This window comes from Sus scrofa, chromosome 6 (assembly GCF_000003025.6).
Source record: "Sus scrofa isolate TJ Tabasco breed Duroc chromosome 6, Sscrofa11.1, whole genome shotgun sequence".
In the NCBI taxonomy this organism is placed as follows: domain Eukaryota; kingdom Metazoa; phylum Chordata; class Mammalia; order Artiodactyla; family Suidae; genus Sus; species Sus scrofa.
The window spans coordinates 62,552,602-62,694,737 of NC_010448.4; the positions used below are offsets into that span (position 1 = coordinate 62,552,602).

Below are 142,136 nucleotides of genomic sequence, written 5' to 3' on the forward strand. Positions count from 1 at the left end.
ACGACCACGAAGGTCCTCTAGGACCTCTTCTAAGAGGCGTTGTTGCAGCTGTACCGAGGCGCATCTGAAGTTTGCGACACCTCGCCCGGAACAGGGACCACTGTGAGTGTCCCCCGAAGTCCAATGCCTGCCGAGCTGTGGGACCTGCCTCAGGTAAACGCTCGTGGTCAGTGCCCTCACCGCGCTCACCCCACCAGACACTAAAGCGCCCAGTGCGGGGCAATTGCAGCCCGGGACCATGTGTCCAGGTCGGTGAGGCTGTCGTGGGTAGGGTCCTATTTCTGATGGACAGTGTGATGGCGCGTGGAAAAGGGTATTGGTGGAGGGACGCGCAGGTGCAACGGCTTGGAGGTCGGAGACGACAGGATTGGGGAAACCTGGGGTCTGTTTGATGTCTTCAGGCAGAGTGGAACCTTGACTGGCAGATTTTTCCTTTTTTTAAGGGACCTGGAGGCCGTGGATGGTGGTGACACTTTACATATTAGGGTTTTAAAAAGTTATTAAAACGCTGCTGGGAGAGGGAAGAATAGGGTGCCTCACTACTTCATGGTCCAGACATGTTTAATGTCATATCCATACCTTCTTGAGTCTGGAGATCCTGAGAAACTCCAAGTCTGGAGTCCTAAATTCATGCCAGGGGAAGGTTAACCCAAGAGGTGGTACCAGGGTGGGCAAATGCCTAGGGGTAAAATGGGTCTTTCTGCAGATAGGAATAAATAGCAGGGAGATAGGAGTCAGAAGAGGAAGGATAGCCTGAGATGGCAGGTGTGTTTTCTAGAGGTAACTAGAGGTTTTGCTCATGGGAGGGAGGTGATGTGACCAAGGCCTTAACAGGTTTCATTTGTCTTTAGAGTGGAAAACAGAATGTAGGCTTGAGAGAGGGAAGGACCATCAATGTGGAGGCTATTACCATAGTCTAGGTAAAGGTTAATGGAGCAGGGGCGTGTCTTAGGAAATGTGGTTGTATTCTGGCTGCATGTTTTTAAAGGGGCAACTAGAAATTCTATCCTGGAGGGTGAGCGAGTGAAATTCAGGAATCAGTGATGACCCGTGGCTTTACCGCTGTAGGGATGAAAGTGAATCAGTTGAGAAGACCAGGTAGGTAGTAGGTGTAATATTCTTTGAGGTTATGAGGAAGGTTGCTTTGACCATGTTAAGAGTCTGAGATATTTCAAACACCACTGAGTGGAGCCATCAAACATACAGGTTGGTAATTCTTGGGTGATTCAGGCTAGAGACATAAGGTAACTACAGTGTGGACCAAGATAATTGAGCTGTGGGTCACATTTAGGAAAAGAAAACTTCGCATTTTGGTGGCAACACTTTTAGGGAGGTAAGGTATGGAGGGTGAGGGCAGAGAATTGGGTCTCTTTCTTGTGTCCCTGGGTGATGGTGTCAGCCGTTATAAACATAGGTCAGTGACCATGAAGTTTTTGTTATGAAACAGGATAGTCTGGAAGGTAGCCAGTGCTTCCAGGAGAGTAGACATGAGATGAAGGTAGAGCCAAGGGGTAATTCATGCATATAGTCATGAGCAAATAAGGTTTTATCTATGTAAATCACCAGGCTTGGGATGGGTGATTAATTGGGCTGGAGTTTGAATGAAGGTAAGGGAGAAGAGAAAGGTTGTCACTGCTGAGGACAGCAAGTGAGCATAGAACTAGCATGGGAATATGGGTATCTGAGCTCCACATGTGATTCTGTTGGTCTGAATCTGAGGCAAGGGAATTCCAACCATGGCGCAGTGGAAATGAATCTGACTAGAAACGATGAGGTTGTGGGTTCGATCCCTGGCCTCACTCAGTGGGTTAAGGATCCAGTGTTGCCGTGCGCTGTGGTGTAGGTCACAGAGGTGGCTCAGATATGGCCTTGCTGTGGCTCTGGCATAGGCCGGCAGCAACAGCTCCAATTGGACCCCTAGCCTAGGACCTCCATATGCCACAGGACCTCCACATGCAGCCCTAAAAAGGCAGGACAAAAAAAAAAAAAAATCTGAGGCAAGGATCAGAGTCATGCAGGAAGGCCTTTATCGATGATTTCTGACATTGCTGTTGGGAATAGTGGAAGGTCTGTGGTCATATTGGGTCCTGTTTGACTTTGCCAATCATACTATGGATTCTGTCTGTCAAGTTGTGATGTGCTTCCTTGACATTTTGTGAAACCTGGGTGCCCTCAACTGACCTCAGTGCCAGTTCCTCTCCCCACAGTGTTTCTGTGGATAATGTCTCTTTGCCTAAAAACCATTACAAGGGAAACCAGATGTAGTTCCTGCTTATCTCTTTTTTTTTTCTCAATGAATTGTATTACATGTACACAGTGATCACAACCCAATTTTATAGCATTTCCATCCCAAACTCCCAGCTCGTCGCCCCCCAACCTGTCTCATTTAGAAACCATAAGTTTTTCAAAGTCTGTGAGTCAGTATCTGTTCTGTAAAGAAGTTCATTGTGTCCTTTTTTTAGATTCCACATGTAAGTGATAGTATATGACATTGGTGCCTCACTCTCTGACTAACTACATGTAGCATGATAATTTCTAGGTCCATCTATGTTGTTGCAAATGCCATTATTTCTTTCCTTTTAATGGCTTTGTAATTTTCCATTTTGTATATGTATCACACCTTCTTGATTCACTTCTCTGTCAATGGACATTTAGGTTGTTTCCATGTCTTGGCTATTGTAAATGGTGCTGCAATGAACGTTGGAGTACATGTATCTTTTTGAGTCATGGTTTTCTCTGGACAGATGCCCAGGAGTGGGATTGCTGGATCAAATGGGAATTCTGTTTTTAGTTTTCTGAGGAATCTCCATACAGTTTTCCACAGTGGTTGTACCAATTTACATTCCCACCAACAGTGTAAAAAGGTTCCCCCCCATCGTGGCACAGTGGTTAACGAATCGGACTAGGAACCATGAGGTTGTGGGTTCGATCCCTGCCCTTGCTCAGTGGGTTAAGGATCCAGCGATGCTGTGAACTGTGGTGTAGGTCGCAGATGCGGCTCAGATCCATGTTGCTGTGGCTCTGGCGTAGGCTAGCAACTACAGCTCCGATTCAACCCCTAGCCTGGAAACCTCCATATCCCACAGGAGTGGCCCAAGAAATGGCAAAAAGACAAAAAAAAAAAAAAAAGTTTCCCCCCTTTTCTCCATACCCTCTCCAGCATTTATGGTTTGTAGACTTTTTGATGTCAGCCATTCTGGCCAGGGTAAGGCGGTACCCTATAGTAGTTTTAATTTGCATTTCTCTGAAAATTAGTGATGTTGAACAGCTTTTCATGTGTGTGTTTTTTTTTTTCCTTTTTAAGGCCAAACCTGTGGCATATGGACACTCCCTGGCTAGGGGTCTAATCAGAGCTACAGCTGCTGGCCTATACCACAGCCACAGGAACACAGGATCCAAGCTGCATCTGCAACCACTCCCCACCCCAGAGCTCACAGCAATGCCAGATCCTTAACCCACTGAGTGAGGCCAGGGATCAAACCTGCAACCTCATGTTTTCTAGCCACATTCATTTCCACTGTGCCGCAATAGGAACTCCCCTTCATGTGTTTTTTTTTTTTTTTTTTGGCCATCTATATGTCTTCTTTGGAGAATTGTCTATATAGATTGTCTCCATTGTATATTCTTGCCTCCTTTGTCATAGATTAGTTGACTGTAGGTGCATGGGTTTAATTCTGGGCTTTCTATCCTGTTCCACTGATCTATACATTTTTGTCTTTGTGCCAGTACCATATGGTTTTGACGACTGTTGCTTTGTAGTATAGTCTGAAGTCCAGGAGCCTGATTCCTCCAGCTCCATTTTTCTTTTTCAGAATGTCTTTGGCTATTCTGGGTCTTTTGTGCTTCCAAACAAACTTTAAAATATTTTGTTCTAGTTCTGTGAAAAATGTCCTTGGTAATTTGATAGGGATTACACTGAATCTATAGATTGCCTTGGGTAGTATAGTCATTTTGATAATATTGATTCTTCCAATCCAAGAGCATGGTATGTCTTTCCATCTGTTTGTGTCATCTTTGATTTCTTTCATCAGCATCTGATAGTTTTCAGAGTACTGGTCTTTTGTCTCTTTAGGTAGGTTTATGTCTAAGTACTTTATTCTTTTTGATGTGATGGTAAATGAGATTGTTTCACTAATTTCTCTCTGTGATGTTTCATTTTTAGTATATAGAAATGTAGTCAGATTTCTGTGTATTAATTTTGTATCCTGAGACTGCCAAATTCATGGATGAGCTCTAATAGTTTTCTGGTAGCATCTTTAGGATTTTCTATGTATGGTATCATGTCATCTGCAAAAAGTGATAGTTTTAGTTCTTCCTTTCCAATTTGGATTCCTTTTATTTCTTTTTCTTCTCTGATTGCCATGGCTAGGACTTCCAAAACTATGTTGAATAGTAGTTGTAAGAGCAGACATCCATGTCTTGTTCCTCATCTCAATGGAAATTCTTTCAGCTTTTCACCACTGAGAATGACATTAGCTGTGGGTTTGTCTTATATGGCCTTTATTACGTTGAGGTAGGTTCCCTCTGTGCCCACTTTCTGAAGGGTTTTTATCAGAAATGGGTGTTGGATTTTGTCAAAAGCTTTTTCTGCATCTATTGAGAGGATCATATGCTTTTTATTCTTCAGTTTTTAATGTGGTGTATCACGCTGATTGATTTGCAAATATTGAAACATCCACTTCTTCTCAAGTGCATATAGAAGATTCTCTAGGATTGATCACCTTCTGGGCCACAGATTAAGCCTCAGGAACTTTAAGAAAACTGAAATCATATCAAGCACCTTTTCCAGCCACGATGCTATACAACTGGAAATAAACAACAAGAAAAAAACTGCAAAAAAACACAAACCCATGGATACTAAACAATATGCTACTAAACAACCAAAGAATCACTGAAGCAATCAAAGAGGAAATTAAAAAATACCTAGAAGCAAGTGACAACATAGACACAACAATCCAAAACCTATGAGATGCTGCAAAAGCAGCTGTAAGGGGGACATTTATAGCAATACAAGCCAACCTCAGAAAACAAGAAAAGGCTGAAGTAAACACTCTACCTTTACATCCAAAGCAGCTAGAGTGAGAACAGACAAGACCTAAAGTTAACAGAAGGAAAGAAATCATACAGATCAGAGTAGAAATAAATTAAATAGAAATGAAGAAAACCATAGAAAAGATCGATGAAACTAAAAGTTGGTTCTTTGAAAAGATCGACAAAATTGGTAAACCCTTAGTCAGACTTATCAAGAAAAAAGAGAGGACTCAAATCAATAAAATTAGAAATGACAGAACACTGTAAACCAGCTATAATAAAAAATAAAAGTCATTATATTAAAAAAATAAAATAAAATTACAAATGAAAAAGGAGAAGTTACAATGGACATCACAGAAATACAGAGGATCATAAAAGACTACTACATTCAATTATAAGCTGATAAAATGGAAAACCTAGAAGACATAGACAAATTCTTAGAAAAGTACAATCTTCTAAGACTAAACCAAGATGAAATAGAAAAGATGAAATGACTAATCACAAGTACTGAAATTGAAACTGTGATTTTAAAACTTCCAACAGGAGTTCCCATCATGGCACAGCGGAAATGAATCCAACTAGGAACCTTGAGGTTGCGGGTTCAATCCCTGGCCTTGCTCAGTGGGTTAAGGATCCAATGTTGCCATGAGCTGTGGTGTAGCTCACAGAGGTGGCTCAGATCTGGTCTTGCTGTGGCTCTGGCATAGGCCAGCAGCAGCAGCTCCAATTGGACCCCTAGCCTGGGGACCTCCATATGCCATGGGTGTGGCCCTAAAAATACAAAAGACAAAAAAAAAAACAAAAAAAAAAAACAAAAAAACACTTCCAACAAACAAAAGTCAAAGACCAGATGGCTTGACAGGTGAATTCTATCATTTAGAGAAGAGTGATCTTTTCAAAGAACCAGTTTTTAATTTTAGTTTCATTGATCTTTTCTCTGAAACTATTACAAAAAAAATTGCACAGGAGGGAAGAATCCCAAACTCATTCTATGAAGCCACCATCACCCTGATACCAAAAGCAGACACAGATATAAAAAAAAGAAAGAAAGAAATGGAGTTCCCATTGTGGCTCAGTGGTTAATGAATCTGACTAGGAACCATGGGGTTGCAGGTTCGATCCCTGCCCTTGCTCAGTGCATCAATGATCCGGCGTTGCCGTGAGCTGTGGTATAGGTCACAGACACGGCTCGGATCCCACGTTGCTTTCTTTGGCGTAGGCTGGCAGCTACAGCTCCTATTAGACCCCTAGCCTGGGAACCTCCATATGCCATGGGAGCGGCCCTAGAAATGGCAAAAAGACGAAGGAAGGAAGGAAGGAAGGAAGGAAGGAAGGAAAGAAAGAAAGAAAGAGAGAGAGAGAGAGAGAAAGAAAGAAAAAGAAAGAAAGAAAGAAAGAAAGAGAAAGAGAGAAAGAAAAAGAAAGGAAAGAAAGAAAGAAAGAAAGAAAAAGAAAATTACAGGCCAATGTCACTGATGAAAATAGATGCAGAAATCCTCAACAAAATACTAGCAAACCAAATCCAACGCTACATTAAAAGGGGAGGAGTTCCTGTCATGGCGCAGTGGAAACAAATCCGACTCAGAACCATGAGGTTGCGCGTTCAATCCCTGGCCTTGCTCAGTGGGTTAAGGATCCAGCGTTACTTTGAGCTGTGGTTTGGGTCACAGGTAGCAGCTGTAGCTCCGATTCAACCCCTAGCCTGGGAACCTCCATTTGCCACAGGTGCTGCCCTAAAAAAAAAAAAAAAAAAAAGTGTCCCTCTTTCCACAGAGGAAACCGGTTCTGGGCTTATGTCTCTGCCCTAGTCCTCTCCCCTTGGAAGCTCCCAGATTGACTCCCTGTAACGCCATAACTAGAGCCTCAGCCTTTTCTCTTGTTTTCCTTTCATTCTTCTTGGTCTTGATTGTAATACACTTGAGTTGCTATTCTAAAGAGGTGCTCCAGATCCTGATCATGGAAAAAGCCAATTTTTGGAGTTTTCTCTGTATATCTGGCACCAATTAAGTTATACATTTGTTTTTAAGAACTATTTGAGAGTTCCCCTCGTGGCACAGCTGAAACAAATCCTACTAGGAACTATGAGGTTTCGGGTTCAACCCCTAGCCTGGAAACCTCCATATGCCATGGGTGCAGCCCTAAACCACATAACAAATTATTTGGCCCTCCATTGATTCTGGGCCTATTGGTGTATTCTTTCTCAATGCTTCTCTGAGTCTTTCTAAGAAAGCTGATGGACTCTCTCTTTCCCCTTGACAAACCTCTGATAGTTTGGAGTAGGTAACAGTCTCTACTCATGCAGCTTTTAGTCCCTAAACTATACAAGTAATAAAAGGATTTCTATGCCAATTGTCTTTATCCCCCTCATCAGCAGACCAGTAAGATCACTCATAGGAACTGCCTGACACCTTGTGGGGAATCTTGTTCATTCCTCTTCTGATCTTCCCCTGGCATTTATAGCATTCCACTCACCTCCCCAATCTTGAACATTTCCTAAGACTTTGTTTTTTTTCACATATAGTCAATGTCTGGTTTAGTAATGGCATGCCATCCTTCCAGGCTAATGAGGACTATATGAGACCCTGAAAAACCTCAATATATCTATCTGGGTCATCAGCAAATTTTCCCAAATCTGTTTTTATCTGCCTGAAGCAGAAAAGGCACATGGACACATATTGGTCCCCATTCTCCTTTTGCTACCTCTTGCAAGGGGAATAAAGATGGATATAAGTTTGGCACTGGAGGGAGGAGAGGAGGAATCTTGCGCAGTATTGGAGAAGGCTGATTAATTTTTGGACTGTCTGGCCCAGTTGGGCCAGGATATGGTGGGCACCTAGGTCCTGAGGGAATTGGCATAATGCTCTGGGGAAGTCCACAAGTCTTCCTCAGTGTAGTGTCTTCCCTCATTGTAAAGGAGATCTGAACATAAGGCACTTTTGACCATTTCCCTTCTGTCTACAAAATATGTCTATTTAGAGAATAGTATTATAATCTAGAGAGCCTTCAGATGGCCATTGCTCTCCATCTGACAGGTTATATAGTGGCCGGGCTTTCGTGCAAAAGAAAATTAAACATTTCTTTTTCAGAGTCTCAGGGTCAAACTTTTTCCAGTTCTTCAAGGCACATGTCAGGGGAGTTGCTATTGAGCCATACACCAGCCTTGAGGATGTGGCCCCATCTGAAAAAGAGAAAAGACCAGCATCTAGCACCTATTGTCCTTTCTTGGTTATGTGAGGGTGTCAGCTAGACATTAGTGGTCATCAGACCTCAGGCTGACTGAAATTAACCACTGCTCACCAGCGTAGCCTCTTTTCCCATCGTTCCTGTCCATTGCCTGTCTCTGGACAGAGGTGAAGAAAACCCAGGTATACGGGCCCTGCCCTGAGTTTCAGAATCCTGAGATCACATGCCCTCTATTAATGTTAGGCAAGTTCCTAAGCCACAGTTAATGAGTAGGTTAGATGAACATGTTGTCAGTTTCTGCAGCCAGGGTGAAAGTAAATAGAAAAGGCAGAACTTGGCTGTAAGACTGGGTATTTGGCCTAAGTTGGATGTATGCCATTTGTGAACTCCTTCTCCCCCACAGGCATGGTAACAACTTGGGGTGGTTTTAACATCTAGAGGTCTGTTTCCTTTTGCCCCCACAGCTCCATTTGAGGTAATAGCAAAGAACTGATAAATGACTGGATTTGTTGAGTGCTTTAAAGGACCCCTGGGGAGTTGCCATCATGGCCCAGTGGAAACAAATCTGACTAGTATTCCTGAGGATGCAGGTTTGATCCCTGGCCTCCCTCAGTGGGTTAAGCATCTGGCATTGCTGTGAGCTGTTTTTGAGTCACAAACGTGGCTCGGATCACGCGTTGTGGCCATGGCGAAGGCCTGTGGCTGCAGCTCTGATTTGACCCCTAGCCTAGGAATCTCCATGTACTGAGGGTGCGGCCCTAAAAGACAAAAGAAAAAAAAAAAAAAAAAAAAAGAAATAAAAGGACTCCTAAGGAAATGAGGCATCACTTGACGAGAAGAATGTAACAGTGATTGATCCCAGCATAGGGGACAAGGCTGAAGTCACATAAGAGGTGGTCTTAATTGGCCTAAAGTCTAAGGGGTGCTGAACTGGCTAAAAATAGCAAGGGGTAGAGGACCAGAAGTACCATGTAATGGGATGGACTTATAATTTAAGGTGAACTCCCTAGGCTTTCAGAACTGGATTTTGAGGACTTCTGTCCATATAGCCCTTAACGTTTTTTCTCACAAAGCAGGGGGTCTTCTTGTGTCTTGTCCCCTTAGGGACATCACTAAAAGATGAATTTCCATCAAAAATTGGACTCCTGCTGATTGACTAGCATCATTTACTGTAAAAGACTGGCTCCTAACATACTGTAGGAAGCAGGGAAGGTGGAGACAAGAGTCTCATAAGGGGTCAGGGACAGCTCCTTTAAACCCTTCACCCCCCCCTTCAAGATTTCACAAAAACATTTTTGGTCCTCACATGCCTTTAAAAAATTGCTAACATTCAAAAACATAGTAACCCATGATTTCCCAAATGCTTTACAAAGGCTAGGGTACATAGAGGAGATCTCAGGGTGGGGGTATGGGAAGTAAAGTTTGCCTTGTGACCCACTTTGTCTGTCTCCAATGGCCTCCTCAGGACACCCCGTTTGGTGCCGCTTGCCATATGGCAGGATAGTATAAACCCCCAATTAGACTCCTGACCCAATTGGACTCAGGAGGTCTGCCTTTTAGCCATAGGAGGTCGCTCAGAAGCTTAAACAGAACCATAGATTGGGACTCTGCACTCGCTTCGTGTTTAGGACCGTCTCAGACACACACACTCATTTACACATTCACCCTCCTTTCAGAGGCAAATGAAACTGAATAAAGTGGAAAGCAAAAGTGCAAGCTTGCTTGCCTGCCTTGTGAGTGCTGCGTACCTGGTGAGTGCTGGTGTATTGGATCAGATCCCAGGCGAGCCCCCAAAAGATAATGCCAGAAAGATGTTGCCAGAATCCAGGTTCTTGATCACGGAGCCAAAGAATGAACTTCGTCAACACACAGGCAGCAAGCCAGCAAAGTCTTTATTATAGGAAAGCAAATAGCTTCCTGGACAACTGGGAGTGGGGAGAAGAGCCCCCTTCTTTCTATTGTCTTATAAGGATTTTTATCCCTTAAAGATGGGGGTGTACCAACATGGGGTCCAGAAAGATGTGGTTTTCTGCTATTGGCCTTGCACAGTTACCGTTATCAGTCCTTGTCCAATAGGGGTCTTAGGGGTGGAAGTGTCCCATAAGTCTCATGGCTTCTTTGCCCTTTTCTTCCCATAAACTGAATCACAGGGGGTTAGTCACCGTCTGGGAGTAGGTACACTCCCTAGAGTATACAAGGCCTGTGGGGATATTACTCCTTGGAGCCCTTAAGCTACAAATGTTAGTCAATAGCCATATCAGAGAATTCATGGAAGCCCATGCTCTTACACTGACTACCTAAATTATTATTCTGCCTCATTTTGAACCAGAAGAGCTCTTCCTCAATCGTACATCATCATTTCTTGGCCGTTCTTATATTTCTATCCCACACAAGTGGATTAATTTACTTAAAGTTCTAGTCATCATTTAATGCATTTCCTATTTATTTATTTATTTTTTGTTGTTGTTGTTGTTGCTATTTCCTGGGCCGCTCTGGCGGCATATGGAGAGTCCCAGGCTAGGGGTCGAATCGGAGCTGTAGCCACCAGCCTACGCCAGAGCCACAGCAACGCCAGATCCAAGCCGCGTCTGCAACCTACACCACAGCTCACGGCAACGCCGGATCGCCAACCCACTGAGCAAGGGCAGGGACCGAACCCGCAACCTCATGGTTCCCAGTCGGATTCACTAACCACTGCGCCACGACGGGAACTCCTGCATTTCCTATTTAAAATGCATTTTTGAAATGGTAGCGCTCCTTCATAACCTCAATAAATACTACACAAAATAAAAATATATTAAAATGTGTGTTATCCATGCTCAATTTTCTTTCTTTTTTTTTTTTTTTTTTTTTTTTTTTTTTGTCTTTTTGCCATTTCTTGGGCCATTCCCGCAGCATATGGAGGTTCCCAAGCTAGGGGTCTAATCGGAGCTGCAGCTGCCAGCCTCCGCCAGAGCCACAGCAACGCGGGATCCGAGCCGCATCTGCAACCTACACCACAGCTCACGGCAACGCCAGATCCTTAACCCACTGAGCAAGGGCAGGAACCGAACCCGCAATCTCATGGTTCCTAGTCGGATTCGTTAACCACTGCGCCACGATGGGAACTCCTCAACTTTCTTATATTAGAAAAAAAAATACACATTTTCTTTGCTTTTTTTGTCAGATTAATTGTAATTAAGATCCAAGGAATATCCTATGACTATCATTAGCTGTGTCTCATAAATTTCTTAGATTTCACTTTGAAAATATTTTTTAATTCATTGAACTGTTAAGTTTCATAATATAATTTGCCACATTCTAAATCTAAACTTATGATGTATGTGAATCTGTGATAATATTTAAATGATCACTTACATATCCTGTATACTAAATAGTTAAGAGACAAGTCATTGAGGTTTGATCCCTGCAGACAGGTGTGTGATGTTGACTGTTGGTGAAATAAAATAAAAATCTTTGAACCCAGGAATCCTTTCCACAAAGGTAATAGAAACAGAAAACATTTTCATTGTTAAATAAGCAAAACCAGGAGTTCCCAACATGGTGCAGTGGAAACAAATTGAACTGCAAACCATGAGGTTTCAGGGGCAATCCCTGGCCTCACTCAGTGGGTTAAGGATCCAGTGTGCCGTGAGCTGTGGTGTAGGTTGCAGATGCTGCTTGGATCTAGCATGGCTGTGGCTGTGATGTAGGCCAGCAACTGTAGCCCTGATTGGACCCCTAGCCTGGGAACCTCCATATGCTGCAGGTGCAGCCATAAAAAAGCAAAAAAGCAAAAAAAAAAAAAAAAAAAAAAAAAAAAGGCAAAACCAGAATTTGCTGTTCATCAAAGACAATCTACTGAGAAATTCTCACCATCTTACACAGTCAAGCAGATACAACCCATTATATACATACATATGTTTTTTTTTTTTTTTTTGTCTTTGTCTTTTCTTGAACCACTCTCATGGCATATGGAGGTTCCCAGGCTAGGGGTCCAATTGGAGCTATAGCCACTGGCCTACGCCAGAGCCACAGCAATGCGAGATCTGAGCCGTGTCTGTGATCCACATTACAGCTCATGGCAATGCCAGATCCTTAACCCACTGAGCAAGGCCAGGGATTGAACCTGCAACCTCATGGTTCCTAGTCGGATTTGTTAACCACTGTGCCACGACGGGAACTCCCATACATTCATATTTAAGATAACCAATAACTAGTCTTCAGAGTGACAGTACCATTTGGCATGCAAAATTCATCCTAACTACCTGATTACTGAGGTGACCATCTGTTAGCTAGTGGCTTTGTCCAGAGGAAAGACAAGCATTTCATATCTTTATGACACAGCATGATCTCCTTCTAGTAAACCTACTTGCCAATAAGAGTATCCATGAAGCGTTTTTCACAGGGAAGTTCCCAGGCCAAGGATAGCATGTCATTTAGCGACCTACACCACAGCTCATTGCAATGCTGGATCCCCAACCTATTAATCAAGGCCAGGGATTGAAACTGCATCCTCATGGATACTAGTCAGATTGATTTCCGCTGAGCCAGGACGGGAACTCCATTGTTGTTTTTTTTTTTTAATTAAAATCATATTTCTAGGGAGTTCCTGTTGTGGCACAGTGGTTAACAAATCCGACTAGGAACCATGAGATTTCGGGTTCAATCCCTGGCCTTGCTCAGTGGGTTAAGAATCTGGCGTTGCCATGAGCTGTAATGTGGATCACAGACGCGGCTCAGATCTCGAATTGCTGTGGCTCTGGCATAGGCCGGTGGCTACAGCTCCAACTGGACCCCTAGCCTGGGAACTTCCATATGCCATGGGAAGCTGTTATAGGAAAGGCAAAAAGACAAAAAAAAAAAAAAAGAAAAATCTTATATCTGGTCTTAGAACTTACTGAAGTTCAGGATATGTCTCAGCACAGAAGGAATTCATGGAGAGGCAAAGTGACAGGTAAGAAGTAAATTTATTGATGGGTTTCCTGCTGTGACACAACAAGATCAGTGGCATCTCTGGAGCACTGGGACACAGGTTTGATCCCCAGCACAGTGGGTTAAAGATCCAGCATTGCTGCAGCTCTGTCATAGGTAGAAACTGCAGCTATCATCTGATCCCTGGCCTGGGAACACTATATGCCAAGGGGCAGACACCCCCCCCCCAAAAAAAAGGTAGATTTACTGTGAGACAAAGTGTGGGTTCTCTCAAAAGGTGTGTAAGCAGCCCTGGGAAAAATACTCCTCAGATTATGAGCCATCTCAGAATATAAGAGGCCCCAGAACATGGGGTGGTTTGTTTTTAATGGTTGGGTAAATCCCATAAGCTGATGGGGAGGGGGGATTATTCCAGCTATTTGGGAGAAGGGGCAGGGATTTCCAGGAATTTGGCGGCCACCCACTTTTTGGCATTTTATAGTCAGCCTTGGAACTTGGAACTGTCTTGGTGACTGTGGGCATGTCGTTTAGCATGCTAATGTATTAGAATCAGTGCATAATGAGAATCCAGATCAACTGGGATTTGAATCTTCTGTCTTCTTGGACTGAGTTGGTTCTGATCAATTTTTGTCATAGCCTCAAGGACTATGTCATTCTTTTAAAGGTTGTGCCCTACCCCTTTCCCTCTTCTTTCGTTATGAGAATCTATTGTTACTAATTTTCTGCCACTCTGAATTGCCTGGGCACCTCCTCAGTAAATGCCTGAGTTTCTGGTACATGTTCCCAAGGAAATGGGCAGCTACACTGTGCTATTTTCACCCACATTTATTTATTTATTTTAATTGTTATTTCCCCAATACAATTTTTTTCTACTGTACAGCATGGTGACCCAGTTACACATACATGTATATATTCTTGTTTTCTCACATTATCATGCTTAATCATAAGTGACTAAACATCATTCCCAGGGACACTGTGCTATTTTTGAAGTTTATCTTCCCATTTCAACATCTTTTAATTTTCCCTCCAATCCTTTTTGTAGTGGCCTCTTTCTCCCTGAGGATTATAGCTTTGCAGCACTAAGGCAGATGTCACCATCTTTCTGGAAGAAAGGAAAGAGCCTTATAATCTTTTGTGCCTATATTCATGCAAAAAGGGTACATTTTGTCTCATCATCTGGGTTCTCCAAACTGTAATTAACATGAATTTACCACCACTTTTATCTGCTTAAAATGGGAAATTTATAATGTAGTATAAATCAACTATAATAGAAAAAAATAAACATAAACCTAAAGCCTAAAAATAAATTTTAAATAAATAAATAAATAAATAGATAAACGATGCTGCTTTGGGAAAAACAATAGGAATATCAACAAAGTAATTTTTTTCTGTCTTTTTGTCTTTTCTAAGCCCTCCTGCGGCATATGGAGGTTCCCAGGCTAGGGGTCCAATTGGAGCTACAGCTGCCAGCCTACGCCACAGCCACAGCCACACCAACTCAGGATCCGAGGTGCTTCTGCGATCTACACTACAGCTCACTGCAACACCAAATCCTTAACCCACTGAGCAAGGCCAGGAATCAAACCCGCAACCTCATGGTTCCTAGTCAGATTCGTTAACCACTGTGCCACCATGGGACCTCCAAGAAAGTAATTTTAATGTAAGTGCCCCAAGGGAAATGAATATTCAGACATCCAGGTTTATATAGGGTCTGTGAATACATTCAGTCAGTTGTAGGACATTGGCAGTCTTGTTCCCGGAAACAATTTTATGTGCTCTTCATTTCCTCTAGCACTTATATTCATATCTGGTCTCTCTCTGAGGATTAGCTTTAGAGAAGAAGTGTTTTTCAACTTGACAGGTTTTCCGAGCCGACACTCAGTAGTATATTTTCCTTAAGTGAATGTACAAAGAATAATGTTTGCCATTAAAAAAAAATACCTGTTTGAATTGTTATTATGGTTAAACACATACGCCTTAGAATAGATATCATGAACGTTAATAAATGGAGATAAAGGAATGGTCCTTTTGTAATCTATGCTGAAGATCCCTCAGTCTCCTTTTTATCTGAGATAGAATAGAGAATTCCCACAATATCCTAAAATGTCTTCATGGTTCCTACAAGGACATTTTCTACAAAGACTTCTTTGGGCTAATTCATCACAGTTTACCTGGAAACATACATTTTCACAGGCTTTTCCTTAATGCAGCATTATAAATTGAGTTCCCATATATAAGTTCCCATCATGGCTCAGTGGTTAACAAACCCCACTAGTGTCCATGAGGACTCGGGTTTGATCCCTGGCCTTGCTTATTGGTTTAATAAGGATCTGGCATTGCTGTGGCTGTGGTGTAGGCCAGTAACTACAGCTCTGACTTGACCCCTAGCCTGGGAACCTCCATATGCCGTGGGTGCTGCCCTAAAAAGACAAGAGACAAAAAAAAAATATATATATATATATATATATAAAATAAATAAATTGACCACTTAAAGCAGATTAAAGTGGCATTGAATTCATGTTCATTATAGTTTGGAGAACCAAGGCAATGAGACAGCGTGTACTCATTTCATATGCATTCAGGCACAAAATGATGGCTTTGAATCCAGGATGCCTTTCTTGATTTCCTTCTGAGCCTACTATTTATTATTTATTTTTGCTTTCTAGGTCTGCTCCTGCGGCATATGGTGGGTCCTATGGTAGGGGTCCAATAGGAGCTACAGCTGCTGGCCTACGCCACAGCCACAGCAACACTGGTTCTGAGCTGCATCTGAGACCTACACCACAGGTAATGGCAATGTCGAATCCTTAACCCACTGAGCGAGGCCAGGGATCAAATCCACACCCTCATGGATACTAGTCGGGTTTTTTACCACTGAGCCACAACGGGAACTCCCCATAATAAAATAATAATAATAATTGTTATTATTTTTATTATTATTTCCTTTTTAGGGCCACACTCACAACATATGGAGGTTCCCAGGCTAGGGGTCCAATAGGAGCTACAGCTGCTGGCCTACACCACAGCCACAGCAACGCCAGATCCGAGCCACATCTGAGACCCATACCACCGGTCACTGCAATGGCAGATCCTGAACCCACCGAATGAGGCCAGGGATCGAAACCGCAACCTCATGGTTCCTTGTTGGATTCATTTCAGCTGCACCACAACGGGAAGTCCCAGAATCCTTACATTTTAGAAAGACATTTTGGAGAGTTTATACATTAAAATATAGGACGTCTGAGACTATGGATAAAATGGTATACTGAAATGCATGGGGTAGATTAAATAAGACCAAACATAAAATGAAAAATAATGATGGAGTACTGCAAAACACTGCAGCCATTGTCTCATACAAAAATGCCATTTGTTTTGCTGTTCTTGTTTTGAGATTGAGGTCAGATTCAGAAAGGAATTGAATATATGTCAGGATAGAAGTATGATATACTAAAGTTGATAAACGTTTTGCTCAATGTATTGAACAATGTATTGTCAGAGACCCATCTTTGTACTCCTTCAAGGTGGCCCAACAGCCTTCTTCGATTTTCATTATCACTACATTTTCTGAGGTTTTTATTTGTCTTTACCAAACATACTCAGACAGTATTGTTTATTAGCTGCAATTTCCAATGGCTTCGTTATGTGTCTAAATGATTCTTCAATGGTATGTACATTTGGGTTGACGGATTTGAGGGCATCTCAGAAGGTACTCGTTTGTTTGTTTGTTTATTTATTTATTTATTTTTGTCTTTTTGACTTTTCTAGGTCCGCTCCCGCAGCATATGTAGGTTCCCAGGCTAGGGGTCAAATCGGAGCTGTAGCCACCAGCCTACGCCAAAGCCACAGCAACGCGGGATCTGAGCCGCGAATGCGACCTACACCACAGCTCACGGCAACGCCGGATCCCCAACCCACTGGGCAAGGCCAGGGACCAAACCCGCAACCTCATGGTTCCTAGTCGGATTCGTTAATCACTGTGCCACGACGGGAACTCCAGAAGGTCCTCTTTTAGATCTTGAGAACACGCTGAGAGCTTCAAAGAGTCTGAAATGCTATGTCCAAACACTTGGGTCATTAGTTACAGATAACAGTCCTCAAACATCTGAGCGCACCCTCTTTAGGAAGAAGCCACGCCCCTCCTCAGTCTTTGGAATAGCGTTCCCAGCAACCCTCCAGGTACAGCGTCCCCTTTTCTCCAGGTTATCTGAGATGGAACATCGTGGACTACGCGTGCAGATCTGGGGAAAATACATTACCCAGAAGGCTGTGCGATGGGTGGCTGAGTCGATCAGCCAATTAGGTTAACTGAAGTTGCGTTTCCGTGTGAGCCAACAGCGTCAGGGCGGGACTTCCGGCATCCACGTTGTGGGCGTCATTTTGAATATGCTCGAGCTTTTTCACAATTCAAAGGCTTCGGGTACCGGTGCCGGTAAGAGGTGACGAGGCCTTTAAAGTCCGAGAGGAGGCACAGCTCGGGCGGCAAAGAGGCGGGTCTGAGGTTCTGCGACGCCGCCCGGAGCGTCCCACACCCGCGTGGGATACCGACTGCGGTGCCCGCGCCCCTCCTCTCCCGCTGCTCCCGGCTCAGCTCCGCCCACAGAGCCCGATGGCGGCGACGGTGCTGTGGGACCCGCCTCAGGTAAATACTCGTCCTCAGGCCTTCCCCGCCCTCACCCCAACAGACACTGAAGCCCCGAGTGCGGGGCGCCTGCTCCCGTGCCTGCAGCACAGACCCCAGTGTCCAGAAAAACGAAGCGGTCGTGGATGGGGCCCTATTTCTGATGGACAGTGTGATGTCGCGTGGGAAAGGTTATAGGTTGGGGGACCCGCAGGTGCAAAGACTTGGAGGTCGGGTTGAGCCGGGACAGGGGTATAGCGATTCTCCTTTCTGCTAGGAGCAAGATGCAGCGGGGCCAGAGTCAGGCCTGCAGTGTTGCTGCATGAAAAGTTGGTCACCTATCACACAGGGATTTGAGGCTTGGATTGCAGTTGGGATGTGGTCTTACCCAGCCCCTCAACAGGCTCCCTCTGGCTTGCAGGGAAGAGAACAAACTATGGGGTAAGGGAAGAGTCAGGAAACATAGGAAAATGTAATTGCAAGTAGCTTGGGTGAATGTTGATCAAATAGAACGTGCAAGAAGTGGTTGAATTCTCCTACTATACAGCACAGGGAACTATGTCCAATCTCTTGGGGTAGAACATGATGGAAGATGATGTGAGAAAAAGAATATATATATATGTATGAATGTATGACTGGGTCACTTTGCTGCACAGCAGAAATTGACACAATACTCTAAGTTATAATAAAAAAATTTTTTTAAAGAAGTGGTTAGATTCTGGATCCATTTTTGGAGATGAGCCAAGCCAAGGTGTGGGTGTTGCTGGTAATAAGAGAAAGGAAGTAGTGAGGGACAACCCTCAGGTTTTTGGTCCTAGTGAATGAAGGAATGGAAGACCCATCAACTGGATGGAGATGTTAGTAGCAGGTTAATTTTCCTTAGACATATCGTGTTTGTTTGGGGTCTGTTAAGAGTCTGAGATGTTTCCGAGAAGAGTGTAGACAACAAATGGGCAGCAGGACAGGCAGCTCTGGAAAACTGAGGAAGGCCTTCAGGATGGAGACTTTCAAAGGTGATGGCTACTGGGTGGGTCAGGGTGAACCTGTGGATCCACATTTAGGAGGGGAATGAGGGTCTAGTGGCAGTGCTATTGGTAGGTCAGAAAGACTGGGGTGTGCTCTAAGGAGTGGTTCTCTTGCTGTGTGCCTGGTTGGGTTTACTGGGCATTGGGGGAGAAGTGACAGTGGGAATGGTGTGGGAGAGGTTGACCTGGCAGGCAGCCAAGGCTTCCATGGGATGAATGGACAAGAGGTAGCTGAGGAGACCTAGGAGGAATTGAGACAAGGTGGTAGTGGGGCTGGGCTGCTGCTTATTTAGTAATATATGGCTTCTCCAGAATTTTGTGGTGAGCTTCGACAGGTTCTGGGATGTTTAGTTTTGCCTGTGGATAAAGTTTGGGGAAATGTCATTTGTGAGTCACTATTCCTGACAGAGATTTGTATTTATTTTTAAAGGGCTGCACCCATGGTATATGTAAGTTCCTGGGCTAGGAGTCCAATTGGAGCTGCCACCTGCTGGCCTACACTGTGGCTCACAGCAATGCCAGGTCCTTAACCCGCTGAACGAGGCCAGGGATCAAACCTCATGGATACTAGTCAGGTTAATTTCCACTGAGCCACACAGGAACTCCTGGGGAGATCTGTAGGGCTGGATTTTTTTTAATTTTTAAAAAAATTTTTTAAGTGCAGCATGTACAGCATATGGAAGTTCACAGGCCAGGAGTTGGATCAGAGCTGCAGCTGCCAACTTACACCATGGGCACAGCAACATGGGATCCGAGCTGCGTCTGCGACCTATACCACAGCTCATGGCAACACCCGATCCCTGACTCACTGAGTGAGGTCAGGGATTGAACCGGCACCCTCATGGATACTAGTTGGATTCGTTTCTGCTGTGCCACAACAGGAACTCCAGGGCTGGGTCTTTTACAAAGGTTGAGTAGAGAGGAGTGGAGAGAGGAGTGTTGTGGCTGTTGAAAAGACAAAACTGAAGAGTTGTCGCAATCAGAAAGTCATGCCTGGTTCTGGGTGGCTAATATTGAAGCCAGAATTAGAGGCAGGTGGGAGGTCTTCTAAGTAGCATTTGAGGCTTGCTCTTGTGTTTAGTTCATCAGAGGACTGTTGTTGTACCAAATCTCATTTTAGTTTCTCAGGTGTTCTCTGAATCCCTAGTTCTCTGAACTCCCTATGGTTATGTTCAGGGAGTTTCCTGTGGTGTGTTGCAGGGAGGTGGCAGCGCTGTGGAGATGCAGTTGTAGGGTCTGAAACTTTGAAGGAAACGTGGTCTACAGAATGATGTGCACGTCGAGAGAAAGTATGATCTGATGGCCTCGGGGCCCTGGTGAAGATTCATAGATGAAGCATTAACTTACCTATGGTTGTGTCTGCATTCCAAACATTTGGGCAACCCCAGGGGAATTGTTTGGCTGGAGGGGCGGGACATTGCAGGCCAAGCCCAGAGCTTAGATGGCATCTGTGTTTCCCGCTCTCAGTTATTACTGAGGGCTGAACACAGTGATTAATGTGATGGTGAAGAGAGAGCAGGCATCAAATAACTTTTTTTTTTTTTTTTTTGACTGCACCTGCAGCATGTGGAACCAGGAGCTGGTATCTCCTCCAAGGTGGGGGGCTCTGGTGAAGGGTGGGAATGGCATAGATGTGTGGCAAGATGCATTGTGGGTTCTCAGAGAATGTTCAAGGTTTCTTCTGTCCCCTACATGATAGGGTGGTGTGAACTTTGAGGACATTGCTGTGTACTTTTCCTGGGAGGAATGGAGGCTCCTTGATGAGGCTCAGAGACGCCTATACCTCGATGTGATGCTGGACAACTATGCACTTATATCCTCCCTGGGTAAGATGTTCACCTCCCCAGTGACTTGGTCCAGGCTTTGTATCCTGCCTCACCCCAGAAGATGTTCTGTCTGTTTTGCACGTGGTGTAGACCCTGCTTGCTTCCCTGGTTTTCTGGGTAGTTGTAGTTAGAAGGCTGGGGTGTTTGCACTGCCTTCTTTTCTCCTCTACAGCCCTAGTACCTGCTACACTGAACCCTCAAAGGGAAAGATTCGAGGTCACTCATCGTGCAGTAAGGCTAATGATTGCAGCTTGCTTGCCCCTTCCCTGGGTGGGTCAGTGTGTTCAGATCCATGCAATTTCTGTGGCCCTTCCTTTAGCTGACATTTCCTGTGCCTGTTGTAAACGTTGTAGTCATTGTCATGGAGGTGACTTACATGGACCATGGGCTGCTGTTCACTTCTATTCTCTATAGTTCTTTTTGTGGTGTTTAGACCTCTTTTCTCCCTGTTTAATCCTGCCCCAACTTTATTGAGGTTGGAAAAATAATGTATAATATGTTTTTTATATATATATATATATATATATATATATATAAAAATTATGAAATAATTACCACCATGAAATTAATTAACATCTGTCACTTCAAATAACTCTTTTTTTTTTCGGCTGCAGCTGCAGCATGTGAAAGTTCCCAGGCCAGGGATTGAACCTGTTGCATAGCAGGGACCCCAGCCACTACAGTGACAACACTGAATCCTTAACCCACTGTCCCACAAGGGAACTAACTCCATAACTGAAAGTGATTTTTTTTTTTTTTTTTTTTTTTTGTCTTTTTGCTATTTCTTGGGCCGCTCCCGCGGCATATGGAGGTTCCCAGGCTAGGGGTCCAATCGGAGCTGTAGTCTCCGGCCTATGCCAGAGCCACAGCAACTCAAGATCCGAGCCGCGTCTGCAACCTACACCACAGCTCACGGCAATGCCGGATCGTTAACCCACTGAGCAAGGGCAGGGACCGAACCCACAACCTCATGGTTCCTAGTTGGATTCGTTAACCACTGTGCCACGACGGGAACTCCTGAAAGTGATTTTGATCATTATCTCCCCATTTCTCCAATCCTCTATATGGCATTCACCCTTATGTTTCTCTAAAGTTTGACTCTTTTTTTTTTTTTTTTTTCATCTTTTTGCCATTTCTTGGGCCGCTCCCGCGGCATATGGAGGTTCCCAGGCTAGGGGTCAAATCAGAGCTGTAGCCACCAGCCTACACCAGAGCCACGGCAACGCGTGATCCGAGCTGCGGCTGCAACCTACACCACAGCTCATGGCAACGCCAGATCCTTAACTCACTGAGCAAGGCCAGGGATCAAACCCGCAACCTCATGGTTCCTAGTCAGATTCGTTAACCACGAGCCACAACAGGAACTCCAAGTTTGACTTTTTTTTAAGCCTCATCATATAAGTAATATTATATAGTATTTGTCTTAATGTGACTTACTTCATTTAGCATGTCCTCTAGAGTCTTCCTTGTTGTAAGTGGAGGTTTTTCCTTTTTCATGGCTGAATATTCCTGCATGCATATGCATGGGAGAGTTGGTTCCTGCTTCTGTGTGCGTGCACACGTGTGTGTGTGTGTGTGTATACACACCATATTGTTTTCACAAGTTCATCCACTGATAAACACCTTAGAATGTCTCCATATCTTGGGTATTCTGAATAATGCTACAATAAATATGCCTATGCAGGCAGGTATTTCATGGAGATACTAATTTTGTTCTTTGGGATATATGCCCAGAACTGGGTATGGTAGATCATATGGTAGTTCTATTTTCAGTATTTTGAGGAATATTCATATTTTCCATGACTGTACTAATTTACATGCCTTGCAAGGGTTCCCTTTTGTCCACATTCTTGCCAACATGTTACCTCTTTATCTTTTTTTGTTGTTGTTGTTGGCCATGCCCATGGCATGTGGAAGTTCCTAGGCCAGGGATCACACCAGAGAACAACAGTGACAATGCCAGAAATTTTAACCAAAAGGCCACAAGGGAATGCCAACCTCTTACCTTTTTTTTTTTTTTTTTTTTTTTTTTTTTTGTCTTTTTGCTATTTCTTGGGCCGCTCCCGCGGCATATGGAGGTTCCCAGGCTAGGGGTCTAATCGGACCTGTAGCCACTGGCCTACATCAGAGCCACAGCAACACTGGGATCCAAGCCGTGTCTGCAACCTACACCACAGCTCACAGCAATGCCGGATCGTTAACCCACTGAGCAAGGGCAGGGACCGAACCTGCAACCTCATGGTTCCTAGTTGGATTCGTTAACCACTGCGCCACGACGGGAACTCCCTCTTACCTTTTTGATGATAGCCATTCTAGTAGGTGTGAGGTGACACGTTGTGGTTTTAATTTTTTTTTTTTTTCTTTTTGGCTGTGCCCTGGGCATACAGAAGTTCCTGGGCCAAGAACTTGGTTCAGGAAGTTCCTAAGTCACAGCAGCAACCTGAGCTGCAGCAGTGACAATGCTGGGTCTTTAACCCACTGACTCACCAGGGAACTCTTTGTGGTTTTGATTTGCATTTGCCTTGATGGTTAGTGATTGTGAGCACCTGTTGATCATTTGTATCTCCTTTTCACTCTGTTGTTTCTTTTGCTGTGCAGAAGCTTTTTAGTTTGATGTAGTCCCACTGGTTTATTTTCGCTTTTGGTTTCCTATTAAAGAAATCATCGCCAGGAATAAAGTCAGGGAACATTTTCTCTATGTTTTCTTTAGGAGTTTAGGGTTTCAAGTCTTATGTTTAAATCTTAATTACATTTTGAGTGCTATTAAAGGGGGGATCCAGTTTCATTTTTTTGCATGTGGATACTCAGTTTTCCCAACATTATTTATTGATTCTCCTTTCCCTTTTGTGTGTTCTTAGTGCACTTGTCAAAGATTAGTTGATTTATAACCTATATGCATGGGTTTGCTCTGGGCTGTCTCTTTTGTTCCATAGGTCTATTCATTTTTATGCCAGTACCATATTGTTTTGATTATTTTAGCTTTGTAATATAATTATAAACTAGGACTGTGATGCTTTTTTTTTTTTGCTATTTCTTTGGCCGCTCCCACGGCATATGGAGGTTCCCAGGCTAGGGGTCCAATCGGAGCTGTAGTCTCCGGCCTACGCCAGAGCCACAGCAACTCGAGATCCGAGCCGCGTCTGCAACCTACACCACAGCTCACGGCAACGCCGGATCATTAACCCACTGAGCAAGGGCAGGGACCGAACCTGCAACCTCATGGTTCCTAGTCGGATTCGTTAACCACTGCGCCACGACGGGAACTCCCTGTGATGCTTTTTTTTTTTAAGGGCCACACCTGGTGCATGTGGAAGTTCCCAGGCTAGGGGTTGAATCAGAGGTACAATTGCCTGCCTACACCACAGCCACAGCACCACTGGATCCAGGGTGGCATTTGCAACTTACACCACAGCTCACAGCAATACCTGATCCTTAATCCATTGAGCAGGGCCAGGAATCAAACCTGCATCCTTGAGGATACTAGTCAGGTTTCTTTTTGCTTAGCCCCAATGGGAACTCCCAGGACTGTGATGCTTTTAAAATTGATCATGTCTGTCAAGATTGGTTTGATTATTTAGGCTCTTTGTGGTTCTATACAAATTTTAGGTTGTTTGTTTTTCTCTTTTTCTTCTATGGCTACACCTGCAGATATGGGACCAAATTGGAGCTGCAGCTTTGGCCTAAGCCACAGCCATTGCAACAGTGGATTCTACCATAGATACCATATATGCCTGGTCTGGCAACCTGCATCTCCCTCAGCATGCCCTCAGCCAGCCTGTTTTGTTCTTTATGATTTCTAAGTTTTTTGTTTTTGCTTTTGTCTTTTTGCTTTTTCTAGGGCCGCTCCCACACCATGTGGAGGTTCCCAGGGTAGGGGTCCAATTGGAGCTGTAGCCGCCGGCCTATACCAGAGCCATAGCAACGTGGGATCTGAACCGCGTCTGCAACCTACACCACAGCTCACAGCAACACTGGATCCTTAACCCTCTGAGCAAGGCCAGGGATTGAACGCACAACCTCATGGTTCCTAGTCGGATTCATTAACCACTGCACCACGATAGGAACTCCTCTAAGTTTTTGTTGAACAACTTGTTATTCTGATTATAATTGTCTATATGTGTTTTTTTGTAACTGAACTCTCCTAAAGCAATTGTTTGGATTTCTTTGTCCATAGATCTCCATTGCTTTGGGGTTTGTTTCTGATAAATTATTCTACTCCTTTAGTTTCATTTTCTGTTTTTTTTTTTTCCCCACTGTACAGCAAGGGGGTCAGGTTTCTGGTTTTTTTTTTTGTTTTGTTTGTTTGTTTGTTTTTTGCTTGTTTCTTGTGGGCTTGCATTTGATGGTGCAGTCATTTCTTCCAGATTTTGCAGTTTTGGTGGGCAAAGATTTCCACCTGTGTTGATACACCAGGTTGGTGGGCTGGCTGTGGCCATTCTGGCTCCAGGGAGTGCCCCCCTGTGAGGATTCCGTACAGCTCCTTCACCTGACGTCAACACTGGTGAAGGTTGCAGGCGTCTTCAACAGATGAGGCTGAGGTGGTCCCTTGGCAGAGGAGGAGGCTGCTGGAGAACTCCTGATTTCTTTTATCCCAGCGAGGATCTTGTGGCAAGGGGATCCTTCTTTGTGCTGAGCTGGCTCTTGGGCACCCTGCTGGTGTAGTGGCACTAGTGTCTGATGCGAAGGCACCTGTGGTTTAGCTGGAGTGTGGTGTAGGGGTACTTGTGGAGTGACAGCAGTTGCAGTTCTGGACGTTGGCTTTGGTGTGTGAGCTATGGTTGCATACCCGGTAGCCATGAAGTCTGTCAGAGTGAATGGGTGATGACACAAGTCCTGGGGAGTTGACTAGCCTCCAGCAAGGCTGTCTGGTGCCTGAGAGCACTGTGTACACAACACAGTGGTGGAGTCAGGGTCTGGAGTGTAGGCATACTTGGAGCATGCACAGCTCTGGGGTGCAGGTTTGGGGTATGTGGCAGCCCCTGCTGCCCTGGATCAGTGCCACAGCAGCTCCTTCTGAGAGGGCAGCAGTAGCCTTGGGCATTGACATGCACCGCGGTGATGGATGTTTATGAACTCAGTAGCAAGAGCTGCCAGTGTCCCGTGGAGCAGGCGGCTGAGGCTGTGGTAGTTCTCACCCTGTATGGATAGAGACAGCCCACTGTTCTAACTTCCGAGCCATCTTCACATGTCTCTGCCATGACAGTCTTTTCAGAAATCTGTCTCTTTCTTACTTTCCACCATGTTGTAGTTAGTTCTTTTTGAGCCCACCACTGCTAATTTCACTCATAGAACCTAAATCAGCTGTTTGTTTTTGTTGGGTGTTCCTGGTGGTATCTCCTGTTCTACCATCTTGGTGATATCACTTCCCTTGTGGTCTCACTGATCTTTTTGTAATACTCTCCAAATTGGTCCTCATTTGTGCTCGGAGATGGTCACATATCCTTAAGCTGACCTTGAAGACCAGCTAATCTGTCTTTAATGGGCTTGGATGCACCTTTTTTTTTTTTCTTTTTTTTCCGTCTTTTTAGGGCCGCACCCATGGCGTATGGAGGTTCCAAGGCTAGGGGTCAAATCAGAGCTACAGCTGCCAGCCTACACCACACCCACAGCAACTCGGGATCTGAGCCATGTCTTCAACCTACACCACAGCTCACGGCAACCCTGGATCCTTAACCCACTACCAAGGCCAGGGATCAAACCTGTGTCCTTATGGATATCATTGAGATTTGTTTCCACTGAGCCACGATGGGAACTCCTTGGCGCATTCTTCCACGCAGCCCCAAATCAGCAGCAGAAAAAGTGCTGCAGGAAGCTGTTGGGAGAGAAATGAGTTGTAGACTCTGATTCTATTTATTGTGTCATAGCCTGTCTCGTATCCTTCCCCTGGTGAGGTCGCCACTGTTCTGTGACTTCGAGGCTCAGGAATGCACCATTGTCCTTCAATTGAATTCCCACTCCCCTTTGAAAAGCCTTCCGTAGACCCAAACCTAGATGAGACAGATGCACATTTGTGATGGGCTTGCCCTTCCCTATAGTCAGCATGTACTTGACCAGCATTTCTTTCTGTCCAGGTTGCTGCTGTGGAGCAGAGGGTTCAGAGGCACCTTTTGAACAGATTGATTCTCTAGGAGTGTCACAGGCCAGGATATCTGAGGCAGCTTTATCTTCCCAGGAGACCCACCCCTGTGGGATGTGTGGTCCAGTCTTGAGAGACATTTTCCACTTGGCTGAGTCCCAGGAGGCAGAACACCACCAAAAACTGTTGAGGTGTGGAGCATGTGCAAAACGATTTTATTTTGGTGCAAGCATTCAACAGCACCAGGAGGAGCAAATACGAGAAAAACCTTTCAGAAGCAGTGTGGATGAAGCCTTGTTTGTGAAGAGCTGCAGACTCCTTGTGTCACAGAAGCCATTTACCTGTGGGGAGTTTGAAAAAGACTTCCCGATCATCATGGGATGTCTGCAGCAACAGGCCACTCATGCTGTAGAGAAGCCAAACATAATCGCCCAGTGTGGGTCAAGTTTACAAAGCAGGAAAAGTCATCACACCTGGGGAGAGTGCAAGAAAGCCCTCAGCCCTGAACACACACTTCTTCAGGACCAGGGTGTCTACACTGGAAGACCTTGCTTTGTGTGCAGTGAATGTGGGAAAACATTTAGGTACAAATCCTCATTTGTTGTGCACCAGAGAGTCCACGTTGGAGAAGGGCTTCACATGTGTGGTGAATGTGGAAAATCCTTTAGACAAAACTCAAGCCTCAGTCAACATCGAAGTGTTCATACTGGGGCAATGCAGTATAATTGCAGCAAATGTGGGAAATCCTTAAGTCATAAATCTGTCATCATTTCTCCCCACACATGGTGCAATGGAGAGAATAGTTATGTGTGCAGTGAATGTTCGAAGTCTTTTACCTCTAGCTCAGCCCTCACTTATCATCAGAGATCTCACACAGGAGAAAGGCCTTATGAGTGCAATGAATGTGGGAAATCTTTCATCTCCCGGCCTGCTCTCAGATATCATCAGAGATCTCACACAGGAGAGAGACCTTATGAGTGCAGTGACTGTGGGAAGAGTTTTACCACTAGCTCTAACCTCCATTATCATCAGAGAGTTCACACTGGAGAAAGGCCATATAAGTGCAGTGAATGTGGGAAATCTTTTAACAACAGATGGGTTCTTATTCAACACCAGAGAGTACACACAGGAGAAAGGCCTTATGAGTGTACTGAGTGTGGGAAATTGTTTAAGTATGGATCCCAACTGAATCAACACCAGAAAGCTCACACCGGCGAAAAGCCTTTTAAGTGCTCTGAGTGTGGGAAATCTTTTAACAATAGGTGGACACTTATTCAGCACTGGAGGGTTCACACAGGAGAAAGGCCTTTTGAGTGCAGTGAATGTGGAAAATTCTTTAATCGAAGAAATAACCTCATCTTACACCAGAGAATTCACACAGGAATAAGGCCTTATGCATGCAACGAATGTGGGAAGTCTTTTACATTTAGTTCCAGCCTCCGTTATCATCAGAGAGCTCACACTGGAGAAAGGCCTTATGAGTGTAAGGAATGTGGTAAATCTTTTATCTCTAGATCTGATCTCCATTATCACCATAGAGTTCATTCTGGAGAAAGGCCTTTTGAGTGTAGTGAGTGTGGGAAATCCTTTATCCAAAGAAATAACCTCATAATACACCAGAGAGTTCACACAGGAGAAAGGCCTTATGTATGTGATGAGTGTGGTAAATCTTTTACCTGTAGCTCTACCCTCCATTATCATCAGAGAGTTCACACTGGAGTAAGGCCTTATGTGTGCAGTGAATGTGGGAAATCATTTATTACCATGTCTAAACTGCGTTGTCATCAGAAAGGTCACACTGGAGAAAGACCTTAGGAGTGCACTGAATGTGGGAAATCTTTTATAGGAAAACATCAGAGAGTTCACTCTGTACAAAGGCATAGACATGAAGGGAATACACAGTTTCCGTGGTCAGTATCAGAGTGCTGGAGGAAACTTTCTGAGGAGCCATCTCTCCACATTGACTCCTCCTATATATCTGAGCATGCAAGTGGGGAGAGTCCCCTTAAGTTTGTTATGTGGGAAGCACGTGTGGCTCTCTTGCACTTTCTAACCTGTCCAGGGCTATTCCCAGATGTGTGTCACTGCCATCTCTGTGATCAAGGCCATTTCACTTCTACCACCTGGCAGATCCCCACGGTGTGCATCAGTCATCAACCCAGTTCACTCAGGGAAGCTGAGCTCTGTCCTCCCATGCATTGTAGCAAATTAGGAGTCACTTGAGCCCTCGGGGAGTCTTTCCCTCGACTCTCTTGGGCATGGACCTGACCCAATGTTGGTCCATAGAACATTGGAGTTTGCTAGCAGCTTTCCAACAAGGACTGAAATTTTCCAGGTGTCATGTTGATATCATGTGATATTTGTGATGAATTTTTCCAGCTTGCAAGTTACGAACTCCAGAACTCTGGGCCACATGTTACTTTGGCTTGAACAATAACAGGCCTTACCCTTTAGGTCCTCGTTAACTTTGGGAGTTCTGTTCCCATGTAGTTTATGAACAGATTTGTGCTCTGCAGGCATGAAGGGGAGAAGAACTTTTTATGGGCCTCACACCTCTGCCTAAGGAGGGACAACAGGACGACAGAAAATAACATAGTTTTGAACTTATTTGTATTGCTGCCCAGAGCTTCCTAGGGAAAACCGCAAAGCTTTTTCTTCCTCATATGAGACCTGTATCCTTTTTCTTTTTTGACCACGCCCATGGCATGTAGAAGCTCCCAGGCCAAGGATTGAACTCGAGCCATAGCAGCAACCTGAGCCAGTGCAGTGACAATGCAGGATCCTTAACCCTTTGTGCCACAGGGATATCCTGTATCCTGTAGTATTTCGGACGACTCTGAGGAGGGGCAGGTGTGAGCATCTTGAGTGCTTCTGAGAGCAGCATGAGTTGTTTCTCTTACCCAGAGGAGAGCTCACAGGCACACCAGTGTAGTGAGGTTTATCTTCCCCAGGTCTACAGAGACCTGTATCTCCTCATGACCAGAATTCACTGGGCTAGGGTCTCTGATTTTAAGACTCTTGGTTCCAGGGGAAACCATAGTTGGTACAGAAACTCTGCTTTCATAGATGGTGTAAGAGACTGCAGTCATTGAAGTGGAATGTGCCACTTCTGAAAGTGTATCCAGGAATGTGTCTGCAACTGTGCAGACAAACTTCAAGACCTGTAGGCATGTTTATCTCGTGTAGCTGAAGACCTTGTCAGAGAAATCAGGAGGTTTTCTGGCTTGCTGTAGCCTATCACCGATGTGTGCCTCGAGGCCCTTATTCCCCAGGGAGGATAAAAGGGGGAAAGGAGATTCATATTCTGAGACTGTGGCTCTCTTGACCCACACAGCATTGCTCTTGACTAGGTGAACATGTTCACTGCTCCCCACTGAGGCAAGACTGACCCTCCAGAAGGCATGAGGAGAGAGATGGTAGAGTCAATATGCCCACCCTACTTTCCGTAAAGAGTGGGACATAGAGATTGTTTTATCTTGAGCCAATGTTTAAAGCTTCATAAAAGTATAATTTACATGTACTTAATAGCTTATATTTAAAATGTACAATCTGAGGAGTTCCCTGATTGGTGGTGTCACTGCTGTGACCTGGGTCACTGCTGTGGAGTGCGTTCAGTCCCTGGGCAATTTGCATATGGGGCACAGCTAAAAAGATAAAATGTACAATCTGTTAAGTTTTGAACCTCTGAAAACAACATTGTAGTCCCAATAATGACCATATCTGTCAAGGTATACTTACCTCATGTCCTTTTATAATCTCTCCTTTCCCTTCCCACCTCTCAGGTAACCACTTTCCCTTACTATAGGTAAATCTTGCATTTTCTAGTATTTACATGTTTGTAACCTAAACTGGTTTTTTGTTTTTTTTTTTTGTCTGACTTCTTTGTAATTACTTGGGGGTATGGTTAGCTCATCTTTTTTTTTTTTTTTTTCTTTCTGAGTAAGATTCTTATCTTTGAATATGCCACTTTTGCTTTACTTACAACTTTATGTGTCTTTAGGTTATTTCTAGGTTGTGCTGATTGGAAATAAACCTGTTAAAACGTTTGTGTCAGTTTCTATGGATGTATGTTTCTTTTATCTTTTGTCAGTAACTTAGAATGAGTCACAGGGTAGATCTAAAATGATTGTACTTTTTTGCATGTTAACCATCAGTGTGTTAGAGTTTCCATTTCTGGAGCCTATTCTTGATAGGGTCAGTCTTTTATGTTAGGCCTTTTCATAAGTGTATAGTGCTATCTCAGTGTGGTTTTCATTGCATTTTTCTTATGACTCATGATTTTGCACATTTTTCATGTCTTCATTTGCCACCTGTATATTTTTTGTGTGCTGTTTCAGTTGTTATTTGCTTAATTTTTTATATGCATTATGGCTACATCCCTTTTCTTTTACAAATAAGACACTGAAAAACAGACATATGGAATTATTTGCTGTATGCAGTTTTTAATACAAGTAGGATATTTCCTCATTATTTTTCCTCATGTTTTCTGTTTCCTGTACAATGTCATGACTACAAACCCCACACACGTTTAAGATTAGTCTGCATTATCAACATACTCTCCATCATTTAAGTCGCAGCTTCAGTAATACAGTAAGTATAGCCCTGCTTTGTAGTGTTTGCCAATTTCTGAAGTGTAAATCCTCTCATCACTAATTTGGAATGTGCTCTGAGGAGCTGAAAAATTCTACTTGAGGTCCCCTGCTTTTTGGTGGAAAAACTAATTTTTTGCAAGAGGACTTTACAAGACCAGGCAGAAGACGGGTACAGGAGCTGCAAGCTGATAGGAGGCTAAAAGCCCTCAGAGACCTAATTCTGGTTGCCCAAAGGAGAGGCATGTCCCTGAACACTCTGGGGGGTGGGAGTCAGTGGAGACCTTGGCTGGCCTCACCTTTTTAGTGACAAAGTATCACTCTATCCTGAGTTGCTGCCTCTGACTGCACTCGTTCCCTTGCTGCAAGGAGTTCTCACCCTCTGAGCTCTCCCTAAGTTCTTTTCATCTCTCCCTTTCTATTATTGTTGCCCAACTGTGGTTACTTTCTGTGGATTTCGCCACCAACTTGTGCCATGTTTTCAGACACTTGGACTCTAGGACCACATGCTGGATGCGGGGCCACTACCTACCTTCCTGGTTGGGGCAGTGCTTCTCAGAAGAACTTGGCCTGGGGAGTGTGCAGGGCAGGGGTCTGGGGCATGATCTCTCTGCTCTACACCTTAAGAGAGACCCTGGTTACGAACTGCTGAGGACCCTCTTCTGGTTCATAGTTGGATCCTCATTGCTATATCTTCATGTAGTGGAGGGAGCGAGGGGTCTCTGTGGAGTGGAGCCTCTTTTATAAAGGCACTAAACCTATTCATGAGGACTCCACTTCTAGAAGTCCTCAAAGTCCCTACCTCCTACTAATATCATCTTCTAGGGTTAGGGATTTCAACATAACAAGTTTAGGGGTCATAAACAGTTTTTGGCGTCACTCCTGTCCCTAAAGTAGTTCTTTTAACATTTCTTGCAAGGCAAATGGTATGATTTAAATGTTTATTTTGAAGGCCTCTTGTAGCACAGTGGGTTAAGGATCAGGCATTGTCACTGCTGTGGCTCAGGTGGCAGCTGTCTCTTGTTCAATCCCTGGCCTGGGAATTTCCACATGCAGTGGGTTTGACCAAAAAAACAAACCAACAAAACCCAAATATATGTTGTCTACTGTGCAATAATTCATTTTTACTGTTTTCAGCCTCTACGTTTGCTGTAATTTATTGCATGGGGCAATAAAAAATGAATAGAGGGACAGACGTGAATAAATGAAATAACTGAGAAGAACATAGAGCAAGTCAGTGAATGCTCACTTTGTGAAGGTTGTTCGTGTGAGGTGGTGACATCAGTATGTTAAACTTTTATCAATTGTGGCATCTTTGTTTAACAATTCATTAGCTGTCACTAGGCAACAGTGTAGTTTCATATTGATCTTTCATCACAAAATTATTTACATGTGACTTAGTTTGAAATGACCTTAGGATTGCTAGGGGGAAATGGTAGTTGGTGACCCATCTAGCTAACTGGAAAACATTGAAGTCTTTGTGATATACCAAAACACACCCTTGACATGTTTGTAAAGATTTTGTAATGTAGGTATGGGGAGGACACAGCCTCATTACAGCCTATTGCCCAATAAATGTTTACAGAATATATGACATTTTATAAATATGAAGTTATATTCAAAGAATCATATCAGTTTGGAATTAAATAAGCTTTTCAGTGTCATCATTTTGGCATGTAAATGACTATACGGTTGTGCATTCTCATGGAGTAGAAATCAGTCTGAGAGTTTACTGAGATAAACTACAAAGCAGCAGCATAAAATGTCTATAAACAAAGTTAAAAGATCAAATTGAGCTCTTGGCCTAGCACTATCTTCTGAGAGACCTCTTCACCATGAGAGTGAAGTGGAGAGCGAAGTGAATGAACAGGCCGAAGCACAAAAGAAGATGAGGCAGAAGCCCAAGTGAACTTGTTTATCAATGGAAGCCACAAGAACAGAAACAAGGAAAGACAGAGGCTACAGACCCTGGTACCATTTGTTGGACTGTATTCCTTCTGTCTGTAACTTGTCTCGATGGATCAAAATCGCCATTCTGATTGCTTCGACCACCTTTGAGATTCACCTTGCTCATGACAAAATGGTCCCTTTTGGTTCTTTGCCGTGGACTTGTGACATTCTGAACTAGTTTTATCCTGAGTTGTGATTGAAGTAACACATGTATGTACAGTAAATCATCTCTTCTGTTTTTGCTGATGAAAAAAAAACAAGATCAAACTGAGTGGTTGCAGAAGCTAAAGAGGGTAGTGGAGTGTGGCTGCATTATTGGATATGGGTATATTTTGGGGTAGTGAAAATGTTTGGAAAAAGATAAAGCAATGGTTGCATAACCTTGTGAATACACTAATGCAATTGAATTCTACACTTTAAGATGATAAAATGGTTAATTTTATGTTACTTGAATTTTACCTCAAATTTTATTTTATGTTTTTTTAGTGCTGCACCTGTGGCATATGGAGGTTCCTAGGCTAGGGGTCGAATTGGAGCTGTACCTGCCAGTCTACCCTCAGACACAGCGTGTGGGATCTGAGCTGTGTCTTCAACCTATACCACAGCTCATGGTAACGCCAGACCCTTAACCCACTGAGCAAGGCCAGGGATTGAACTCATGTCCTCATGGATATTAGATGAGTTCATTAACCACTGAACCACGACGGAAACTCCTTTGCCTCAAATTATAAACTGATCCTATTCTCTTGTTCTGTTGACTCATTTATCGTTATGTAATTACTTTTTTCTCAAATTAGTGTCTTTGGCTTCAAGTTTGATTTGTTTGATGAACTGATGAAATATAGCTATCTGTAAGCTTTCCTCTGGTTTCCGTTTGCATGGAATTTTTTTTTTTTTTTTTTTTTTTTGTCTTTTCTAGGACTGTACCCATGGCATATGGAGGTTCCCAGACTAGGGGTCTAATTGGAGCTGTAGCTGCTGGCCTACATCACAGCCACAGCAATGTGGGATCCGAGCTGCATCTGTAACCTACACCACAGCTCACGGCAATGGCAGATCCTTAACCCACTGAGAAAGGCCAGGGACCGAACCCGAAACCTCATGGTTCCTAGTCGGGTTCATTGACCATTGAGCCACGACAAGAACTCCTGTGTGGAATATCTTTTTGACTTTCATAAAGTCAAAGGGTCAGTCCAACAATAGGATATATAATATTTGTTAACATTAATGTATCCAACATAGGAGCAACTTTTTATATAAAGCAAATATTAACATACCTAAAGGGGGACAAAGACTAGTATAATAAAAGTAGGGTCTTCAATATTCCCACTTTCAACAATGGATAGATCATCTAGTCAGAAAATCAATAAGGGCATTCCCCTTTTGGCTCAGTGGTAATGAACCCAACTAGTATCCATGAGGACTTGTATTGGGATCTGGCGCTGCCATGAGCTGTGGTATAGGTCACAGATCTGGCTCAAATCCTGAGTTTCTGTGGCATAGGCCAACAGCTGCAGCTCTGGTTCAACCCCTAGCCTGGGAACAACCATTTGCCCAGGTGTGGCCCTGAAAAAGCAAAAAAAAAAAAAAAACCCCAAACCCAAATGTGTTCAGGAGAAACCTGTTTAGCCACCAGATCCCTGGACTGGAAGTATTCTGTTCCTCTTGGACATGGCTCCATGTTGTTCCAATGCCCCAGTTACATCTCCTTGAATGGTCCTAAGTCCTCACTGTGGATGTGTGCAGTATACTTTTTTTCTTTTTCTGCACATCCATGGTATCTGGAAGTTCCTGGGCTAGGGATCAAATCCAAGCCAGAGCTGTGACCTATGCCACAGCTGCAGCAACGCTAGATCCTTAACCTACTGCACCAGGCCACAGATCAGAGACTGAACCAAGCTGGATTGTAAGCCACTGTGCCACAGCGGGAACTCTTGTGCTTATTTCCTTTTTAAGATTTTTATTTTTTCTATTATAGTTGATATACAATATTCTGTCAATTTCTGCTGTACAGCAAAATGACCCAGTCATACATATATTTATTCGTTCTTTTTCTCACATTATCCTCCACCATGTCTGTGCTTATTTTTTAAAAGGAATTTTGGCTACTTCACTTTTCTTTAACAATTTGGAAGACAGTGAAACAACCAAGATTTTTTTGAACTTCATTTGTTCTTCAATGATGTGACTTCTCTGTCTTAAGAAATAATTGTCTTTAACAATGGAATAAATTCTTTTCTTTTCTTTCTTTCTTTCTTTTTTTTTTTTTTTTTTTTTTTTTTTTTGACAATGCTTGCAGCATGTGGACTTTCCCAGGCAAGGGATCAAATCCATGTCACAGCAGCAACTTGAGTAAGTGCAGAGATAATGCTGGATCCTCAACCTGCTGCCTCTATCTTGTTTTAAATATTCAGAAATATTTCCTGAATGTCTTTTGAGCTGTACATAATGCAGTGTCTACATATAGCATATATTTTAATCTGCATTATTAATATATTCTTGATCAGTTTAAGTCTACATATGCAACAATACCATGATTTGTATTGTGTTCTAATTTCCCTGGTGTAAACACTCCCACTGTGGCCAATTTTTAATCAGCAACATGGTGTTACTGAACATGGAGTTGGGAATAGGTGTCAGTAGTGCACAATTGTATTCTAAATTTGTGGCATAGTCATACAGTAGCTGCAAATAATGTCTAGAACATAGAAAATAATAAAAAGTAAAATGGTTAGAAGTTTTTGTTAATTTTTAAATGTTTTATATCAGTATAATTGACTTCAACTGCATGCACATAAAATGTCTTTTTTTTTTTTTTTTGGCTGCACATGTGGCATGCTAAAGCAATTGAGCTCAAGCCACAGCAATCACAATGCCAGATCATTGACTTGCTGAGCCACAAGGGAACGCCAAAACAATTTTCTTGTTAAGTCATCATTAAGCCATAGTTTGATGCTTGTCACAGGTGAACTAAGAAATTACAAAGACTAGAAGAAGTCACACCCGTTTATATAGTCAAGCAGATACCATAACATACTTATATTCAAGATAAACAGTAACCAGTAACTAGTCCTCAAATAAATGGACTTGACAGAACAGTAATTGAGGTGATTGTTAGGTTTTTTACTTTATCCAGAAGAAAGTCAAGCATCTCTTTGACTGGTGGTAGTTTTCCAAATTGTAACAATTTGAGCGCTGAGGTTAGGCTCCTAAAGAAATACAAGTTAGGAGTTCCCGTCGTGGCACAGTGGTTAACGAATCCGACTAGGAACCATGAAGTTGCGGGTTCGATCCCTGCCCTTGCTCAGTGGGTTAACGATCCGGTGTTGCCTTGAGCTGTGGTGTAGGTCACAGAAACGGCTCGGATCGTGTGTTGCTGTGGCTCTGGCGTAGGCCGGTGGCTACAGCTCCAATTAGACCCCTAGCCTGGAAACCTCCATATGCCGCTGGAGTGGCCCAAGATATGGCAAAAAGACAAAAAAAAAAAAAAAAAAAAAAGAAAAAGAAATACAAGTTAGGAGAACTCTCTCCCTTGACATTTGCACTTCAAAAAATGGCTACCAGGAGTTCCTGCTGTGGTGCAAGGGAATTGGTGTCTTGGGAGTGCTAGATGCAGCTTCACTCCCCAGCCTGGCACAGTGAGTATTGCCGCTGCAATGGGGTGGGTTAGGTAGCGAATGAGCCTTGGTTCTGATCCCTGGCTCAGGAGCTCTATATGTGGAGGGGTGGCCAAAAATGGAACAACAACAAGGCTACCTGATGTTTCCACTTTATTTATTTATTTATTTATTTATTTATTTTTTATTTTGTTGTTGTTGTTGTTGCTATTTCTTGGGCCGCTCCCGCGGCATATGGAGGTTCCCAGGCTAGGGGTTGAATCGGAGCTGTAGCCACCGGCCTACGCCAGAGCCACAGCAACGCGGGATCCGAGCCGCCTCTGCAACCTACACCACAGCTCACAGCAACGCCGGATCGTTAACCCACTGAGCAAGGGCAGGGACCGAACCCGCAACTTCATGGTTCCTAGTCGGATTCCTTAACCACTGCGCCACGATGGGAACTCCTGATGTTTCCACTTTAAAGAGGTGGCTACCAGATTCTTAGAAAGACACTCCTTGGTCATAAAGCAGGAGGAAAAAAAATTCCAGCCAACAAAAGGACTGGTTTGTGGGTCATAGTAACAGCACAAAACGGAAAATTGGAAAAACCATATAATACTAAAAAAAACCCTTAAAAGAGGGTTTTTTTAATCACATCCCACGGTTCCTATAAATAGTGATCACAATAATGTCTATAATTCTTTTCTTTCTTTCTTTTTTTTTTTTTTTTTTTTTGGTCTGTGTCAGTGACATTTGCAAGTTCCCGAGCCAGGGATCAAACCTGACCCAAAGTAGTGACGATACCAGGTATTTTAACCAGCAAGGAACTCCTTAAATATTTTTATTCTCTAGCATATGAGATTCACTAGGCCTGAAATTAGGTCTTTCTGCTGCCCCTCCCGATTAGCAAAGCCCGGCCTTTCTGGAGTCAGGATGACCACTTTCCAGCATCCCTTCTTGAGCCGGGTGGAAGAGTTTCCGGTTGGTCAAGAACAACACTCATAAACCATCTTTGGAGCCCTGAGAACTACATTGTCCAGAAGACCCTGCGCCGAGTTGAGTCAATGAAAGCTCAGGGTGAGGCGTTTCTGGGCGGATTCCGGGTAGCGGGGCGGGAACTTCCGGCCTGCTGCTCCGTGAGCCGTCTCTGGGGCTCGGGGTCTGGTCTGACTGCAGAGCTTCGTGTCGGGATCCGAGCGCAGGGACCCGAAAGGTCTGAGAGGAGGCGCTGTCCCTCGGTACAGAGGTGAAGTAGGGATGCCCCACTCCTGACCTTGGATAGGGCGGTCCTGCTCTAGCTCTGCTCCTCCGCTGCTGCTCCCACAACAGACTCAGAGGCAGCAGCTTCACCGAGGTACCGGCACAAGGTAAACACGTCTTCCAGGCCGTCACCACTCTCGCTGCAACAGATGCTAAGGCCCCGAGTGCCCAGCGTCTGCTCGTTGCCGAAATTTGACCTCTGCCCACCAGCTCCGAATAGGAAGGGATCCAGTTTTTTGGCAAAGGAGGCCACCGCAGGCTAGTGCCATAAACACTGCGCTGTCCTTTGGAGAAGAATTGCAGGGAGTTTTATAGTCTAAAAGGAGAAAAAGAGGATTTCAGACAAGAATCAGGGTTGGGGCAAACGTGCATTCTTCCTTTCTGGGGGGATCTTAGGCGATCTCGGTGTGATCCTGATGGTGGTCTTCAGGGTTATCGCATCTTGATTCTTACTAGAATAACAATACTTGTGGGAAAGGCATATTTAAGCAAAATGTTGTGATTTTTTTTTTTTTTTTTTTTTTTTTTTTTTTTTTTGCTTTTTTAGGGCTGCACCCGGGCCTATGGAGATTTCCAGGCTAGGGGTCCAATCGGACCTGCAGCTGCCAGCCTGCATCACAGCCACAGCAATGCTGGATCCAAGCTGCATCTGCAACCTACACCACAGTTCATGGCAATGCCAGATCCTTAACCCACTGAGCAGGGCCTGGGGTCAAACTCACATACTCATGGAACCTAGTGGGAATTGTCACTGCTGAGCCACGACAGGACCTCCTGAGTTCCATTTCTTGTGTTTTGGTCTTGCTGGTGGGTAAGGACTGGGGTAAATGCAGTCATCTGTGAGAGTCCTTGTGCCTGGCAGGGAGACCCTAAGGGCTGGGGTTTTAAGGAAGGGTGAGTAGAGAGAGCAGGGTTGCGACTGTTGAGGGGGCAGATGGTGCGTCACAGATTCTAATATAGTCATTAGACACTGTGATGCTTTACAGAATAATTGCTTTCAGTAGTTTAAGAACATGTCTTGAATTCTTTTTTTTTTTTTGTCTTTTGTCTTTTTGTTGTTGTTGTTGTTGTTGTTGTTGCTATTTCTTGGGCCGCTCCCGCGGCATATGGAGGTTCCAGGGTAGGGGTTGAATCGGAGCTGTAGCCACCGGCCTACGCCAGAGCCACAGCAGCGCGGGATCCGAGCCGTGTCTGCAACCTACACCACAGCTCACGGCAACGCCAGATCGTTAACCCACTGAGCAAGGGCAGGGACCGAACCCGCAACCTCATGGTTCCTAGTCGGATTTGTTAACCACTGCGCCACGACAAGAACTCCCTCTTTTTTTTTTTTTGTTATTATGTATAATGTAATGGACACCTGTACCCTACTGTTTAAAATTACGGAGTTCCCGGAGTTCCCATCGTGGCTCAGTGGTTAATGAATCCGACTAGGAACCATGAGGTTTCGGGTTCGATCACTGGCCTCACTCAGTGGGTTAAGGATCCGCCGTTGCTGTGAGTTGTGGTGTAGGTTGCAGATTCAGTTGGGACCCCAAGTTGTTGTGGCTCTGGTGTAGGCTGGTGGCTACAGCTCCAATTGGACCCCTAGCCTGGGAACCTCCGTATGCCTCGGCTGTGGCCCTATAAAAGTCAAACAAACAAACAAACAAAATTAAGGAGTTCGCGTTGTGGCACAGTGGTTAACAAATCCGCCTATGAACCATGAGGTTGTGGGTTCGACCCCTGGCCTTGCTCAGTGGGGTAAGGCTCTGGCGTGCCATGAGATGTGGTGTAGGTTGCCGACGCAGCTGGGATCCCGCGTTGCTGTGGCTCTGGCATAGGCCCGTAGCTACAGCTCTGATGAGACCCCTAGCCTGGGAATCTCCATATGCTGCAGGAGCGGCCATAGAAAAGGCAGAAAAGACAAAAAGTAAATAAATAAATAACATTACCCCACCAGGAGAATTTGCTATTAGTTCTCTCTAAACCTGGTGAATGACACACACACACACACACACACAGCCTCTTTTTGAGCATTTAGTAAAAAAAAGCTTACAATTGTAGATATATTTCTCAAGGACCTGAGAGCTATTCCTGTGAAACGCAATCATCAGGAACCTCTGTCTCTCAGCCTCTTTGGAAGGAGAGAATCCTGATGTTCACGAGACCAGCTGTCAGACACAGCTGCACTAATCATCCTTTGATTTCCCAGCCCTTCGTGATTTCTCAGTCCTGTGACTACTGAGCTGCTTTCAGTTGCTGGGAAGTGATGATGGTTTCTTTTATGGTTGCTGGGGCTTTTCTATAATTGGGAATGTATATTGTCTGGAGAAGCAGTAAGCTATAGACATACAGTTGGTCCTCCATAGCTGTGAGTTCCACATCCCAGGCTTCAGCCAACCACCTGCTTCACCCTCACATCCAGAAGGGCCACCGGTACTGGGCCCCTTGATGTATAGAGATGGAGCATCTGAGGATTCTGGTGCCCAGCAGGCGGGGGCTGGAACCAATCCCCTATGGCTCCTTAGGGCTGACGGTCTATATAAAATGACATTTATTATAGAAATTGGTTACAGAGGCTGAGAAGTCCCATAATCTCTTGGCTGCAACCTGGAGAACCAGGAAGGCTGGTGGTATAATTCGGTCCAGGTCTGAAGGCCTGAGGACCAAAGGCCACTGGTGGAAATCCCAGTATCCAAAGCACCACGATCCAGGAACTCTCACGTCCAAGGGCAGGGGAGGAAGGGCTTGTTCTGCGTAGACGTTAGCGGCCAGTCCAGTGCATTCATAACAACCGTTTCACCCGAGGCTTCCCCATGAGATCAGCACGGGTTTTTTCCGGGTGAGACAGACACTGCATGCTCACCTCATGTGTTTGTCTCCTATTGCTCTCTTCCTTCTATATTTTCTTTTGGGGTAACTCTGATGATAGACCCACACCATGGGGTGATGAAAGCCTCGGGTGTCATCAGGCTCTTTGACAGTGACGTGTAAGTCTCTCAATTCTGCTTTGCCTGCTGGGCAAGGAAAACAGGTTCCAGGAGTAGGCTCTGGGTTATAAATTCCTTCTGGAATCTCCCAGTGTTTAGTCAACTTTATATATTTGCAGGCTGTTTACTCACCTGGGACATTTTGATTCAAAATTGACTAAATAGAGTTCCTGTCGTGGCGCAGCAGAAACAAATCAGTCTAGTATCCATGAAGATGCGGGTTCCATCCCTGACTTCACTTAGTGGGTTGTGGATCTGGCGTTGCCATGAGCTGTGGTGTAGGTTGCAGACACGACTCAGATCCCATTTTGCTGTGGCTGTGGCTTTGGCTGGTGGCTACAGCTCCGATTCGACCCCTAGCCTGGGAACTTCCATATGCCGAGGGTGCAGTACTGAGAGAAAAAAAAAAAAAGTATCAGAATGATCACAATGCTTTGTAGGAGGTGGTGACTGTGAGGGATTAGTCAGGTAGGACAAGTAATCATAACTTTATGATAAAAAGTGCTAGGTATGCAATTGATATTTCTTTTATTAAACTATATTTTAGTACCTCTTAACGTTTGTTTTAGTTGAAAGGGTTTGTTTGTTTGTTTTCTTTTGAGGGCTGAACATTTGGCATATGGAAGTTCCCAGGCTTGGGGCTGAATCAGAGCTGCAGCTGCCAGCCTTTGGCTGCATTTGTGACCTATACAGCATCGTGGCAATGCCAGATCCTTTAACCTGCTGAGCAAGGCCAAGGATTGAACCCGCATCGTCATGGATACTAGTCAAGTTCCTAACCTGCTGAGCCACAATGGGAACTTCATGGTTTTTTGTTATAAAAAGTTCTTAGTAGTGACACATAGACAGTATTTTAGTGGACAGCTTTTGGAAGTTGTTTTTTGTTTGTTTGTTTGTTTTGTGGCTTACAGAAATTCCCACATCACAGCTGTAGAAACAATGCCTAATCCTTAATCCACTGCACTACAAGAGACCTTCTAAAAGTTATGTTTGGTGGGGTTTTTTTTGTTTTTTTTTGTTTTTTTTGGTCTTTTGTCTTTTTATGGAGGTTCCCAAGCTAGGGGCCACATCGGAGCTGTAATAGCCAACCTACACCACAGCCACAGCAACGAGGGATCCAAGCCGCATCTGTGACCTACACCACAGCTCACAGCAACACTGGATCCTTAACTCATTGAGCAAGGCCAGGGATTGAACCTGCATCCTCATGGATGCTAGTCAGATTTGTTAACTGCTGAGCCACCATGGGAACTCCAATGTTGCCTGTATTTTAAAATGATTTTGTCTGTTTCTGTTTTCTCCAACAAGTAAGAAGAAAGTGAAACAACAAGGGCTTATCTTGGAACTTCTTCAGGATGTGACGTCTTTGTGGTAAGGAATCATTGTTAACAAAAGTGCATACATTTGTGTAGCCAAAGACATATTTTGATTTCTATGCATGAAGAGTTTTCCCCTTATTGTTTCTAGTAGTTTTTAATTACATATGTTAGTTAGAATTTTTAACTCTTACAAACCTTAATTTCTTTTTTCTTTTATTTTTTTAGAAACTTTAATTTCTAGTGAAATAAGTTAGCAATAGTGATCTGTTACATCGGCATTCTTTTTTTTTTTTGTCTTTTTGCTATTTCTTGGGCCGCTCCCGTGACATGGAGGTTCCCAGGCTAGGGGTCTAACCTGAGCTGTAGCCACTGGCCTATGCCAGAGCCACAGCAATGCGGGATCTGAGCCGCGTCTGTGACCTACACCACAGCTGACGGCAACGCCGGATCGTTAACCCACTGGGCAAGGCCAGGGATCGAACCCACAACCTCATGGTTCCTAGTTGGATTCGTTAACCACTGGGCCACGACGGGAACTCCTACAGCAGAATTCCTTAGTTGGCAAATTTATGAATACATTTCATAATGTTTAGAAGCATACACTTTTTTTTTTTTTTTTTTTTTGGTCTTTTTGCCTTTTCTTGAGCTACTCCCTCAGCATATGGAGGTTCCCAGGCTAGGGGTCTTATTGGAGCTGTAGCCACTGGCCTACACCAGAGCCGCAGCGATGTGGGATCCAAGCCGCATCTGTGACCCACACCACAGCTCACGGCAATGCCAGATCCTCAACCCACTGAGCAAGGCCAGGGATCGAACCAGAAGCCTCATTGTTCGTAGGCGGATTCGTTAACCACTGTGCCATGACGGGAACTCCAGCATACACTTTTTTTTATAGTATATTTTTTCAATCTGTCAGAGGGCATATTTACTAATAGACCTAAATATCTTGTTTTTTTTTTTTTTTTTTTTTTGCCTTTTTAGGGCCACACCTGTGGCATGTGGAGGTTCCCAGCCTAGGGGTCTAATCAGAGCTGTGCCTGCTGGCCTACACCACAGCCACAGCAATGCCAGATCCGAGCTGCATCTGTGACCTACACCATAGCTCACGGCAACGTCAGATCCTTAACCACTGATCGAAGCCAGAGATCGAACCTGCGTCTTCATGGATGCTAGTCAGATTCGTTTCCACTGACCCAAGATGGCAACTCCTGAAAATACAGTCTTAAATGTGTGATAGGAGTTCTGTAGCTCAGTGGCTTAAGGATCTGTAGTTGTCACTGCAGTGGCTCAAGTTACTGCCCTGGTGCATGTTCCATCCCTGGACTGGGAACTTCAGTATGGCAAGGTTGTGGCCAAAAAAGAATAAAAAAGGCCACCAAAAACCAAATAAAAAGCTATAGTTCAATATAAAGTAAAAATTAAACTTAAAAAGGAGAGCAGAAAGGGAGTAGAAGAGATTTTAAAGAAATTTTAAAGAACCACTGAGGGAGTTCCTTAGTGGTTAGAATTTGATGCTTTAACCACTTTGGCCCTGGTTCGATCCCTGGTGTGAGAACTGAGAGCCTATATCAAGCTGCGCCAAAAATGAATAAATAAATAAACTAATAAATATTTTTAAAAAAATCCACTTCCCAAAAGGCAATGTGTAGGGATATTTATGGGATAATGCTAAATGGAACAGGGAGTGGTGAGGAGGGTGACAAGGTAATTACAGATAAGATAAAGGTGCAGTAATTGTCATTCTGCATAGGTAAAAGTGAGCTGCAGGATTCTTAGGGCACATGGTCAGAAAATGTCAGCATTAGCATGTTCTGAGGGTGCAGTTTTGGCCTTCTGACATCAAAAGTTAGTTGAAGGGTGGGTGCTCAGTCTAAAGCAGCTGTCAAACTGGACACAGCTGTCTTCAATTTCCTAAAAACACTTCTTGCGCCAAGATGTTATTGTTTAGGCTATATGATGCTTAGAGTACATGCAAATTTTTGTAAAATCAAAGTGAGTTTGTACACCTATAAATGTAATAAAATTCATTAAGTGATAAAAAACCCAAAATGTGTTTGATCATCAAGGGAGGTTATAGTTTATTATTTATTGATGACTAACTGATAACTACCCTTGGTTTCAGTAGTATTCAAATGTTATTGGCAGTCTTGGCCCACGAACACAACTCTCATTTACTATTTCCTCCTTACCAAATAAGTTAAATAAATGAGCTCAACATCCATAAAGTTAGCAGACACAATTGTTACAATTCAAAGAAAGCCACAAAACAAAAATTACCTTTTGTGAAATTGAGAGGACTTAGTTTGGCACTTTCTGTTTTGCCTCCTCTTCTGTTGATTATGTTGATTCTTGCTTCCACTTCCCAAAATGACTGATAATATAGGCAAGGGAAACGTTTTCTGTGGGAACTAGAGGCAAAGCTCCTGCTTGTCCACCTGCTTCAAGGCCGCTTAATACCCTTCTAACTTGTTTGCTTTTCTGTCATGACCTTTATGGAATCTTATTTTCTTCTTCCTGACCAACCATCCTGAAATTCACAAAAGTGAGTAACACTTCAGGCCACGTGCATTTGAAGAGCAATAACAACATTTCCAGCTGTGTATGGACTCATTTTAGGTCTGAACGACTATGGAACGATATCAAATAATAGTTTCATCCTCTAGGAGCCGGCTGAGCTTCATGGAGTGTGAGATAATGTCTATTCGCTGCCTTTAACAACGAGCAGAGGTCCTAGACCCACAGTCCAGTCTTCCCCAGAAGGCTGCCAAGCTAATGCCTTTGGGGACAGCCTCTAGAGCGCTGCGGACTACATTACCCAGAAGACGTCAGGAGGAGAGGCCGCCGTTACGAACCAGTAATGAATCAGTGAGGAGTTTCTGCGCGTGCGCATCCCGCCGGGGCGGGACTTCCGGCGTCCTCTTTGTGGCGGTTGTTTTCGCTCTTCTAGGTTCTGTTCCAGCTCCGGGGGCGTTGTGTCAGAATCGAGGTGACGAGACCAAAAAGGTCCGAGAGGAGGCGCTGTCCCCACGGCACAGAGGCGGGTCTGAGGTTTCTGTGACGCCGCCCGGAGTGTCCCACACCTGGCCCGGGATAGGGACCGCCGTGCCCGCGTCCCCCTCCTCTCCCGTCGCTTCTGGCCGGTGTCGCCCGCAGAGCCCGATGGCGGCGGCCGAGTCGAGAGACCCGCTTCAGGTAAACGCTCGTCCGCAGGCCCTCCCCGCCCTCCGCCACCAGACGCTGAAGTCCCGAGGGCGAGGTACCTGCAGCCAGGGCCCCGGAGTCCAGGACGGCGAGGCGGTCGTGGGTGCCGCCCTATTTCGACGGACGGTGTGACGGCGCGTGGGAGAGGGTACAGGGGAGGGACCCGCAGGTGCAAAGGCTCGGAGGTCAGGCTGAGCCCCGAGGATTCGGGAAACCTGGGGCCCATCAGATGTCTGCAGGAAACAAACACCGCGAGGTGGAATCGCGCCTGGATTGGCAGAGGGAGCGAGGACCCTGGGAGCCATGGAGGGTTGTGAACTGGCTGAGAACGGTCTGGGTTAGGGCTTTAAAAGTTTTCAAAAATCTGCCCAGAGAATGAACGGACTGGAATGGGAATGACAAATACAAAGAGACACAGGATCTGGTGAGAGGCAGCATTGAGGACTGAGGCGCAGAGGTTAGTCAGCTCGAGGGCCCTGGTTCCAGGGCTGGGTGGAGATACACGGGAGTCCCGCCCTCATGGGGCCCAGCCTTGGTCGCCCTCCCCTTCCCTCCAGGTTGTGAAGGTTGAAGAAGCCTTTAGGAACCTACATAAGGCAGCCGAGGATGTCCCAGTTCTCATTGTTTCTGGTGGCTAAAGTGGAACAGACGTTAGAGGCGAGGCACACATTCAGGGCTCTCGCTCTGGGGTCCCTGGAAGGACTGAGGTAGTACTAGATCACGTTTGATTTTGTTAAGCACTTTCTGGTTGCCATGTTCCAAGTACATGAGTGAGTCCAGAGAGAAGCCTGTGGTGTGGAGCACGGAAGTGGTAGAGCTGCGGGATTGCAGCTGTGGGGCCTGAAGATGTGCACATGGACGAGTGGGAGTTGAGGGCCCATGGGCCCAGGGATTGGGACTTAAGGGTAAAGATGACCCCATGTTTGTCTGTGTCGTGGAAACACAGTGTGGGAGACCTCAGGGGAATTGCTGTGGAACACATGGTGAGGAGGTGGATGGTGGGTTTTCAGAGCCAGAATGTTTAGGGTTTCATCTATCCCATTCATGACAGGGTGGTGTGACCTTTGAGGACATTGCCCTGTACTTCTCCTGGGAAGAGTGGAGGCTTCTTGATGAGGCTCAGAGATGCCTGTATCGTGATGTGATGCTGGAGAACTATGCACTCATATCCTCACTAGGTAAGGCCCTCACCCTCCTCAGTGACCTGGACCACGCTCTCTGTCCTGCCTCACTCTACTCTCCCCAGAGAGTTCTTTGTCCTTCTTTTTTTTTTTTTTTTTTTTTGGTTGTTGTTTTTTTGTCTTTTGTCTCTCTTTGTTGTTGTTGTTGTTGTTGTTGTTGCTATTTCTTGGGCCGCTCCCACGGCATATGGAGGTTCCCAGGCTAGGGGTCGAATCGGAGCTGCAGCCACCGGCCTACGCCAGAGCCACAGCAACTCGGGATCCAAGCCGCGTCTGCGACCTACACCACAGCTCAGGGCAACGCCGGATCGTTAACCCACTGAGCAAGGGCAGGGACCGAACCCACAACCTCATGGTTCCTAGTCGGATTCGTTAACCACTGCGCCACGACAGGAACTCCCTCTTTGTCCTTCTTACAAATGTACCTTGAGCACTGCTTGTTCCCCCAGCTTTCTGGATGGTTGCTGTGGAAGCTGCAGATGGTTTATGTGCACTGCCGTCTTGTCTCCCTGTAGCCCCAATACAGTCTGTCCTCACCCTTCATAAGGCTGGATTTGAGGTCAGTAGTCTTGCAGTAAGGCTAAGCATTCCCCTTTGCTTGCCCTTTCCCTGGCTAGTGCATGTATCCAGGTCCATGGCTTCTCTTTTATTTTTTTACTTAAAAAAGTTTTTTTTGTTATAGTTGATTTCAAAGGCACTTCTGTGTCCCAGGTTTTGTTCCCTTTTATTTTCTGACATTTCTTGCCTATTCTGGGAATCGTAGGCATTGTCTTGTTCGTAGCTTACCTGGACCATGGCTATTTTTCAAGACCATCTGTTTTGGTTCTCTTTGTAGTGTTTAAATCTTTTTTTCTTTCTTCCAGCTTTACTGAAGTATAATTGACAAATAATACTCTAGGTATTTAAAATATACAAAGTCATGATTGTGAAATGATTACTACAATCAAATTAATTAACACATCCACCACCTCACATATTTCACTTTTTTGTGTATGTGAGAAAACTTAAGATCTACTCTCTTACCAAAATTTTTTTTTCTTTTTGGCTATTCTCCTGGTATGTGGAAGTTCGCCAGCCAAGGATCAAACCTGTACCACCACAGTGACAGTGCTGGATCTTTATTCTCTAGGCTACCAGGGAATTCCTCTCTTAGCAAATTCGAAGTATGCAGTACAGCATTATTAACTATATTCATCACTCTGTACTTAACATCTTCAGAGCTTATTCATTTTATTTTATTTATTTTTACTTTTTATTTTTATTTTTTTGTCTTTTTGCATTTTCTAGAGCCGCTCCTGCAGTGTATGGAGATTCCCAGGCTAGGGGTCTAATCGGAGCTGTAGCCGATGGCCTGCGCCACAGCCACAGCAACGCAGGATCTGAGCCGTGTCTGCAACCTACACCACAGCTCACAGCAACGCCGGATCCTTAATCCACTGAGCAAGGCCAGGGATCGAACCCGAAACCTCATGGTTCCTAGTCGGATTTGTTAACCACTGCGCCACTACAGGAACTCCTTATTTTATTTTTTAATTTTATGACCATCCCCATGGCATATGGAAGTTTCTAGGCCAGGGGTTGATTCTGAGCTGCAGCTGCATCCTGTGCTGAAATGGTGGCAGCGCTGGATCCTTTAACCCACTGAGCCTCGCTGAAGATCGACCCCTCACCCCCATAGCCCTGCAGTCTGATTCTTAACCCACTGCACCACAGTGGGAACTCCTCTTATTCATTTTACAACTGACTACCATCTCCCCATTTCCTCTAGCCCGAGCCCTGAGGCCCTGTCATTCTACATTCTACTCTTGTTTTTTGGGGTTTTTTTTTTTTTTTTTTGGCTTTTTGCCTTTTCTAGGGCCGCTCCCACGGCACATGGAGGTTCTCAGGCTAGGGATCTAATTGGAGCTGTAGCTGCCAGCCTACACCACAGCCATAGCAACGCCAGATCCAAGCTGTGTCTTTGACCTACAGCACAGCTTACGGCAACGTCGGGTCCCTAGCCCACTGAGCGAGGCCAGGGATCGAACCCGCAACGTCATGGTTCCTAGTCAGATTCATTAACCACTGAGCCACGACAGGAACACCTCTACTCTTGTTTTTATAGGTTCAATTTTTTTTTCTTTCCAAGATTCCATATGTAAGTGAGAGCATATAGTATTTATTTTTCTCTGGCTTATTTCACTTTGGATAATGCCTTCCACATTCATCAATGTTGTCACAAATGCATTATTTCCTTTTTTATGGCTAATATTCCATTGCATATAAATACCAGGCTTTATTTATCCATTCATCCATAGCCAGGCATAACTCAGCTATATTGCATGTTTGGTTCCAGAGCACCACAGTGAAGTGAGTATCACAATAAAGCAAGTCACATAAACCTCTTGGTTTCCCAGTGGGTATAAATGTTATGTTTATACTATCTGTAATTTGTTAAGTGTGCCATAGTATTTTGTCCGTAAAAACACTGTATATGCATTAGATAAATAATACTTTATTGCTAAAAAAAAATGCTAACCATCATCTGAGTTTTCAGGGAGTTGTATCTTTTTGCTGTTGAAGAGTCTTGCCTTAATTTTGACTAAATAGGCTGCTACATGATGAGGGTTGTGGTTATTGCTGGTTGGGGTGGCTGTCGCAATTTCTCCAAATAAAACACCAATGAAGTTTGCCACTTTGATGGACTCTTCATTTCGCAGATGGTTCTCTGTACCATGCAATATTGTTTGATAGCACTTTGCACACAGTAGAACTTTCAAAACTGGGGTCAGGCTTCTCAGATCCTACTGCTGCTTTATCAACGGAGTTTATGAAGTATTCTAAATCCTTTGTTGTCATTTCAACAATCTTCACAGTTCTACTGGTGAAGGAGTAGATTCCATCTTAAGAAGCCACTCTCTGTCCTCATCCATAAGAAGCAACTCCTCATGAGATTGCAGTAATTCAGTCATCTTCCAGCTCCACTTCTAATTCTAGCTCTCTTGTTATTTCCACCACATCTGCAGTTATTTTCTCCATGAAGTCTTGAGCTGCTCAATGTCATCCATGATGGTTGGAATCATCTTTTACCAAACTCTTGTTAATGTTGATATTTTGACCTCTTCTCATAATTCCCACAGATGTTCTTTTTTTCTTGGCATATTTCCTGGGTTAGGGATCAAATCTGAGCTGCAGGTGTGACATGAGCCACAGCAGTGACAGTGCTGGATCCCTAACAGCTAGACCACCAGGGAACTCCTGAGATATATTAAGATTTGATGGTCTAAACTACTTCTTGATCCATGGGCTACAGAATGGATGTTGTGTTAGTAGGTATGGAAACAGCACTATCTTTTACATTGCCTTCAGAGCTCTCGAGTGACCAGGTGCATTGTCAATGAACAGCATTTTTTTTTTTTTTTTTTTTTTTGGTCTTTTTATCTTTTTAGGGCCGCATCCTCAGCATATGGAGGTTCCCAGGCTAGGGGTCTAATCAGAGCTGTAGCCACTGGCCTACACCACAGCCACAGCAACGCCAGATCTGAGCCACATCTGCGACCACCACAGCTCATGGCAACCTGGATCCTTAACCCACTGAGTGAAGCCATGGATCGAACCTGTAACCTCATGGTTCCTAGTCAGATTTGTTTCCACTGTGCCATGACGGGAACTCCCTCAACAGTAGTCTTAAAACATTCAATAAAGTTGGAGTTCCTCCTGTGGTGCAGTGAGTTAAGACTCCAACTGCAGTAGCTCAGATAATGCAGAGGTGAGGGTTCCCTGGCCCTGCACAGTGGGTTTAAGAATCCAGCATTGCCACAGCTGTGGCATAGGTCATAGCTGCAGCTTGGATTCAGTCCCTGGCCTGGGAACTTCTATATGCTATGGATGCAGCCATTTAAAAAAAAAATTAGGAGTTCCCCTTGTTGTTCAGCAGAAACAAATCTGACTAGTGTCCTTGGGGATGCAGGTTTGATCCCTGGCCTTGCTCAGTGGGTTGGGAATCTGGTGTTTCTGTGGGCTCTGGTGTAGGTCGCAGACGAGGTTTGAATCTGACATTTCTGTGGCTGTGGTGTAGGCCAGCGGCTGCAGCTCTGATTTGACCCCTAGCCTGGGAACCTCCATGTGCCTAAGAAGAGACACACACACAAAATTAGTAAACTATGTTGTAAACAGATGTGCTGTCATCCAGGCTTTGTTCCATTTACAAAGCATATGCAGAGTAGATATAATTCTTTTTTTTTTTTTGGTCTTTTTCTAGTGCCTCACCCGCGGCATATGGAGATTCACTGCTTGGATTTGGCTTGGGTTTGATCCCTGGAACTTCTGCATGCCTTGGACACAGCCAAAAAAAAAAAAAAAGGTCGGCTTATTCTTTGAAGCTTTGAAGCCAGGCATTTGCTTCTCGCTAGCTGTGAAAATCCTAGGTGCCCTCTTCTTTCCACGTAAGACCGTTTCATCTACATTGAAAATCCGTTGTTTATGATGGCCACCTTCATTAGTTATCTTAGTCTGGATAACTTGGGTTCTGCTTGCACATCAGCACTTGCTGCTTCAGTTTTGTAATTTTATGTTATGGAGACTGGCTTCTTTCCTTAAACCTCATTCACCAACCTGTGCTAGCTTCATATTTTTGCAGCTTTTCAACACCTCTCAGCCATCATAGAATTGTAGAGAGTTAGGGCCTGGCTCTGGATTAGGCTTTGGCTTAAGGGAGTGTTGTGGCTCACTTGATCTATTCAGATCACTAAAACTTTATATCAGGAATATCCCTGATGGTTTTGTATCATTTGTGTATTTGCTGGAGTAGCATTTTAAATTTTCTTAAAGGGGAGTTCCTGTCGTGGTGCAGTGGTTAACGAATCCGACTAGGAACCATGAAGTTGCGGGTTCCATCCCTGCCCTTGCTCAGTGGGTTAACGATCCGGCGTTGCCCTGAGCTGTGGTGTAGGTTGCAGACACAGCTCGGATCCCTTGTTGTTGTGGCTCCGGTGTAGGCCGGTGGCTACAGCTCCGATTCGACCCCTAGCCTGGGAACCTCCATATGCCACAGGAGCGGCCCAAGAAATAGCAAAAAGACAAAAATAAATAATCGGAGCTGTAGCTGCCGGCCTACACCACAGCCACAGCAACTCAGGATCTGAACCGCATCTGTAGCCTACACCACGGCTTACAAGAACACCAGATCTTTAACCCACTGAGTTAGACCAGGGATAATGGTTGAGTTTGTTAACCACTGAGCCACGACAGGAACTCCTCTAGTCAGGTTCTTAACTCACAAAGCTATAGCTGGAACTCTGAGACTATCCTTTCTCTGTTGTCTGTTCTTTTTTTTTTTTTCATTTTCTTTTCTTTTCTTTTTTTTTTTTTTTTTTTTGCTTTTTAGGGCCACACCTGTGGCATACGGAGGTTCCCAGGCTAAGGTTCGAATCAGAGCTACAGCTGCCAGCCGATGCCCTACAGTCATAGCAACTCGGGATCTGAGCTATATCTGTGACCTACATCACAGCTTACAGCAACACTGGATCCTTAACCCACTGAGCAAGGCCAGGGATCAAACCTGCAGCCTTGTTCCTAGTCAGATTCATTTCCACTGCACCATGATGGGAACTCCAAATATTTTGAAATGAAGAAGGGTGATGCCTCTAGTTCTGTCGTTCTTTCTCAGGATTGCTTTGGCTAGTTGGGATTTTTTTGTGGTTCCATATGAATTTTAGGATTATCTTTTCTAGTTCTCTGGAAAATACCATTCAAATTTTTTTTTTTTTTTTTTTTTTTTTTTTTGTCTTGTTGTTGTTGCTATCTCTTGGGCCGCTTCCGCGGCATATGGAGGTTCCCAGGCTAGGGGTTGAATCGGAGCTGTAGCCACCGGCCTACGCCAGAGCCACAGCAACGCGGGATCCGAGCCGCGTCTGCAACCTACACCACAGCTCACGGCAACGCCGGATCATTAACCTACTGAGCAAGGGCAGGGACCGAACCCGCAACCTCATGGTTCCTAGTCGGATTCGTTAACCACTGCACCACGACGGGAACTCCCCATTCAAATTTTGATAGGGATTATTTTGAATCTGTAAATTACTCTTGGCAAAATTAACTGTAGCTCTTACTAGCCAAGAACACTGGATATCGTTTCGTTTGTTTCTGTCTTCAATTTCTTTCATTATTGTCTTATAATTTTCAGAATACAGATCTTTCAACTCAGTTTAAGGATTTTTTTTTTTTTTTTTGCTATTTCTTTGGGGCCGCTCCCACGGCATATGGAGGTTCCCAGGCCAGGGGTCTCATCGGAGCTGTAGCCACCGGCCTATGCCAGAGCCACAGCAACGCGGGATCCAAGCCGCATCTGCAACCTACACCACAGCTCACGGCAACACCGGATCGTTAACCCACTGAGCAAGGGCAGGGACCGAACCTGCAACCTCATGGTTCCTAGTCGGATTCGTTAACCACTGCGCCACGACGGGAACTCCTCAACTCAGTTTAAATTTATTCTTGAATATTTTATAATTTCTGATGCTATTAAAAAATTTTTTTTTGGCCATGCCTCAGGCATGTGGAAATTCCCATACCAGGGATTCAACCCTCACCACATCAACAACTCAAGCTGCTGCAGTGACAATGCCAGATCCTTAACCAAATGCGCCACGAAAAGAACTCCTTTTTGATGCTATTTTATTTTTTATTTATTTATTTATTTTTTGTCTTTTTTTGTCTTTTGTTGTTGTTGTTGTTGCTATTTCTTGGGCCGCTCCAGCGGCATATGGAGGTTCCCAGGCTAGGGGTTGAATCGGAGCTGTAGCCACCGGCCTACGCCAGAGCCACAGCAACGCAGGATCCGAGCCGCGTCTGCAACCTACACCACAGCTCAGGGCAACGCCGGATCGTTGACCCACTGAGCAAGGGCAGGGACCGAACCCGCAACCTCATGGTTCCTAGTCGGATTCGTTAACCACTGCGCCACGACGGGAACTCCTTGATGCTATTTTAAATGATACTGTTAACTTAATTTTCTTTTCAGATAGTTTATTATTAGTGTATATTAATACAACTGAAATTTGTAGATTGATTTTTTATCTGCAACTTTTACTGAATTCACTTTTTTTTTTTTTTTTTTTTTTTTTTTGCTTTTTAGGGCCTCACCCATGGCGTGTGGAAGTTCCCAGACTAGGGGTCTAGTCGGAGCTACAGCTGTGGGCCACAGCCACAGCAATGTGGGCTCCAGGCCACATCTGTGACCTGCACCACAGCTCACGGCAATGCTGGATCACCGACCTACTGAGTGAGGCCAGGGATCGAACCTGCATTCTCATGGATACTGCTGGGATTCATTTTTGCTGAGCCACAACGCGACCTCCTCTGAATTCATTTATTAGGTGAAAGTTTGTGTTTTTCTACATGTAAGAATGTGTTACCTGCAAACAGTTTTACTTCTTCCATTTCCCTATTTGGATGTCTATATTTTCTTTTTACTCTATTGTTACTGTGTTTTTGTTTTTTGTATTTTGGGGTGTTATTTGTTCATGCTTATCGAATTTGGAAATTTCCGGGCCACATATTGAACCGGAATCACAGCATTGACCATGCTGGATTCTTGTTTGCTTGGTTGGTTGGTTTTTAGGGCTGCAGTTGTGGCAATTTCCAATTGTGGCAATTGGAAATTTCCAGGCTGGGGGTCTAATTGGAGCTAGAGCTGCCAGGCTACACCACAGCAACACAGGATCCGAGCCGCGTCTGTGACCTACACCACAACTAATGGCAACACTAGATCCCTAACCTACTGAGTGAGGCCAGGGATCACTTACTCATGAAATTTTTTTTTTGTCTTTTTTTTTTTTTTGCCTTTTTTTTGTCTTTTTGCCATTTCTTGGGCCGCTGCCGCAGCATATGGAGGTTCCCAGGCTAGGGGTCCAATTGGAGCTGTAGCCACCGGCCTACGCCAGAGCCACAGCAACATGCGATATGAGCTGCGTCTGCGACCCACACCACAGCTCACGGCAATGCCGGATCCTTAACCCACTGAGCAAGGGCAGGGATCGAACCCGCAACCTCATGGTTCCTAGTTGGATTCGTTAACCACTGCTCCACAATGGGAACTCCTTTTTTGCCTTTTCTTGGGCCACTCCCGTGGCATATCGAGGTTCCCAGGCTAGGGGTCGAATCGGAGCTGTAGCTGCAAGCCTATGCCAGAGCCACAGCAACATGGGATCCAAGCCATGTCTGCAACCTACACCACAGCTCACGCCAACGCCGGATCCTTAACCCACTGAGAAAGGCTAGGGATCGAAACGGCAACCTCATGGTTCTTAGTTGGATTCCTTAACCACTGAGCCACGATGGGAACTCCTTATTCATGAATTTTTAACTGCTGAACCAGGAAGGGAACTCTCTAACCATGCCAGATTCTTAAACCCACTGAGCCACCAGGGAACTCCCGTCTGTCCTTATTTTAGTTAGAACTTCCATTAGTACGTTGGACAAAAGTGGAGAGGGTAGGCATCCTTGTCTGTTTCAGTATGTTAGAGGAAAACCTTTTAGCTTTTTTTTTTTTTTTTTTTTTGTCTTTTGTTGTTTTAGGGCTGCACCCGCAGCATATGGAGGTTCCCAGGCTAGGGGTAGAATTGGAGCTGTAGCCACTGGTCTATGCCAGAGCCACAGCAATGTGGGATCCGAGCCGCATCTGTGACTTACACCACAGCTCACAGCAAAGCCATATCCTTAACCCCCTGAGCGAGGCCATGGATTGAACCCGCAACCCCATGGTTACTAGTCGAATTCCTTTCCGCTGCGCCATGACCTTTTAAAAGGAACTCCTTCTTTTGCCTTTTGAATGTTGCATATATCAGCCTTGGGTTTGTCCAATGTGTAGAGGTGCAATCCTTCCGTACCTAACTTGTTGAGTATTTTTATCATGAAGGATACTGAATTTTGTCAAATGCTTTTTTAGCATCTATTGATGTGATTATGATTTTTATCTGTCATTCTGTTAAGGTGCTATATCACATTGATTTGCCCATGTTGTTGAACCATCCTCGCATCCCAGATACAAACTCTACCTAATTGTGATGTATGCTTCATTTAGTGCTGTTGCTTTTGTTTTGCAAGTATTTTGTGGATTTTTGCATCTGTGTTTATGAAGGATATTGATCTATAATTTTATTCTGTTGTATTACCCTTAAATGGCTTTGATATCAAGAGTAATTATGGTCTCATAAAATGAACTTGGAAGTGTTCCATCTTCAATTTTTTGAAGACTTTGAGAAGGACTTATATTAGTTCTTGAAATATTTAGTAGAATTCCCAGTTATTCTATCTAGTCCTTGGCTTTCTTTCATTGGGAGCGTTTTTGTTAGTGATTCAGTCTCCTTACCAGTTACAGGTCTATTCATATTTTCTATTTCTTCATAATTCACTTTTGGTAGGTTTTATGCTTATAGGAATTTATCCATTTCTTCCAGGTTATCTAATTTGTCGGCAAGTAATTGTTTTTTTTGTTTGTTTTGTTTTTTGTCTTTTTGCCTTTTCTTTTTTTTCTTTTTTTTTTTTTGTCTTTTTGCTATTTCTTGGGCCGCTCCCACGGCATATGGAGGTTCCCAGGCTAGGGGTCCAATTGGAGCTGTAGCCACCGGCCTACACCAGAGCCACAACAACAAGGGATCCGAGCTGTGTCTGCAACCTACACCACAGCTCAGGGCAACGCCGGATCGTTAACCCACTGAGCAAGGGCAGGGACCGAACCCGCAACCTCATGGTTCCTAGTCAGATTTGTTAACCACTGCACCACGACGGGAACTCCTCTTTTTGCCTTTTCTAGGGCTGCTTCTGAGGCATATGGAGGTTCCCAGACTAGGGGTCCAATCGGAGCTGTAGCCTCCGGCCTATGCCAGAGCCACAGCAACATGGGATGCAAGCTGCATCTGTGACTTACACCAGGGCTCACAACAACACCGGATCCTTAACCCACTGAGCAAGGCCAGGGACTGAACCCGAAACCTCATGGTTCCTAGTCGGATTCATTAACCACTGTGCCACGACAGGAACTCTGCAAGTAATTGTTAAGTGTAGTTTCTTCTGATTGATTGTATTCCTGCAGTATCAGTTGTGATCTCTGCTCTTTAATTTCTGATTCCAAGTCATCTCTCTTTTTTTATAATCTAGCTAGCAGTCTGTCAATTTATCTTTTTTTTTTTTTCTTTTTTTAGTCTTTTGTCTTTTTAGGGCCACACCCACGGCATATGGAGGTGCCCAGGCTAGGGGTCCAATCAGAGCTACAGCTGCTGGCCTACACCACCGCCACAGCAACACCAAATCCGAGCCGCATCTGTGACCTATACCACAGCTCACGGCAACGATGGATCCTTAACCCACAGAGTGGGGCCAGGGATTGAACCTGCAACCTCATGGTTCCTAGTCAGATTCGTTTCTGCTGCATCACGGTGGGAACTCCAATTTATCTTTTCAAAAAACTTAATTGCATTGATGTTTTCTATTGTTTTTCTGCTATTTCATTTATTTCTCTTGTAATCTTTATTTGCTTACTTTTGCTAACTTTAACCTTCATTTATTCTTTTTTCATACCTTAGGTATGATTGAGTTAGATTGTTTATTTGAGATTTGTTTTTCCTTAAAGTAGGCTCTGATTGCTTTAAAGTTTCCTCTTACAATTATTTTTTATGTATTCCATTAATTTTCATGTGTTGTTTCCATTTTTATTTGTCAGAATATATTTTTTATTTCTTCTGTGACTCATTAGTTGTTTAGGAGTGTGTGGAATATAAATTCCACATATTTAAGGACTTCCTGTTGTGGCTTATCCCTCTAAGGGCTCAGTGTTGTCTCTGTGAGGGTGTGGGTCTGATCCTTGGCCTCGTTTAGTGGGTTAAGGATGTGGCATTGCCACAAGCTGTGGCATAGGTTGCAGATATGACTCAGATCTTGTGTTGCCCAGGATGTGGCCCCAGCTACAGCTCTGATTCAACCCCTAGACTGGGAGCTTCTGTATGCCACAGGTACAGCTATAAAAATAAAAAGATTCCACATATTTGTGGATTTTCCAGGTTTCCTTTTGTTAATGATTTCTAGTTTCATACCATTGTGATTGAAAAGGACACTTGATATGATTTCCATCTTCTTAATTTGTTTTATTTTTGTCTTTTCTAGGGCTGTACCTGCAGCATATGGAGGTTCCCAGGCTAGGGGTTGAATCGGAGCTGTAGCTGCTGGCCTACACCAGAGCCACAGAAATGACAGAGCTGAGCAACATCTGTGACCTACACCACAGCTCATGGCAATGCCAGATCCTTAACCCACTGAGCAAGGCCAAGGATCGAACCCGCAACCTCATGGTTCCTAGTCGGATTCGTTAACCGCTGAGCCACATATTTGTTTTGTGACCTAACATGTGGTCTATCCTAGAAAATGTCCTATGTGCACTTGAGAAGAATGTGTATCCTCCTATAGTTGGATAGAATGTTTTGAACATGTCTGTTAAGTTCATTTGGTCTTAGGTGGAGTTGAAGCCCAACATTTTCTTTTCGATTTTTTTTGGTAATCTATCCATTGTCTAGAATGGGATATTTTACTTCTATTGTTACTACATTGCTGTCTGTTGCTACTTTGAGATTTGTTAGTGTTTGCTTAATATATTTAGGTGCTCCAATATTGGGTGTGTATATACTTATAATTGTTATATCCTCTTGATGAATTGATTGCTTTATCATTTTATAATGATCTCCTTTGTTATTTTTTATTGCTTAATGAATTTTATTACATTTACAGGTGTACAACAATCATCACAACTAAATTTTACAGCATTTCCATCCCAAACCCTCAGTGCATCCCCCCACCCCTCAGCCTGTCTCATTTGGAAACCATTAAGTTTTTCAAAGTCTGTGAGTCAGTATCTCTTCTGCAAAGAAGTTCATTGTGTCCCTTTTTTAGATTCCACATGTAAGTGATAGCATTTGATGTTGGTGTCTCATTGTCTGACTGACTTCACCTAGCATTGTAATTTCTAGGTCTATCCATGTTGCTACAAATGCTGTTATTTCTTTCCTTTTAATGGCTGAGTAATACTCCATTGTATATGTGTACCACATCTTCTTTATCTACTCCTCTGTTGATGGACATTTAGGTTGTTTCCATGTCTTGGCTATTGCAAATAGTGCTGCATTGAACATTGGAGTACATGTGTCTTTTCGAGTTACGGTTTTCTCTGGATAGATGCCCAGGAGTGGGATTTATTGCTTTTGTTATTGACAGTTATTTAAAGTCTATCTTGTCTGACATATAATACAGTTAGCCCTGCTCTTTTTTTGTTTGTTCCCTTTGCATGTTTATGTTTGGATTGCCCTTTCCAATAAAGTGAAAGTGTACATCACCAGTATTTCTTTGTATTTAGGTTTCTGGAGTGAAGAGGATATTGAAGTACCCTTTGAACAGAGTTTTTCTGTAGGAACATCACAGGCCAGGACTTCCAAGGAACCTTCATCTTCCCAGAAGACTCAACCCTGTGAAATGTGTGGTCCACTATTGAGAGACATTTTCCATTTGCCTGAGCAGCAGGGAACACAACACAGCCATAAACTATTCAAGTGTGGAGCATGTACAAAAGGATTTTATTTCAGTGCAGACCTTCAGCAGAACCGGGAGCGGCACATGTGTGAAAAACCATTCCTAAGCAGTGTGGACAGGGCGTCATTTGTGAATAGCTGTAATTTCACTGTGTCAGGGGAGCCTTTTACCTCCAGAGAGGCTGGAAAGGACCTCCTACCCACCACAGGACATCTGAAGCAACAGGCCATTCACACTGAGGAGAAGCCAAACACAATCACCCACTCCATGGAAACTTCACAGAGCAGAAAAAGTCATCACCCCTGCGGTACATGCAAGAAAGCCTTCAGTTCCAAACACACACTTGTTCAGGATCAGAGTGTCTACACTGAAAGACAGCATTTTGTGTGCCGTGAATGTGGGAAAACATTCACATATAAGTCCTCATTAATAGTGCACCGGAGAGTCCACACTGGCGACAGACTTTATGACTGTGGCGACTGTGGAAAATCATTTAGGGGAAATTCAGCTCTCAATCAACATCGAAGAATTCATACTGGGGCAAGGCAGTACAAATGCAGCAAATGTGGGAAATCATTTAGCCAAGAATTTGTCCACATTTATCCCCAGGGAAGTCACACTGGAGGAAACTGTTACATGTGCCATCGTTGTGCACAGTCTTTTAGCCATAGCTCCATCTCTGTTCAACAACAGACAGTGCACACTGGAGAAATGAGTTATGAGTGCACTGAATGTAGGAAGTCCTTTAGACGAAAATCTGACCTCATGGAACACTGGAGGGTTCACACAGGAGAAAAGCCTTATGTGTGCAGTGAATGTGGGAAATCTTTCACTTCTAGCTCTGCCCTTCGTTATCATCAGAGAGTTCACACTGGAGAAAAGCCTTATAAATGTCGGGAATGCGGGAAGTCTTTTACCTCTAGCTCTGGCCTACGTTATCATCAGAGAGTTCACACAGGAGAAAGGCCTTATGAGTGTACTGATTGTGGGAAGTCTTTTACCCAAATAAATCACCTCATTATACACCGAAGAGTTCACACAGGAGAAAGACCTTATGAGTGCAATGAATGTGGGAAATCCTTTAGCCACAAATCTTACCTCTCTCAACACCAGAGAGTTCACACTGGGGAAAGGCCGTATGAATGTAGTGAATGTGGCAAATCTTTTACCTCTGGTTCTGCTCTCTGTTATCATCAGAGAGTTCACACAGGAGAAAAACCTTATGAGTGCAGTGAATGTGGGAAGTCATTTACCAATGGACCAATACTCATTCGACACCGTAGAGTTCACACAGGAGAAAGGCCTTATGAATGCAATGAATGTGGGAAGTCTTTTACCCAAAGAAATCATCTCAATATACACCAGAGAGTTCACACAGGAGAAAGGCCTTATGAATGTAATGAATGTGGAAAATCTTTTACCTCTGGCTCTGCCCTTCGTTATCATCAGAAAATTCACATAGGAGAAAGACCTTATGAGTGCAGTGAATGTGAGAAGTCTTTTACCTCTAGCTCTGCCCTCCGTTGTCATCAGAGAGTTCACACAGGAGAAAGGCCTTTTGACTGCAGTGAATGTGGGAAATCTTTTAGGGATAGTTCTCAATTGAATCAACACCAGAGAGTTCACACTGGAGAAAAGCCTTATGAATGTAGTGATTGTGGGAGATCCTTTAGCCAGAATTCATATCTTTCTAAACACCGGAGAGTTCACACTGGAGAAAGGCCTTATGAGTGCAGCGAATGTGAGAAATCTTTTACTTCTGTCTCTGCCCTGGGCTATCATCAGAGAGTTCACACTGGAGAACGGCCTTATAAGTGCAGTGAATGTGGGAAATGTTTTACCAATAGCTCAATACTCATTCGACATCGAAGAGTTCACACAGGAGAAAGGCCTCACGAGTGTAGTGACTGTGGGAAGTCCTTTACTCAAAGAATTCACCTCGTTATTCACCAGAGAGTTCACACAGGAGAAAGGCCTTATGAATGCAGTGAATGTGGGAAATCTTTTACCTCTCGTTCCACCCTTCATTATCATCAGAGAGTTCACACAGGAGAAAGGCCTTATGACTGCAGCGAATGTGGGAAGTCTTTTAGCCGAAAATCTAACCTCTCTCAGCACCAGAGAGTTCACACTGGAGAAAGGACTTAGATATGTAAGAAACGTGTAATTTCCTTGTTTACTGTAATAATACTGGAGGAAATTGTGAGGCACTCGCTGAATTGAATGTCATATATCCAAATACAAACAGTGAAGAGATTCCTCAAAATTTTCACTTATGTGGGAAGCATGTGTGACTGTGTTGCACTCTAACCTGCCTAGGTTGCTGGCAGATTTATTTCACTGCCAGTTTCTGTGGCCAAATCCACTTCATCTCTATATCCTGGCAGGTCCCCACGGTGCATCACTCACTCCAGTGTGCTCAGGGAAGCTGACTCTGATCCCTTGTTTGTTGGAGGAAATTAGGAATAGCCTGAGCCCTTGGGATATCCTCATTCCCTTCTCTCTGACCAGCTTGGGTATGGACCAGTATTGGCCCAGAGAATCCCATATGGGTTTGACTGGCAGCTTGCTGAGGATGACTGCCATTTTCAGGAAAATGTTGGTCTTGAGATACTTGTGATAGATTTTTTTCAGCTTCCACATTTCTAGCTAAAGAGCTGCCAGCCCCACAAAAAGGATTAAAAAGTCCTTTTTAATCTTGGATGTTCTATCTACTATGTTGGGTGGTTTATAAACAGATTGGGCTCTACAAGCATGAAGAGGTAAGCAATTTTTATAGGTACTTTCTGTGCCTCAGAGGAGACATTACAGAGGCAGACATTAGCTTATGTTTTTGCCAAGTCTGCATTTCTGCCCATGGCCTCCTAGGAGAGACTGCAGAGCTAGTCCTAATTTGAGTCCTGGATTCTATAAGTTTTAGGAGACCCTGAGATCACCCTGAGGTAGGGTCAGCTGTGACAACCTCAAGTGTTTCTGGGAGCAGCATGGATTTTCCCCCTTGTTCACAGGGGATGTCAGTACTGTTGAGGGGAACCTCTTCCTCAGGTCCTGCAGAGAGCCATGTCCCCAGTTATCCAGAATTCAATGAGTGATGGTCACTAGTGTTAAGACCATAGGGGTCAGGGAAAACTATAATTTCTACAAAAACACTGGTTTAATAGGAGTTGGGGGAGACTGCATCTAACTGCATGAGATATACCTCTTCTAAATGTGTGTCCAGAGATGCCTGTGATAGTGGCTGTCCAAGGTGAGTATATACACAAATATGAGGTTCTCCAGGTATGCTTATCTTGTGTAGCTTAAGTCAGTGTCTTTGGAAATAATCAAAAGCTTTTGTGGATGCCTATAGCCTATCAGTGGTATTCATCTCAAGGTCATTACCATGCAAGTAAGTAAAAAAGGAGTTTGTAGTCCAGAGACGTGTTTCTTGTGACCCAGGTGGCAGTCCTGTTCACTCGAGTGGAAAGTTCTTCATTGCTCACTCTGTTTGCTGTCATTGAGGCAAGACTGGGCCCCAGAGGGCATGAGAAAGTAGAATGAATATCAGATCGCCAAACCTATTTTTCAAAAAGAGTTGGACAGGAGTTTTGTCTTGGCACAGTGGTTAGGAATCTGACTAGGAACCATGAGGTTGACGAGTTCCATCCCTGGCCTTGCTCAGTGGGTTAAGGATCGGGCATTGCCATGAGCTGTGGTGTAGGTCGCAGACACGGCTCGGATATGGTGTTGCTGTGGCTGTGGCGTAGGCCGGTGGCTACGGCTCCCATTCGATCCCTAGCCTGGGAACCTCCATATGCTGTGGGAAGCGGCCCTAGAAAAGGCAAAAGGACAAAAAAAAAAAAAAAAAAAAAAAAAAAGTTGGACAGGGAAGTTTATTTTTTAAAATCTTGAACCATATCAGAAAGCTATTTGAGGAATTCCCGTCGTGGTACAGTGGAAAGGAATCCAACTAAGAATATTGAGGTTGCAGGTTCCATCCCTGGCCTTGCTCAGTGGGTTAAGGATCCGGCATTGCTGTGAGCTGTGGTGTAGGCTGGCAGCCCTAGCTCCGATTAGACCCCTTGCCTGAGCACCTCCATATGCCGTGGGTGTGGCCCTAAAAAGCAAAAAATAAAAAATAAAAAGAAAGCTATTTGGTAAATTCGGACACATTTATAGGACTGAAACCATCATCATTTATGGTAATGACCATAAATGCACCATATATTTATCTCATCAGCTTTTATAATCTTTTTCTGTTCTGCACCGACCTCCAAGTAACCATCAATTTACTTTCAATTATGATAGATAACTGCATTTTCTAGAATTCTTTTGATGGGAATCAAAGTATTTACTCTTTTTCTTGCTTTTATTTATGTTGCATAAATACTTGGACAGTAGTCTATGATATATGAGCAGCTCATACTTTTTTCCATTAAGAAATATTCTTATCTTTGAATGTACTACTGTTATCTTATCCATTCATTTGCTTATGGACATTTGGGATTTTTTTCCTAATTTTTGAGTAGTGAAGAAAAAACTTGTACAAACATTTGTGTATAATTCCTTATTTGGATATAGGTTTTATTTATCTTTTGTCGATAACTCAAGAGCGCAGTGTTTGAGTAATACAGTAGATATTTAACTTAAACACACTAACAAATTGTGATCTGAACTGACTGTACCCTTTTGCATTCTTTTTTATTTTTTGTCTTTTGTCTTTTCATGGCTGCACCTGCAGCATATGGAAGTTCCCTGGCTAGGGTCCAATCTGAGCTCTAGCCTCTGGCCTACACCAGAGGCACAGCAACACCAGATCTGAGCCACGTCTGTGACCTACACCACAGCTCATGGCAATGCCGGATCCTTAACCCACTGAGTGAGGCCAGGGATCGAACCCGCAACCTCATGTTTCCTAGTCGGATTTGTTAACTACTGAACCACAATGGGAACTCCCTTTTTTGCATTCTTGCCAGCGGCGTATTAGAGTTCCATTTCCTCCACATCTTGGTGAATACTTGGTCAATCATTCTCTTTTTGAGGGGGTAGGGGTGTGCACCTGCAACATGTGGAAGTTCCCAGCTAGGGGTTGAATTGGAGCTGCAGCCACCAGCCTACACCACAGCCACAGCAACGCGGGATCTGAGCTCCATCTGTGACCTACACCACAGCTCATGTTATCCCACTGAGAGGGCCAGGGAATGAACCCGCATCCTCGGGGTATTAGTTGAGTTCATTAACTGCTGAGCCATGATGGGAACTCCCATTCTTAGTTTTAACTCTTTGTAAAGTTGTTGTATTATCTCACCATTGTTTTAATTGCATTTCCCTAAGGATTCACAATGAACATTTTTTCAGATTAGTATTTGCTGTCTCTATTTCTTTAGTGAAATACTCATATTTTCTGCATATTCTGTGCACTTTCACTATTTTTTTCCTTTAACGAAAGAACAGTGAAACAACAAAGTTGTATTGGAATTTCACTCATTTTATGACTTTTTACTTAATGAAATAATTGTTTTTAATACTAGAATAGTATGTTCTAATTTAAAATTTTTTCTATGCAATGCACAGCATAATGGGCACATATGCCATAACTTTTAATTTTAATCTGCATTATTAACATACTCTCCATCACTTTCTGAAGTCCAGATATTTAATAATTCTGCAAGCCCTTGCTTTGTAGTGTTTACCCAGTTTCCTGGCCTGTCATCATGGGGGTTGGTGGGTTGAAGCAGAACTCTGAGGAGGACCAGATGGCATCAGAATGGACAGGGTGTTTTTTGAGTCCCTAAGCTCACCAGGGCTGGAAATTGGGCAGTAATCAGACTCCCCAAGTCCTGAGTCAGGGAGCCTGGGTTTGAATCCCAACCTCAAAATATTGCTGTGACTCACAGGCAAATGACCCCCCTCAGTTTCCCCCTGTGTAAAACAGGTATAAGGTGTGGCTCTACCACTGAGCTGTGGCAGGTGAAGTCCTGAAGTGCTCACTTGCTGTGCCATGGCTAGGCATGCAACCTCCCTGGGCCTAGGCAACTCTAATCTCTGCCTGTGGTGACATTCCTGGACCAGGCACCCCTCATTTTTCCCCACTGACCCACCCACCAGCAAGGAGGAAGAGGCTAAGGGCACTGATATCTAAGTGTGGGTTCACCTACATGGAGGTGATGGAGGCGCTTGCCTTGGTCCCTGCGAGGATCAAGGTAACAAGACATGGAGGGCTTAATGGTGCCTGGATTCCAGGGTCTGCTTTATAAGCATACTCTTAAATTCTCAGAGCAGACTGAGGAAGTGAGCACCGTGGCACTGCTGGGGAAATCTAGGGTCAGAATGATGAAGGGTGACGTGGTGGACACGTATCTAAAGCAAGATGCCGGATTCACACCCCTGTCACTCGCTCTAGAGCTGGGAGGTGAATCCCTTTACCTTAGCACATGAAGCCCTCATCCCAGGGCAGGCACACAGCAAGTTCCAGGCAGTTTCAGCTGCTGCTACTTTTACGGTTGTTGGAATTATCAGTATTTCCCCCGCTTACCATCTGCTCTCACAGGATTGCCTTTGTCATCTCCACTGGCTTCCCCCATAGGAGGCTGTTTTTCTCACTTGCAGTAGCATTCTGTCCAAAGAGCACAGCCCCTCTGAGCACAGCACCAGAATTGGTCATTCAGGACTGGGTCTCTGCAGCTTCCTCAGCAACTGAGTGACAGGCTTGAAACCCAGCCAACAACCCGAATATGAAGTTTGACTTGTGTGTGACCTTCACCCTAGAGGAGTAGACATCCCAGCCCAAAGGACCCGATAGCATGGTGTGGTCATGGAGACCTAGCTCCCGGTCTCCCTGGCCAAGGGCTCACCTCTGCTCCATTCACAGACCTGCTGCCTGTTTGATGCTGTCCTCTCTGCCCAAGACTGGCCGATGGAGAAGACCGCTGGCACGCGCCATCCTCCCTGCAGCCCTCACCATCTTCTGTACCCACATCCACATTTCCCCTCCTTGTGTCTGCACCACGGAGCTTTGGTAAAAAACAGTCTTAAACACAAATCCTCACCTGAATGTCCAGCACACTCTGGCCACACCTGAGATCCCTGTTCCAGATTCCACAGAAGGGGAGCTGACTGGCCCGGCCAGGTTTGCTCAGGTCCAATCAGCAGGGTTTGGGTGATGGACTGTGTCAGTGATTCAGGCAGTGCTTTTTTTTTTTTTCCTGGGCTGTGCCCATGGCATGTAGAAGTTCCCAGGCCAGGGATCAAACCCAAGGCACAGCTGTGACCCAAGCCACTGCAGTGACAACACCAGATCCTTAGCCCTCTGAACAACAAAAAAACTCTGAAATGTTATCTTTTTTGTTTGTTTGCTTGCTTTTTTGGGGGGGTGCCAAGGTACAGCAGATGGAAGTTCCCAGGTTGGGGAGCGAATCAGAGCTACAGCTGCCAGGCTTCACCACAGCCACAGCAATGCCAGATCCAAGCCACGTCTGCGACCTACACCACAGCTCACAGGAACACCGGATCCTTGACCCACTGAGCAAGGCGAGGGTTTGAACCTGTGTCTTCATGGATACTGCGCCACAACAGGAACTCCTGAAATGTTATCTTGTGTGGCAGCATGTTTTTTTTTTTTTTTTTTTTTTTTTTTTTTTGTCTTTTTGCCATTTCTTGGGCTGCCCCTGCGGCATATGGAGGTTCCCAGGCTAGGGGTCCAATCGGAGCTGTAGCCACCAGCCTATGCCAGAGCCACAGCAACGCGGGATCCGAGCCCCATCTGCAGCCTACACCACAGCTCACGGCAATGCCGGATCATTAACCCACTGAGCAAGGCCAGGGACCGAACCCGCAACCTCATGGTTCCTAGTCGGATTCGTTAACCACTGCGCCACGATGGGAACTCCATAATTTTGCTCATTTTTATAGAACAGTATATGAACCAATGTAAGTACTGAGAAAATTTGTTCCCAGCCCATATATATATATGTGTGTGTGTGTGTGATATTTTCTTGTATAGATTTAGATGTTTTCAAATTTGGGATTTTTTGCCATCTCATTTTGCAATCCATTTTATTACATTATCTATATTCTATTCATATTGATAATCAAATTTAATATATATATGCTCCCATAAATTTACTCAACATGTACATGTCAGTAAGGTGTGCTGCTGTGTACTACTAACACAACTACTGTTTTCTCTGCCAGAATAAGCTCTTGGATATATTTATAAGTTCTTCATATAAACTCACTTTTTTTCTTCTTCTTTTTTCTTTTTTTTTTTTTTGCTTTTTTTATGGCCAGGCCTGAAGCACGTGGAAGTTCCTGGTTTGGGGGTCGAATTGGATCTAGAGCTGCTGGCCTACACCACAGCTGCAGCAATACCAGATCCTTAACCCACTGAGCAAGGCCAGGGATCGAACCTACATCCTATCCTCATGGATACTGGTCAGGTTCTTAACCCGCCGAGCCACAGTGGGAACTACATAAACTCACTTTTGTTGTGGTGGTGGTGGTGGTGGTCTTTTCTAGGGCCGCACCCACAGCACATGGAGGTTCCCAGGCTAGGGTTCAAATCAGAGCTGTAGCCGCTGGCCTACACCAGAGCCACAGCAATGCAGGATCCAGCCACATCTGTGACCTACACCACAGCTCATGGCAACGCTGGATCCTCAACCCACTGAGCAAGGCCAAGGATCGAACCCACAACCTCATGGTTCCTAGTCAGATTCGTTAACCACTGAGCCATGACGGGAACTCCCATAAACTCACTTTTATTATCTCTTTAAATAAGTTTTAACTCATAAGCTCTGAAACACCATTTTGTTTGAAATACAAAAAGTAAATAACCTTTTATAGTATTTTTATTCATAATAGTCTTTCTATATAGAAACTTGGTTTATATCTGTTTTTGATATATCTAAATAGAGGTTTGGTTTTTTGTTTTTGTTTTTGTTTTTGTTTTGGCACACTCAATGCATGGTGAAGTTCCTGGGCCAGGGATCAAACCCACATCACAGCACTGACCACCATCATTGCAGTGACATTGCCAGATCCCCAACCCGTTGCATCACAAGGGAGTTCCTAGAGGTGGTTTATATGATTTCTGTTTTAATATTAGTTTTTGGATTTTTAAAAATTCTTCTGTCATATTTTTTAGTTTTAATGTTTTTCAAGTTTTGTTACATTTCAGTAACATTTGCTTTAATTAAAAATTTTTTTATTAATTTTTTTTCAAATGATTTTAAAAGGATTCTCAGGGAGTTTCCACTGTAGCTAGTGTGCTAAGAACCCAACATAGTGTATGTGATGATGTGGTTTAATCCCTGGCCTCGAACAGTTGGTTAAGGATCAGGACTTACTGCAAACTGTGGTCACAGATGCAACTCGGAACCAATGTGACAATGCTGGATCATTAATCTGCTGCACCACAAGGGAACTCCAAGGCTAGGACTTCTGACTGTAACACTAACAGATGCCCTTAAGTTTGAGTGTCCCTGTTTTTTGGAGTTAACAATTGGTGCAATAGAAATTTACACTCTATGGCAAGTCAAGGAAAATTTATACATAAATTTTTTTTTCTGCTCTTTGTCTTCCTCTTTGCCTTATATTTTGCATTATGTGTCTGCATTATGCATTTACCAAATATCCCCCTTGATAGAGATACCTGCTCAGTCAACCACAGAAAGCAATATTCTCCTAGCCTCAAGACTTTTTTTTTTCCTTTTTAGGGCTGGACCTGTCAGATATGGAAGTTCCCAAGCTAGGAGTCAAAGTGAATCCACAGCCACAGCAATGCCAGATCAGACCCACATCTGTGACCTGTGCAGCAGCTTGCAGCCGAATTCTTAATCCAGTGAGGGAGATCAGGGATTGAACCTGTGTCCTCAGGGACACTGTGTAGGGTTCTTAACCTGCTGAGCCACAACAGGAACTCCAAGACAACTCCTTAAAAGATAAATGCCTTCTTGGTCTTGTAAGGGGTAATGGTGAGCCAACAATTTCTACTTAAAGTTCTCTATGGTGCAAAATATCTACTGCATTTAATGTACAGCCCTTTGTTTCAAAAACCTACATAACTGTTCTTTGACCTCTAATGGGTGGACTAGTTCACAGTTCAACCTTTCTGAACTAGTTTATGATCCTCAATTTGGCTTGGATAAAATTTCCATTTCTTAGATTAACTGATTACTTTTTCAAGGAAGCTTTGCACAGTAGGTCCAACTTTTTTTTTTTTTTTTTTTGTCTTTTGTCTTTATTTTTATTATTATTTTTTGGTCTTTTTGCCTTTTCTTGAGCCGCTCCCGGCGCATATGGAGGTTCCCAGGCTAGGGGTCCAACCGGAGCCGCAGCTGTGAGCCTATGCCAGAGCAACAGCAAGGCGGGATCCGAGCCGCATCTGCGATATACACCACAGCACACCACAACGCCGGATCCTTAACCCACTGAGCAAGGCCAGGGTTCAAATCTGAAACCTCACGGTTCCTAGTCGGATTCATTAACCACTGAGCCACAATGGGAACTCCCCAGGTCCAACTTTTATGAGGGTTTTTCCATCCATTAGCATTTCCCCCCAATGGATTTTTTATCTGTTGTGCCAGTTTTCCTTTGCAGTTATTTGGCTGAAGTAATTGGCTAGTGATCAATGCCTACATTCATTATTTTATGAGCTATTCTACCTCATTTTATCAGGATTTACTGATATATAGAAATCATCTATAAAGAAGAAATGTACCTAATTTTCTATTTATTTACCCTAAAGTGCAATCTATATCAAAGGAAGAAAAATGTGCAGCGGGTTAAGGATTCCCTTTTTGCAGCTCTAGCGTAGTTGTCACCTGGATTCAGTGCCTTGCCTGGAAACTTCCACATGCCAGGAGTGTGGCAAAAAAAAAAAAAAAAAGGAAAATGCTTCTTACCTTTGCTTTCTTTAGCCATTTTCAAAATGTCCCTTAGATATTTTTGCGCCCAATTTCCGTGCAGATCCTCCAGGTGGATCTTGGTGTGCCTCCTGGAAACAGGAACTACACAACCCAGAATGCCTTACGTCAGCGGAAAAACGGTTCCGTTCGGGCCCAAAGGGTCGGGCGGTACTTCCTGTTCCGCCGCCAAGCTGCGTTGTTAACCAGTCTGGGTCTGGTCCGCTTCCGAGCCGCTGCCTTGGGGCTGAGTTGACCGGACAGGGACGGTCCGGAAGGAGCCACTGACCCCGCGGCAGAGGCGGGCCTGAGGCTCGGCGACGCCGCCCGCGTGCCCCGGACCAGGCCCGGGATAGAGACCGCCGTGCCCGCGCCCCTCCTCGCCCGCTGCTCCCGGCCCCGCTCCGCCCGCAGAGCCCGATGGCGGCGGCCGCGCTGAGGGACTCGCCTCAGGTAAACGCTGGTCCCCAGGCCCTCCCCGCCCTCCCCCACCAGACCCTAAAGTCCCGAGTGCGGGGCGCCTGCTCCCGGGCCTGCAGCCCAGGCCCCGGGGCCCAGAACGCCGAGGCGGCCGTGGGTGGGGCCCTGATTGTGACGGACGGTGTGCTGGCGCGTGGGAGAGGCTGCAGGTGGAGCGACCCGCAGGTGCAAAGGTTGGGAGGCGGGAGGCTCCGGGAAACCTGGCTTCCGTTTGTTGTCTGCAGGGAATAAACAACGCGAGGCGGAGTTAAGCCTGCAATAGCAGGCTGAGGGGTGTTCGTTTCTGTGAGAAACCTAGAAGCCATGGGAAGCTTTAAGAAAGGAGGTTAAATTTTCCCCAAAAGCTGTGCCAAGGAAGAACAGCCTGGAGGGGAAACTTGAGCACTTTGAGGCACTGGGAGATGGGGTCTTTGTTCAGGATCGCCCTGTCGTTAAGAAAGGACATGAGCATTTGCGATTCAACAGCCGCCTGAGGTCCCCTGGCTCCTGGGTCAGAGAAGGCTACAGGGAGGCAATGAGCACATGAAACCACCGTGGATGGGTTGGTTTCTCTGAAGCCTGTCTCTGCACAGGTTCCCATGGCTGCAGAAGCACTCACCGGACTCACACAGGTAACTGGAGGTGTCCCAGGCCCTCGTGGCCACAGACGCCACCCTTATGGTCTCTGGATTGTGGTTTCCTGAATTCCTGTTTAAATGGTGTTTTTCTGGGAGTTCCTACTGGAGCTCAGCAGAAGCTGACACAGTCTCTCTGGGTTTGATCCCTCTGCTTGCTCAGAGGGTTAAGGATCCCTTTTTGCCACAAGCTTTGGCCTAGATCGCAAATGTGGCTTAGATCTGGTGTTGCAGTGGCTGTAGTGGAGGCCAGCATCTGCAGCTCTGATTTGACTCTCAGCCCAGGAACTTGCATATGCCACAGGTGCAGCCTTAAAAATACATAAATAGGAGTTCCCAACGTGGCTCAGTGGTTACTGAATCTCACTAGGCACCATGAAGTTGTGGGTTCGATCCCTGGCCTTGCTCAGTGGGTTAAGGATCCGGCATTGCCGTGAGCTGTGGTAGAGGTCACAAACGCGGCTTAGATTTGGCGTTGCTGTGGCTCTGATTAGACCCCTAGCCTGGGAACCTCCATATGCCGCAGGTGTGGCCCTAGGAAAGACAAAAAAAAAAAAAAAAAAAACCCACAAAAAACCATAAATAAATAAATGCTGTTCTTCTAATTTTGAATCTGAGGACCCTGGAGAAACCCCAAACCCAAGTCCAGAGTTCATGTCAGGCTCTATATGGAAGTGTTCCCATTCCTGGTGAGTAGTGTAAACAAGTATGGAGAGTTCTTTCAGGAACTGGTTATTAGATTTCCAGATGCTTAGGGGTAACTCTGAGCAGGGATTGTTCAGAAAAACGACAGGTTTCATTTCTTTTAGGTGAGAACAAAGGGCAGGGACAGAAATTAGTACAGAAATGTCTGAAAAGTGGGTTGTCTATTTTAGAGAGATGGGAGGCCTGGATCAGACAAAGGAGGTCATCTTAACAAGGTCTTAACAGGCTCCATCTGGCTGTAAGTGGAGAACAGACTGAGGTTGGGGTGGGGGCATGGCGGGGGTGTCATGGTAGAAGCTCCTATAATAGTCCAGGTTTTATGAACCATAACGGTGGCTTTGGAAAGGTGGTTGGATTCTGGATGCTCGTTTCAAAAAGGGACAACTAGGAGTTCCCGTCGTGGCGCAGTGGTTAACAAATCCGACTAGAAACCATGAGGTTGCGGGTTTGGTCCCTGCCCTTGCTCAGTGGGTTGACGATCCAGGGTTGCCGTGAGCTGTGGTGTAGGTTGCAGACACGGCTCGGATCCTGTGTTGCTGTGGCCCTGGCGTAGGCCAGTGGCTACAGTTCCGATTGGACCCCTAGCCTGGGAACCTCCATATGCCGCGGGAGCGGCCCAAAGAAAAAAAAAAAATAACAAAAAGACAAAAAAAAAAAAAAAAAAAAAGGGACAACTAGATTTATTCTAATGTGAATAGTGAGGGAGTAAAACTCAGGACTCAGAGAGATGGCTCCAGGGTTTTCCATCTTAGCAGCTGTAGGCAAAGAAACTCCATCATCTGGGATGAGAAAGTTGTAGTTAACGGGGTATGGAGAGCTTTGTTTCAGCGTATTTAGAGTCTGAGGTGCATTAGAGATCACTGAATGAAAGGATGAAAGGCACACCTGAGCACATAGGTCTGGAAATGTGGGGGAGGGGTCAGGATGGAGACGTCGAAAATGCAGTTGGAACTCTGTCGCCTGTGATGGGTCAGCTGTGGTGGCATTTAGAAGGGGCAGTCCTGAGGTTATGGTGTAAAGCTATTAGGTGGCCAGGAAGGGAGGGTGGGGCAGTGAACTGAATCTCTTGCTTGAGTACTTGGGAGATGATATTGGGCTTCACAAAAGTGAGGCAGGTAACAGTCCCCAAAGGGAGCTTGTGTTGCAGACAAGACAGTGTGGCAGGTGACAGACATTCTCAGGGGAAAATGGACATGAGATGAATGCAGAGGCCTAGAAGTAATTCAGGGCAGATGACATTCAGCCTGGAGCTGGTGCTTACCTCCCTATGGACTCTCCGGGGTTTGGGGATGACTTTGGTGCGCTCTGTAATGGAGGATAAGATCAGAGGGAAACGTGGTCATTGTGAGCATCAGTAGGCCTGGGTGGCCACCAGCGCTGGCCTTTGAGTAAGGGTTCAGCGGCCAGAGGAAGGTTGTGCCTGGTAAGGGAACAGCAAGTACAGCATAGATGTGGAATAGAGCCATGGGTGTCTGAAATCAGCAGCCGATTCTGTGTGGCTAAGTCTGAAGTAAGGAATGGAGCCTTGTCAGAGAGGCCTTTATAGACAATTTTGGTCCTGCCACCACTGGTGGGAGCCACGGGAGGTCTAGGGAATTCATGGAATCCTGTATGAATTTGCCAAGCATACTCTGGATGCTGTCATCCAGACATCCCTCAGGTTTGCATCTCACAGCTTTGGTGGTTCACCGTTTACCAGAGTGTAACTCCATGTGGTCCTATGTGGTGTGTGGTTTCCTCCTATTTCAGGCTGTAGATATATATGATTGTTACGATGCTGCCAATGGCATCTGTCTGTTGTCGCTTGATCTATATTTGGCCACCCTTATAATCCTAGGCAGGAATCCCACCCTCACCATGGAGTGAAGAGGAGGTGATCAAAATACTTCAGTGTGTGGGGAGGGCGGGGAGATGCGTATACTTTGGGATGGTGAGGTGGTAGTGGCCATGGGCTTGTGGCTGTGGTGTCTGGAGATAAGAAGGATGTGCACATGGAGAGGGGGTGTGTCTGATGGTTCCAGGTCCCTGGTGTTGGGACTTAGATGACCTTGACCATACCAAGGGTATTGTCTGGTAGGAGGATTGGATACCTCTATGTAGGCCCACAGCTTACATATTTATTGGCACACCTATCTCTTGTTGCTGATGGCTGGACCCAGTAATCATTGGGCCCGTAGGGAGACAAGAGCACCATTGGCTCCAGGGCCTAGTTTCTACTCCTGTTGGGAGGAGAATGGGCATGAGGCCAGATACATGGGGGAATGGATTGTAGGTCCTTAGGAGAGGGGCTTGTTTGTGGTTTCATCTGTCCCAATCATGACAGGGCACTATGACTTTTGAAGACGTGGCCGTGAACTTTTCCTGGGAGGAATGGGGTCTCCTTGATGAGGCTCAGAGACGCCTGTACCATGATGTGATGCTGGAGAACTTGGCACTTATAACCTCCCTGGGTAAGAACCTCACACCCGCTCCTGTGTCCTGAGCTAGTCTCTACCCTTCCCATTTATCCACTGGCCAGTCTCCCCTTCTCACATGAGGACTCTGGGCACTGCTTTCTCCCCCAGTTCCCTGAGTAGGTGCTGTGGTTGGTAGGGCTGACGTGTGAGCACTGCACTCTCTTTTCCTTGAGCAGCCCCAACGCCTGCTACCCCTTGCCCAGAAGGGATGGATTTAGAGTCAGGAGTGTGTTTGGGTTTTTTTTTTTTTGTCTTTTTGCTATTTCTTTGGGCCGCTCCCGCGGCATATGGAGGTTCCCAGGCTAGGGATCAAATTGGAGCTGTAGCCACCAGCCTACGCCAGAGCCACAGCAACGCGGGATCCGAGCTGCGTCTGCAACCTACACCACAGCTCATGGCAACGTTGGATCGTTAACCCACTGAGCAAGGGCAGGGATCGAACCTGCAACCTCATGGTTCCCAGTCAAATTCGTTAACCACTGCACCATGACGGGAATTCCGAGAGTCAGGAGTCTGCAGTCATGAATCCCACCTTGTTTATCCTTTCCCTAGCCAGGAGAATTTTCCAGATCCAAGGTGCCTGTGTATGCCAGGTTCTACTTCCTTCCTATAGCTAACTTTTCCTTGTTTGCTTGTGCCAGAAATTATCATCACTGACCTGGTCACTTTTTTTTTTTTTTTTGGCTGCTCTCACGGCATATGGATGTTCCTGGGCCAGGGATCAAATTCAAGCTGCAGCTGTGACTCATGCTGCAGCTATGGCAATGCCAGATTCTTTTTTTTTATTTATTTTTTTTAATAATTTTTTTATCTTCCCACTGTACAGCAAGGGGGTCAGGTTATCCTTACATGTATACATTACAATTACATTTTTCCCCCACCCTTTATTCTGTTGCAACATGAGTATCTAGACAAAGTTCTCAATGCTATTCAGCAGGATCTCCTTATAAATCTATTCTAAGTTGTGTCTGATAACCCCAAGCTCCCGATCCTTCCCACTCCCTCCCCCTCCCATCAGGCAGCCACACGTCTCTTCTCCAAGTCCATGATTTTCTTTTCTGAGGAGATGTTCATTTGTGCTGGATATTAGATTCCAGTTATAAGTGATATCATATGGTATTTGTCTTTGTCTTTCTGGCTCATTTCACTCAGTATGAGATTCTCTAGATCCATCCATGTTGCTGCAAATGGCTTTATGTCATTCTTTTTTATGGCTGAGTAGTATTCCATTGTGTATATATACCACATCTTCCGAATCCAATCATCTGTTGATGGACATTTGGGTTGTTTCCATGTCCTGGCTATTGTGAATAGTGCTGCAATGAACATGCGGGAGCACGTGTCTCTTTTAAGTAGAGTTTTGTCCGGATAGATGCCCAAGAGTGGGATTGCAGGGTCATATGGAAGTTCTATGTATAGATTTCTAAGGTATCTCCAAACTGTTCTCCATAGTGGCTGTACCAGTTTACATTCCCACCAGCAGTGCAGGAGGGTTCCCTTTTCTCCACAGCCCCTCCAGCACTTGTTATTTGTGGATTTATGAATGATGGCCATTCTGACTGGTGTGAGGTGGTATCTCATGGTAGTTTTGATTTGCATTTCTCTTCTAATCAGTGATGTTGAGCATTTTTTCATGTGTTTGTTGGCCATCTGTGTATCTTCTTTGGAGAAATGTCTATTCAGGTCTTTTGCCTATTTTTCCATTGATTGATTGGCTTTTTTGCTGTTGGGTTGTATAAGTTGTTTATATATTCTAATGATTAAGCCTTTGTCAGTTGCATCATTTGAAACTATTTTCTCCCATTCTGAAAGCTGTCTTTTTGTTTTCTTTTGGGTTTCCTTTGCTGTGCAAAAGCTTTTCAGTTTGATGAGGTCCCATGGGTTTATTTTTGCTCTAATTTCTTTTGCTTTGGGAGACTGACCTGAGAAAATATTCATGATGTTGATGTCAAAGAGTGTTTTGCCTATGTTTTCTTCTAGGAGTTTGATGGTGTCCTGTCTTATGTTTAAGTCTTTCAGCCATTTGGAGTTTATTTTTGTGCATGGTGTGAGGGTGTGTCTAGTTTCATTGCTTTGCATGCAGCTATCCAGGTTTCCCAGCAATGCTTGCTGAATAGACTTTCTTTTTCCCATTTTATGTTCTTGCCTCCCTTGTCAAAGATTAATTGACCATAGGTGTCAGGGTTTATTTCCGGATCTCTATTCTGTTCCATTGGTCTGTCTGTCTGTTTTGGTACCAGTACCACACTGTTTTGATGACTGTGGCTTTGTAGTATTTCTTTTTTTTTCTTTCTTTTTTTTTTTTTTGTCTTTTGTCTTTTGTTGTTGTTGTTGTTGTTGTTGCTATTTCTTGGGCCGCTCCCGTGGCATATGGAGGTTCCCAGGCTAGGGGTTGAATCGGAGCTGTAGCCACCGGCCTACGCCAGAGCCACAGCAACGCGGGATCCGAGCCGCGCCTGCAACCTACACCACAGCTCACGGCAACGCCAGATCGTTTACCCACTGAGCAAGGGCAGGGACTGAACCCGCAACTTCATGGTTCCTAGTCGGATTCGTTAACCACTGCGCCACGACAGGAACTCCATGTAGTATTTCTTGAAGTCTGGGAGAGTTATGCCTCCTGCTTGGTTTTTGTTTCTCAGGATTGCTTTGGCGATTCCGGGTCTTTTGTTATTCCATATAAATGTTTGGATTGTTTGTTCTAGTTCTGTGAAAAATGTCATGGGTCATTTGATAGGGATTGCATTGAATCTGTAGATTGCTTTGGGTAGTATGGCCATTTTTACAATATTGATTTTTCCAATCCAGGAACATGGAATATCTTTCCATTTCTTTACATCTTCTTTGATTTCTTTGATTAAAGAGGTTCCCGGGCTAGGGGTCTAATCAGAGCTGTTGCCACCAGCCACAGCCACAGCCACACCAGATCCGAGCTGCGTCTGCGACCTACATCACAGCTCATGGCAACGCTGGATCCTTAACCCACTGAGCGAGGCCAGGAATTGAACCTGTGTCCTCATAGATGCCAGTCAGGTTCATTAACCTCTAGGCCATGATGGGAACTCCTATTTCTACTTCTTTTAGCTGGTAGGTTAGGTTGTTGATTTGAGACCTTTTTTTTTTTTTTTTGAGGAAGGCTTGCACAGTTCTAAGAGTCTAAGAACAGTTCCCTCTAAGAACTGCTTTTGCAGAATCCCATAGATTTTGTGTGGTTATGTTTTCATTATTGTTTGCCTCAAGGTTTTTGCCGTTTTTTTTTTTTTTAACTTTTTAGGGCTGCACTCACAGCATATCAAAGTTCCCATGCTAGGGGTCAAATCAGCTTAATCTTTAGCTTATAGGTGGTTGTGTTTAGAGTGCAGTCCAACGAGAGAGAAGCACAGGAGAGAGAAGCACAGGGAAGGGCTCCAAGGTGTTCAGTTTTAAAGTATTCATTTCTAGAAGAAGCATAAGGAATATAACTTTTCTCGTAGGTGTTTAAAATGCCTACATCATTATGTATATCCCTTGAGAGGGAATCAGGATCCTGCCCCAAGGCTGTAGTATTGTTTCTTGACTGTTCCTCCCTTGTCTTTGGATCTCCTTCCTTCCCTGATCAGTAACTGTTTGAACCTGCCCCCTCGGAATTCAGGGAAGTCTATGGAGGCTGAATGAGGCCCATTTTCTTAAAAAGAGAAATAGGGGACACAGAAAAGCTTTTGTGCCCAGGAGCCCCACAGAGCCCTGCTTGGTTATATTTCTGCGTTTCTTTTCTTTCTTTCTTTCTTTCTTTTTTTTTTTTTTTTGGTCTTTTGTCCTTTTAGGGCCACACACATGGCATGTAGAGGTTCCCAGGCTAGGGGTCTAATTGAAGCTGTTGCTGCTGGCCTATACCAGAGCCACAGCAATGCCAGATCTGAGCCATGTCTGTGACCTACACCACAGCTCACAGCAACATCAGATTCTTAACCCACTGAGTGAGGCCAGGGATCGAATCACAACCTCATGGTTCCTAGTCGGATTTGTTTCTGCTGCGCCACGACGGAAACTCCTCTGTTTCCTTTCTTATGGTTGATTTCTAGTTTCATACCTCTGTGGTCAGAGTAGATGATTTCTGTACTCAAATTTTTTGAGGTTAGTTGTGCCCTAGTATGTGGTCAGTCCTAGAGAATGTTCCATGTGCACTTGGAAAAAAAAGTATATTCTGGTTTTTCTGGATGTGATATCCTGAAAATATCAATTAAGTCTAACTGTTCTTTTCTGTCATTTAGAACCTCTGTTGCATTATTGACTTGCTGTCTGGAAGATCTGTCCATTGATGTGTGGGGTGTTAAAAGTCTCCTACTGTTACTGTATTTCCATCAATTTTTCATTTTAGGTCTGTTCATATTTGTTGTATGTATTTGGGTTCTCCTATATGAAGGGCATTTACACTGATCAGTGTAATAGCCTCTTCTTGAATTGATCCTTTTATCTTTAAATAGTGTCCTTTTAAAAAATTCATTCTGATGGTTCACTGCTTTTAACTCAGCTTTCATCTCTGCAAATGACTTTTCTACTTTTTCTTTGCTCCTCTGTATAGTTTCTAATGACTTTTAAAAGTAATCTGTGTTGGAGTTCCCTTGGTGGCACAGTGGTTAATGAATCCAACTAGGAACCATGAGGTTACAGGTTCAATCCCTGGCCTTGCTCAGTGGGTTAAGGATTTGGCATTGCCATGAGCTGTGGTCTAGTTTGCAGATGTGGCTTGGATCCTGAGTTGCTGTGGCTCTGGCATAGGCTGGCAGCTACAGCTCCGATTGGACCCCTAGTCTGGGAACCTCCATATGCCACAGGAGCGGCCTAGAAATGGCAAAAAGACCAAAAAAAAAAAAAAAAAAAAAAAAGTAATCTGTGTTACTGTTGATAGCCATTCTTAATTCCTTCAGCATTTTAAATACTTCCTTTTTTCTTTTCTTTTTTCTTTTTTTTTTTTTTTGTCTTTTTAGGGCCACACTCATGGCATATGGAAGTTCCCAGGCTAGGGGTCAAATTGGAGCTGTAGCTGCTGGTCTACACCACAGCTCACAGCAACACCAGATCCTTAACCCACTGAATGAGGCCAGGAATCAAACCTGCATCCTCATGGATGCTAGTCAGATTAGTTTCCACTAAGCCACAATGGGAACTCCTTAATTACCTCCTTTTTGAACTCAGTGTCTGTTAGACTTCAGAGGTATGTTTCATTGTTTCCTCCTTCAGGGGAATTCACCTGTTCTTTTAACAGGGAGTGATTCCTTTGTTTCTTCATTTGCTTTTATTTTTCTTATTCTGTGAGTTGAGGGAAGACAATTATCTACTATAGTCTTGGAGGGTTATTTATATGTGGGAGCATCCCTGGGTATCTTGTGAGGGCTTACTGTTCTTTCTTTTTGGTCATGGAATGCTTTGGGTTTGGATGCTTACTGTCTCTTTTGTTAGTGTGTACATGTCATTATCCCCTTGATGGGGGTGTGCTGGTGTATGGCCTGCATGTGCTTTCAGGGAGATGGAGGCAGTGCGCAAGGCCTGTAGCCAGTGCCTGGTTGCAGGGCCCTTGACAGTGGTGAGGACCCTTGGGGAGGTGGCCCAGGCTGCTCCTTGTTGCAGGGCCCTGGCAACTGGCAGTGACCCTCAGGGAGGTGTAGCTGGCACCCTGAGCCTTTGGCAGCAGCAACAACAGGATGTACACCTTCTCAGGAAATAAGGGAAACAGGTGGCACTCCATTGCAGTGCCCTCCTATGGCAACCCCCAAGCTGACTGGGTCCCACACATGGTGCCTGTTTATGGATTCCTAGTGATGGCGGGCCTTGCCCACCTCTGGAATCTGCGATTGCTGCAGAGGTTTGCCCCCACTGCCCATAACCCACACAGGAGAACCCAACCACCTGAGAGCCCACATGTGCACAGAGAAAGGTGTTCCTGTGGAGCCTTGCCCCTCCTCTTGTGCACCCCCAGCAATGGTGCCTTGCTTCTCTGGAAGGCCCAGGCCTCATCCCATGCTCCCTCAGCTATGGTACACCATTCCCCAGCCAGAGTGGGCATCCTTGCTTTGTTCCAGAGTTTAGCAGGAAGTCTTTCAGCTTTTCTTCATTGAATATTATTTTCATTGTGGATTTGTCATAGAGGTATGTGTATTCTTAATCCTTGAAAGCCCCAGCTGTTTCTTTGCAGTTGGATTTTTCTGGTCCTGGAGTCTACATAACACTCTGTGTTGCCACCACACAAGGTCCCATCCTTAACTTCAACCCAATCACCTTGTCTTGTAAAGAATCCCATGGACTATTTTTGGGTTCATGAGACACACATCTGTAATGCAGTTTTCAGAGTTGCTGCTGTGGTGCAACAGGATCGGCAGCATCTCTGTAATACTGGGATGCAGGTTTGATTCCTGATCCAGCACAGTGGGTTAAGCATTGTTGCAGCTGTTGCACAGCTTACAACTTTGGCTCACATCTGATCCCCGGCCTGGGAACTCCATATGCCAGGGGTCAACCAAAAAACAAAAATCATTGTAATGGGCTTTCTCCTTGCAGAAAATCAACATACACTTCACCAGTATTTCTCTGCTTTTAGGTTGTTGGTGTGGAGCAGAGGATGAGGAAGGACTTTCTGAGCGGAGTATTTCTGTTCAAGGAGGGTCACAGATCAGGACTGTTAAGGCAGCTTTGTCTACCCAGAAGGCCAACCCCTATGAGATTTGTGGCCCAGTCTTGAGTGACACTTTTCACTTGGCTGAGTACAAGGGAACACATCGTGGGCAGAAACTACTCATGTGTGGGGCATGTGAGAAACCACTCTATTTCAGAGCACACTGCCATCAGGATCAAAAGCAGCACATTGGAGAGAAACCATTAAGAAGTGATGTGAGGAGAGCCTTGTTTGTGAACAGTTCCAAATTCCATGTATCAGGAAAGCCCTTTTCCTTTGGGGGTGTTGGGAAGGACTTACTGGGCAACTCAGAATTTCTTCACCAACAGGCCCCACCCACCTGGGAGAAGTCAAATTGTGGAACCAAGAGTGAGGCCACCTTTCCAAGGGAAAACAATCATTATAAATGGGGAGACAGCACAAAAACTTTGAGCTGCAAACACACACTTGTTCAGCACCAGAGAGTCCTCACTAGAGGAGGATGTTACATGTGCAGCGAATGTGGGAAATCATTTAGCAAAAGCTCCCACCTCATTAGACATCAGAGTGTTCACACTGGAGAAAAGCCTTATGAGTGCAGTGAATGTGGGAAATCTTTTAGTCAAAGTTCAAACCTCATTCAGCATCATAGAATTCACACTGGAGAAAGGCCTTATGAGTGCAGTGAATGTGGGAAAGCCTTTATCCAAAGATCACATCTCATTCAACATTGGAAAGTTCATACTAGAGAAAGGTCTTTTGAATGTAAAGAGTGTGGGAAATCTTTTACCAAGAGCTGCAGCCTCATTCACCATCAGAGTGTTCATACTGGGAAAAAGCCTTATGAATGTAGTGAATGTGGGAAGTCATTTTCCCAAAACTCTGTGCTCCTTCGGCATCAGAGGGTTCACACTGGAGAAAGTCCTTTTGTGTGCAGTGAATGTAGGAAGTCTTTTCGCCAAAGCTCTGCACTCCTTCAGCATCGGAGAGTTCACACTGGAGAAAGGCCCTATGAATGTGGTGAATGTGGGAAATCCTTTAGATATATCTCAAATCTCATTACCCATCGGAGAGTTCACACCGGAGAAAGGCCTTATGAATGTAAGGAATGTCGAAAATCCTTTAAGAAAAGCTCTTCACTACATCAACACCAGAGAGTTCACACTGGAAAAAGACCTTATGAATGCAGCAAATGTGGGAAATCATTTCGCCAAAATGTTGTGCTTCTTCAACATCAGAGAGTTCATACTGGAGAAAGGCCTTACCAGTGTGGTGAATGTGAGAAATCATTTAGATATATCTCCAACCTGACGACTCATCGGAGAGTTCACACTGGGGAAAAGCCTCATGAGTGTAATGAGTGTGGAAAATTCTTCAGTCAAAGCTCTAACCTCATCACACATCAGAGGATTCACACTGGGAAAAGACCTTAAAATTAGGGAGATATACTGAACTCTTTATCTACAGGTTTAGTCTCTTAAAACACCAGACTATTTACTGCATCAAGGCCTTAGGTGATGAATGCATTAAGGCCATTAGCCCAGTGTCTTTACTATTTGGATACCACACATTTCGAAAGGAAGAAACAACGTGCATGTGCAGGAAGGTACAATTTCCTTTTTCAGTATGTCAACACCTGATGGTACATCTGAATTGAACCTCAAATATCCAGACATCCGCAAACATCCCAGGTGTGTGAGAACTGCATTTTACTCTTTCTCCTGTGCAGGCCTCTTGCCAGATTTCTGTTACTGACACTTTATGTGTTCAAAACCATTTCACCTCCACCACCTGACAGGTACTCACAGGGTACAGCATTCACTACCCTGGTGTGTTTATGGAAGGAAACCTTGGTTTTTCCACTCACATGAGGGATCCATGAGAAGCCTGAGCACTCATGCCTGTCTCATTTCATTGATGAGTTAAGTCATCAACCTGATACTTTTGGCTCAGAGGACTCTGCTTGTGACTTGCAAACTTGGACTGCCTTTTTTCAGGGATAGCGTTGGCTCAGTGACTCCTGTGATGGAATTTTTCATCCATCAAGTTATGAGTCCAGGAGCAGTCTGCCTCCCATTGTTCTGGGTTGTGCAATAATAAAGGCCTTATTATAGTAAGCCACATTTAATCTTGAGATTCCACTGACTATGGGATGATGTGAAAATAGCTGGTTTCTGCTAACATAAAGGAGTGAACAGCTTTTGTTGAGAATTGCAAACTTTGTGTGCCTCAAAGGCATGGTATGATAGCAGAATATACCTCTGTCCGGTTTGGCCTTGTTTACATTGCTGCCCAAGGCCCCCAGTGAAAGACTACAAAGCTTTATGGTCCTGTTTTGTAGACCAAATGTTAAATTTTCTGGGTTCAGAGGTCACCCTGAGGAAGGAGCAGTTTTGACAGCCTCTACTGCTTCTGAGAGCAGCATGAAATTACTGTCTTGTTCACAGGGGATATTGTTGCCTTGTGCTCAGTCAGCACTGTGAGCAAAACCTTCTCCAGGTCCTACAACGGAGCCATGTGCCCTTGTGTGCAGAATCCTGTAAGGTAGCATCACTGGTTTTAAGATACAGGGGGAATGAGGAATTCCCGTCATGGTGCAGTGGAAATGAATCCGATTAGGAATGATGAGGTTGTGGGTTCGATCCCTAGCCTCGATCAGTGGGTTAAGGATCTGGCATTGCTGTGGCTGTGGCGTAGGCCGGCGGCAACAGCTACCATTAGACCCCTAGCCTGGGAACCTCCATATGCCTAGGGTGTGACCCTAAAAAAGACAAAAAAAAAATTATTTGGAGTTCCTGTCGTGGCTCAGTGATTAACGAATCTGACTAGGAACCATGAGGTTGCGGGTTCGATCCCTGGCCTCGCTCAGTGGGTTAAGGATCCGGCGTTGCCATGAGCTGTGGTGTAGGTTGGAGATGCAGCTCAGATTTGGCATTGCTGTGGCTCTGGCGTAGGCCGGTGGCTACAGCTCTGATTCGACCCCTAGCCTGGGAACCTCCATATGCCAAGGGAGCAGCCCAAGAAATGGCAAAAACACACACACACAAAAGATACAGGGAGAATGATAATTGTAACGGAACACACTGGATTAACAGGGGGAGGAGGACACAGTTGCAGACTGGTTGGAATGTGCCACTTTTAAAGGGGCATTCACAATGTTCCAGTGTCACTGTGGCTGTGAAGGATGAACATGTACAGAAATTCTGAGGTCTCCTGAACCGTGAACTTTCTGTAGCAGAGGGCGTTATGAGAGAAAAGAATCTGGAGGTTTTGTGGATTTCTGTAGCCTTACTGGGCTATCCTTCTAGAGGTCATTTCTGTGCAGACAAAAAAGCATGGAGAAAAGGGATATCTCTTCATTGAGTAATGGAGCTTGTGACCCAGCCAATACTCCTGCTGAGTTAGGTGGGAACAGTCTTCATTGCTTACTTCTATTTTTGACCATTGAAGCAAGGTGCTCCTCCCACGACATGAGGCAGAAAATGTTGGAGTCAATATAGGGGATTTTAGAAAAACTAAGAAATCCAGATTTTTATTCTGTTTCATATTTTTAAAGCTTTAATAAGGTATAAATACATGCCATAAAATGCACATAATTAAAATATACAATTTGATAAGTTTTGACATGTATATAAATTCATGAAACCATCGTCACATCTGTGATAAGCCTATCCACCTTCATATTGACCTCATTTCCTTATTGATACACTCTGACCTCTAGTCAACTATTGATGTGGGTTTTTTTTTTACAGTAGATAAGTGTGCATTGTCTAAAATTTCATATGATTAAAGTCATAAATTGTTTACTCTTCCCCTCAGGTGCCCTCATGCGATATACTTATTTTGAGTATCATCAGTGAGTATTAGTTAGTTCATTCTTTTTATAATAAGTATGGTGTTCTGTGGATATACCACTGTTTGTTCATTAGTCTGTTAATCCATACTTGAGTTGTTTCTAGTTTTTGAGTGTCACAAATAAAACTGCTGCATATATTTGAATACAATTCTTAACATGGTTATCTTTCATTTGCCCTATATTTATACTTTGGGGTACAGAGCATAAGTTAGATGGTTAGTAAATGTATAAATTTTGTTTGCTTTTTAGGGCTGCACCTGTGGCATGTGGAGGTTCCCAGGCTAAGGGTCTAATCAGAGCTGCAGCCCATAGGCCTACGCCACAGCCACAGCATTGGGGGATCCAAGTCATGTCTGTGACCTACACCACAGCTCACAGCAACACTGGATCCTTAACCCACTGAGCAAGGCCAGGGATCGAACCGAGTTCTCATGGGTACTAGTCAGAATCGTTTCTGCTGTGCCACAACGGGAACTCCTGTGTAACTTTTTAAAGAACTTCATACTGTAGACTAAAATAGTTTTGTCCTTCTTTTCAGAAGAGCTTGGCACTTCCAGTTCGTCCGTATCTTTGCCAGTATGTTTAGTCTTTTTAAACTTTTGACCTTTTTAATAAATGTGTAGCAGTATCTCACTGTGGTTTTAGTTGCCTTTCTCAGGTGTTTTATGATAGGAGGATTTTTTTCATTTTTTTAATTTCCCAAGCCCACTCTGGTAAAATGTCTTTCAGTAACTCTTGTCTGTTTAAAAAAAAATTAGACTATTTCTTTTTATTCACAATAAGGTAGTGAGTTACTTTGAGGTGCAGCAGGTAAAGGATCAGGCACTGTCATTGCAGCAGCTCAGGATGCAGCCCTGGTGCGGATTTGATCCATGGCCTGGGGATCTCCACATTGGAGAGTGGGGCGAGAAACAAAACAAAACAAGATGATGAAACAATGAAGACTTACTCAAGACATTATTCTTTAGTGATGTGACTTCTGGCCTTAAACAATTATTTTTGAATTCTGAAATACTACCATGGCCACATTTAGCATTTTCTTTTTCTTTTTTCTTTTCTTTCCTTTTTTTTTTTTTTTTTTAGGGCCACACCCATGGTATATGGAAGTTTCCAGGCTAGGGGCCAAATCAGAGTTGCAGTTGCCAGCCACTGCCACAACAACATGGGAAATGAGCCATGTCTCCACCATAGTTCATGGTAACACTGGATCCTTAACCCAGGAGTGGGGCCATGGATTGAACCCATGTCCTCATGGGTACTAGTCAGGTTTGTAATCTGCTGAGCCACAAAGGGAACTCCAATGATAAATCTTTTGTTTAGGCTATTTCCAATATGCAAAAATGGAAAAGGCTGTCATGAAGCTGGGTGAACCTTTTCCCAGCCTGCCATCCATTATTTATCATTTCATAGCCATTGCTGTTTCATCCATCTTAATGTACACTAGTGGGTTATTTTACTTTTAATCCCATGTGTAACATTAAATGCATAACCTCTTTAGAATGGTTTGTGTGTGTGTGTGTGTGTGTGTGTGTGTGTGTGTTTTGTCATTTCTAGGGCCACTCCCGTGGCACATGGAGGTTCCCAGGCTAGGCGTCTAATCAGAGCTATAGCTGCCAGTCTCCACCAGAGCCACAGCAACCGCGGGATCCGAGCCACATCTTTAACCTACACCACAGCTCACAGCAACGCCAGATCCTTAACCCACTGAGTGAGGTCAGGGATTGAACCGCAACCTCATGTTCCTAGTTGCATTTGTTAACCACTAAGCCACAATGGGAACTCCTAGAATGCGTTTTTAAAAATTGAGTGCTCCTTCATAACTCCAATAACTATCACACAAAGTGAAAACAAATAAGGAAATATGGGAATTCCCTGATGGCCTAGTGGATAAGAATTTGGAGTTGTTCTCCCTTTTTTTTTTTTTTTTTGGGCTTTTCAGGGCCACACCCGGAGCACATCCAAGTTCCCAGGCCAGGGGTTGAACCTGAGCTTTAGCTGCTGGCCTACACCACAGCCACATGAACGCCAGATCTGAGCCACATCTCCAACCTGCACCACAGCTCACAGCAGCACCGGATCCTTAACCCACTGAGCAAGGCCAGGGATTGAACCTGTGTCCTCATGGATACTAGTCAGATTGGTGTCTTCTGAGCCATGATTGGAACTCCTGGAGTTGTCACTTCTGTGGCTTGGGTTTAATCCTTGGGAAGTTCTGCATGCTGTGGGTTTGGCCCAAAAAAAAAATCAGAAATGATTATTTTTCTCAAATGTCTCAAAAATGTGTTTGTTTTAAGCACGTAAGTTGTGGTCAAGATCCAAAATGTATTCTTAACGGTTTTCAGTAGCTGTGTCTCATTAAGTCTCTTAACCGTTAAGTCTCACTTAGCATTTTTTTTTTTTTTTGCTTTTTCCCTTTTCTAGGGCTGCTCCCATGGCATATGGAGGTTCCCAGGCTAGGGGTCGAATCGGAGCTACAGCCACCATCCTACACCAGAGCCACAGCAACGCAGGATCTGAGCTGCGTCTGTAGCCTACACCACAGCTCACGGCAATGCCGGATCCTTAACCCACTGAGCAAGGCCAGGGATCGAACCTGCAAACTCATGGTTCCTATTCGGATTCATTAACCACTGCGCCACAACGGGAACTCCTCACTTACATTTTTATTCTATCTTGTTCATCAGAATTTGGTAGATCATAGGTGTGCTTTATTTCATATACCTCCAAAAAATTTGTGGAGTGTAATTGACTAACAGTGTTGTGATAGTTTCAGGTGTGCAGCAAAGTGAATCAGTTATGCGTATGCATACATCCATTCAGATTCTTTTTCAGATGGGTCACTACAGATATTGAGTAGATTTCCCTGTGCTATATAGTTGATCATTGTCACTCATCCATTCCATATACAGTAGTGTGTATATGTCAGTCCTAAGCCGATTTATCCCTCCCCCTAATGGTTCCCCTTTAGTAGACATAAGTTTGGTGTCAGAATCTTTGGAGCTGTATCTATTTGATGAATAAGTTCTTTTGTGTCATTTTTTATTAGATGCCACATATATGTGATCTTATAAGGTATTTGTCTTCCTCTGTTGTTTGTTTTTTGGCTGCCCTACTGCACATGAACATTCCCAGGCCAGGAATCAAATTCGAGCCAGAGCTGTGACCTCTGTGACCCACACCACAACTGCGGCAACGCCGGACCCTTAACCTGCTGTACCAGCCAGGCATCGACTGGCGCATCCACAAAGACAAGCCAGATCATTAATTAACCCATTGTATGTACCACAGTGTCACAAACAAGAAGTCCCTGTTTTTGTTTTGTAAATAATTTCATTTGTGTCTTTATTTTAGATTCCACATGGAAGTGGATATGGTATTTGTCTTTCTCTGTCTTACTTCATTTTAGTATGATAATCTTTAGGTCCATCCATGGTGGTGCAAATGGTGTTATTTCATTCTTATGGCTGAGTAATAGTCCATTGTGTAAATATACATGAACCTTTATCCATTCCTCCATTAATGGACATTTAGGTTGTTTCCATGTCTTGGCTGTTGTGAATAGCGCTGGAATAAACATTGGGGTGCATGTATCTTTTTGTATTTTCTCTGGATATGTCCAGGAGTAGGATTGCTGGATGGCAGGGGAGTTCTAGGTAGTTTTCTAGGGAACCTCCATACTGGTCTCTGTAGCAGCTATACCAGTTGTCTTTCCCACCAGCAGTGGGTTTCCTTTTCTCCTCACTCATTCCAGCATGTACTGTTTGTAGGCTTTTTGATGTTGCCCATTCGGACTAGTGTGAGGTGATTCCTCACTGTAGTTTTGATTTGAATTTTCGAATAATGATGTTGAGCATCTTTTCATGTGCTTTTTGTCCATCTTTTACTTGGAGAAATGTCCCTTTAGAGCTCCTGTCCATTTTCGTTTGGGTTGTTTGTTTCTTTTGGTGGTTTTTTTTTTTTTTTTTTTTAATATATATAAAGCTGTATCAGAGGAATTCCCATTGGGGCTTGATGGGTTAAGGACTTGACATTATCTCTGTGGTTATGCAGGTTCGTTCACTGGCCTCGCTCAGTGGGTTAAGGATCTGGCATTGCTGTAAGCTGTGGCATAGACTGCAGATGTGGCTTGGATCCAGTGTTACTGTGCTGGGGTGCAAGCTTCAGCTGCAAGTCCAGTTCAGTCCCTAGCTTGTGAACTTCATTTGCCACAAGTGCAGGTGTTTTTTGTTTTTGTATTTTTTTTTTAAAGAAGCAGCTTTTGGAGTTCCTGTCGTGGCATGGTGGTTAACAAATCTGACTAGGAACCATGGGGTTGTGGGTTCGATCCCTGGCCTTGCTCAGTGGGTTAAGGGTCCAGCGTTGCCTTGAGCTGTCGTGTAGGTCGCAGATGCAGCTCTACATGTTGTGAAGATAAACAATAACTAGTCACCTAGCTCTTGGACCCATGCCATGCTCAGCCTGCCCAGAGTGTGGCTTTTGGGATTCTCTGCTGGCTCCCAAGGCAGCACAGCTGGGGCGCTGCTGCCCAGCTACACTCCTCAGAGCAGGATCCACTGTGAAGGAAAGCTGAGCAGCAGGCTGCCGTGGCGGCTCAGAACTGAAACTATATGGGTAATTTCAATTACTTTTAAATACGTCTCTATGAAGCATAGAGACAGCAGAATAATCTTTCGGCAGGTCTATCTCTTGGTTTCTGAAACTTCCATCTCATTCTTTGTGTTGAAACTGTCAAAACTGTTTAGTCTAGGTTTAGACTAAAATGAAGAAATAGGCCCAGAAAACAAACAAAAAAGTCAGGAATTTGACAGCACCACCTGTCCTAAAAGGTTCTTCCTACATTTGTCTGGCAGACGGGTTACTGTCGCGAAGGGAAATCACAGTGGAGTCAGTATTAGTGAGAGCTCCTGAAAATGGGCCCAGGAGGCCGTTAAGGAAGGGTGACTTGGGCATCAGATAGAATCTGCTCTTTGACTGCTTATCGTCCTAATGAAATCATCCAAATATCTATCAGAAACTCAAGATACTCATCAAACCCTTTCCCTAAAATAAATTGTGACAGCCTATCTACTTCCTGGACTCTTAACCTAAAATAACTCCTGATTACTTAAGGACAAATACTTCCTAAACTGTATCAGACTCAATAATAATTCTGGTGAGGCAGCGTTAACAAACTCATAGCTTATTCTTTGAAAGCCCCTGACTCTCCTTCCCGGAACACTTTTGGTTTTACTCGAATCTTATCTCCTAAATTGCGCTTAAGACCCCAAATAAACTCTCTTCTTCCTTGCAGCTTCCTGCATTCCTCTTTGGTTGGCATTACATGTGTCGTAAGTGGGATGAAGTGACCTTCAAACCAACTCTCATGCTGCCTTGGATTTGAGTCAGGTGCCTACAGGAGGAACCCGTTGTGTTCTACCATCTCCTTGCTGATCCCAGATCGTGGTGGTGAGTCGTCCTGTACCTGTTCCACCCGTTGTGGCGGAAGTTGGAGTTTATGTGGGTGTCCTCTGTTGCCAATTCCTGGCCCCTGGAGTGCTGCTTCCCATGTAGTTTGGCCTCTTGCATTGTGCTTTCCGTTTTGAGGGGCCTCTAGAATGTCGTTTCTCACTTTGTTTGGGTTAATGGCTTCTCTTCTCAACATTTCATTTCCTGTTTTGCTGTGGTGAGTAATTAGCCTTGGAGCAGAGGAAGTTCACTCCCTTTTCAAATTAATGTTTGTATTTTCTTCAGAAATATCCAGAAGTGGAAATGTTGGATCATACCATAGTTCAGTTTGTAATTTTTTGAGAAATCTTCATACTGTTTTGCACAGTGGATGCAACCAGTTTACATCCCCCCACAGTGCACAGGTCTGCCCGTGTCTCCACATCCTCCGTTACCAGCACTTATTGGTTTGTTATCTTTTTGACAGGTTCTCTGCCCATTTTTTAATCTGGTTGTTTATTGTTGTTTTTATGTTGAGTTGCATGAGTTCTTTGAATATTTTAGTTATTAACCCCTTATGGGATATATTTTCTCATTCGGTAGGCTGCCTTTTCATTTTGTTGACAGTTTCCTTTACTCTTCAAAAGCTTTATAGTTTTATGTAGTCCCATTTGTTTATTTTTGCTTTTGTTTTCCCTGGAGAAACAAAAACATATCCAAAAAAATATTGCTAGGACTGAAGTCAAAAAATGTACTATCTTTGCTTTCTTCTAGTAGTCTTATGATTTCAGGTCTTATATTTTAAGTCTCGAGTTCATTTTATGTATGTGGTATAAGAAAGTAATACAGGAGTTCCCGTTGTGGCACAGCAGAAACAAATTTGACTAGGAACCATGAGGTTGCGGGTTCGATCCCTGGCCTTGCTCAGTGGGTTAAGGATCTGGTGTTACCATGAGCTGTTGGTGTAGGCTGCAGATGTGGTTCAGATCCCGAGTTGCTATGGCTTTGGTGTAGGCTGGCAGGTATAGCTCTGATTCAGCCCCTAGCCTGGGAACTTCCATATGCTGCAGGTGCGGCCCTAAAAAAGACAAAAAAAAAAAAAAAAAATAGTTTGATCACTTGCATTCTTTTCATGTAGCTGTCCGCTTTTCCCAACACTATTTATATTTTTTATTTGTTTTTTGACCGTGCCTGCAGGATGTGGAAGTTTCAGTGCCAGGGATTGAATCCATGTCATAGCAGTGACCCAAGCTGCCACAGTGACAGTGTGTCAGATCCTTAACCCACTGTGCCACAAGAGAACTCCAACACCATCTATTTTTTGTCTTTTTAGGGCCAAACCTGCGACATATGGAAGTTTCCAGGCCAGGGGTTGAATCAGAGCTGTAGCTGGCAGCCTACGCCACAGCCACAGCATGCAAGATGCAAGGTGTGTCTGCAACCTATAACACAGCTCATGGCAACGCTGGATCCTTAACCCACTAAGCAGGGCCAGGGATCAAACTTGCCTTATGGACACTATTTGGGTTCATTACTTCTGAGCCACAATGGGAACTCCCAACACCATTTATTTTAGAGACTGTCTTTTCCCTATTGTATATTCTTGCCTCTTTTGTTGTAGATTGATTGACTATGTAAATGTGGGGTTATTTCTCTGCTGTGTATTCTGTTCCCATGATCTATGTCTTCTTTTGTGCCAGTACCTACTGTTTTGATTACTGTAGCCTTGGAATGCAGCTTGAAATCAAGAAGTTTGATATCTCCAGCTTTGTTTTTCTTTCTCAAGATTATTTTGGCTACTCCACATCTTTTGTGTTTCCATAAATATTTTATAATTATTCTAGTTCTGTGAAGAATGTCATTGGTATTTTGATAGAGACTGCACTGAATATGTAGATTGCCTTGGGGAGTACGATCATTTTAATAATATTAATTTCGTATCCTGCAGCTTTAGTAATTCATTGATGAGTTCTAATAGATTTTTGGCCAAACAATCTTTTTTTTTTTCTTTTTTCTTTTTTTTTTTTGTCAAAGAATCTTGTAGTGAAACAATTTTTAATCCAGAATTTCATTTGGAGGCTTGCATAGCAAAAAAAAAAACGAACAAACAGAAACAACTCACTTGGCTTGTCAAATCTTAAGGTACCTCCCAAATGAACCTTTTTTTCTTTCCCCCAAATTAAATGTTCCCCAGAGTGGCCACTGACAGTCCAAATCATTCTTGATGAAATTAGGCCATTTAAAAAGAAAAATGCAAGGATTCCTGTTGCAGTGAGAGTTGATGTAAGAAGCAGGAGCCTTCCCTGCTAGAGGACAGGAGGTAGATTTAGGAGACAGTAAGTGTGAGAGACACGTGTGCACTCAAGGCCTCACCTGCAAAGGCACACACAGCCCTTGGCGCCTGCTCCTAATGGTCTGGACGCTGCAGACGGGCAGCCCAGCATCTCTGGGCTCTACAGCCCTCAGTGCCCTGCAGGACTTCGTCTACATGGACGGTGTGGGTCAGGGTTGGGAGAAGCCCCATTTCTTTCCCTGGACCTGGAAAACGCTCCTAAGGGGACGGCTCGCTTGTGTGGGCGCAGTGCCCAGAGCCACTCACAGCGCACCCCCAGCCCATTGCCCCAGGCACCAAGAAAGGGTGCTCTGAGGACACCCGTTTCCCAGACGGGCCACCATTGGCAGATCCGAGACCCGCACCCCTTCACAGGCCCGTCTCAGGGTGACCCCTGGGCAGGCAGCTGCTGGCTGAACACACGTGGGACCCCAAGGAGGGATCAGAGCTGCTCTGGGGGGAGCCCCCTGGGGCCTGAGCACTGCAGCCTCCCCAAGGCCGCTGCCTCCATGGGGGCCGCACGCAGGGCCTGACTCCCCGCCTCCTCCCCGAGCCTCCGGCAGCTCCTCGCTCGCCTGGTTCCACCCCCGGAAACCCATCCCTCTGCTTCCCTCAGGCTCTCAGGGTCCTGCACAGCCTCCCTGGCGCCCTGAAGACCTCTCCTCCCAGATGCTGAGGGCCCACCATGTTAGACGGCCGGTCGCCAAAACCCGCGCCGCAGTGTGGGTGCTTTAATCCAGTTTCCTCCTCACGATTCGGAGCGTGGAACTTTGAACCAAGGGTCAACAGTGGCTTCTCCTGAGGCTTGTGCACGGCCGGCCGTCTGTCCGTCCGTCCAAGTCTGTGTTGTTTTCCTCCGCCATAAGGCCAGCAGTCCCGGAGGGTGAGCACCACCCGCATGACCCACTTTACTGCGTTAAAGGCCGTCTCTCCACAGACAGTCACGGTCCCGGGGGATTCGAGCTTCAGTCTTTGAGTTTGGGGGACACAGTTCCACCTCTAACACCTTTTCCTGGGGGGTGACCCCGGAGGGGCACCTCACTTCACAGCCCCAAAGCCGTCTGGCAGGGGAACCGTGTTTCCACTTCTAAGAGGGATCTGCCGCTCAGAGAGGGTGCGTGACTTTCACAGGGGCACACAGCTGCCAAGTGGCTGAGGGGGAGCAGGTGACGGCTACACTGATGGGAGTCCCCTCACCTCTTCCCTTGCATCCTCTCCCTGACCCCGGATCCCACTTCTGTGAGGCCCTCTGCAGAGGACCGGCCACCAGGTAACCACAGGACGGCAGCTCCACCAGCACCCCCCCCTCAGGCAGACAGCACCTGTGTCAGGTGTCTCCTGGAACAGCCGCCCGTTCCAACTGCAGACAGAGGAGGGTACAGCTGGCTCTTGCTGCCGCGTGCGGCTGTTGGTCTTCCTCAAGGGGACTAAGCTGTCCCCTTCAACCCTGTCCAGTCCCTGTGCCCAGGCTCTTCCTCTGAGCCGCTCCCGCTGGTGGGTTTGGTCCTCTCCTGCCCGCGAGGTACAAAGCGAGCCCATGAGGACCAACAACTAACAAGGACTGCTCCTGCCCCTCCTCGGAAACTAAACGTGACCCCTAAGCCCGTCCCCTAGATGGGCCGGATGAGCTCTGGTCCCTCTTGTAAATCCTGCACCTGTCACACGGGGCAGGATGAGAGCATCCCACACTTGTCATACCGTGTCTCCAGATGCAGCCAAGCAGTCACACTGTTGGTGTTTGTAGGTGTTTCATGTACAAATTATTCGACAAATACACATTTAAAAAATGGCTTAATTCTCCCTGTTGAAAATAGGGAAAGATGCTTCCTCCTTCTCCCTCAGAGCATTTATCTTTGAAAAATTCTGAGAACTGTCTCATATCTTTAACATGCATGTCGTTGAAGACTAGACAGGCCTTTTTTCAGCTGGTCATTTTTCCCTTTCAGTTTTGTGAATCAGAATGTTTTTCTCAAGAACGTGGAACCCATCTGTCCAAACTGCAGACAAAGGAGGGTCAGCTGGTGTGAGGACAGGAGTCTCATCTTAGCAGACGCCTTGCTCCAACTACAAAGCTCCCTCTTGAAAGGTGAGAAGTTGATTCTTCCTCTGGATAAAACCAGTTAGCTAACAGGTCACCCCAATTAGCCGGTAAAATTAGGACTCTGTGACAAATGGTTCTGTCAGCTCCTCTTACATGAGGACCAGTTACTGTTTTTCTCGAATATACGTATGCAGAGCTCTCTTGCAGCTCAGCAATCATGAGCCTGACTAGTATCAATGAGGTTTCAAGTTCAATCCCTGGCCCTGCTCAGTGGGTTAAGGATCCGGTATTGCCATGAGCTATGGTGTAGGTCGCAGACGCAGCTGGGATCTCGCGTTGCTGTGGCTCTGGTGTAGGCTGGCGGCTACAGCTTCAATTCGACCCCTAGCCTGGGAACTTCCATATACTGCAGGTGTGGCCCAAAAAAGGGAAAAAATGTATTCAGTGGGATATATCTGCTTGGACATATGCAGAGTTTTTTGCTGCCTTTGCAATTTCCTGGTAGATCACTTGTGATGCACATCTATTTTGCTTTAATGCTTATCAACAAGAAAAGCAGTTTTCTGTCTCTGCTATCTTTGTGGAAAGAATTTCTAGGTTGGGAGTTGCCATCGTGGCACAGTGGTGAACGAATCCGACTAGGAACCATGAGGTTGCGGGTTCGATCCCTGGCCTCGCTCAATGGGTTAAGGATCCAGTGTTCCTGTGAGCTGTGGTGTAGGTTGTAGACTCGGCTCGCATCCCACATTGCTGTGGCTCTGGCGCCAGCGGCTGTAGTTCCAATTAGACCCCTAGCCTGGGAACCTCTATATGCCGAGGGAGTGGCCCTAGAAAAGGCTAAAAGACAAAAAAAAAAAAAAAAAAAAATTTCTAGGTTGGGAGAAATTTTTGTTTTTACTTCCCTAACAGTCATCATCAAACACCTGTCTTAAGGGATCAAATCTTGTCACCCATCTCATCAACATCTAGTGGACAAGAATTACAGAGGAAGGGTGATCAGTTAAACAGTATCAGAGACTCAAAAAGCCATATCTAGAATGTAGAAAATTCTGATGAATAAATGACAGCAAATTATAAGAACTAAGAATTTTAAAAGATAAGTGGACCTCATATGTAAAGAGACCTGTGAGACACAGCTAATGAAAGACGTAAGAATACATTTTGGACTCTGACTTCAACTAATCTGACTTAAGCAAATTCATTTTTGAAACAATTGAGCATTAATAAAATGTATTTTTATAACTTTTGGGGTTATGAAGGATTACCTTACATTTAAAAAATGTATTCTGGAGTTCCCATTGTGGTTCAGTGATAATGAACCCAATCAGTATCCATAAGAACGCAGGTTTGACCCCTGGTATCGATCAATGGGTTAATGATCTGGCCTGTGGTTATGGTGTAGGCAGGCAGCTGCAGCTCCAGTTGGACCCCTAGCCTGGGTACATCCAGATGTCTCAGGTGCAGCCCTAAAAATAAAAAAGTAATAAAATCTATTCTGAAGAGGTTATGCATTAAATGATAACATGCTTGGAATTATAGGTGCAGTTGTCACCCCTTATCTGCAGCAAAAATCTTCGAAAAATGTGCAGTAAACCATTCGAAGATCCCCAAGTAGATGCCAGAAACCATGGATCATACTAAACCTTATATATACTATGTTTTTTTCCTATGCATACATACCTGTGATTAAGTTTAATGTATAAAGTAAGCGTAGTAAGAGATTAACCAATAATAAAACAGAACAGTTGACTGCAATAAAAGTGAATGTGTTCTCGCTCAGTATCTTGTGGTTCACTAAGTGTGAGCATGTGCGATGATACGACGCCCGCTTGGATGCACCGGCCAAAGGGATGATGGACATCGTGGGGGGATGAAGAGGGCGGCAGGAGACGTGCTTGTGCAGACTGGCACAGAGTTTAACACTCACAGATGCTTATTTGTGGAATTTTCCTTTTAGCTTTTCAGAGCTTGGTTGACTATGGCTAACTGAAACCTCAGAAAGCAAAATCGTGAGTCAGGGGGGATGGTGGGAAACTCCTCCGCTGGTGTACATGGCAATAGATGAAAGGAGAAGAATGGCCATGAAGTGACTGGGAGGGATCCATCTGGCTTCAAAACATTCTTCACTTTCTGTATATATTTGAAAATAGCCGTAACAAAATATAGAATATGTCACTGTATCAGGAATTTTATATGTTGAGGATACATTTGAAAAGGCAGGAGGAAACTTAGTTTCAGGGTTATGAGCACACGTCAGAATGTGCAGTTTGTTTTAAGTCAATTATACCTCCATTAAAACTATTTAATTAGAACTGCCAACTTCCTAATCATACTACATTTTATTACTTTGTCTTCTTGAAGTTAATTTGCAGCTTTTCTGGCAGTAAGCCACTGCACTAGTGTTTCTCTTTAACTTACTTCATGTAGGCTAATGCTCACCAACTCTATCCATGTTGCTGTAAATGGCAACATTTTGTTCTTTCTAAATGATCCAGTGGTATTCCATTGTGTATCCACCCATTCAAGTATTGAAGGACACTGTAGGCTGTTCCCATGTCTTAGCAGTTGTAAGTGAAACTGCTGTGAACCCTGGGGTACCTGTATCATTTTGAATTGGTGTTTTTATTTTTTCAGATGTATGCCCAGGAGGGGAATGCTGGGTCACAAAGTAGTTCTATTTTTGTGTGTGTGTGGGGGGGAACCTCCATTTTTTGTACACTAGCTGCACCAATTAACATTCTCACCAGTACTGCACGAGTGTTCCCTTTTCTCCACACTTGCTCCAGTGTTTGTTATTTGTGTTCTTTCTGACAATGGCCATCCTGACTGGTGTGAGGCGATAGCTCAGTGTGGTTTTGATTGGTATTTCCCTGGTGATTAGCGATGTTGGCCATCTGCTTTTCCACTTTGAAAAGCATGTCTGTTTCTTCTGCCCATTTTTCTTTTTCTGGCTGCACCTGCAGATGGAATGAGCCACAGCTGCATCAACACCAGATCCTTAAACCACTGCCCTGGGCCAGAGATCACTGCACCTCCAGTGACCTGAGCCACATCAGTCAGATTCTTAACCATGGTGGGAACTCTCTACCCATTTAAAAAAAATTTTTTTGTAGTTCCTGTCGTGGCACAGCAGAAACGAATCTGACGAAGAATTATGAGTTTGCAGGTTCTATCTCTGGCCTTGCTCAGTGGGTTAAGGATCCAGCGTTGCCGTGAGCTGTGGTGTAGGTCGCAGATGCAGCTCGGATCTGGCGTTGCTATGGCTCTGGCGTAGGCGGGCGGCTACAGCTCCAATTAGACCCCTAGCCTGGGAACAGGTGCAGCTCTAAAAAGATAAAAGACAAAGACAAAACAAAAAAATTAATGTTTAGTCGCATGAGCTTTGTGTGTGTGTTTATGTATATATATATATGTTGGGATATTAACTCCTTATCAGTCATATCATTTGCAAACATTTTCACCCATTGAACCCGCCTCCTCATGAATGCTAGTCAGATTCGTTTTTGCTGAGCCACAATGGGAGCTCCAGAGTTTAGTTTTGTATATGGTGTCAGCATTCTCATTTTACCCTTTCAAATGTAGCTGTCTAGTTTTCCCAGCACCACTTATTGAAGAGACTGTGTTTTCTCCATGGTGTATTCTTGCCTCCTCTGTTGCAGATTTAACTAACTAAAAGTGCATGGCTTTATCTCTGGGTTCTTTTCTGTTCCATTTATGTTTTTGTGCCATTGTCATACTGTTGTGATTACTGTAGTTTTGCAGTATTGTCTGAAGTCAGGGGTCACAATTCCTACAGTTCCCTTCTTTCTCAAGATTGTTTTGGCTACTCAGGGTCTTTTTTTTTTTCATACAAAATTTTAAATTATTTCTTCTGTGAAAAATGCTGTTGGTATTTTGATAGGGACTGCATTAATTCTTCCAACCAAAGAACATGGAATATCTGTCCATCTGTTTCTGTCTTCAATTTCTTTCATCAGTGTCTTAATGTAGGTTTATTCGTAGGTATTTTATTCTTTTTTGTGCAGTGGTAAATGGGATTGCCTCACTGATTTTCTTTTGGACAGGCTGTTGTATGTGGAAGTGCAACACTTCTTCAGGTTCATTTTGTACTCTGCAGTGAAATGACAGATAACCTCTAGCGCGTTTCTGGTGGCATCTTTAGGATTCCCTAGGTGTAATACGCCATCTGCAAACACTCAAGTTTTCTTCTTCCATTTGGATTCCCTTTGTTTCTTTTCCTTATATGACTGCTGAGGGTAGGACTATGAAAATTGCATTGAATTAAAGTGGTAAGAGTGGGCATCCTTGTCTGGTTCCTGATCTTAGAGAAAATGCTTTTCGCCAAATCCTGGGGTTGGTGCCAGACTCCTGGCAGGTAGAGCTGAGTCCAGGGGTCTGGCTGTAGGGCCCTGGGACCCCAGAGCTGGTGTTAGTGTCTCCGATCACTGTGGTGGGGACGGATAGGTGAAGTTTCTGACACAGTTGGGTATGGGGTCTGGGATATTCCGAGGCTAGTGCTGGCCTGCCACTGGGTGATCCCAGGGTAGGTTCTGACCTGCTGTGGACTCTCTGGATCTGCAGGCTACAAGGTTGTGTTTTTGTGCATCTGGTTTCTGCCTCTTGGTGGGATAAGCTGGTCCATAAGCTACTGCAGCCTTCCGGGAGGGCAGGTCTGAGCTCTCAAGGGCAGGGCTGTGGCTAGAGTTGTGTGCAGAGGCAGCTGTGGACTCAGGAAGTCTCGTAGCAGTCTGTCTCTAGGTGACAGAGCCCCAGCCAAGTGTTTGGCCTGAGGCATCCCACCCACAGGCGGTTATGTGGGGCCAGGTCTCGGTACTGTGAGCTAGAGGGAGAATCTCATGATGGTGACCCCAGCGGCAGAGCCTGAATGCTAGAAAGCTCTGAAATACGGTGAACACACATGGGCATGTCCTCAAGGTGAGCAGCAGCCACCCTCTAACGCTCCAGGAGACTAAGATGAGCAGGTAGGTCTGGCCCACGCTCCTATAAAATTACTGCTTTTTCTGTGGGTCTGTCTTCGTGTGTCCTTTAAGAGTGACGTTTCTATTTCCCAAGTCCTTTGGGACACTTTTTTTGGTCTTTTTGTCTTTTCTAGGGCCACACTTGCAGCATATGCAGGTGCCCAGGCTAGGGGTCTAATCAGAGCTGTAGCCACTGGCCTATGCCAGAGCCACAGCAACATAGGGTCCAAGCCACATCTGCAACCTACAGCACAGCTCACGGCAACACCAGATCCTTAACCCACTGAGCAAGGCCAGGGATTGAACCTACATCCTCATGGATACTAGTTGGGTTCGAGACCCTCCTCCCTTTGGGACACCTGAATTAAGCCCCACTGGTCTTGAAAGCCAATGATTCAGGGGCTCATCATCCCAGTGCAGGAACCCCAGGCTGGGTAGACTAATGTGGGGCTCAGAATTCTGTCTTGTGTGAGCCCCTCTGCAACATAATTATGCTTCAACGGGTGGGTTGCTCACCCATCGGCAATGCAAGCCCATCCTCCTTCCTGTCGACCTGTGGGTCCTTTGTGTCTTTAGATACGGAAGATGTTTTTAGTGCTTTCCAGGCTTTTTCACAGATGGTTTTTCTGCAGATAGTTGTAATTTCAGGGTGCTCCTGAGAGTAGGTGAACTCAGGGTCTTTCTGCTCCACCGTCTTGGCCAATGCTCCCATACTGACAGTTTTAAATTGGCTGTGGTGGGTGTGTCATGTCATCGAAAATGACAAACATTACAAACCATGGCTTGATTTACTGTATTGTTGAGTATCTAGATTCAAGAAAAGCGACTGAGAATATTTTACATAAAAAATAGAAAATAAACTTTAAAATGTTCAGGGAGTTATTGGTGGGTCAGCAGGTTAAGAACCCCGCTAGTATCCATGAGGACACGGGTTCCATCCCTGGCCTCACTCAGTGGGTTAAGGATCCGGCATTGCCGTGAGCTGTGGTGTAGGTCCCAGATGCAGCTCGGATTCCGTGTTGCTGTGGCTGTGGTGAAGGCTGGCAGCTGTAGTTCCAATTAGATCCCCCACCCAGAAACTTCCATGTGCTGGGGGTACAGCCCTAAAAATCAAAACAAAATTTAGAAACTTTAACAACTTCATGAAACATCAGTGAAAGGCAACTAAAACTATAGTGAGGATAATGCTATAAAATTATTTAAGGAGTTCCCATTGTGGCCCAGCGGTTAACAAACCCAAATAGCATCTACAGGGATGCAGGTTCGATCCCTGGCCTCACTCAGTTGGGTTAAGGATCTGTTGTTGCCGTGAGCTATGTGTAGGTCGCAGACGTGGCTCAGATCCTGCGTTGCTGTGGCTGTGGTGTAGGCCAGAGGCCACGGCTCTAATTAGACCCCTAGCCTGAGAACCTGCATAATTTAAAAAATTAAAAATAAAAACAAAAATTTTAAAAGGGGGGTTCCTGCTGTGGCGCAGTGGGTTAAGCTCAGGTCACTGTAAAGGTTCAGGTTTGACCTTTGGCCTGGCACAGTGGGCTGAAGGATCCAGTGTTGCCACAGCTGGGGCTCAGCTTTAATCCCTGCCGGAGACTGCCATATGCAACAAGCGAAGCCATTAAAAACAAACAAAAAAATCATGTAAAAGCCTCAGAAGTTAAAAGGACTCATCACACCCACTATTGCCAAGGATGTGAAAGAACTGAAACTCCCACACTGCTAGTAAAGTTGACTTAGATCAGTTTGACATTTCTTAAAAAGTTATATACTTATCTCCTCTGTTAGATATTAGAACCCATGATGTTAACACAGAATAAATGAAAGACATATGAGAAATTACATTTTTCATGTAGTGGTTTTAGATTTTTTTTTTTTTTTTGCTTTTTAGGGCCACACCCACGGCATAAGGAAGTTCCCAGGCTAGGGATCTAATTAGAGCTACAGCTGCTGGCCTGTGCCATGGTCACAGCCACACAGGATACAAGCTGCATCTGCGACCTATACCACAGCTCAGGGCAACACCGGATCCCCAACCCACTGAGTAAGGCCAGGGATCAAACCCGCATCCTCATAGATACTAGTCAGATTTGTTTCCACTGCACCACAGGGGAACTCCCTATGTAGGAGTTTTATTCCCAGCAGCCTAAACTTAGATGTCCTTAAGCAGAACAAAGATGGTGTATCCACAGAACATCATACTTTTCAGCTTTATGAAAAGCATCTTCGTATAAGCATCATGTAAGGACTATTCATATTCATGTACACATCCTTAATGAATCTTTTTTTTTTTTTTTTTTTCTTTTTGTCTTTTTGCCATTTCTTGGGCCGCTCCCGTGGCATATGGAGGTTCCCAGGCTAGGGGTTGAATCGGAGCTGTAGCCACTGGCCTACACCACAGCCACAGCAACACAGATCCAAGCTGCACCTGCGACCTACACTGCAGCTCATGGCAACACTGGATCCTTAACCCACAGAGCTGGGCCAGGGATACTAGTCGGATTCGTTAAGCACTGCGCCACAACGGGAACTCCCTTAATGAATCTTAAAGACAGTGCATGTGGGTAGCCCGGGGGGAAGAAGGAGTTAACACTCTATGACTTCAATCATAAAACTCTAGACAGTGCAGCCTTATTTCTACTGTAAAGGAAACTAAATCTGCGGCTGACTAGAGGGGAGAAGAAAGGAGATTATAAAGTCTACAAAGTATCCAAAATATACAAACAGCTCCCATAACTCAGTATCAAACAAAAACCAATCAAAAAATGGGCAGAAGACCTAAAGAGACATTTCTCCAAGGTAGACAGACAGATGGCCAGCAGGCACATGAAAAGATGCTCAGGATTACTAATTATGCTCCAAATCAAAACTACCCCTCTCCAGTCAGCATGGCCATCATCAAAAGTCTACATACAGTAATTGCCAGAGAAGGTGCGGAGAAAAGGAAAGTCCAGCCACTATGGAAAACAGTATGGAAAAGACATACCGTGTCCACAGTGGCACTCTTTACAATTCCCGAGACATGGACGCATCTGTGGTCCATTAACAGATGCACGGGTGAGGAAGAGGTGATGTGTATACATACATGTATACGCCATAGAGTGTGTATATACTTAATATCCACACACACACACACACACACGTGTACGTATTCAATAGACGACAACTCCACCAGAGAAAGTCATGAAATACAGCCACCTGCAGCATCATGGATGGACCCAGAAAATATACTAGGTGAGGTGGGTCAAAAAAAGACAAGTGTGTGCTGTGTATTATACGTGGAGTCTTAAAAATAACAGCATGTGGAGTTCCCATCGTGGCGCAGTGGTTAACGAATCCGACTAGGAACCATGAGGTTGCGGGTTTGGTCCCTGCCCTTGCTCAGTGGGTTAACAATCTGGCGTTGCCGTGAGCTGTGGTGTAGGTTGCAGACGCGGCTCGGATCCAGCATTGCTGTGGCTCTGGCGTAGGCTGGCGGCTACAGCTCCGATTCGACCCCTAGCCTGGGAACCTCCATATGCCGCGGGAGCGGCCCAAGAAATAGCAAAAAGACAACAACAACAAAAATAACAGCATGTGAATCCACTTACAGAACAGAATCACTCTCAGACACGGAAACAAACTTGTGGTTACCACAGGGGAAGGGAGAGAAGGGGAAACAGGAGTGCGGATAACCAACTACTAACTTGATAAAGGTTTGCTGCACAGCGCAGCAACTATATTCAGTATCTTGTAATAACCTGCAATGGAACAAAATCAAAAATATGGAATCACCTTGCAGTTATACAGTCACCTGTATACCTAAAACTAACACGATACTGGAAATCAGCCATCTTTCAGTGATTAAAAATAAACGCAAGGTAGACATGGGGTCATGAAGAGATTCGTTGTGTGATCCAGACTTCATGAGTTTATGTAAATGTCGGAACCTACCACACTAATGTTCACTGCACGTCATTTATACCTTCTCGAAGCTTTAAAACCTGGAATTCCTTATTTTTCCTGGAAATGAGATTTGGTGACACTAATGCTGACATACCCTTCTCTCTCCAGTCAGGGCCTCCCTCTCGCCTCAGGGGCAGCAAGTCCTGGGGAGCAGCGGAGGCTGTTCCCAGCTGTGCCATGTAAATGCAGGCCGGACTAAGCTCTCCCTCCTTCTCCTGCACACCTCCTGTAAAGCACTGGTCCTGAGGGGAAGAGCCAGAGCCAGACAGGCTGCAGTGACCCACAGTGTCTTTGGCTGATGTCCACTGAGGAGGCCTGCAGTGACCCAGGACACAGGCCTGAGGACTGTGAGAAGTTCTGTACCTGCTCATCCTTCCCAGCCACAGTGGCGGGTCAGGCGGATGCTGTCCTGAGAGGCACGTGCCCAGCAGTCGGTTGCAGCGTCCTGCCCCCTCGTCCTGTGAGTCCAGCGTGTCTGGAATGAGGATGATCCCTCAACAGTTGTGCACAGCAGGCTCCACGGCTCCTCTGCAGGACCTGGGAAGAGACTGCCCTCGTTCGTCCTGAGCACAATGCCACATCCCTGTGAACAAGACAACTTCATGGTGCTCCAGAAGTGACAGGGTTGTCACAAGTCTCCCCTCCACAAGCTGACCTCTGAACCCGCCAAAGAGCATGGCAGTCAGCCTACAAAGGAGGCTTTAGGCAGCGATGGAAACCAGGCCGAAAGCGGAGAGAGAACCATAATTTCCGAGCCATCGCACTGTCCTCTCTGAGGCACACAAAACCCAGTCATCCCTATTTACCAACCACTCAATACAAAGCATTCCCACACTTAAATGGGAGGGCCTGCCTTCATCATCACGAAAACCAGGGTAATGGGAGGCAGGCTGTCCTCAGGTTCACGACTGGAAAACGGAAAATCCAACACAGAGATCGTGGTGTCAGCGGCACTCTAGACAAAGGTCGTGCATCTTTTCAAGTCGCCGCAGAATCCTCCCAGTCAGAAGTGGCCCCAGTCCACACTGCCTGAGGCATCAGAGACGGGACTGAGTGGTCCGGCGTTTCATAAAGCCCTCCCCTGAGGCAGAACACCGCCCTTTACCTTCCTGGACACGATGGGGGAGCGGGGGTGAGTGGCGCACACTGTGGGCACCAAAGACAGACGTGAAAGGGTTTTGCTACAGAACTGCAGTGACATAAATCTGGTGCCAACTCTAGGCATTTAAAGGAAAAATGCAGCTCCCACAGATCTGGAATTAATACAGATTTTCATATGTTTGAGGTTCAACTGAGGCAGATGACACCCTCACGAGGCATCTCCCTTAGTGTTCAACTGCAGAATCCAAACAGCCCTCTGGGGAGTTCCCGTCGTGGAACAATGGAAACAAATCCGACTAGGAACCCTGAGGTTGCGGGTCTGATCCCCGGCCTCGCACAGTGGGTTAAGGATCTGGCGTTGCCGTGAGCTGTGGTGTAGGTCGCAGATGCGGCTCAGATCCTGTGTTGCTGTGGCTGTGGTGTAGGCCGGCAGCTGTACCTCCAATTCGACCCCACGCCTGGGAACCTCCATATGCCACAGGCGCAGCCCTAAAAAAAGCAAAAAAAAGTAAAAAAAACAAACAAAACAAAAAAACAGTCCTCTGGGGAGAATGGGGTATGTCTCTGTGTGTGCTTGTATATATACACACATATATATGTATAAAATTAAAAACATTCAAAAGATCATACCTGCGGTCATGATTTCCTGTTGGTTTGAGTACAAACTGGAACAAACTGTAGAAAAGGAAGCTTGTCATATCCAGCATGAACATGCAGTACTTTTTTGCAGCAATTCCATTTCTACAAATCTGTATTAAGACATCAATAATAAATGAGACAAAATATTGTACTTAAAAAATTAAAAATAAACAAAACACATATTCCCTGTTTTTCTCATGGGAATTTTGTTGTTTCCAATGATAAGGCTGAAGGCTTTCTCACATTCACTGCCCTTTCCCCAGTATGAACTCTCTGTCTGATGTGTAATGAAACTAGTCTTCAGGCTAAAGGATTTCCCACACTCCCCACACTCTTTCGGGGATTATCCAATGGGAACATTACGGTATTGCAGTAGACTGGAGTTGTAGGTGAAGGATGTTAAATATTTACTACACGCAGAAGGCCCTTCTCCAGTGTGAAGTCTTTGGTCTTTAAAAAGATAGCACTTGTGTTGGAGTTTCCGTCTTGGCTCAGTGGTTAACAAATCCGACTAGGAACCATGAGGTTGCAGGTTCAATCCCTGGCCTTGCTCAGTGGGTTAAGGATCCGGCGTTGCCGTGAGCTATGGGGTAGGTCGCAGATGCGGCTCAGATCTGGCGTTGCTGTGGCTCTGGAGGCTGGTCGCTACAGCTCCAACTGGACCCCTAGCTTGGGAACCTCCATATGCCGTGGGAGCAGCCTTGGAAAAGTCAAAAAGACAAAAGAAAAAAAAAAAAGATAGCACTTGTGGTTAAATAATTCCCCACATTCCCACATTTAAAAGTTCTTTCTTGGAGTTCCCACTGTGGCACAACACGATCAGCAGCATCTCTGGAATGCTGGGACACAGGTTTGATCCCTGGCCCAGCACAATGGGTTAAGGATCCTGTGTTGCCAAAGCTGCGGCGCAGGTTGCAACTGCTGCTCGATCTGATCCTTGGCCCGGGAACTCCCTATGTCTTGAGGCAAAAAAAAAAGTTACTTTTTTCCTTTGTGAACTCTTCCCGGTTCAGTGAAGTCGGGTTTTTGCCTAAAGGATTTCGCACATTCCACAAACTCTTTAAGTCTTTTTCTACTGTGGTACTGATTGATATTGCAGCTTTTGCTAAATAAATGATTTTATTCTTTTCTTTTCTTTTTTTTTTAGCTCTTTAGGGCTGCACCCGCAGCATATGGAGGTTCCCAGGCTAGGGGTCGAATCAGAGCTACAGCTGCCAACTATACCACAGCCACAGCAATGCCAGATCCAAGCCACATCTGCGACCTACTCCACAGCTCACAGCAACACCGGATCCTTAACCCACTGAGCAAGGCCAGGAATGGAACCTGTGTCCTCATGGATGCTAGTCAGATTCGTTAACTGGTAAGGCACAACCGGAACTCCCAGGTTTCACTAGATAATTTCTTACTTAGACTGCACATAAAGTAGCTTCCTCGGAGTTCCCACCAAGGCTCAGTGAAAACAAATCTGACTAGTATCCATGAGGACACAGGTTCAATCCCTGGCCTCGCTCAGTGGGTTAAAGATCTGGCATTGCCGTGAGCTGTGGTACAGGTCCCAGACATGGCTGGGATCTGGCCTTTCTGTAGCTGTGGCGTAGGCCAGTGGCAACAGCTACAATTCAACTCCTAGCCTGGGAACATCCATATGCCTTGGGTGCAGCCCTAAAAAAAGACAAACAACAAAAAGAATTGAAGGAAAAAAACTGCTTCCTCTAGTGAGGTGGTGCTGAACAAGTGTATGTTTGCAGCTAAAGGCTTTCATGCATTCTCCCCGAAAGGAGTTTTTCCCTCTGAAAGGCTGTCCCACCGTCAGCTCTGCTGCTTGACCTTTCCCTGGTATGGGTGGCTTATTGCTCAAAAAATTCAACGTTGGCCTAGAAGTCGTTCCCAACTACACTGAAAATAAAGGGCTCCCCTGACACATGGTGTTTACAGACGAGGCTCTGTGTACGTCACTCACCAAGGGCTTCTCCCTAATGCACTGCTTCTGAAAAATGAAGGTTTATGCTGACATAAATTTGTTTCTCATGCCACATACCTGTGCAGTTTCTGCCTGTCATGTGTTGGCTGCTGCTCATCCAAGTGCCAATTGTCTGTGAGGCCACACATTTCACAGGGGTGGCTCTTCATGAACGATGGATCTGCCCTAGGAGTCCTGCCTGGGAAATGCCCTTCTCACGGGAGACCTCTTCGAGGAAAAAAAAGAAAAAAGAAAAGAAGCCTCCTCATTCTCTGCTTCATGCTGACAGTTGGAACATAAGAAATATTTAGCGTGGGTGTGGGAGTTCCCGTTGTGACACAGCAGAAATGAATCCGACTAGGAACCATGAGGTTTCGGGTTCGATCCCTGGACTTGCTCAGTGGGTTAAGGATCTGGCGTTGCCGTGAGCTGGGGTGTAGGTTGCAGTCGGGACTCAGATCCCGCATTGCTGTGGCTCTGCCGTAGGCCGGCAGCTCCGATTAGACCCCTAGCCTGGGAACCTCCATATGCCGTGGGTGTGGCCCTAAAAAGACAAAAAAAAAAAGAAAGAAAGAAATATTAGTGTGATGCATGCTGACTGCACTGGGAGGGGGCAGCCCACACACAGGCTGTGTCTGACAAACCCAGCAGTGAGTCCACGGGACCATTTGCAACAACAGCAAGTTGGATTCAGACTGAGGATGGGGCTGTTGAGCAGGAATGGGCTGTAAAGACCCCAGGGTGGAGACAGCTTCACGAGGTGAAGACGCAGCCATGCAGTGTGTCCCAGGGAGGAAAAGCAGGGTGTAAAGCTTGCTCCTCAGCAAACAGAACCTGTTTGTTGGTAACACAAGTGCTAAGTAGAAAGCTGTGTCCAGGCCCTGGAAAAAACTGCCACGGAGCCGCTGCTGGTCAAAGACTGTTTAAGGAACGGAACACACTTCACAAGTAGGCCAGATCTGGAGACCAGCGCAAGTGGATCTGTGAGAAAAATGGATGAGACATGGAGGCAAGAGATGTAAAGATTGGTCATGGGCTGAATATAAGTATAGAAGTGAGAAGATATGGAACTAACAGCTGAGCAAGTGTCAAGAGTGGGGAAGAAAATGCAGAAAATATGGTCACTGGAACCAAAATACTAGTAAAACAGAATAGTATGATTCAAACACAACCCTGACGTAATGCTCTCCCTTGGGGGTCACTCTTCACAGAAGAAGCTCCCTCTGACTCCACTGTGCGGAGGCTGTATTTGTGTTCAGCCAGGGTACCACTGAGGACTCTTCATCCTCCCCACAAAACGATCAAGTACATGGGACTTGGACAAAGCAACTAGTCAGGGGAAGACAGGGCTGATGAGCCGCCATCACTGGGTTAAAACCACTCAGCATATCATATTCCAGAGGACAGAAAACTATTAAAAAGAAAATTTCATGAAAAGATATCTCGTGCTCTTGGGTTGGAATAATTAATGCTGTTAAAATGGCCATACCACCCAAAGCAACCTATAGATCTAATGCAATCTCATTACCTTATCCATGACATTTTTCACAGAAATAGAACAAATAATTCTAAAATGTATATGGAGGAGATGGGATGAGGATGGCAGAGTAGGACTGGAGCTCTTTTCTCATAAAAGCCACAAAATTACAACCAACTGCTGAACAAGCTTCAACAAAACAAAGAAAAAGACATAAGTAAAACTATCACTGTTTGCAGATGACATGATACTATACCTAGAAAATCCTAAAGATGCTACAAGCAAATTTTCAGAGTTCATCAATGCATTTGGTAAAATTGAAGGATACAAAATTTTAATACACAGAAATTGACTGCATTTCTTTATACTAACAATGAAAGGTCACAAAGAGAAATTAGGGAAACAATCCCTTTTACCATAAAATACCTAGGAATAAACCTACATAAAGAGACAAGAGAACTGTACTCTGAAAACTATAAGATGCTGATGAAGGAAATCAAAGGTGATACAAACAGATGGAAAAATATATCATGCTCTTGGACTGGAAGAATCAATATTGTCAAAATGACTACACCTCCAAAGGCAATCTACAGATTCAATGCAATCCTTATCAAATTACCAAGGACATTTTTCACAGAACTAGAACAAATTTTTTTTTGTCTTTTTTGAGGGCCACACCTGTGGCATATAGAGGTTCCTGGGACAGGGGTCAAATCAGAGCTGTAGTGGCCAGCCTACACCACAGCCACAGCAATACCAGATCCTTAATCCACTGAGTGAGGCCAGGGATCGAACCTGCAACCTCATGGCTACTGGACAGATTCATTTCTGCTGAGCCATGATGGGAACCCCCAGACTAAAATATGTTAAAGTTTTTTTTTGGAAGCACAAAAGACCCAGAATAGCCAAAGCCATCCTGAGAAAGAAAAATGGAGTTCAAGGAATCAGGCTCCTTGACTTCAGACTATACTATAAAACTGCAGTCATCAAAACAATATAGTACTGGCACAAAAACAGAAATACACATCAGTGGAACAGGATAGAAACCTCAGAATTAAATCCATGCACCTATAGTCAAGTAATCTATGACAAAGGAGGCAAGAATACACAATAGAAAAAGGACAGTCCCTTCAATAAGTGGTGCTGGGAAAACTGGACAGCTCCCTGGAAAAGAATGAAATTAGAACACTCCCTAATACCATACACAAAAATAAACTCAAAAAGGATTAAAGACCTAAACATAACACCATAAAACTCCTAGAGGAAAACATAGGCCAAACACACTCTGAAATAAACCACAGCAATAGCTTCTCAGATCCACCTCGCAGAGTAGTGACAGTAAAAACAAAAATAAACGAGCTCTCATGTGGCACAGCAGGTTAAGGATCTGGCATTGTCTCTGCAGCAGCTTGGACTGCTCCTATGGCGCTGGTTCAATCCCTGGCCCAGGAACTTCCACATGCCTTGGATGCAGTCAAATAAATAAATAAAATAAATGGTACCTAATTAAAAGTTTTTGCACAGCAAAGGAAACCCTAAACAAGACGAAGACTACCCACAGACTGGGAGAAAAAATCTGCAAATGAAGTGACTGACATCTGCTGATGAAGGAATTAATCTTAAAAATATGTAAACACGGAGTTCCCGTCGTGGCGCAGTGGTTAACGAATCCGACTAGGAACCATGAGGTTGCAGGTTCGGTCCCTGCCCTTGCTCAGTGGGTTAACGATCCGGCGTTGCCGTGAGCTGTGGTGTAGGTTGCAGACGCGGCTCGGATCCCGCGTTGCTGTGGCTCTGGCGTAGGCCGGTGGCTACAGCTCCGATTCAACCCCTAGCCTGGGAACCTCCACATGCTGCGGGAGCGGCCCAAGAAATAGCAACAACAACAACGACAAAAGACAAAAAAAAAAAAAAAAAAAAAAAAAAAAAGTAAACACCTCCTGCAGCTCAATCCAAAAAAACAACCCCATCAAAAAATGGGCAGAAGATCTAAACAGACAATTCTCCAAAGAAGACACACAGATGACCAAAATACACATGAAAAGATGTTCAGCATCACTACTATGAGGTACCACCTTACACCAGTCAGAATGGCCATCATCAAAAAGTCTACAAACAATAAATGCTGGAGAGGGTATGGAGTAAAGGGAACCCTCCTACACTGTTAGTGGGAATGTAAATCGGTGCAACCACTGTGGAAAACAGTATGGAGATTCCTCAAAAAACTAAAAATTACACGGGCATCTATCCATAGAAAACCATGACTTGAAAACGCACGTGTTCTCCAATGTCCACTGCAGCATTATATACAATGGGCAAGACACAGAAGCAACCCAAATGTCCACTGACAGAGGAGTGGATAAAGAAGATGTGGTACATATACACAAAGGAATATGACTCAGCCATAAAAAGGAATGAAATAATTGCACTGCAGAACATGGATGGACCTAGAAATTATCATGCTAAGTGAAGTTAGTGAGACACAAACATCATCACATACTGTCACTTATATGTGGAATCCAAATAAAGGATACAATGAATTACTTGCAGAACAGAAACTGACTCACAGCCTTTGAAAAACTTATGATTACCAAAGGAGACAGGTTGGGGGTCGGGGGAGGGATGAGTGGGGAGGTTTGGGATGGAAAAGTTATAAAATTGGATTGTGGTGATAGTTTTACAACTATAAATGTAATAAAATTCACTGAATTAAAAAAATAAAAATAAAATTTATATTGAACCACTAAAAGCCCAGAACTACCAAATCAATGCTGAGGGGAAAGAACAAAGCTGGAGCTTCTCAAACTCCAGACATTACTACAAAGCTACAGTAATCAGGACAGTGTGGGAATTCGGGTTGTGGCTCAGTGGTAACAAACCTGACGAGCATCCATGAGGATGCAGGTTCCATCCCTGGCCTCGCTCAGTGGGTTAAGGATCCTGTATTGGCATGAGCTGTGGTGTAGGTTGGCAGCTGCAGATCCAATTTGACCCCTAGCCTAGGAACTTCTATATGCCAACCCTCAGCCCTAAAAAGCAAAAAAAAAAAAAAAAAACCACCCAAAAAATAAAAAACTGTGGTACTGGCACAAAAACAGATGGATCAATGGAACAGAATGAGAACCCAGAAATAAACCATACACCTATGGTCAATTAATCTTTGTCAAAGGAGGCAAGAATATATAATGGAGAAAAGACAGTCTCTTCAACAAGTGGTTTTGGGAAAGCTGGTCGGCCTCATATAAATCAATGAAATTAGAACGCTCCCTCACACCATATACGATAAACTCGAAACGGTTTAAAGACCTAAACATGAAATACGACATAGTCCTAACATTTTCGGAGATAAATCACAGCAATATTTTTAGATCAGTCTCATAAGAAAAAGAAAGGCAAAAATAAACAAATGAGACCTATTCAAACTTAGGAGCTTTTGCACAACATAGCATAACATTCGGAATGGGAGACAATATTTGCAAACGCTGTGACCAACAAGGGGTTAACTTCCAAAATACACCAATATCTCATACAACTCTACCCCAAAACACCAAACAAGCCATTCAAAAAATGGGTAGAACACCTAAACAGACAGTTCTCTAAACATACAGGTGGCCAGCGGACACATGAAAAGATGTTCAACATCACTAATTATTAGAGAAATGCAAATCAAAACTACAGTGAGTCACCACTTCACACCAGTCAGAATGGCCATCATCAAAGAGTCTACAGGAGTTCCTGTCGTGGCTCAGTGTTTAACAAACCCAACTAGGAACGATGAGGTGTGGGTTCGATCCCTGGCCTCGCTCAGTGGGTTAAGGATCTGGCGTTGCCATGAGGTGTGGTGTAGGTCGCAGAGGCGGCTCGGATCCCGAGCTGCTGTGGCTGCTGTATAGGCTGGCAGCTGTAGCTCTGATTAGATTCCTGTCCTGGGAACCTGCATATGCCATGCATGAAGCCCTAAAAAGACAAAAAAAAGGAAAGAGATTCGGGGAAGAGATAAACTAGGAGTATGGGATTAATACTATGTATAAAACGGTTAAAGGAGTTCCCAGAAAATGGGATTGGCTTCTTGCATAATACTGTGGACTGGTAGGAAGTGAAACCTGCTACAAAGGGACAAAGAGGAACTGCTCTGGTCTCGATAAAAAGGGGGTTGGAGTTCCCTCATGGCTCAGCAGGTTAAGGATCTGGGGTTTTCACCCCTGTGGCTCTGACTATAGCTGTGGCGAGGGTTGGATCCCTGGCCTGGGAACTTCTGCATGCTATGGGTGTGCCTCCCCCCCGCCCCGCCCAAAAAAGGACAGGGCGGTAATTTGGCTGTGAGAGCTTATCTGTAGGAGCAGAGTAGGGATAAGGCAGCTTGCACTCAGGACCATCCCACTTCTACCACCTGCGTTAAGGTCATCCCAATGGGCCTGTGCTACAGTTTGGCAGCTGACATCTAGATTATGCTTGAGATGTTCCAAAACAATCCAGTATTACACCCGACATCCCAGGGCTTCCACTAGCAGTCGCAGCCCCCAAAACTTTCTACGACTTCTCCCTACCTAGTTCCATTCCTTGTCCCAGGCTTAGCCACACAGAAACACATGTCCATCTCAGACCCACATGGCCCTCTTCCACTTCTGTGCTTGACTTGCTGTCCCCTGACGGCTCACAACCTTCCTCTATCCACCTATCCCTCATTCAAAGCCCAGGCCACGTGGGGCCTACCCCAGGCCTAGTGACTCTCACAATGACCACATCACTGGCTCCTGGCCTTCTCCTGCAGGCTGAATGAAAAACGAGCACCACAAAATCCTGGTGTGTACAGTGAGTGGTAAATAAGCACTAGCTCTAGCTTGAGTGTCATTTCATCTCAACTGCTGCTATGACTCTGCCTCTGTCTCTCATCAACACTTCCCTTGAGGTGCCTGGGCCACCTGCCAGACACAAGTCTCTAAGAGCCTCCCCATCGCCCCACCAGTCCAAAGTGGGATGTACGAACGGGGGCAATAGCACTTAAGAGTCCCGAGACACTACAATCCAGTGGTTGGGAGTCAGGGTCAGTGAAGGAATAGGACCCTTCCCAACTGACTGTGTTGGTTCCATAAGCAGTCAGGGAAATGGGGAAAAAGCAATGAGTTACCACCAGTTGATGGGCCCAGGTTTCCCTGTACCTCTGCCTGGCCCTCAAGAATGGCACTCAGAGTAGCTACTCATGCGCTATGCCTCAAGGCTCAGTTCGCCTTTTACCAGGTATCCCTGCTAAGCTGAAAATTAGTGAAAACTGCCTTTCATTACGTTATGCCCACACACTTACTCTAACCGCATTGACCCCAACCGGCTTTCCCCAGATGATTTCTTCCTTGCTTGACTGCTTTCTTTTCCTAATGATTACTTTCTAGTGAAAGTTACATCGTGCACCTGGCAGTTTTCGCCTTTGCAAGACGCCCTAACATTCCCTTCCTTTGTAAGCATTCTTCATTCTAAAGAGGTCTCTGTGGGATAGGCCGGAAAACCACGAGAAATCATCACCGGACCGCCTGACCCCAGTCTTGACCATTCTGAAATAATCTATGGAGGGGAAAGAATGAAGACACGCTGATCCTTATCAACAGCCCTGTTTTTCCACCTAAACCTCAGAGTTTTGAGGGCATTCCTCGGCTGTGGCCTCCTTTGCCTGGCAAAGCAATAAAGCTGTTCCTTCGCTTCACCCACCTCTGTCTCCCAGGCTCAATCTGCTGCCGGTGCTTAGAAGCCAGAGGCCGGCTGGGCTACATCCCTCCACCCGTACCCTCCCCACGCGCCATCGCACTGTGTCCGAAATAGGGCCGCACCCACAACCGCCTCTCCGTCCTGGGCCCCGGGGCCTGGGCTGCAGGCGCCCCGCACTCGGGGCTTTAGTGTCCGGTGGGGGGAGGGCGAGGAGGGCCTGAGGACAGGCGTTTACCTGAGGCGGGTCCTCCGCGCGGCCGCCGCCATCGAGCTCTGCGGGCGGAGCTGCGGGAGAAGAGGGGGTCGCGGGCGCCACGGTCTCCATCCCAGGCCGGGCGCGGGGAAGCCCGTGCCGAGTGGCGAACCTCAGGCCCGCCTCTGCGCCACGCGGAAAACGACTCTTCCCGGACCTAACAGGACAGTCGCTCGGCCCAGAGCCAGCGTTTCGGAGTCAGGGAGACCCAGACGAGTCAGAACAGCCGCGAGCGAAAAGAAGGCCGGAAGCCCCGCCCCCAGATTTTTCCTCAGGCGGAAACGACCTCATTATGACCCTCTGATTGGCTGGACCTCGCGGCCCCCGTCGCGGAGCATTCTGGGTAAAGTAGTTGCCACAGCGCCACACGCTGCGCCTGCGGGTTCCGCAAGCTGCGGTCGAGCGAAGCGGCCGCGCTCCGCCGCCCGGACCCTGGGAAATGGCGCTTCTGGGTTCCGGTGCAGAGGGACTTCGCTCCTACCTAAAGAGGCCGTGCTCGGATTTCTGGGAAGTCTTGTCCGCCACCGATCACGCAGCTGTTTTGGAGACATATTAGTTCAGACTCTGAAGCTCAGCGTGTTCTCAGAGGTTAAACATATTCTTTCAGATGCTCCCAGAGGCTACAGATACAAATGCACCTGTTATTACATAGTCCCCAGAGGTGTGTCCACTGGTAAAGGAAACACATAACAATTATCGTACTGCAATTCAAATGTGAAAGTTATAAAAATTCAAACACCTTAGTTCCTGCTGGTGGCTCAATAGGTTAAGGATCCCCATTGTTACTGCTGTAGCTTAAGCTGGATCCTTGGCCTGGGAACGTCCACATGGCACAGGCGAGGTCAAAAAAAACCCTAAACCAGCAAACAAAAAAACATTCCTACGGCAATGAGGATAGACAAAAATAACTTAAGATTTTTTTAGTGTTCGTACCTACCCCTTCAGACGAGTTATACCCACATCAGTCAGAAGCAGAAATATTTGGAAGTTCCTGTTATGGCCCAGTAGCAAACCCGACTAGCATTCATGAGGATGCAGATTCGATTCCTGGCCTTTGCTCAGTGGGTCAGGGATCCGGTGTTGCCAGAAAGCTGTGGTGTAGGTTGCTGATGAGACTCAGATCCTGTGTTGCTGTCGCTGTGGTGTAGGCAGGCCGGTGGCTATAGCTCTGATTTGCCCCTGACTGGGAATGTCTACATTCTGTGGGTACAGCCCTAAAGAGCCAAAAAAAAAAAAAAAAAAAAAAAAAAAAGTGATATTTGTTAAGAAAAAAATATTCAAACTCACTTTGCCATGTTGTCTATCATATGAATGAGCTTCTGTCACCTGGTAGCCTCTCAACAAATACTTACTGAAGAGCAAAATGTTTTGTTTTGTTTTGTTTTTTGCCTTTTTTAGGGCTAAACCTGAGACTATGGAAGTTCCGAGGCTAGAGATCTAATCACAACTGCAGCTGCCGGCCTATGCCACAGCCACAGCAATGCCAGATCTGAACCACATCTTCAACCTACACCACAGCACATGGCAATGCTGGATTCTTAACGCACTGAGCAAAGTCAGGGATCGAACCCATGTCCCCATGGATACAAGTCGGGTTCGTTACCACTGAGCCATGACAAGAACCCCATAATTAATTTTTGGTTTTTGGAGTTTTTTTCGAGGGCTGCACCCGCAGCATGTGGGAGTTTCCAGACTAGGGGTCGAATAGGAGCTGCAGCTGCTGGCATGTGCCACAGTCATACTAGATCCGAGCCACATCTTCGACCTACACCACAGCTCACACTAACGCCTGACCCCTGACCACTGAGCAGGGCCAGGGATCGAACTTGTGTCCTCATGGATACTAGTCGGGTTCATTAACAACTGTACCACAATGGGAACTCCCAAAATCTTCTAAAAGCGATTACTATGGACTGAGTTTTTGTGCTCACTGTCCTCGCCCACTCTAGCACTGTGAAAAATAAATGTTTGTTGTTTTGACCACCCGATCCATGGTATTTTCTGTGGTAGAACTAGAAAGCACTCTGGCATTTTAGTGTCTCCCTCACTTAGGTTTTACCGAGGGATGGGTCTGTCTCCTGCCTAAGGGTAGGAGGCTGCATGAAAGGGCACTGAAGGAGAATCCAGGCTCTGGGAGTTGTGAGACAGGGAGGCACCTGGCAGTTACTTTTCCACCGTCGGACTGAGCCAGGAACCCACATTTAACTCCTTCCTGGTTGCACTATGAAGGGAGGTGCAAACTATTGGCTGAAAGAGTCTTTCAACCATCCCCATTGCTAATATCCACTCCTACTCTTCCTTTGTCACCTAGTCTTAGAATTTTTAAATTTTGGGGGGCCATGCCTGAGGCATGCAGAAGTTCCTGGCCCAGGGATCACACCTGAGCCACAGAGTGACAACACCGAATCCATAGCCATCAGGCCACCAGAGAACTCCCTATAACTTTTTTTTTTTGCCTTTTGTCTTTTCAGGGCCACACTCATGGCATATAGAGGTTCCCAGACTAGGGGTTTAATGGGAGCTTCCAGCCTATGCCAGAGCCACAGCAATGCCAGATCCAAGCCACATCTACGACCTATACCACAGTTCATGGCAACGGCTGGATCCTTAACCCACTGAGCAAGGCCAGGGATCGAACCCGCAACCTCATGGTTCCTAGAAGGATTCGTTTCCACTGCACCACGACGGCAACTCCTCTCTATAACTTTTTAATTAAATTTGAAAACTCATAAAAAGGAGTTCTGGCGCAATGGGACTGTCGGCATCTCTGAAGACCTAAAACGCAGGTTTGAGTCCTCAGCCTGGCACAGCGGGTTAAGGCTCCATGGCCTGGGAACTCCATATGTGCAGGGTGGCCAAAAAAAATAATTTTTGTAAATCAACTATGTTTTAATGAAGTTTATAAAACTGATAAAAAGAATCAGGAAGTCTGGATCTGGCTTCAGTTCATCCTCACATTAGACTAGATCTTCTGTTTCTCTTTTGTTTTGGCCACAACTGCAGCATATGGAAGTTCTTAAGCCAAGGATTAAACTGAAGCTGCCACAGAGACAATGCCAGATCCTTAACCTGCTGGACCACAGTGGCAATGCCTTTTTTTCTTTTTTAAAAATAGCTTTATTGAGAAGTTCCTGTCGTGACTCAGCAGAAATAAATCTGTCTGGTCTCCATGAGGACGAGGGTTGGATTCCTGGTCTCGCTCAGTAGGTTGAGGAACCGGAGCTGCCGTGAGCTGTGGTGCAGGCAACTGATGCAGCTTGGATCTGGTGTTGCTGTGGCTGTGGCATAACCCTCAGCTGTACTCTGATTCAACCTCCATATTCTTTGGGTGTGGCCCTAAAAAGTCCAAAAAAAAAAAAAATTTGATTGAGAGCTAATTTACTTACCACAACAATAACTCTCTTTTGTCTTTTTTGGCAGCACCCACCCACATGGAAATCCCTGGGCCAGGGATCCAGCTGAGCCACAGCTGTGACCTACTCTACAGCTGCAGCAACACCAGTTCTTCAACCCACTGCACCACAGCAGGAACTCCAACAATAAACCTCTTAAAGACTGCAATCCGGAGTTCCCGTCCTGGCGCAGTGATTAACGAATCCGACTAGGACCAATGAGGTTGCGGGTTCGATCCCTGCCCTTGCTCAGTGGGTTAATGATCCGGCGTTGCCATGAGCTGTGGTGTAGGTTGCAGACGCGGCTCGGATCGCACGTTGCTGTGGCTCTGGCGTAGGCTGGCGGCTACAGCTCCGATTCAACCCCTAGCCTGGGAACCTCCATATGCCGCAGAAGCGGCCCAAAGAAATGGCAAAAAAAAAAAAAAAAAAAAAAAAAAAAAAAAAAAAGAGTGCAATCCCATGGTTGCTAGAATATTCACAAGTTTGTACAATCATCACCACTATTGTAACCATAACACAAGCTGCTCCAATTTGAGCAGCACAGACTTTAAAACTTACATTTGGAGTTCCCTGATGGCTCGGTGGGTTAAGGATCCAGTGTTGTCACTGCTATGGCTTAGGTCACTGCGGTGGTGTGGGGTCAAACCCTGGCCTGGGAACTTCTGTGTGCCATGTAAGCATCCAAAAAAAAAAAAAAAGGAAAAAAATGTACATTTTTGATAGGTTCCCAGGAGGATGGAGACAGACCCCCCCCACACCCCCCACTCCCCGAATGTGGCTGTTCACCTTGGAGACCTGCTGCAGACACAGGTACAGCCTGGCACAATATCTGCACCCTTTCCCAGAACAGAGACGCTCAAGTTGGGCAGCGAGAAACAATGACCTGCGGAAAGCAACCGCCTGCGTGGATTAACCTCCTGCAAGGATGACGTGCCCTCCGTCTCGGACTCGACCGCCCACCCCTCCCTCGACCTTCCCTTCCTCCTTCTTCGTTGTTCCTGCCACAAGTTCCCGCCATGAACTCCAGCCGCAGATGCCCACCACGGGTCCTTCACGGGCCTGGCATCACCGCCCAGTCAGGGCTGGCGCCAGCTTGAGCTCAGCCTGCCCCCTCTGATGCCGTCATAAATCCCTCTTGCTTCACCCACCTGGGCTTTGCACGTTCCTCCCTCGGCAAACCTAATACTTTTCCGTTCCCACTGATCCTGACATGTCTTAGCACCACAGATAACAGGAGAGAACGAATGTCACTGGTTTTTCCAGGGAATTCCAGGGACTGGCCCTAAAGAGGCAGAAGGACACCAACCTTGCAGTAGCTGGTGGCCCATAAAATCATCAAAGATGATGCTGATGAGACCGGCACACGACCAGCCCCAAATTGATTACTGGAGGGAGTCCCCATCGTGGCTCAGGGGTAATGAACCCGACTAGGATCCATGAGGATATGGGTTCGATCCCTGGCCTTGCTCCGTGGGTTAAGGATCTGGTATTGCTGTGGCTGTGGTGTAGGTCCGTGGCTAACAGCTCTGATTCGACCCCTAGCCTGGGACTCCATGTGCTGTAGGTGTGACCACAGAGAGAGGATTACTGGAGCTGACTGCTGTTCTGCAGGTAGCCCCCCACCCCTGCGGTGACCCTAGAACCCCCTTGTCCTCTGACTACTAACTTGGAGGTGGTCTCAGGGTATGAGTCCACCATAGTCCTAGGTTGCCAACATCCTGAATAAAACTTCTTTCTTGACCAACACCTGTATCGCAAGTAATGAACAGCCTTTTGAACGGGCGAGCTGCTGAACTTGGGTCCAGTACTGGCCTCGTGCAGTGACACTAATGTTTTAAAAAAATTTCATGGGAGTTCCCGTCATGGCACAGTGGTTAACGAATCCAACTAGGAACCATGAGGTTGCGGGTTCGGTCCCTGCCCTTGCTCAGTGGGTTAACGATCCAGCATTGCCGTAGGTTGCAGACGCGGCTTGGATTGGAGCCCTAGCCTGGGAACCTCCATATGCCACGGGAGCAGCCCAAGAAATGGCAAAAAGACAAAAAAAAAAAAAAATTTCATGGCCCCCAAGGAAGCCTCAAACCCACCAACCATCCTACCGTCTCTCCCCTCCCCCAGCTCGGGGGCCACTTCCATTTAGCGTCCCTGGACCTGCCTACTCTGGGTGTGTCGGATAAATGGAGTCATGTGATGTGGGAACTTTTGAGTCTAACTTTTTTTTTGTCTTTTCTAGGGCCGCTCCCTCGGCCTATGGAGGTTCCCAGGCTAGGGGTCGAATCGGAGCTGTTACCCACTGACCTACACCAGAGCCACAGCGACACAGGATCCAAGCCACATCTGCGACCTACACCACAAGGCAACGCCAGATCCTTTACCCACTGAGCAAGGCCAGGGATCAAACCTGCACCCTCATGGTTCCCAGTCGGATTCGTTAACCACTGAGCCACGACGGGAACTCCTGAGCCTAACTTTTTTACTTAGCATAATATTTTCAAAGATCATCTATGTTGCATCATGTGTCAGTACTTTTTTTTTTTTTTTTTTTGGTTTTTAGGGCCGCACCTGTGATATATGGAGGTTCCCAGGCTAGGGGTGGAATCGGAGCTGTAGCCGCTGGCCACAGCCACAGCCACAGCAACTCGGGATCCGAGCCGTGTCTACAACCTACACCACAGCTCCCGGCAACGCATGATCCTTAACCCCGAGTGAGGCCGGGGATCAAACCCGCAACCTCATGGCTCGTAGCCGGATTCGGTTCCCCTGCGCCAATGACGGGATCTCCGGTGCTCCTATCTTTTTTCTTGCTGAATAATATCCCCCTGTAAGGACAGACCACCCTTTGTTTACTCGTTTATCAGTTGATGGACATACATGGTGTTTCCACGTTTGCTGTTAATAACGCTGCTGTGAACGTTTCTGTGCAGGTTTTTCTAATGTACAGGTACATATATTTTCAATCCTTTTGGATATAGAACCAGGGTGGATTTGCTGGGTCATATCAGTGACTCTATAGTTAACCTTTTTTTTTTTTTTTTGTCTTTTCTAGGGCCTCCCTAGAAAACTCCCTACGACGGGAACTCCCCATATTTATAACCTTTTAGCAACTATGAGACACCTTTCCAAATCGACAGCACTGTTCAGATTAAATCTTGCCTCTTATGTTTCCACAGCTCGAGGTGGCTCCCACCTTATAGTCCTCAATACATCTGACAATGTTTAATGTTTGCTGCCTTATAGTTCCCTCACCAGGTCCCAGCTCTTTAAAAACACGGATTACAGAGTTTCCGTTATGGCTCCGTGGTTAACAAATCTGACTAGGAACCTTGAGGTTGCGGGTTCGATCCCTGGCCTTGCTCAGTGGGTTGAGGATCTGGCGTGGATGTAAGCTGTGGTATAGGTGGAAGATGTGGCTCAGATCCCGAGTTGCTGTGGCTGTGGTGTAGGCTGGCAGCTGCAGCTCCAATTAGATCCCTGGCATGGGAACCTCCATATGCTGCAGGTGCAGCCCTAGAAAAGTCAAAAAGACAAAACAAACAACCAAACAAAAAACCTACACAGATTACTTGGAGTTTCCATCATGGCTCAGCAGTAATGAACCTGACTAGTATCCATGAGGACGGGGGTTTGATCCCTGGCCTTGCTCAGCGAGTTAAGGATCTGGTTTTGCTGTGAGCTGTGGTGTAGATCAGAGACACGGCTCGGATCTGGCGTTGCTGTGGCTGTCGAGTAGGCCGGCAGCTGTAGCTCCAATTCGACCCTGAGCCTGGAAATGTCCATTGCCAGGGGTGTGGCCTGAAAAAGAAAAAAAAAAAAAAAAAAAGCAAAATACCATCCAAAAAAACAAAACCAAAACTACTGTATCTTAATCAGGTGTCTCCATCTCCTCACACGTAAAACAGAAGAGCTACTGGAACTGAGAGGTAACATCAGTGGGAAATCTTTGTCTAATGAAACCGGTTCCTTAGCATCATCTGGGAAAGGGCCTGACGAAATCATTGGTTAGGAGTGAAACAAGCAAACACTGACGATTTCTCTCTCACACGTGTGAAGTGTCAAAGTGTGATTTTTTCTATTCCAATCAGGTTATGTTTATGCATAAAGTATAAGTGCTAGGAAGCAAGAATTGCTGTGTCGCATGAATTTATTTCCTGTTTCCAGGTCTGGTTCTCTTCTGTCAGGGTGCTCGGGTACGAGGGTCTCCAGGACTGAGTCAAGCTCCCATTTGCAGACACCTGTCGTCCCTGCCACGGTCCCCTCGGCACGTGCTGGCGCCTCCTGCGTCTCTTTCATTCGCTTTCACGGACTCCCCAGTCGTGCATCGTGTACGGAATCTTTGATTTTCACTTCCTTTACTAACATTTGCTCTTTGCTCAACCTCTTCTTTTCAATATGTTTTCTTCTTTGCGATCTAATAACTAAAATGTAAACATAACGTGTTTGAGGTTCTAATCAATGGGGGGTAGAAATGGAGACAAAGGAAGCGAGGAAAGATATGGAAAATGGTTCAATAAAGGGAATTTTCAGGCTGTAATGACTGTTACTTGCCTGATTAGGATGGTGAAAAATTGCATTTTAAAATTACTTTCTCACTTTCTGTTTTCAAGTTTTATAAATAACCAGCTTAAAAAATTTACAATATTGTAAATGAACTCTATTTCAATTTTTTTTTAATTTAGAAAAGTTTGGGGTGCTCCCGTCGTGGCTCAGTGGTTAACAAATCCGACTAGGAACCATGAGGTTGAGGGTTCGATCCCTAACCTTGCTCAGTGGGTTAAGGATCCGGCATTGCTGGGAGCTGTGGTGTAGGTTGCAGACGTGGCTCGGATCCCGCGTTGCTGTGGCTCTGGCGTAGGCCGGTGGCTACAGCTCCGATTCGACCCCTAGCCTGGGAGCCTCCATATGCCTCGAGAGTGGCCCTAGAAATGGCAAAAAGACAAAAAGAAAAAAAGAAAAAGAAAAGAAAAAAAAGTTCGGAGCTCCCACTGTGGTGCAACTGGATCAGTGGTGTCTGTGGAGTGCTGGAAGGTAGGTTCCATCCCCGGCTGAGCACAGTGGGTTAAGGTCACAACTGCAGCTCGAATCTGATCCCTGATCTGGGAACTCCATATGCCGGGGGGGGGGGGGGGCAAAAAAAAATTAGCAAACTTGTAATTCAATGTAAAGACATTGAAATAATATTTGCGAAGGGCTCGAAGGCCATCTGCCTCAGTCAGCATCAACTCTCTCTTCTGGTTCTGGTCCCTCGGCCTCTTTCTGTCTCTGGGGTTGTTAGAGAGGAGATTCACACCGGGGATGCCTCAAATGAGTTCCCCACCAGGAAATGCCTGCACTCCTCTGGATCCCTGGAACTGCCCTGCAAAAGGAACCCCGCAAGGTCTGTGTGGCCCTGCGTGTGATCTGACAAGGGCGGCTTCCTTCTGCAGGTGCAGCCGGATCAGTCGTCCCCGACCTCGACGCCACCCACTCCCACTTAGCTCCGCCTTGGAGACCCAGCCGTCCTTGTCAGCTCAGCTTTCCTGCGACCTCGGAGCCGAGGGATGGGGCGATTGGTGGTCTACCTGACTGAATGAACTTGTCCAGTTCCCTCTCGTTCTCTGGAAGCAGGTGGGTGGACTCTTCCTGGCCTTCCTCCTCGGGGCCCTCCTCTTCCTCGCCTAACACCGGCAGCTTCACATTCTCATAAAGCCAGGCGAGTTGCTGTTTTTCCTCAGCCTGTGCCCATCGACTGGAGAACAAAACAGAGGAATTTCAAGGCACAATTTTGGGAGTTCCTGTTACGGCTCAGCAGTTTAAGGACCCCATGCTGTCTCTGTGAGGACCCGGGTTCCTTTCCTGACCTAGCTCGGTGGGTTAAGGATCCCCGTTTCCCACAAGCTGCTGTGTAGGTCGCAGATGCGGCTCAGATCGGGTGTGGCTGTGGTGCAGGCCAGCAGCTGCAGCTCGATGTGACCCTGGCCCAGGAACTTCCATATGCCTCAGGATCAGCCGTAAAAAGAGAAAAAAATAAAAATAAATAAAAATAAAAGCATAATTTTCACACTAAACCATCACACCTTACTCATCTGAATTTCTTCCTTTCTTCTTTTTTTCTTTTTTCTGCTTTTCAGGGCCACACCTGCTGCATATGGAATTCCCCACGCTAGGGGTCAAGTCAGAGCTGTACCTGCTGGCCTACACAACAGCCACAGCAATACCAAATCCTTAACCTATTAAAAGAGGCCAGGGATGGAACCTGTATCCTTTTTTTGGTGTTGTTTGGAACCTGCATCCTCATGGAGGTTAACTGGATTCGTTACCACTGAGCCACGAGGGGAACTCCACTCAGGTGACTTTCTGACTGCAAAGGAGTCACTGGTACCCGATGGCAGGTGGGGGAGGGAGGCAGAAACAGAGTTACGACAGAGTAATTACAGATCACACATTTGTGCTAACAGGCAGGAAAGGAATAACTGAAGATGCCGAGCGTGGATCAGAGCCAGGACTAGGCTGAGGTGACTGAGACACGCACGTTCAGTCAAAAACTCCGTAATCGAATAAATTACATCAATGCAATAGTTTACCAGAGAAAGATTAATGCTCAGAAATCCATGATGAACAAAACATCAACTTAACTTATTTATTTTGTCTTTTTAGGGATGCACTCGCGGCACATGGAGGTTCCCAGCTAGGGGTTGAATCGGAGCCACAGCTGCCTGCCTATAGCCCAGCCAGGCAGGATCCAAGCCACGTCTGCAACCTACAGCACAGTTCACAGCAATGCTGGATCCTTATGTCACTGAGCGAGGCCAGGAATCGAACCTGTGTCCTCATGGATGCTTGTCAGATTCGTTCCCGCTGAGCTACAATGGGAACTCCAACTTTTTAAATTTTTGTTGCAGCCATGGCATGTGGACATTCCCAGGCCAGGGATCAAACCTATGCCACAGCAGCAACCTGAGCCACTGCAGTGACAACCCACTGAGATCCTTAACCCATTGAGCCACAAAGGAACTGCAAAGTGTTCCCATCTTAAGTAAAGGTAGTATAGGAGTCCTGTGGCACAGCAGGTGAAGGATCTGGCATTGCCTCTGTAACAGGACTTCCCTGGGTGTGACCAACAATCAACTGATTAATTAATTTCTGATTCTTCCTTTTGCCCAGTCTCCACTATGGTTTCGCCCAGCACCACTACTGGTCTTGTATCTAAAATGCTGGTATTTTGGAGTTCCCACCGTGGCCCAACAGGATCGGCAGTATCCTGGGAGTGCTGGGACGAAGGTTCAGTCCTGGCCCGGCAGCATGGGTTGAGGATCCGGCATTGCTGCTGCAGCTGCGGTGAGGATGCTACTACAGCTCAGACCCGATCCCTGGCCCAGGTACTCCACACTCCAGTGGGTGGCCAAAAAGTAAATAAACGCATAAAAGAAAAGGCTGATAGTTTGTTCATCATGGATTTTTTTTTCCTTTCTTTTTTTTTTTTTTGCTTTTTAGAGCCGAGCATATGGCATATGGAAGTTCCCAGGCTAGGGTTCAAATTGGAGCTGCAGCAGCTGGCCTACACCACCGCCACATCAACACAGGATCTGAGCCGCATTTTCTGCATCCACAGGTCATGGCAACGCCCGATCCTTAACCCATTGAGCAAAGCCAGGGATTGAACATGAGTCCTCATGGATCCTGGTTGGGTTCATAACCTGCTAAGCCACAAAAGGAACTCCAGTCCTGTTTCTTTTTAAACTTTTCATTTGGATCATGAGCCAACATGAATATAGTCCATATTCTAAAAAACACTGTCTGAAAATGTATGAGGATAATAACTGAGTGATTATAATTATCACCGTCATCATCACCGTCACGACCCTCCCCAAAAACAACCTAGGTAACGTTTTCTGTCTTACTTAAGACCAGAAAAAGTCATCTGGCGACACTTACTATATCACGTAGGAGAGCGCGAGCCCACAGATCAGCGCGACACTAAAGGCCACACCTGCGAGTGTAACGACTTGAACAAGAGCAGGTCTGTGAGGAATCAGTGCTGAAATGGAAGGAAAGCAAGTCTCATAAAAGCCCATTTTATCTGCGACTATCAGTCAGTATATGCTATTTTTCAGATTAATATTTATTTTTTATTGGCTACTTTTTGCAGCATGCTGAAGTTCCAGGGCCAGGGACTGAACATGTGCCGCAGCAGGGACCCAGGCCACAGAAGTGAGAGTGCTGGATCCTTAACCCACTGAGCCAACAGGGAATTCCTCAGTTAGTATATTTGTTAATCATATTGTTTAGGGGGAACAGGAGAGAATATCGGAAAAAAACCTTAAAAGTGGCATTCTTAATTTTATAATAATACAGAGGCTAGTTTGTACAGCCTGTGTGAACAAATATAATATGAGTTTTTGTTTTTTGTTTTTTGTGTCTTTTTGTCCTTTTTTTTTTTTTTAGGGCCGCACCCACGTCCTATGAAGGTTCCCAGGCTAGGGGTTGAATCAGAGCTGTAGCCGCCAGTCTACACCACAGCCACAGCAACGCGGGATCTGAGCCACGTCTGCCACTTACACTACAGCTCAGGGCAATGCCGAATCCTTAACCCACTGAGCGAGGCCAGGGCTCGAACCCACAACCTCATGGTTCCCGGTCAGATTCAGTTCCTCTGTACCATGCCGGGAACTGCTTTTTTTGGTTTTTGTTTGTTTGTCTTAACAAATATCATTTGAATTCTCCCCAATCCCTGACTCCCTTTCCCTCTGCCTGTTGGTCCCGGTCAAAGCCTTCACTGCTGTGACTGGGCGCCTCCCTCGGTACCGCAGAACGTGCCACCCCTGCAGCTCACAGGCCGGTTTCACATCTCGATTCACGTGTTGCCCTGAGGGTCTTAGTTTGCGAAGGGCCCTCGTGAAAGCACTTTCAGGGCAACTCCGGATGCAGTGCCACCAACCTGTGTTCCAGGTGTTGGTGTCTGGGCCCACGGAATGGGTGCTCCGGGTGGGCTCAGGTGTGTCATTTCCCCCACTGTCTGAAATAAAAACAAGCACATAAACAAACGGAACCAAAGAGCAATGGGGTCAGCGCAGGGCTCAGCCGCTTGTGACCTCGACCTCCTGCGGGATAGCTCCTTGCCACCCCCGCCCCGGGCACTGGTACAGGCCGAGAAGGTGCCAAGATGTCCTCGGGGTCTCCCGACTCAGCACGAGGTCAGCCTGACGTGTCGAAAAGAACCTGGACCCTAAAGCTCGCACATTAAATGCTGAATCGGAGACGCGCCATGTGGATGCTCAGACGCTCACCCTGTGACTCTCGACGCTTCTGTATGCGGTCAGGTTTTCATAATGAAATACTGCTGAGGCCGTGAGTTCAACACAACAACTACTGCAACCGGCTTGTGGGGAAGGTCCCTGGAGACCTAGGGCCGTGTTATAGAAGTTGGGACAAAACCAGGTTCGAGAGAGAACAGAGGAAAGTAACTTGAGAGAGCAAGTCTGGGAAACTTTTTTTTGGCTGCACCTTCAGCACATGGAAGTTTCTGGGCCAGGGATCCAACCCACACCACAGCAGCAACCTGAGCCACTGCGGTGACAACACAAGGTCCTTAACCCGCTGAGCCGCAAGAGAACTCCTAGAGTAGTCTATTTTTTAAAAAATTTTCCAGGGATGGAATTGCTCAGTGTATTGACCCTATTTTATGGTTTTCTAAATGCTTGATGGTCGAGCATCTGGGGCCTTGATCCTGCAAAAACTCCCCTCTCAGGGATAGCTTTTTATTTTATTTTATTTTATTTTTTTTATTTTTTATTTTTTTTTGTCTTTTTTTGTCTTTTGTTGTTGTTGTTGTTGTTGTTGCTATTTCTTGGGCCGCTCCCTCGGCATATGGAGATTCCCAGGCTAGGGGTTGAATCGGAGCTGTAGCCACTGGCCTACGCCAGAGCCACAGCAACGCGGGATCCGAGCCGCATCTGCAACCTACACCACAGCTCACGGCAACGCCGGATCGTTAACCCACTGAGCAAGGGCAGGGACCGAACCCGCAACCTCATGGTTCCTAGTCGGATTCGTTAACCACTGTGCCACGACGGGAACTCCGCTTTTTATTTTTTTATTTGATTTTTTGGGGGTCTTTTTAGGGCCACACCCATGGCATATGGAGGTTCCCAGGCTAGGGGTTGAATCAGAGTTGTAGCTGCCGGCCTCCACCACAGCCACAGCAACACCAGATCTGAGCTGCATCTGCGACCTACACCACAGCTCATGGCAATGCTAAATCCTTAACCCACTGAGCGAGGCCAGGGATGGAACCCGAATCCTCATGGATGCTAGTTGGGTTCATTTTCCCTGAGCCACAACGGGAACTCCAGGGCTGGCTATTTCCTGGAGATGCCCTTGAGGATCCTCTGATACACAAACCAGCCAGTCCAGAAACCACCCGCCCATCTCCTGTATCGAACCCCACACACACCAGGCCAACATTCCCTCTGCCCTGAATCGCCCTGGTGCCAGGTCCTGGGTAACCGAGAACCACTCTGATAGCCCAGAGCCCGCCAAAATGATTCAAGCCGGGAGTTCCCTTCGTGCCACAGCGGAAAGGAATCCGACTAGGATCCATGGGGATGGAGGTTCGATCCCTGGCCTCGCTCAGTGGGTTAAGGATCTGGCGTTGCCGTGAGCTGCAGCTCTGATTGGCCCCTTCGCCTGGGAACCTCCACATGCTGCAGGTGTGGCCCCAAAAAGACAAAAAAATTATTCGAGCCATCCAGCACGAGGCTTCCTCAGGGTACCGACCCTGCCTCACCCGCCCCCTTCCTTCAAGAAGGGCACCAGGAGCTGCGGGTCGTGCTCTCCCTGCTCTTCCTTCTGCCTCCCCAGCCCTGCACCGTCCCTGCGGGGCCGCGCCCTCTGTGTCTGGGAACCTGCGGGTTCACCCACTTCCCTCGCGAGAATTGCTTCTGTGTCTGTGTGTCTGTCTGTACTTGATTAAAGCAAATGCCAGGATGTTTCCACACTCCAGGTCAAAAAGTAAAGGCGTCCTTTTTATGTTTATAAGAACTGCCAGCTGGTGCCTGTAGACGCTGTGCTCATTCCCAAACTCCAGACAAGACACCAGATCCTACATCCCTACTCCTTTGCCAGTCGAGGTGGTTATGAAAGGAGTTGCCCACTTTTAACGCGACAGCCGGAAACTGGAATCACAGAGGATTTGCAGTGACGCGTAAGAGGTCGCGTCTTCCACATACGTAAGAGCTGAGGGTTTCAGGAGAAAGCCAGAGTCTCCAGTGATCTGACTGGAGAAGCAATTCTGTTTTCCGCGTCTGTCTCAGGGACTACACGTGGGACCAGAGGCCCAGGCGGGGCAGGGGTCTCAGTGAGGCCCGAGTGCCATCCCACAAAACAGGCGCGGCAAGGCGGGGCCTTCTGACCGCATGGCCGAGCACCCTCTCTGTGCTTTCGAGGCGGTGAGTGGGGACGTGACGTTTCACAGCTAAGCTTTGGTGGAGGACAGGGTGTGTGGGATGCAGGCTGGATTTACTCCTGCGGTTTTCCTTCCTGTCTGTCTTGACGCCTTGATGTGCGTGCTGTGCTCTAATCTGCCCCACGCAGCATTCCGGCGGATCCAACCCCGGGGACCACGGCGAGGGGGGCGCCTTTATCTAATCTGCGCAAAGGGGCCACACAGTTTGACCGCCTGGGACGTCCTCAAGCCAGAGCCCCCAACAGCTCCAGGAACCTCCCTGGAGCCCCCGCCCCCCAGGTGCCCTGACTTACTAGTCAGCCTCGAGCTGGGCAGTCCCGTAGGTGTGGTGCTTGGAGCTAGAAGGTCATTGAAGGAAGCAGAAAAAACGAGAGGGGTTTAAGACAGATGTGGGAAAATAAGGATTTACCTTGGTATTAGCCAAGGGAGTCTAACATGCAGTTTCCTAACAGGATGGGACGTGTTCGGGAGTTCCCTGTGTGGCTCATCGGGTTAAGAACCCAAACAGTATCCATGAGGATGTGGGTTCAATCCATGGCTTCATTCAGTGGTTAAGGATCCGGCGTTGCCATGAGCTGTGGTGTGGGTCGCAGACGCGGCTCAGGTATGGCAATGCTCTGGCTGTGGCATAGGGGCGGCAGCTGCAGCTCCGATTCGACCCGTAGCCGGGGAGCCTCCATGTGCCACACCTGCGGCCCTAAAAAGAAAAGATGCTAAATGTTCTTAACGTTTATTTCAATTCTTGGTGGAAATATGAGGATTAATTTGCAAAAGCACCTGCTCTGTGGCATCCAGTGTCCTCTTTCATGAATAGGGACAATTCAGCACTTGATGCAGCACCCCGCCTCCCCCGCACCGTCTGCTGGCTCAGCGCCTGCCAAGGAGAGGACCTGCGGAAAGAGCCCAGCGTTGAACAGAGCTGTGCTCACATCAGGTCAGAGGTCGCACCAGGGAGGGCCTGACAGCCAGGGCCCTGCTATCATCAGCTACAGAGAGAGAAGGGTGTAGGGTTTATTTTTATTTTTATTTTATTTTTATTTTTTTTGCCTTTTCTAGGGCCGCACCCTCAGCATATGGAGGTTCCCAGCGAGGGGTCCAATCGGAGCTGCAGCTGCCAGCCTACGCCAGAGCAACGCAGGATCCAAGCCGCATGTGCAGCCTACACCCCAGCTCACGGCAACGCCAGAGCCTTAACACACGGAGCGAGGCCAGGGATCGAACCCGCAACCTCGTGGTTCCTAGTCGGATTTGTTAACCAGTGAGCCGCGACAGGAACTCCGGATGTAGGATTTAACTTCTAATTGTACCATTTTACGGGCCATGCCACTACCACACTCAGGGGAAGAGGCACACGGATGCAGCCAACAGGAACGCTGGCTCTCGTTTCAGGGCGCGAGTAACAAAGACTCACCTCCGGGCGCTGAGGGAGCTCCCTGCATCTGGGCTGGTATTTCCTGAGGGAACGGGGTGGTCTGTTCGGTGACGCCCGGGGGTATCTGTGACTGTTGCAAGCCTTGAAAAGAAAATTTGCCGCAGTGAGATGTAATCCCCACCACCCCACCCTCCTGGCGTTTCTTCCTTTTCAGCCTCCACCAAGGCGCATGGAAGTTCCTGGGCCCGGGATCGAATCTGAGCCACATCTGCGACCTACGGCACAGCTGCAGCAAGGCTGGGTCCCCAGCCCACTGCGCTTGGCTGGAGATGGAACCCACGCCGCCTCACAGACAATCCCGGGTCCTTAACCTGCTGTGCCACAGCAGGAACTCTGAAATCACCCCTTTTCGCTTCCCCTGAAAAAAGTGAGAACAGGCTGAGCTGCAGTAAGCCTGCTGTTTATCTTATGGGTCTGAACGCACCTGCGTAAGGCAAGCATAAGTGAGGCGGGCATTCCATTAACAACAAAACCAGAAAGCTGAAAGAACCCTGACCCTCGTCCATCGCTCACAAATTGTGCGTTTTTTTCATATGGATGAAAGGAAATACTCGGCCGCAGTCCAGCACTGGTCCTGTATGTCTCTGGGGAGCCAACACACTCTTCTCGCTATAGAATGTCTGGGTTCCAACCTGGAGCCCCCAGTGTGAGGTCAGCTACCATTGCCACGTGGAATTCTTTCCTGGAACCATGTCAGCCAGTGGGGAGACCAGTGCTGAGAGGGAGCCAGGCTTTGGGGACGGATCAGAACGAGACCCGGTCCCTGCCCTCGGAAAGCAGCGAGGAGGCAGGAAGCGCCAGTGGTGAGTCCAAGGGACACGTGGTGAGAGGCAGAGACCACAGCAGGGCTCTGCAGTCAAACGCCTCGACTCTGATCCTCAGCACTGGCTTGATTGGGTGAGTTACCCCTCTGAGCACCAGCTTCCTCCTCAGTAAAACAGGAGGATTTAGTGAGGCCTCCTACACAGGGTTATAGTGGTGGCTGAAGGGTGCAATCCATGCAAAGCTCAGAACAGTGTGGGCCCCGAACATGAGATCTGGATGCAAAGAGGGGCAGGAGGATGTTTGTAAAAAAGCTCATTCTGCTCGCGGCACTGCAGACAAACACATCCAGAGACACACTGCTGGGGCCAAGAGGAAGGACCTTCCCCGGAAAGCTGGCCCGCCGCGAAGGGGGGAGACTCGTGTCTCCAAGAACCGACATCCCTCGGGCCGAATCCAGTGGAGGGGAGGGGCGCGCGGCGAGGCCGACCCACAGCTGGGCGAGCCCTGTGCCCCTCTTACGACGCGATCCCAGCCTCTGGGCTACTGGTCAGAAACCTGGACCCAAGGGGCTGCCTCCAAAGTTTCCTTAAAGGAGACAACTGAAATCATCTCGACAGAGGGACATGGGATTGAGAACCAGGTGGCAAAGAAAGCTGCCCCCTGCACCTGTCCCTTGTCCGGCCACCAGTTCACTACACACAAAACAGGCTTTGGGCCTCCTACCAACTACAAGGAGATAACGGGCCAGGCCGTTTGAGATGCTTCCATCAAAGCCCCCAGGGACTGGGAGCTGGTTCCAGAGGCTCAAAGGGCCTCGGTCCTCCCTGAGTGTTCGGCAGATGACCGGGCGGGGGCCCCCCCAGATACATCATGCTGTGGACTGTGACGAGGCCCAGGCTCTATGCTGACCACACTCGATCCCCCTTCTCTCCTCCCATCCTGCTGTGCCTGGGGTGTTCCTGCGAGAGCTCCGTGCCCACCCTCTGAGCCCTGCAAGCTCTGATCCACCCCCGATCAAAACCATCCAATGAGCTCACGGGCCGTCCCTGGGGCTGGAGTCAGACTGCCGGTCTCTCTGTGGGCACCGTGACCTTTAGACTGGACTCTGGACAGTGCTGTCTGTGGAGCTGGTTTGAGTGTCACTTCCCACTGGTCACTACAGCCTTGCCCGGTCCTTTCCGAGAGGGCTGTGAACACCTGGCCCTTCCTAGATTTGGTTCTTACGTTCCTCGCACCCCAACAGCTGGAAGCATTGTGCCACTAGGAGTTACTAAGGCCCACAGATGTGCAGCGGGTACCAGGCCAGGCCGTGAGGGTTAGGCCGAGAGACCGAAACCGTTCAATAAATTCCCGTAAATCCAGAGGTGCCAGACCTGTTCTTCTGGCCTTCTCCCACAAAGGGGGTGCCTGGGTGCAAAACCGAGTTCCAAACCCATATCATACGCCTAAGAGGACGAGTTCTTGTTGTCATCTTTTCCAAATTTGCGTTCGTTTGCCACGTTGCCGTCCCAGTCACCTGCAGCATCTCCACCGCCCAGGTGGCAAGAGTTATCCACTCCAAGTAACCGTTAATGATGCTGGGGCGCTAGCACGGATGGTACTGCATTTTTTTATTGACATGTATGTCAGTTTCAGGGGATCTGATATTTGTGCACATTGTGACATCATCATCATCAGAAGTCTAGTTAACACCTGTCTTGTGTATATTACAACACATACACTTAAAAAGATTTTTTCTTGAGATGAGGACTTTTCAGATCTATTCTCTGAATAACTTCCTTTTTTGGGGGGCCGGGCCTATGGCATGTGGAAGTTGGGGCCAGGCATGGAACCCTCGCCATAGGAGTGGCCTGAGCCAAGGCAGCGACACTGCTGGATCCTTAACCCCCTGTGCCACAGGAGGACTCCCCCTTAATAACTTTCAAACATGCCACAAAGTTTTTTTTGTTTTCTTTTTAGCGTCGATCTCCACGGCATATGGAGGTTCCCAGGCTAGGGGTCCAATCAGAGCTGCAGCCGCCGGCCTATACCCCAGCCACAGCCATGCCAGATCTGAGCTTCATCTGCAACCTACACCCCAGCCACAGCCACGCCAGGGATCGGACCCACATCTTCACGAATCCAGCCGGGTTTGTTAACCGCTGAGCCACACAGCGCTGTTCACTGCAGCTGCCATGCGGTGATCACGCCCCCGTGAGCTCCTGACTCTATGACTGGACGTTGGTACCTTTTTACCCCTTTCACCTACTTCACTGTTTTAAAACTTTGTATTTTCCTGCTGCTGCAACACCCCCGCAAGGGGCTGTGAGCACCCTGCCCAGGTGAGCAGGTGAAGAGGCTGGCCGCTGGGACGCGGGGCCTCCGCTTTGCTCTGCCCTGAACACGACCTCTGAACACTCGAACGTGCCGGTGATGGACCCTCAGCCTGCGCTGTGGACGCGGCCCTGACCCCTAGGAGAGCCCTCGTTTGGGCAGGTCCTCCCTCTCTGCTCCCCACCCGCCGGGCTCAGCCCGCTCCCGGCGCTGCTCAGAGCGGCCTCTGGCGACTCCGTCTTGCTGGGACCCGTGCCTGGAGTACCCGTTCCTTCCTTCGGGCTCCTCTGCTGGGCCTCCTCCGACGGCTGCATCTGACTGACTGTCGCCCAAAAGCGCACAGTGTATTTATAATAACCCGAAAGTTATCACCAAGCCCACTGTCCGACGGCTGACGAAGGGATAAGCGAAACCTTTACAAGCACCCTTGAAATGCACGAAGCACAAGCCGCCACACGGCCAACCGTGGGAATACGACGGCGCGAGAAGCGGGCAAGAGGAACATCACGTTCCCTCGCTGCCTTTCCGCCAAGGGCGCGGCCGGGCCCGGCTGGAGTCGCGGTGGAGACGGCCCGCTGCGCAGGGTCCCCGCTGACGGAGGACCTCATTGGCGGGATGAGCTGCTCCGGACTCGGACATGCTGGTCAAGGCGCGATGCGGTGAAGATGCCAAAAAGCACTTTAAAAGGATCACGCGCTCCGGCAGGTGGTGGCTCAGGAAAGCCCCTGGTCGTTCAAAGGCGACTTTATGTTTTATGGGGGCTTTACAGTCACAGCAGAGCTCCCGCACACGCACCCCCCCAACACACACCCCTATCCCTACCCACACACCCCCCCCACGGCCTCCTTCGTTGTCCGCACCCCACCCCAGAGGGGGCATGTGTTGCAGCCGGGGCTACACGGACACATCGCCATCCAAGCCCCTGGTCTGAGCGGGGCTCACGCCGGCGGTGCCCACTCCCGGGTTCTGGCAAAGATGTCACGGTAGCCGGTCCCACGGAATGTCGTGCAGCACAGCGGCCCTGCTGCAAAACCCTCTGAGCCCCGCCACTCACCCCTCGGGCAAACTGCCATTTTTACTGTCCCCAGAGTATTCCCTTTCCTACCGGGTCAGAGAGCTGGACTCACACTGTGTGTGGTGTATTCAGGGGGGCTTCTCTCCCGTCTTTCGGTCCACGCCTGCAGCATATGCAGAAGTTCCCGGACCAGGCACGGAACCGCACCCCAGCAGCAACGCTGCCGGATCCCCAGCTGGCAGGCCACCAGGGAAGGCCTTCTCCCACTTTCTAATATTTATTTCACGTGATCCTTAGCAACATGTCTCTCCATGACCTTTCACGGCTTTACAAAGCTTCAAAGCTTTATTTATTGCCTTGTAGGGCCACACCTGCGGCATGTGGAGGTTCCCAGGCTAGGGGACAAATCGGAGCTACAGCCGCTGGCCTACACCACAGCCACAGCAACGCCGGATCCCCAACCCACTGAGCAAGGCCAGGGATCTAACCTGCATCCATATGAATTCTAGTCGGATTTGTCTCCCCCGTGCCACAACAGGAACTCCCAAAAGTTTTTTTTAAATTGAGGTACATACAGAGCTCCCGCTGTGATGTTACGGGATTGGCAGGTGTCTGTGCAGCCCCAGGACACAGGTTTGGTACCCGGCCTGACACAGTGGGTTAAAGGATCCAGCATTGCTGCAGCTGCGGTGTAGGTTACAACTGCTGTTAGGATCTGATTGCTGGCCCAAGAACTCCACACGCCACGGGGCAGCCGAAAAAAAAAAAAAGAGATAATAAATACACTGAGGTATAGTTGATTTATAATATCACATTAGTTTCAGGTGTACAACATAGTAATTCATATTTAAAAATTTTTTTTTTCTTTTTAGGGCTGCACCCACCGCATGTGGAAGTTTCTGGGCCAGGGGCTGAATCGGAGCCGTAGCTGCCGGCCTACACCACAGCCACAGCCATGTGAGGTCTGGCTGCACGGCGACCTACACCGCAGCTTGTGGTAATGCTGGATCCTTAACCCACTGAGCGAGGCCTGGGATCAAACCTGCATCCTCATGGATACTAGTCGGGTTCTTAACCTGCTGAGTACAAATTTTTTGTACTCCATTTGAAGTTATTATCGAACGTTGGCTATATCCCTTGTGACAGGCAGTAAAATCCTTGTATTCACTTACTTCACACCTAGTACCTCGTGCCTCTTAATCCCCTCCCCTATCTTGCCCTTCCACAGCTATTATTTTTAAAAAGTGAAAATAAGCCATTGAGTTTGGATGTGCTTTAGTGTAGCCCAAGGACTCCATGTCCCCACCCTCGCATCTCCCAAGTAACCAACCTCCCCATGGGCCTCACCTGGGACAGCTTCCTTCTTGCAAGGACGGATCCCCCACAGTCTCTTCCTGGGCTGGCTGTTCTCCAGTGGCCTCAAGCTGCTTGCTCAAGAGTGGGCGTTGTTACTTATGACCTGCGGGAACACACATCAGGTCCCAGCTTCTCCACCTTGACCTTGACCTCTTCTCTTGGGCCCCGGCACTTCCTCTGTGATAACAGGGGCTCCTTGGGTTCATCTTGCCCTGAAGGCCACCGAGGGCTTTGACTCTGTGCTGAAGCGTCTCATCTCCTCCGCACAACCTCTGCGCCACGTTGGACCAAGGCCAACTCCTGCCTGAACGACGACGACGACGACGGGAGCCTCCAGGCTTGCCCGACGGGGCTAACAACTGCCACGCGGCAGCCGGGGCCTCTGAAAAACAGAAGCGTCTTCTGTCCCTCCTGGTCAAAGTCGCCCAGTGGTTCCCATAGGGAAACAGAGCCCTCTGGCACATCTTTGGTCATTCCTCCTGCGGGTTCTGACCAGGCCCAGAACTGGGGCATGGAGACAAATTCTACCCAACGAAAACCACATCGGGCCCAGGTAAGGAAAGACGGCTTTCGGAAAGAGGGTTCCAGTAAGGAGCGGGGCACAGTGGCTGCGGGGAGATGGCGCCGACAGTGAGATCTGCGAGCATCTCAGAGTTTGGGCAGAAAGGAGCTTTCCCGCACAGGGAGGCAGGAACCAGGGGCACGGGAACCCAGAGTGGGGGCGGGAGACCAGCCTGCGGAGCAGAGGGCCAGTGTTTCCTTGTGCCTTCGAATCCTCACTCAACCTTAGGAGGGAGTCAAAAGCCAAGGGTCTCTGGGGAGGGAAGACGCTGAACTAGAGGCGGGTGAAGTCAAGTTAAGAGACTTTGGGAGTTCCCGTCGTGGCGCAGTGGTTAACGAATCCGACTAGGAACCATGAGGTTGTGGGTTCGGTCCCTGCCCTTGCTCAGTGGGTTGACGATCCGGCGTTGTCGTGAGCTGTGGTGTAGGTTGCAGACTCGGCTCGGATCCCGCGTTGCTGTGGCTCTGGCGTAGGCCGGTGGCTACAGCTCCGATTAGACCCCTAGCCTGGGAACCTCCATATGCCGCGGAAGCGGCCCAAAGAAATAGAAAAAAAAAAAAAAAGAGACTTTGTTCGGATCGATCGGCGTGTTCAAGACAAGGGAGAGAAATCTGGAGTCTGGACCTGGCCTCGTCCGTGTAGAGGGGTCACAGAGAGCCCTAGCTGTCCGGTAGCAAAGGACGGTCCTTTGCAGTCAGCAATTCCCGGAACACAAAAGGACGGAGGGGTTAACTGTCTGTTTTCCAGGAGCTGCAGGTAAACTCAACAGTGTCAGCCCTCACTGCCGGGTCTCAGGCCTGCTTTGAAGAGGATCTGGTTGCCGCTCTCGGCCACGTGAAGCCCCCGCTGCCACCTCTCCCCCCGTGCGGTGTCACCGCTGCGTGGGCTCTGCCCAAAGTGGGTCCCCAAGGACCGCGAGCCAAGCCGGCCTCCTTCCTGAGAGGTCCCAGCAGACGTCTGCTCCCAGCTCGACGACGACCTCCAGGGCCCTGGTGGGAAAGTCGGAATTCCGGGGCTCCTGGACTGGGCTTGGGACCGGGGTCCGCCTCTTTCCGAAGCCCCTGAGGGATTTTTAGGACCGGGAGTCTGGGGAGCAAGGCCAAAGCTGGCGATGTCGGGTCAGGCGCCTGCGACGGACCCCGCCTTGAGCCCAGGTGCCCAGTAAACGCCGCCGCGTCCCCGCCGCGTAGAGTCCGTCTGTGACGTCACGAGGGGGCGTGGCCGGAGCCACCCGGAGACCCGGGGCGAGAACTCGCGGCCCGCGCCCAGGCGGTCGGGCTGCTGGGACGCAAACACCCGCCCGACGGGCGGGTCCACGCACGCTCGGGTCTCGGTCGCAGGGACACTACGCTGATCCGGGGGAAACCTCGGCCCCGAGAGGAAGACAAGCAGCAAAGAGAAAGGCGAGGCGCTCCCGCTGCGGCTCAGCAGGTGCGGGTGGGAACTTGCACCTGTGGCGCGTGGCGAGCGAGTTCGGGCACACGGTGTGCCCAGGCCGCCGTGCACGGTGTGCCCAGGGCAAGGGAACCGAGGCCGGGGGCTCTGCGGTCCTGGCCGTGGGCCGCCTGTGGCATGTGCTGCTTCTGAGAACTGGGACAGGCGCGGCGACACGGCCCCACCTACCTTCCCACAGACCTCACGCCAAGCCAATCTCTCCAGAAGACTCACAGCCACGGAGTTTCCGGTCCCGGATCCTCCAAGCCAGCTCCAACGAAGGCACCTACCTGAAATGAGCCCCGGCGTAACCTAGGAGGCAACGGGGGGGAGGGGACACCAGGGCCTCAGATAGAGCTGCCTGACAGCTGCTTTGGACCAGAGGGCAGGGTCGGCTGGCTGGGGCGGGAGGCAGCACACAGCTCCGCGCTGAGAATAAAGCCTGACGGCTCTTGTGGAGGTGGTCCTTGCTTCTGCCCTGCCTGTGCCTTGGGACAGATACTGTTCCAGCAGCAGCAGCAGCAGCAATGCAGCCTCTGGTCCAGGCTTCCTGACAAGTGGAATCAAGGCAGGGCCATAGCCTGTGCTTCTGGAGTAGCAGAGAAACAGGCAGAAACCCCCTTCCATCAGGCATGTGTTTCTTACCCTGCCTCCTCAAAGTCCCGGGCTGGCGAATCACATTTCAGAGCTATCCTGGGAAGTGGGAAGTCACTGCCTGCCTTTCTGATGCCTTCCCCTCCCAGCCCTCAGGCCCCATCCTCCCACCCAGAGTCGATGGCATTTATAGGGACCAGGATCTGATCCTGTCCCACATAAACATAAAATGATGTAGTTTTATGGAGTAGCTGATGATCCCAAGAGAAATCAACGTGTGTACCAGCCAAGAAAATAAGCAATTTTCTGAGCACAACTGTTTCAAAAGAAAAACAACGCACTGCATTACGGCTTCCATCACAAGCACATACATTAGAATAGGCGGGCCAGGATTTTAGTCACTTAAGCACATGCAAAGAAATACAGAATGGTAACAGCAATAGGAAATGAGAATAACAACACACACACACAAGAACCAGGTAGAAATATGAGCTATGTAAAACAGTTGCTGAAATTACGACACAATAAAAGAAATAAGTAGCAAAACAGACAGCTAAGAAATCAGTTAGCAAACTGGAGTAGCAAACTGAGGAAGTGTCCACACGAAAGGAAGAAAGGCAAAGGAACTAGAAAACATAATAGGGTAAGAAGGTAAGAGATACGAACAACAGACACAGACATGCTAACATCTAAGTACCAGGAGTCCTGCAGAGAGAAGAAATTTAAGTGGAAAGGATGAAATATTTAAAAATAGGAGACAGCATTTTCAGACTATAAAACAGATAAAGACATCAGATTATAGCAATGAGATCCTGCTGTGCAGCACTGGGACCCATGTCTAGTCACTTAGGACAGAGCCTGATCCTGTGCAAAAACAGAATGTGTACATGTGTGTAACTGGGTCACCACGCTGCACAGCAGAGAAAAAACTGTATTGGGGAAATAACTATTAAAAAAAAAAAAAAGAATAAAAGCTGAGACAATGATGAAAAAAAGACATCAGATTAAAAGGCCCACATGGCATGACACTGTAAATCAACTATACTGTAATAAAAAAGCTGAACCAACACCAACAAAAAATACCAAAAAAGGCCCATAAATGTGTCTCATGAGGCGAAACATATATTTATCATACAGCCTAGCGATTCCGCTCCTAGGCTTTTACCCGAGATAAATGAAAACCTGCCACCCAAAGAGCCCTGTAGAAGAGTGTCCTGAGCAGCTGTCTTTCCAACAGCCCAGAACTGGGAACGAGCCCATGTCGGTCTCCAGGGGAACATGAGGAGGACTGCGGCACATCCAGAGGACAAAGGCGTGAGCTACCGCTACCGATTCGAGCTGCAGCACAGGTGAGGCTCAACGCCTGCCGAGCAGAAGGATCTGGACCCGAGGGGAGTGCAGGAGCAGAGTCCCGTGCAATTCTCCTCTGAGAAAACTCTCCAACGCGACCGTGACACGAAGTGACAAAGCAAATGCAAGGCTGCCCAGGTCTTGGGGCAGGGTGGGGACTAACTGAGAAGAGACAGCGGTAACTTTCTGGAGAGGTGCGAATATTCTCTCTTTGTAGTATCGTGGTGGTTACAAAGCCCGGCAAACCTGTCGCCTTAAGGGGACAGTCATCAGCACAGGCGGTGACCACAGGGCCTCAGACTGAGACCAAGGGAAGCGGGAGCAGACAGGAAGCGCGCTGCCCAACAGCCAGAGGTAAAGGGGCCTGACATGAAGACCAGAGAGGCCCGTCCCCAAGGCCAGGGGAATGCATTCCAAGGAGGAACCGATCCAGATCAGGTCATGGAAGGAAACAGAACCGACGTCAGGACCTCGCAGTGCGGAGGTCACCTGGCAGCAAGGTGGGTTTCGAGGGGGCGGGGGCTCAAGGGAGGGAAGCGGAGACACCATGCACAGGCAACCTGGGCTACTTTGCTTCCCGGAGCAAAGCAGAGAACCATACGGGAACTAGAGGGGTTTTTTAAAGTATGTTTGCATGTCCATGGGAATCATCCAACCATCCAGTACATACAGAAAACCTGATGCCACGAGAGAGAAGGGACGCTTGCTAGAACTGTGGGCACAAGACACACTCTGGCGCCAAGGCAGCCAGTTCATGTTCAGGCTCCGGCAGGAGGTGGGGAGAGGAGGAGAGGCGTCATGCAAGATGGGAGCCAGGAGCCCCGGGAAGCAGAGTCCCAGGCTGGAGGGAGCAGGAGGCAAGGCTCAGTCAAGGGACTGCGGGAACCTCGCTACCGAACAGGCACCGGCTCAGGAGAGACTCGCGCTTGAAACACACGGTGGGTGGGGGATTCTGGTCACTGGTAATGCACGGTCGTTGGGATGAAAAGGGCATGACTGGGGGTGGCAGGGTGGGTGACAAAACCACGAGCAGAGAGGTCAAACAACTGCGAGGTCAGGACGACACGGAATCAGGACATCCGACGAGGGGACTGGTTTTGGATGCAATACGGCAAGAGCCAAACCTCTGTGGACAAGGGACCCGTTAATAAAATGACGGCAACAAAAGGAAGCGGAAGTGATGGGACAGCCTGGTACCCACGAGAGTCAGCACCGAGTCTGAGAGGGGAGGGAGGGAGAACCGTCCAGAAGCATCAAAAGAAGAAGAGTGGAGAGAAGGCAGTCACTCCTCGGAAGGAGCCACTGGGCAGAACGGAGGCCCCAGTCTCAGTCGCAGCAGGAAGCTGGATGGAGAGTTGCACCCAGGCCCCGAAGGTGTCAGAAGAAGCGGGCAGTGCGGAAGCGGGGTCAGAGGGCAACGAGCGGACCTGAAGATGGAGGCACGGGGGACCTGGGAGTCCTGGACAAACATACGGCTGTGTGACAGGGCCGGTGGGGAGCTTCTGCGAGGAAGCAGAAGTCTGGGGCATTCGTAGAAGGACCCTTCAGAACTCCAGGAGGCCCTTCTGGAAATGTTTTTAAAAGATACTTAGGCTTTGTAACAGTTACGGAACTTGCCAGGCTGCTTATGGAATATTGTATGTGACTTACAAAATCTTTTGGAGTCCCTAAATAAACGAATCAGGGTTCACTCAAAGTGTGTTACTTTGGATATTAC

The 142,136-nt window shown here is 46.3% G+C and overlaps 4 protein-coding genes and 1 long non-coding RNA gene across 23 annotated transcripts; 3 read left to right on the forward strand and 2 right to left on the reverse strand.

Moving 5' to 3' along the window:
• On the forward strand, nucleotides 17,045-34,072 carry LOC100516085 (zinc finger protein 256). Its single transcript, XM_013998882.2, has 3 exons — nucleotides 17,045-17,767; nucleotides 20,471-20,597; nucleotides 26,669-34,072. The coding sequence occupies exons 1-3, from the start codon at nucleotides 17,735-17,737 to the stop codon at nucleotides 28,486-28,488; spliced, it is 1,980 nt and encodes a 659-aa protein (XP_013854336.1). The 5' UTR covers nucleotides 17,045-17,734; the 3' UTR covers nucleotides 28,489-34,072.
• Nucleotides 37,562-62,560, forward strand: LOC106504178 (zinc finger protein 256-like). 4 transcript variants are annotated; one of them, XM_013998889.2, is made up of 6 exons: nucleotides 37,568-38,178; nucleotides 42,352-42,414; nucleotides 45,026-45,554; nucleotides 46,615-46,741; nucleotides 47,194-47,303; nucleotides 59,124-59,252. In XM_013998889.2, exons 3-6 carry the CDS (start codon nucleotides 45,135-45,137, stop codon nucleotides 59,175-59,177), a joined length of 711 nt encoding a protein of 236 aa, XP_013854343.2. In that variant the 5' UTR covers nucleotides 37,568-38,178; nucleotides 42,352-42,414; nucleotides 45,026-45,134; the 3' UTR covers nucleotides 59,178-59,252. The 4 variants fall into 4 exon arrangements, 2 of the variants coding, with proteins under 2 accessions (XP_013854343.2, XP_013854342.2); XR_002345387.1 differs by lacking the exon at nucleotides 47,194-47,303 and adding an exon at nucleotides 58,502-58,672 and having other exon boundaries at nucleotides 37,562-38,178; nucleotides 45,026-46,741; nucleotides 59,124-62,560; XR_002345388.1 differs by lacking the exons at nucleotides 47,194-47,303; nucleotides 59,124-59,252 and adding an exon at nucleotides 50,985-51,607 and having other exon boundaries at nucleotides 37,575-38,178.
• On the forward strand, nucleotides 64,135-105,577 carry LOC100737218 (zinc finger protein 256). 15 transcript variants are annotated; one of them, XR_002345394.1, is made up of 6 exons: nucleotides 64,135-66,293; nucleotides 70,244-70,632; nucleotides 74,302-74,428; nucleotides 81,009-83,175; nucleotides 90,209-90,363; nucleotides 94,621-96,497. XR_002345394.1 is itself a non-coding variant. In XM_021097383.1 (3 exons), exons 1-3 carry the CDS (start codon nucleotides 70,600-70,602, stop codon nucleotides 82,493-82,495), a joined length of 1,647 nt encoding a protein of 548 aa, XP_020953042.1. In that variant the 5' UTR covers nucleotides 70,086-70,599; the 3' UTR covers nucleotides 82,496-85,064. The 15 variants fall into 15 exon arrangements, 2 of the variants coding, with proteins under 2 accessions (XP_020953042.1, XP_020953041.1); XR_002345398.1 differs by lacking the exons at nucleotides 64,135-66,293; nucleotides 74,302-74,428 and adding an exon at nucleotides 84,882-84,918 and having other exon boundaries at nucleotides 70,087-70,632; nucleotides 81,009-82,753; XR_002345397.1 differs by lacking the exons at nucleotides 64,135-66,293; nucleotides 74,302-74,428 and adding an exon at nucleotides 103,742-105,577 and having other exon boundaries at nucleotides 70,088-70,632; nucleotides 81,009-82,753; nucleotides 94,621-94,760.
• Nucleotides 100,474-115,027, reverse strand: LOC102167727. The gene is made up of 4 exons (XR_303910.3): nucleotides 114,746-115,027; nucleotides 107,415-107,564; nucleotides 105,365-105,483; nucleotides 100,474-104,216 (listed from the first exon to the last, which is right to left on the reverse strand). It is a non-coding gene; the product is annotated as an uncharacterized LOC102167727 (long non-coding RNA).
• C6H19orf18 (chromosome 6 C19orf18 homolog) lies at nucleotides 121,970-137,393 on the reverse strand. 2 transcript variants are annotated; one of them, XM_021097418.1, is made up of 7 exons: nucleotides 136,471-137,393; nucleotides 131,010-131,111; nucleotides 129,892-129,936; nucleotides 127,073-127,150; nucleotides 126,070-126,172; nucleotides 123,717-123,883; nucleotides 121,970-122,573 (listed from the first exon to the last, which is right to left on the reverse strand). In XM_021097418.1, the coding sequence occupies exons 2-7, from the start codon at nucleotides 131,035-131,037 to the stop codon at nucleotides 122,455-122,457; spliced, it is 540 nt and encodes a 179-aa protein (XP_020953077.1). In that variant the 5' UTR covers nucleotides 131,038-131,111; nucleotides 136,471-137,393; the 3' UTR covers nucleotides 121,970-122,454. The 2 variants fall into 2 exon arrangements, with proteins under 2 accessions (XP_020953077.1, XP_020953076.1); XM_021097417.1 differs by lacking the exon at nucleotides 136,471-137,393 and having other exon boundaries at nucleotides 131,010-133,803.

Excerpts from the sequence above, each read along its gene's own strand:
- LOC100516085 (XM_013998882.2), top strand. The coding sequence starts at position 17,735 with ATGGCGGCGACGGTGCTGTGGGACCCGCCTCAG. Across the intron at positions 17,768-20,470 it reads TGCTGTGGGACCCGCCTCAG|GGTGGTGTGAACTTTGAGGA; the intron begins GTAAATACTCGT and ends CCTACATGATAG. Across the intron at positions 20,598-26,668 it reads TGCACTTATATCCTCCCTGG|GTTGCTGCTGTGGAGCAGAG; the intron begins GTAAGATGTTCA and ends CTTTCTGTCCAG.
- LOC106504178 (XM_013998888.2), top strand. The coding sequence starts at position 45,135 with ATGCCTTTGGGGACAGCCTCTAGAGCGCTGCGGACTACATTACCCAGA. Across the intron at positions 45,555-46,614 it reads AGTCGAGAGACCCGCTTCAG|GGTGGTGTGACCTTTGAGGA; the intron begins GTAAACGCTCGT and ends CATTCATGACAG. Across the intron at positions 46,742-59,123 it reads TGCACTCATATCCTCACTAG|GTTTCTGGAGTGAAGAGGAT; the intron begins GTAAGGCCCTCA and ends CTTTGTATTTAG.
- LOC100737218 (XM_021097382.1), top strand. The coding sequence starts at position 78,584 with ATGTTCCATGTGCACTTGGAAAAAAAAGTATATTCTGGTTTTTCTGGA. Across the intron at positions 78,792-81,008 it reads CCATCAATTTTTCATTTTAG|GTTGTTGGTGTGGAGCAGAG; the intron begins GTCTGTTCATAT and ends CTCTGCTTTTAG.
- C6H19orf18 (XM_021097417.1), bottom strand. The coding sequence starts at position 131,238 with ATGTGGCTCAGATTCGATCCCGGGCCCAGGAACTTCCATGCGCCTTGG. Across the intron at positions 129,937-131,009 it reads AGCTCCCTCAGCGCCCGGAG|CTCCAAGCACCACACCTACG; the intron begins GTGAGTCTTTGT and ends ATGACCTTCTAG. Across the intron at positions 123,884-126,069 it reads GCGCTCTCCTACGTGATATA|TCGATGGGCACAGGCTGAGG; the intron begins GTAAGTGTCGCC and ends TTTGTTCTCCAG.